A 107,960-nucleotide genomic window follows, 5' to 3' on the forward strand; every position below is an offset into this window, starting at 1 on the left:
TCTTTCTCTTTCCTTTTCTCTTTCCTCTTTTCTCTTTCTCTTTCTCGTTTCTCTTCCTTTCTCTTTCTCTTTCTCTTTCTCTTTCTCTTTCTCTTTCTCTTTCTCTTCTCTTTCTCTTTCTCTTTCTCGTTCTCTTTCTCTTTCTCTTTCTCTTTCTCTTTCTCTTTCTCTTTCTCTTTTTGCTGCAGGATTAGTGGATGGATGAAGATTGTAGCGAGGATAGGTAGGAATTGTAGCGAGGGTAGGTAGGTATATATACGGTTTTAGATTAAATAGACGATATAATGAGATAGGACGTCGATGAAAAATTGAGTTGAGGAGTTGAGTCTTTTTTCGCGAACTGGAATGTGTGGGGATGTATTTATCTAGGGAATAGGAAATAAGAAAAACGCTTGATTTGATAGGGTTCAGTGCTAGTGTAGTTTTAGTAGGGTTTAAGTGCATATGGTATATGGTATATGGTAATATTTGTGTTGTGATGTTGTGTTATTCACTAGAGGCCCTGAGGAGGGCATTTCGGCTAGATTGTAAATCATGGTTATAATTTGAAGGGCCGAGGGGTTGTAGTGGGAGTGGAGGAAGATGACTTTAGGGGAGTGGAGATTGGTAGGGAATAGGAAATCTGTAAATTTAGGATTGAAGTGGGGTATGAAAAGGAAAGTATTCTGGGATGGGATGGGATGAGACGGGCTGGGCTGGTAAGAATAGGATTGTGATTCTCTTTGTGGGATAAGAAGCTTTTGATTGGTGAGATGTTTTGAGAGAATCATTTAGGTTTGTTTGAAGGGTTGTGTTGTGAAATGGGGTAAAATTGTGGTTATCTTTTGGTCGAAGTTGGAGTTGAGGTTGGGATTGAGATTGGCTAGGAGTTGGGTAGCATGAAAATGGGCAGTACTGGTAATGGTCTATGTTGGGCCAGTCTGTATGGGTACGCTGTGTGTAGATACCTAGCACGGCGTCAGTTTCTTGTATGGACAGGAACATGGGATATGGATTTTCGCATGTGCGCATGATATGGTTGTTGAAGAAAATGAGATTGAGGTTGTCATCGTATATCCTGCCTCTCTGAAATACATATTGTAGAGGACTTGGGTGACCATGTTTACCAGCGTTTGTGCCATAGATTCTTCGTTTCTTTCTTGAAACATTTCAACAGCCCAAGCAAAGCAAAATGCGAGTTGTTTCCAGGGCTGCAAGGTGGACTCATCTATACAACAATGTCCTTTCCAGGTGCGATTCTCTCCGTAAAATCTAGGGTCGATGCGCCTTTGAGAAACAAAGGGGTCATCTGGTGAATACTAGATGTGATATCTTGGCAATGGTTGATAGAGTTGCGGATATTACCTAAGTAGCTGTGATTGATCATATGTGCGGTAAACTTTCCAGAACGAAATCAGGTTGCATATGCAGTCATTGAGGTGTATGATGAAGGCTCAAAAAGCTAGAGATTTAGACTGTAAGAAGACGTGACGTAGGGATCAGCCGTAGCAGTTTGCTTGGCAGGTCATCTCGGAGAATACAATACGCTGTTTTGTAATGCATCGTGCCATTCGGAAAATTTAGACGGCAAAGGAGAATTCTTTAAGAAGGTATGGAACGTTGAAATTTGTTTGCTGTTTCGAACAGGAATGGGCCAACGGAAGGGAACCAAAGGTGAGGTTGGATGTATGACATGAGTGCAAAAGTATGGCAATCAAGGAGATGGCATGGAGTACATCTCCGAATATTACACGATTAGGAAGTCGTGAGAGTATTGTCAACTTTTCAATTTGCTGGCTCGGGAGCCTACTTCCCACTCTCGGAACGGGCTCAACTCATCTCATCAATTTATAACATGGTAAGCTCGGCATTGAATTGGGCTGAGAAATGAACAGAAGTATGAAGAGTAGGTAGATGATATGAGATGATATGATATCCTCTGGCTTGAGAAAATGCTTGTGTAAGTCGGGGAGACTATTTTGGACTAGCTATCTACTAAGATCTAGTAATTTTTGAAGTATATAGTAAACTTACTAGGCTTCCATCGTCGATGATCTCAATCAACGACTCTTAAGATGAATTGAAATCGAGGCGTGAGGATTTATTTTCCTTTTCAAGACGACTATCTGTGTATGACAGGTCAAAATATCAAACTTCAAATCTATCGATTGCCCAATGAACCTGCAGAATTAGTAAAAAATCATCTTCTATAAGTGCCATCATGCATGGCTTCGGAGGGATCAAATCCACGAGCCAAAGCAGGTGACACGACGGAAAGCCACAAAATCGACGTTTTCTGTTACCTACGAGCCTACCTAGCCCTGGAGGTATACAGAACAGAGCGTGGCATCGGGTAATTTTGACATTTGAGTCAGAGCCCTTATCGCACATGGTTTACTGTAATGTAATGCACAGATAAGGATGGATTTTCGACGAATCAGATAATGAATAGCTTTGTTCAACGGGTGTTTGTGTTGTGCAAGTGATGAAAGCCAAAAAAATTCCTGATCACGATCATCGTGTCCACTGTGCACAGTGCAAGGTGAAAGATGCGGCTACCATATCCGACAGCACCTTCCTTAATAGGTCGCCGACGCTCAGGTCGGCCAAAAGTTTCTTTCTCAGACGTTTTGGGGGATTTCGTTCCGATAAGTGATGGCGGTGTGGGTGGAAGTGTGGAGATGGAAGAGTGGTGCAGGAATGAAGGGGTGCTACACGAAGTAGTCAGGAACCGTTGATAGCAATGAGGGTCTGAAGATGGGTCCTAGGGAGAAAACTGTATGTACGAAGTACGGAGTAAAGCTTGTGATGAAATCAATTGATCAATCAATGGATGGTAGAAGTTAATGATTTGATCTTGAGACGAGGAAAACTGTGAAGTTCATTTGATCCAAGTAAGAAGTACGAATGTAAGAAGCAATCCAAAAGCAATCCTTCGCGGGGTAAGGTTGGGTTGTTCTAGAATTGCTAGGTAGATATCGTCGTATCCTAGGATAAGAGAACTAATGCCGATTCCCTTGTCGATTGTTTGATTGATCATTGATGACCGCCTTTGCATGGCGGTTAAATGGCAATAGATCAATGTCTATTTCTGGGGGTGTCAAGAGTCCAGAATCAAGAGAGGGCGTCGCATCGTCGACAAGTCGTCATGTTGATGCCTCGATCGATCTCATATTATATATATGTGCACCATGTCATGTATAGAATAAGCTGGAGGTTGATGCGTAGTCATGGCGACGTAGGTCGATAGATACCACCTATCGGGATCAAAGTGATATCACACTGATAGCACACTCCACACCATGTACATTGTAGACACCGAAGTCATGCAAGCCGACCGAGTAGAGCATTTGGCAGATTCGTGTAGGAAACATCCATGGAATCGATTGTTCAATATCCCTTGGCCAAAGTATCGTATACGTATACCAATGGTGACGAGGGCAATCATAATACCATAGCAACAAAATGAGTGTTTTGATGAAAAAAGGTAAAATGCAATCAACGTTCCAAGAAGTTCCCTGTTGTGCTCCCGTTGAGAGGTTAACCTTTCCAGCATTGTGAAGTATGTCTTCCTAGGCGAACGAGGTACAGATGTCTGTCTGTATGGACCAGGTATCGTACAAAACGTATTGAGGTATCACGTGGGTATGTAAGATTACGATTATTGCAGAATATATCTCATAGTCATTCACCGATTGGCTTCGGAAGACGGAATTGGAATCTTGATGAGTATGATGAATGGACTCTGTGCTACAACTCCGACTGACAAAGCTACTCCGTACGTACTATTGAGTATCAACAATCCGAGACAAAGCCTCTCTCTCCTGGAGTGACTGACACTGAGTCCTTCGACTTCTCTAAGTTCTCTTCCCTCATCAAGTGGGGCAATATTATCTAAGTGGGACCAGAAAGAGTTGGTGGCTCGAGGGTGGATGCGCATCACATAGGTTAATATGGGAACAGTCCATCTGCTATCGTACCTCGTACTTGTATGTATGGTGCATGCTTAACTTGAACTCTTTTTGCAGATAAAAGTAAAAATCTCATCATAGGACAGTCAGAGTAGAGGGAGGGTAAAGAAAGGTATGTACTATGTATGAATGCATGCAATTAGTCACTTTTTCCTCCATCCATCACAAATCACAAAGCTCTTCTCTCCACCACTCCCAACATCCCATCCATTCCAACCCTCCAACTCCCACCTCCTTCATCCTTTCTCACTCACATACAACTTCATTCTCTTCCTCTCCCACCATAACTTCCGAGTACATAAATCCTCATTATATATATATTTACTCGGAGATCTGGTAGTGAACTATCTGGCTGCTTCTTTTCTTCTTCTTTTTCTTCTGCTTTCTCTTCTCCCATTATATACTACAGCTTTACGCTCTCGGTTTAATTTATCACCTCTTTGGGGTTTTCTCGCCGATAGTCATTGTTTATAAGCAGGAAATAATAATTATTTTACTTGATTAGCCAATTCAATGATACGTTAAGACTACCTCCACACAATACGTTCGAGACGTTTCAATCGCCATCCTACTATTCACACTCAACAACATGTTGGGCAAATGCCGTGGGCCTATATGGCAAATCGATGATTTCACAAACTGTGTACAGAGAGAGTAAGTGGAAGCAGACAGTCTGCTGCCAGCCCGAAGACTAACCGCAAAAAGTTATCTGAAAGTACTCTTTCCGCTAATAGTCATCGGCCTCTCGTTCCTCATCCTAATAACATCTGCGGTCCGCCGGAAAATAAAGTTAAAACAGAAACCCAAGTATCGACAACTGCGAACGGGATCAATTGACCGTACAACGATAAGTGGCAATGGATTCAGTCATCATAATGGGGAGGCAATTGCAAACGGAAACGAGCACACCGCTGTCGATGACGAAGACGAGGGGTTGTCGATAAATGGCGGTGGACGATTGGTATTGACGAAAACGATCACTCAAGGATCGGTTGCTGCCATTGATAGTCCTAGAGGCCAGAACACCTTGACAGTTATTGAGCTTCTTGCAATCACGGTAGAACTTGGTATCCAGATCGCAGTTTTCGTACTCGGCGCATATGGTTCAAAGGGGGTTGTGGCCGCCACTGCTGGAATCTTTACCTGGACCTATATTTTGATACTCGCAAGTTTGAGATTTGCTTTCTCCAATACGAAATGGAGAGTCCCAAAGATTTGGAATCACACGGCTGCTTTATACACTGCACAGTGGCTCTTTTCGCTGGTTATATTCCGCTCCGCGATCATCCACCCGCGTTCCAGAGTCAGCCAGGGACTTATTATCTCGGATTTCATCCTCTCTTCGTTCCTTTTCGGACTCGCAATTACTACACGCAAGGGCAACAAGGCTGTGGTCTTGGAGTGGGAGGGAGACATTCAACCCTCAAAAGAGCCGTTGGCCAGCTTGTTTTCCATTGCTACCTTCGCATGGGTCGATTCTATTGTTTGGCACGGCTATATCAACACCTTCGAAATCGGAGATGTCTGGAACCTGATGCCAAAGGACAAAGCGGCAGCTGTTTTGGCAGACTACAGACTACTCAAAAAGACGTCGGCCTTAGTATGGCATTTGATGCGCTACTTTAAAGGTCTTCTTACTATACAGTGTGCTTATGCCGTCTTTTCCGGCCTTTTCAACTTTGCACCTACATTGCTGTTGAAAGCTATTCTTGAATACATTGAAGATCCAGATTCGGCGCCTCGCAATGTCATCTGGCTATACGTCATTCTTCTTGCCTTTACAGATATTCTTCGCTCGCTCGCTGATCAGCAGGCCCTTTGGATTGGCCGCAAGATCTGTATAAGGCTCAGGGCAATCATCATTGGTGAAATCTACGCTAAAGCATTAAGAAGAAAGGCTGCATCAGGAAGTGACTCTGTTCTTGGCGCAAAGAAAGATCTTAAGGATGTAGAGAAGCCTAGCTGGTGGCGAAGATCACTTGGAAAGAAGAAGGGTGAGCAAACTTCTAATGCCGCACAAACTCCACCAGCTACTGCAACTGGGGCTGGAAAGAAGACAGATGAGCAAGCTAATGTTGGTACCATCATAAATCTCATGTCTGTTGATTCTTTCAAAGTCAGCGAAGTCACTGCGTATCTTCACTTCCTCTTTGCTGCTGCTCCAACCCAATTGATCGTAGCTGTATATCTTCTCTATCGTATCCTCGGAAAGAGTAGTATTCCAGGTCTCGTTGTCATGGCTATTCTTCTCCCTGTGAATATTGGATTCGCTCGTGGCTTTGGAGCTGCCCAGAAAAAAATTATGGCAGCTACCGATAAAAGAATCCATACTACCAATGAAGTCCTAGAGAACATTCGTATCATTAAATACTTTGCGTGGGAAAAACGCTTTACTGATATTGTCAATGATAAGCGAGCTGATGAGTTGAAAGCATTACGCTTAAAGTATATCATCTGGGCTTTCGCTGTTGCTGTGTGGAACACGGTCCCGGTAGTTATTACTTTCTTCTCGTTTCTCTATTATACAGTTGGAGAGAAGAAGCCGCTTTATCCTTCCATCGCATTCACAGCTATCTCACTCTTTAATATTCTACGCGTTCCTCTGGATCAATTGGGCGACATGATAGCTCATGTTCAGGAAAGTCAAGTATCAATCAATCGAGTAGAGGAATTCTTAAATGAAGACGAGACTGAAAAGTACGATCAGCTCTCACATGATAACTTGGATGAGGATGGTAATCAAATGATTGGATTTAAGAATGCTACTTTGTCCTGGGGTGGCAAAGAAGCCTTCACTGATGAAGATGTCTCAACTGCATTCCGAATGATGGATTTGAATGTCAAATTCGAAATTGGTCATTTGAACATCATTGCTGGACCCACTGGATCTGGAAAGACGTCTCTCCTGATGGCTCTTCTCGGCGAGATGGCTCTAATCAAAGGAAAGGTGTTCCTACCTGGCGGTTTCAGTCGTGAAGATGTCCGACCCGACCCCGAAACTGGTCTTACTGAAACCGTCGCTTATTGCGCTCAACAACCTTGGCTCGTGAACGCTAATATCAAGGAAAACATTTTGTTTGCTGCTCCACTGGATGAACAGAGATACAAGGATGTGATAATTGCTTGCGCTTTAGAACGTGATCTGGACATTCTGGATGATGGCGATGAAACACTTGTGGGTGAAAAGGGCATCAGTCTTTCCGGTGGCCAAAAGCAACGTATCTCTCTCGCAAGAGCTCTTTACTCCAACTCTAAACATGTACTCCTCGATGATTGTTTGAGTGCTGTGGATTCACATACTGCCAAGTGGATATTCGATAATTGTATTCGAGGACCATTGATGCTTGATCGTACATGCATCTTAGTCACGCACAATTTATCTCTCTGTGTTCCTCATTCTCGATATGTTGTTTGTCTCGAGAACGGTAGGATCACCGAACAAGGATCCGCAGATAAGGTTATAGCTTCAGGGAAATTAGGAGAGGAAATTACTAAATCAAGCCCCGCTTCTGCTCTTCACTCACGAATCCCATCTCGAGTCCCTTCTAGCATCGGTGAGGAGAGCAACGAAACTCTTATTGAGGAGCAATCTGCAAATGGTAAGCCGGACGATGCAAATGCAAAACCAAAGGCGAAGAAATCCAAAGAAAAGAAAAACGCCATGGCCGAAACAAAAGCAGAGGGTGGTGTCAAATGGAGAGTCCTCGTATTGTATTTGAGAGCCATGGGTCCTTGGTGGTTCTGGGTTCTCGCTGTAATGGTTTTTGGAGTCCAACAAGTTGGCGCTCTTGGGGCCAATATATGGATTAAGCAATGGGCAAATCAGTAAGCTATAAAACGTGCACTTTTCAGCTATCGACTTGTGCTAATGAACCTATAGATATGATGCTGAAGCTGTCCGAACCAAATATCACTTATCCGCAAACAATTACATTGGCAATACTATCTCTACTATCCAAGTCGCGAGCTCAAAGTTATCTCAAGTTCAACCATATTTCGACCCTAACAAGACTTCGATTGTGGCGAAGCTCGCTCCAGATGTTGATGTTGGATATTATCTCGGGGTTTATGCTTTGATTGGTATCGCATGCATGTTGATTGCCCTTTTCAGAGACTTCTGGCTCTTCTTTGGTTCTCTTACCGCAAGTTGGAGAATCCACGAGAATTTGATGAAAGCCGTCACCCGAGCAAAATTTAAGTTCTTTGACTCGACTCCATTAGGTCAACTCATGAATCGGTTTAGTAAGGACTTGGAAGCTGTTGATCAAGAAGTCGCACCTATCGCCATTGGAGTCATGTCATGTGCCTTGGCTATTATTGTAACGGTCGCTTTGATCACTGCTATCACTCCTGGCTTCTTGATTGCAGGTGTATTCATCAGTGCTATGTACTTCTTTGTTGGAAAATTCTATCTTCGATCATCAAGAGATTTGAAGAGAATTGAATCAATTCAAAGAAGTCCATTGTTCCAGCAATTCGGAGAGACACTCAACGGAGTTACCACTATCCGAGCTTATGGTGATGAAAAACGATTTGTTCGAGACAACATGTTACGAATCAACACTCATAGTCGACCATTTATTTATCTATGGGCAGCAAATCGATGGTTATCATTCAGAATTGACTTGGTCGGTGATCTCGTCGCATTCTTCGCAGGAGCATTTATTGTCAGTAGTATTGGTACTATTGATGCTGGTTCGGCTGGTCTGTCCCTAAGTTATGCCATCAGTTTTACGGAGAATGTTCTTTGGATGGTACGGCTATATTCTATGAATGAACAAAACATGAACTCCGTAGAGCGAATCAAGGAGTATCTGGACGTCGAGCAAGAAGCAGCAGAGTATATTGAAGAAACTGAGCCGGCCAAGAACTGGCCAAGTCAAGGATCTGTGGAATTCATTAATTACACCACAAGATATAGGGAAGACTTGGATCCTGTATTACGAAATGTCAGTTTCAAAATCCGACCTTTGGAAAAAGTTGGTATCGTTGGCCGTACAGGTGCAGGAAAGAGTTCTCTTGCCCTTGCTCTATTCCGTGGTCTTGAGGCCGAGGAGGGAAAGATTTTGATTGATGATGTTGATGTTGGTCTTATTGGCCTTCGTGATCTTCGTGAGAGAATAACCATCGTACCACAAGATCCAACCCTTTTCACAGGTACCATTCGAAGTAATTTAGATCCTTTCAACCTCTTTACAGATGAAGATATCTTTACAGCTTTACGAAGGGTTCATTTGATTGGACCAGTAGGAACATCGACAGCTCCTTCCACCCCAGGTGTCTCACGACCACCATCTATTGAATCATTATCAGGCTCTACAACCACCAACAAGAATATCTTCTTGAACCTCAATTCCACCGTTACAGAATCAGGAAACAATCTCTCACAAGGTCAACGACAACTTCTTTGTTTAGCTCGCGCTTTACTTAAACAACCCAAGGTTCTCATGATGGATGAAGCTACTGCTTCTATTGATTATACCACTGATGCCAAGATTCAAGAAACGATAAGGGAACTCAAGAGTACGATTATCACAATTGCGCATCGTTTGCAAACAATTGTGGATTATGATAAGGTGTTGGTATTGGATAAGGGAGAGGTGGTAGAATATGCCCATCCGCATGAGTTGTTGAAGAAGGAAGGGAAGGATGCGATTTTTAGAGGGATGTGTGAGACGAGTGGAGATTTGGACGGGTTGAAGGAGGCGGCGAAGAAGGCTTGGGAGGCAAAGAGACTAGTGGATGATGAGTAGAGAGGGGGAAAGCGAGGAGGAAAGGAAGGAAGGAAGGATGTAGTATAGTGCATTTTGGAGAATGGGGAAGAACTATACATAATTTTTTCTTTCTTTTGTGGTAAATAAATAAATGCATTGGGATTTTGAAATTCTGTAGATGGATTGTTGGGCCTGGTTGGTTATTTGCATTTGGGATCGGTGGGTGGTGGAAAAATTACTTATTTGTGCTGCTGTGAGTAGATTTGGTGGTGGTTGTGGTTGGGCAAGGTTCGGCGAGGTATACATATATTTTTCATGAAAGAGAGACGATAACGATGAGGAATAAATAAGGATTAAAATCAGAACAACTTGTTACATTTCAAATTTCAATGTCATTGAGTGGTTGGTTGGTTGGTTGGTTGGTTGGTTGATTGGTTGCGGTTCTGGCTTCATTTCTGGTCTGGGTTCTAGGGGGAGGGGGGGGAGTGATGGGGGGGGGGGGGATATATGAGTGGGTGAGTTGATTGAGAAACAGAAACAAAGACAGAAACAGAAACAGGAACAGGAACAGAAACAGGAACAGAAACAGAAGGAGAACAAAGCAAAGCAAAGCAAAGCAAAGCAAAGCAAGAAACGACCAAACTACTTATTAAGTCTAGGTACCTAGGTAGATAGCTACCGATCTATCTAACTGACCAACTACCTACCTATACCCTATTCCCTAAAGAGATCTAATCCAACAAACCAACTGAACTACCTTAAGTATCTAATTCACACACCCGACACACTAATAAATATCAGACAGACAGACTAATAATTAATTAACCGATCCACTAATTCACTAACTTTATGCTTCGTACCTACACTTTGATAGAGCTATTATCACCTACCTAGGTAGTATATAATGATTACAGTACAATTCCTACAACAGCACACTTGGTATAGCTTCTATAGCATTCAGTATCCACATCGTTATAATCACAATTACAATCACAACGCAAACCCAATCTTTATCAAACATTTCTTTACAAATTGTACAATAAGTGCCTGCTTTTTATAACTCATGCTACCATCAGATTTCATGCAATGCAGTCCCAAAAAGTACACCCATCCCCATCCCCAACCTATCCGCACCTATTGTTACATTACACAAAGATCATAGTCAGTATGTAGATAAAATGATATTGTCTCTTTCATCTACACATCTTTGATCTCCGAAACCCGTCCCGATTTTCCTAACAACCACCAATCCTAAATCATTTTGCTTTTCTTTTATGTAATCAAGCATACAAGAAGAATTTGAAAGATATGAAAAGGGATTTCCTTATCCCATGATCATGCCCTTCATGCCGGCCATATCACCCTCCTTTGCGGCGATCTCAAAGTATCCGTAGATAATACTATGAAAGTGTTAGTCATTTGTATTGGGTACTATTGAAATGAATGTACTTACGTGACAGCCAACAAAATACCAGTTCCAGAGCCGAGAGCTCCCATCAAATCACTACCAACAGAGAGGGCACCAATACAAGCACCACCAAATGCGGCAGCAGTAGGAATAATGCGCTTCAACTCCTTGTACATGCTTTGTTCTCTGTGACCAGCCATGACAAGTCCTTGATCCTTGAGTTGCTTAGCAACGTCTCTTGGGCCGGAACCGGAAACCTCAATCCAAGTCTTGGAGAAGATGGCACATGCGACAAGCATGTAAACAATGTAGACGGCAGTGTGGATTGGGTCGAGAAGAGCATCGGTGAAGTTCAAAGGTGGGGACATGTAGTATGCGATACCGGAAGTAGCGAAAAGTTGTGCTGAACCCTCCTTTGCCTCCCAAACACCGAAAAGTTGGACAAGCAAGTTCTCAGAAAAGCGGGAGTACAACATTTGGGAGATAAGGAAGACGTTGGAAGAAAGGGCGGATTGAAGCATAATTGGCATGTTGGAGGTATAGAAAAGACGAACTGGGTAAGAACCACGAGCACCACGTTGGCGGGAAGATTTGACTGGGATCTCAACGCGGAAACCTTGGAGGTAGATAACAGTTGCGAAAACGACGATAGTGGCCAAAAGGTTCATGATGTTGGGGAGTTGTTGTCTATAGAAAGCCTCTTGGAGAGCACGTTGCTTGTTTGGCCATGTCAAAAGCAAGTGGAAGAGTGCGATAACGGCACCTTCGAATTCTGGGCCACGACCGGTGTTGATGGTAGTGGGAGAGAATGCTTTCCAGATGATAGACTCGCAGATGTTGGTAGCGATGAAGAGGGAGATACCACTTCCAAGACCGTATCCTTTTTGGAGGAGCTCATCGAGGAGAATAACAATCAAACCGGCAACAACCAATTGAAGGATGAGAAGGCAGACGACACCAGCACCGAGATCGGATGGTTGACCGTACAATCCAGTAAAGACATAAACAGTAGCTTGACCCATTGACAAGATAATAGCGAAGAGCTTTTGCGCGGTTTGATACAACTCGCGATCAGCCTTCAAGTCAAGATCAACATCAATCAAATGGGTACCAGCAAGAAGTTGGAAAACCATTCCGGAGGAGATAATTGGTGTAATACCCAATTCCATCAAGGTACCTCTGTTACTTGCCAACATCATTCTCAACCAGTATAAAGGATCGGAGGTATCTGAGGACACAATACCATACAATGGCATTTGGCTCATAACCAAGAATATCAATAATGTCAAACCCGTCCACATCAACTTTTGGTTGAATGGGACCTTTGTCTCGGGTTGCTGAACCTCAGGGAGGAACGGCGAGAAGGGTTTGATGAGATCGAGGAATCGAACTATAAAGATACATTGTCAGTATTTTGCAATTGATTGTGGGAAGAAATTTGAAGTTTTAGAAGCTCATCCACACTTATGACGATGAGCTGTGCAGGAAGAAAAGATATAACTTACGGCCACTCATCTTGGCGGTTTAATATCTGAAAACCTCACAGAAGTGGAAAAAGAAGAATGAGAAGAAGAGTTAAAGAATGGCACGTTGGCACTGTGCTCTGCTATTTGAATAAATGTCGCAGATTGTGAAGTGTTGACAGGAATAATAATCCGAACAGATCTCAAAGCTTGGGATTAATTCAAGGTGGTGGCACTAGTAAATTTTGGGACTGGTGCCTTAATGTAAAGATGTGGCCTTTGGGTGCATGGGGATGAGTCAGCAAATGGTAGAGCTTCACTAGTGTCCGTCCGTACCCCTTTTATGCAAGATGTTGAGAACAGATGAGAATATGAGATGAGTAAGAATTTCTTATGATTTACGAGTATTCATACTGGTGTACTTTGTATGGGTCATTTGTATTATCACATATCATTCAAGACACATCTCCAGCTTCAAAATTGAATGGAAGATTCAATCATTGGTGGCCTCAAGCAAGCCATTGAGTTCTCATTGATAATGGTCATAGCAACTAATTGTCTTCACAAAAGTGATAGAATACTCTCTTCCAATACCCAAACTATGAGTTATCTGAATTTTGATCAAGAGCTCACAGAAGTTTCATGGCTTATAGTCAACTCAGGTATGATGAACTCCAGCTGTCTACCTATGTATAGAAACCTACCAAGCATTGGTCATTCAATCATATATATACAAAGTGAATCGCAATCCTTTCATTGTCCATAAATTCGTCGAAACATATTCTGATATCCATAACATGATCATAATCTGTAACGAAGAAGTGCTAGCGCCGCCCATCAAAATCAAGAATCCCTCCCATTTCTACATTCTAATAAACCCAAAATATCTAGCATCTTGCATTACCGCTCCCAACAGCTCTAACCTCCTATCCTCTACCCCCAAAAGCGTCAAAGTTACCTTCCCTTCTTTGCCCCTCTACCAAGCTATTCTCGCCAACCAACCCTCTGGCCACTTTCTCACACAAAACTTTCTCACCTCGTCCGTGAAAAGTATCCACATACCAAAAGCCAACGGCAAGAAGAAATACTCCACTGGAATTGGGCTACTGTTGATTGCAGACGCCAATCCTGGTATGTAGAGGAAGATGAATATTACGACGAGGGCGAAAATTATTGCAGGAAAAAGCCAGAGATTTTGTGTTGCTTTATTGAATGCAGGTGGCTGTTGGAAAATTGAGAGGCGACGGGTGCGAGTTGCCTGGGTTTTGGTTAGTCAGGAAGTGAGAAATTAAAGCAAGAAGAGCTGGGGAGAATAGGTACAAAGTGAAGGAAAGTGACTTACCATCAAATTAAACCACTGCATGATAACCAAATTGACAAAATAAATACTACTAGCCACAGCCAACACTTGCTGTACATATGCATCACTCAAATGAGGCGGATACTTTCCATAGCCCAACCACAAGATCGAAAATGTAACTCCTCTCCGTTGACAATACCAATAAGCCATCGCAAATGACGCAATAGCTTGTTGTACACCCAGAAAAATGTAGGCATGAAATAACAATTTCCAATCAACCAGCTTATCTTTTTTAACATCTCTTGGTTTCCTCAAAAGTACATCGGCCTCCGGTTGTTCATAAGCAAGAACTGTGGCACCAGCACAATCTGTGAGACAACAAATCATGATCATGAGGAAAGAGCTCAGAATTTGAGGAAGACCTAGAATGACGTTGGTAATGATGGGGAGGAATTCGCAAAAGGTTCCTGCGGGAAGAAGGTAGATAATAGTTTTCTTGAGGTTGTCAAAGACTACACGACCATATTTGACGGCTTCGACAACGGCACCGAAAGAATCGAGAAGGACCATATCGGCAGCCTCAATGGCAATATCTGAGCCACTACCGAGAGCGATACCAATGTCGGCGGCCTTTAGAGATGGGGCATCGTTGACTCCGTCGCCCGTCATACCTACAATATTTTCACGCTTTTGAAACTCTGTATTCTTGTTAGTCGTATGCAAAATAGTGCGTGAAGTAAACTTGAAAAAATACCTTTGACGATGCGTAGCTTCTGCTCAGGAGTAGTACGTGCGAAAACAATCTCTTCATATTGACAAAGCTGATCCCATTGATTATCGTTCAAACTCATCAAATCCGGACCGCTCAGAGTTATCGACCTCGCATCTCCGTGCTTAGAGTCCACGTCTTTCTCAGATATGACACCACTTGAAATGCTTTTGGGGGTATCTATACCATTTCTGCTGAGTTTAGAAATATCGTGAATCATCTCAGAAGGGGTAGTGATGATGCCACATTCAATAGCAATAGCTTGAGCTGTGAGTTTGAAATCACCAGTGACCATGAAAATTCGGATACCAGCTCTTCTTAGAATCTTGACTACCTCTAGGATTTCATCTCGAGGAGGATCAACGATGCCAACAAGTCCCACTAGAGTCAAATCGCTGCCAGCCTGTCGCATGATCTCGGCCTCAAAGGTGTTGTTCTCGGGTCTATGCTGTTTCTGGTGGCCTGGAAGAACTTTTCTTGCAAGTAGAATCACCCTCTTTCCCTGACTTGACCATTTGTTTTTTATCTCTTCAATAGACGCCTTCTTCTCCGGATTCAACGGGTAAACATGTCCGTCTTCACCAACGTAATTAGTACAGCGCTCCACTAGAATATCTGGGGCTCCTTTAATAGTCAACAGAAGATCTTCATTTCTCCATTCAGCTAGCTCCTCAGGTGATACTGCAAGTTCCAAGCCTTCGGGGTCAGATAGCCTCAGAGTCCTGATCATAAATTTGTTCTTGCTGTTGAATGCTAGTTCGAAAGTCTTTCTCCATAAAGTATACAATTGTCGAACCTCTCCAAATGTTTCTGATAGTCGAAGAACTGCCTGATCTGTCGCATCGCCTGCAATCTTCCTTTCCGCGAGAGGCAGATTGAGCGTAGCAGCATCGAACTCGCCAGCATTGCATAAACCTGCCAGGGATCGCAATTGAGCCACAGAATTGGTAGTCTTGCCATTGAGATTTTGGAATTCAACAGCTTGCTCAGGCGTCATTGTTTTTTCTGCGATTGAACACTCGGTTGCAAACATCTTGTTCTGAGGAGACAATTAGCTGGAAGATCTCTAAGAATATTTAAGGACAAGTGCCACTAATGTTACCTTTGTCAAGGTTCCGGTCTTATCCGAGCAAATAACTGACACAGCTCCCAATGTTTCGACAGTCTTTAGGGATTTGCACAAGACTTGATTGCTCTTCATGATATTCGCCGTAATGGTTAGGGAAGCAGTTAGTGCGATAGGTAAACCCTCAGGAATAAATGCAACTGCCACTGTTACGATATCTGCAGTAAAAATCTCTTAGCCAAAGATCCCTTCTAGTTTCCTGTGGTGGACCAGATAAGTGAGAGAAGGAAAAGCTAAATACCAATAATCAATCCGCCAGTGGAAATCCAGTCAGGGTGAGAATGTCTTAACCATGCAGACCAACAGACAATGACAACTATGTTGAAGAATACCATGATGGAACAAATGATTATGATAAACCTCAAGATCTCCTTTTGCAGTGTCGTCATGCCTGTCTTCGGCGTATTGGTCAATTTGGCAATCTTTCCGAAGACCGTCTTGTCTCCCGTGCTAACAGTGACTCCTATCGCGCTTCCGGAGATGCAATGAGTTCCCTGCATACCAATATTGTGCGTTTCCAGATAATTGAGATCTGTATTTTCGATTGAACCGGCAATAGGTTGTGACTCGCCAGTCAAGATGGAGCGATCAAATTTAGCATCGGATGAGATTTCAACGAACCGCACATCTGCAGGTAGCTTGTTACCGGCCTTTATATAAAGTATGTCACCGGGAACTAGATCAACTGCGGCAAGTTCTACGCGGTTGCCATTGCGGAGGACAAAGCAGTCGTCGGGAAGCATACCGGAGATAGATGCCATGGTCCGAGACGACGACCAATCCTGCCATGCATTGAATAGTGCTTGAATGACGAAGACAGCATAGAGGACGATTGCAAGAGCAAGATTTGCTTGTGCCGGATTTGGTTTTCCTAATGGTTCATAGGTGATAGTGACCAAAATACCACCAATCAGTAACACTGATCCGAATCCACCAAATAGATATCCAAAGACTAAAGGATAAAAAGATCAGAGAAGATTCCAAACAAATGAGAGCATAGATGAATCGCCAATGAATATGAGATTGAACCTACCCCTCGAGAACAAGTCTGAAGGTGGCTTCGAAGGCATGTTCTTTCCGAATTCTTTTGTCTTGACCTCAACCTGTTCTTTCAAGAGACCTTGAGCAAGTGATGTCTCCAACCGATTTACAACATCGTCTGTCGACAAAGTATGCCACTCCAAATCACCAAGCTCAGCTGCAGCGCCCTTCTTTGCACGATCTGCATCGATTCGCTGTTTTTCTTTAGTTTCTTCAATGGCAAAAGATACAGTGCGGTAAGTAATTGGCAGAGCAGTTGCTGGATCGATGGAAACTCTGCGGCGCCTTGAGCTTGTAGTTGATAGCTGCGAGTTATTTGTGGCTGTCCGAGTCATTCTAGGGAGCGTGTGTATTTGTCTGCCCGTCTCTTCATCTTGTGCGCCGAATCTGATTCGGGCTTCGGGTCTAGGTTGGACGTGAAAGATTTCATCGTCGTGATCCTCGAGTGAGGTAGGTGCAGATTTTTCGTCCATGTTATTGATCGTCAGAGTATCGTAGTGAGGGTCTTAAAGGAGTAGCTGACCAAAGGCTTCGCAGATGTGTTGTTGTTAGAGAAATGCCTTGCTAATGCGAAACTGCCACTTGAGTGGGTAGGAAAGTACAGCTGTAAACCAGAAGAGCTCTTGGAGTCGTAGCACTTGTTGGCCGTTCAACGATAAAAAGAAGTGAATATGGAGAGAAGGGTGGAAGAAATTGAAGCTACCAAAAACAGAAACGGCTTGGGAATATCAAACAACCCGACGACTTCGAACGATTTGAATTTTTGAGGGAGGCCAACAACAACTTTAAGTAGATTAGAAGAGCAAGTAGTAAAAGACTTAGGAGATACAGCAACAAACAAGCTCGAGTAGGTACGGCAAGCAGATGGGGGCAGTGCCAAATTATCTTTTGTTTCCAAAAGACTAGTTGATGGATACAGATCTACCTTGTCCCAATTTTTTTTGTAGAAAAATGAGTTGTCCTACCAGAAGTTGTGGCGTAAGCGTGGGAGCATATGCAAATTTTCTGATTGTGATATATATCGCGCGGAACAATTTCGCATCTCGTGAGAATGTTATAGATAGGTGGGTAGTAGCACAAGCTGTTTCCATCATACAGCTACCTACATATAATACAAACTCACTTGCATTCCAGAAGCCAAAGCCGAATGTGGTCTAGATCTGTAACTTCAGGGCGCATCTGGAAGCCCGTCAATTTTGACATCAACGTAATAAAATTGAAACCACCCATGCAAGTGGTCGCCAATCTCTGCATCTTAGACGTTGTATCAAATCGCTCATATAAAAATTGAATGCGTTCGGTGTTGAATTGTTATAAATGTGGTCTTTGTAGTGAAAACTCGATCCAAGTCCGCTGGTCAACGTTAGGTTAGCTGCGAAAATGATATCTGGGAAATAAATCCCTCATGGAGCGAACAGGGCCTCCTTGCTCGATTGATTGATTGTTAAAAAGACACCACGAGCAATTCGATTGGTTGCTGTTATTGTATGATATAAAGGATACTGCTAATAGTTATGTCGTACGACACACTGAGATTTGTATTGCAAGTTCTGAAAATATATATATCAAGTTGCGTAGTAACCATTGAAGATATATCGAAAAACAGTCTGTTAATAAGATGGACGTTTGCGGGGCGCTTTCTTCCCCTTGTCATTCGCGTTCAAATCAAGCTTTGTGAGAGAGCACGTTTAAAGCTCGAGTAATAAATTGCTGGGGTTCTGGGTTGGCACGGTCGGTGGGTAAATTCCATGTGGCTGTAATAATAACAAATTGTAAATGCCATGTCAAGGGCAAAGCAGGTTGACATATCGAATCCCGTGTACTAGGTTCTTGGTACGTAACTTGTAAGTAGTCCTCGTTTTTAGCAGTGCACTTTCCTCCCACATCCAACAAGTCGCAAATTTCCACATGCTATCGAAGCCTCCTTGAATTGACAAATTAAGTTGTCAAACTTTCGTTATCGGATTGCCAGATAGATTGGCTCCAATTAAGACACGGGATGTAATGGTCGACAATATTTACCTAGGTAGTAGCTGAGAGAACATTGCAGGACCGAAACCAGCGAGACAATTTTCCACCGCGAGATGCTCCTTTTTTTAATAATTTTTTTTATAAAAAAGTTTGTTCGCCCATATTCAATGGTCTCCATCTTATCAATTTTTGGGAACTCAAAAGCTTTCGACGAACCCATTGAAATTAAATTTATAGCCCAGAACCAGTTGTTGAAATTATCTGGTGTGAGTTCGTTCTCGCGCGTACACACAAAAAGCGCTCCACGAAGTACTACCACTCCAGGTACAGCCAGCGTGGAAAATTCTACGTTTGTAGTAGTTCCTAATCTCCGTTTTGATGTACAGCATCAAGTATAACCAGGAGTCTTACTAATAGCCTCGCGTAAGATGTCAAGTTACTCTTGGTTTCATTCTCGTCGATTTTCCGTAAGGCTGGATCTTGGCTACAATTGTGATGATGGTCATATTACCAAAGATCTGTCACGAGTTCTGAAAGCTACCAAATTTTTCAGTTGGTCTGGCGTGGGGGTTGGAGATCTGGGTCATTTATGTCTGTGGGCACAGCATTGGTGCCTCTCAAGTAGCAAATGATGATGTGCCACCACTCCTTTCGCTATCGTGACAGGACCTACTAGTTACCCCATTTTTCTGCAGCTTCTTCACCATTCGTCGATGGGCGCGGGTTGTAGAATGTACTTGCCATTGACCTTCAGTCATAACGACGATGTGACATACTTCACATTTCTGTGGCACCCATCGGGCTTTGCTCTCAGAGTGCTGCAAGGGCTTTTCGGGATTCAAGAATTCTCCGGCTAGAGTTGACATTTCACTTGGTGATGGCAGCTTGCTGCCAAGAAGAAATTCTTGGGTAATACCAACAGCAGGGTCCGACACACTCTCCAACCATGATGATACATCCGTTCCATCGAGGAGATATAACCTATCGAGGGCGTTCATTTGAACAAGACTTGGTATCAATTTCAGACTGATCCATCGAATTTGTCTTTTCGCATATTGTCGGGTGGCTGCCTTCATTTTTTCTAGCGAATCATCGCGGAGGGCATTCAGCTTTTTTGGATCTCTGTCCTCCTGCTCAAGGGCGCGTAGGTACAGCTCAAATTCCTTCCAGCCGATAGAGGCCCATATTCCACGAGAAAGATCAAGATCAGCACCACCACGAATGTATTCTTGGCGAATGTTCTCCATCGATTTGACTTCATCCAATAGGCCAACATCAATCATCTTATCGACTCGTTTGTCAAGCCTCGATTTGAGAACATCTGATTTCGCATGAACCCAAAATAGCAATGGTGAACCTATGTTGAATGCCTCTGCTTGATCCGAGTTACCGTCCGAGGTCGCCTGGGCCATGGCTTTGATCTCTCTCTGCTCCTTATAGATATCGGAGGCTTTCTTTCCACTTGTCAAGAATATTTGCAGCGATGTTTGAATCTTGCGCCGATCATTAGGATGCCACTGTGCAGCCATGACAGGATCAACTTCCCTCAATCGCTCCAGAATTTGTTCTGTGGGTGCATCGAGTATTGGGAATCGTTTGGATATTTCTTCTATGGAGAGTTGTTCATTATCCTGCCCCTCCCCAGAACCTTTCCCGGAGGAAACGAGCTCATGCTCAAATAGAAGAGACTGTGTATAGTAATGCGTTCCGCCTACTACAATAGGTATTCGTCCCCTGGATCGAATTTCTTGGATTATCTGGCTTGCGCGATCCTTGAATGTGCCTACCGTCCATGTTTCCGCATCCAGGGGAATGAATCCTAGCAAGTGGTGTGGAATACCATTCTGTTCTTCGACAGTGACCTTGTTTGTAATGATAGGTAAGCCTTCATACATTTGCACAGCATCACCATTTATTATTTCGCCATTAAATCGTTTTGCGAGGTCGATAGCCAACTGTAGGATGATTAATTAGCCGTCGTTCTCAATGACAGACTTCTAGACCCACTTGTGATTTTCCAGTACCAGTCGCACCGAGAACAAATAATAAAGGATCCTTAGGAGCTGCACGAGCCATTGTTAATAGCTTCCTAAATTTGTTGTGTATTTGACGTAACATTAGGAAGAATTTAATCGAGTGACGGCACTCGGTATAGCCAAAATAATTTGGTATTCTTGTTAGTGGGGTTAGCCTTGTCAGCCTAGCCTGCAAGGCTACACGCACATTCGAAATTAATTGCCTGCCAAGGGCATTTTTAAAGTACCCAGGTACTGGACCTGAAAGTTGTGAGAACTAGACGCCCATCTGGAGCTGCAGGTGGTATATGCATAGGTAGCTGACAGAACAACGAGAATTGTAAAGGGATGGTAAGATAATTGAATATGAATTAATTTGATTGACTGTCAAAGAGCCTTCTTATGCCATACCTGTAAATGCTCAATATGCAGTCCTGAACACCTTGCTAAGAATATCTAACAGCTGAAAATCCCTTACGATACAATATCCTCAAGAATGTTTTCTAATTCCTCCTTTCTAAAAGGTACAAACAGCACTTCTGTCCCCAGAGCATCTTTTCTACTCTCTATCATTTGGTGATCATGAAATCTAAGCAAGGATTAGCTATCATCATATATCGATACGACGACTATAAACTTACTCTTTCAACAACGTTCTGAAATTCATCTCATTACTGCAAATGAATTCCTCAACAGCTTTCTGGTATAGCACCCTGTATTCCACACCTGGCTCACTCTTCCTACTAGCAACTCCATGTACGCCATCTTCATCGTCATCATTATGCTCGCCTATGAGGTTTTCATCCATAGTTGCAAGTTGTTCCCCAACCAAGACTCTGAAAAGATTCTTTGCATTTTCAGGCAAACTCTTGAGCACAAAGCTTACACCTCCTTTGCCCCCTACTTTGCGTCCGCTCCTGCCCAAAAGTTCATGCACTTCATCTACAACGTCAACTTCTACTGTATAAGGTAGAAAAGTTGTACAATCGTGAAAGAGTAAGTTGAAAGCTGAGCGAAGCGAACTATCCCAAAGCAAATGGAAGGAAGGGTGGTCTACAGACACAACTAGATGTACCTGTGGGTGAGAACTCAAGCGTGAGAGTATCGTTTGGGACGCAGGGCGACGAAGAGCAGATCCATCGAGAGAATGGATTATTAGAGTCACATGTTGAGTTTTGTCTTCATCAAGTATATTCGTGAGGTTTTCAAGCATTTCTGCGGGTTGTGAACCTATTTTCGTGCCATGACCAGAGATAGAACAGGCTATTGTAGTCAAAAGCTCTCGGATTGTGAGGTTTTGTACATAACCATTCACTACGACTATTCTCTGCCGAGAATGATCAGTCATGGTGTTGTAGATATGCTCCGCAAATTTGAGAAGAAGAGACCTTTTTGAACCCCAACCATAAACACAAATGTTGAAGTCCTGGCCGAGCTCAAATTGCCATTGGTTGAAAGATTTGGCATGTACATCCTGTAGAAAGTTCATATCATCTTCGTGCTGGTCTTTATAGTTCCGAGCAAGACTAAAATATTCTTCGTGGTCTAGTAACGCCAAAGAAGATAGATTGGAATTCGCAGTTTTGGATCTCCCGGGCTTATTTTGAGAGAAGTATAATTCGTGAGGTGTAAGATCCTGAGGTGGTGTCAATGATCTTTGCCGAGCCTTTGGTCCCTTTAATTGCCCCCGTCCACGCTTAGAGGGAGTAGACGGTTCGCGTAGATCTTCAGATAATTGAATTGTATCGTCGTTGCCCATTCCAATTTCCCCATCTTCGTCTGAATCGTATATCTGGTTCGCAATATCCTCTTCCTCGTCATCATCGTCGCTATTGAGGCCTAGTACTGTACGTTCAATGAGGGTTCTAGTACTCTTCCTCCTGGCCGATCGATCAATGTTGCGTCGAAGGCGTGGAGTTTCATCTGTTCCAGTTATGCCTTTGACTTTGATAGGTGTTGCGAATAATTTCTCGCCATGTCGTAAAGACTTGGGAGTCGATTGATTCTGAGCTTTAATCGGGCTTAAGGTAGGACGACTGGGTGACCCGTGAGCCTTCGACTGCGATTCTGGTAGCGTAGCATTATTGTTGTTCAGATTTATTTCTCTGTCTTCCTCCGAATCTTCTAAACCGATAATATTCTCTTTTTCCCCAGTAGGAGATTGACTTCGTTTACTTGCAATATTGTTGTTTGGAGAAATAACGTCCTCGGATTGGTGATGTACTTCTGCCGATATTCGATTACTTGATCGAGTTCGTTTAACATGAAGGTCGTTGTTGCCTCTTGTTCTTTCCTTCTTGTCTTGTTGTTTTCTTTTCATCGCGAGCTTGAAGGTAGGTCTATCCGGACAAGCATTTGGATGGAGACAATTTATATGTTAATTAAGGAATTTATTACCTTGAAATAGCCTTGATTATCAATTGCCCAATTAGATGTTAAGGACATCAGTGAATTCCATGTCAGGGCAAGGCTTAAACGCGGGGAATCGCGGTTGCGGTTGCGGTTGCCTGGCACATTCGCGTCCGATCTAATCCTTGTAAGTAAACAAAAAGGGTTCAGGCACTAAGTGTATTTTCCAAAGGAAGTTTATGGATGTACTGTACTTTATGATAACCACCTTCGCGAATTACTAATTGGTGGAAAATCTATGGGCATTGATTTTTCGTAAACTTCTTGCAGTTTGCCACCTTAAATATGCTCAACTGGTGGTTAGGACGGCCTGATGGTGCCGAGCGCGTTGCAGGTATAAACTTATCATAACTTACCCAAGTATATAGAAGACGCAAAATGCTTACACTTCATAGGTGCAGACCCCGAGATAGATGCACCGGAGACTCCAGCCCCGGTCTTTGCTGCTCGCGCACTCAAAAGTGCCTTCTTTGGTACGCCTGGCCTTCCGCAAGACGATACGCTATATGGACTTGAAAAGGAGGACGATCCAATATCAGACAGAGATAATCGGCTGCCACATTATCTATCAGCTTCTCCAACGAAACCACCAGGAATATTAATGACACCCGGAACTGCGGCGACTCGAAGAAAGACTGTTTCTTTCGGATCAGATGTTGATGATAACGAAGGCAAGGACAGGCCACAGAAGATTGTTGGCAGGGCACCAACACCAGGGAAAGCCCTCACTTCATGGGTCGCCCAACCGGAAGAACTATCACAGCCGAGCAGAAAGACCTCGCTTTTAAAGACTTTAGAAGACTCTCGTGGATCGGACAGTGCATTCAAAAAGCGCAATCAATCTTCTACCACCTTTTCGACATTGCCAAATTCAGCTTTGACTAAGGCGAAGGATGTAAAGACACGAAATGACACGAAGGAACCAAAAAATTCAAGATCAAATGATGTACAGCTAGCGAAAGAATCAATGTCTGGAGTCGACAGTGATGCAGATATTACGATTGACATCAACGATCCTCGGTCCCAATCTGGCAAATTCTGGAAATCCGAATTCCAAAAGTACCACGATGAGGCGCAGACTCAGATGAAGAAGCTAGTAGGGTACAAGCAGCTCGCAAAGTCTTATGCGAAGAAAAAAGATGCAGAAGCTCTCGATCTCGCAGAAAAACTGAAGGAAGAGCAAGCCAAAGTTGCCTCGATGGAAAACAATATCACTGAGTTAATGTCGCAGATTGCAGCAGATGGGAAGGTTAAAGGGGACACTTCGCCGGCACTCATGAGGGAACTTGCTCGTCAGACTGCCTTAGCTTTTCAATATCGTGTCCAAGTAGAAGAATTTCGCAAAGCTATGGAAGGGGATGGAAGTCTTGCAGCAGCTGTCCCAAAGTCTGAATTGAGAAATGCGAAGAACGAGCCCAGAGACACAGCCTCCATCCAAAATGAATTAGAGCAAGCGTTACAAGCTTTAGCCACCGCCGATAGAACTGTTTCTAAGCTTCAAGGGGAAAACAACAAGCTTTCACAAGATTTGCTACATTCCGATCTGCGATTCGAGAAGCATACAGAAAGCTGGGAGAAGCGTTTAAAGCTCGTAGAAGGACAACGCCAGAAGAAAGAGGATCGCTTAAAGGCTCTTCAAAAAGATTACGATCACATGAAGCAAACGGCAAAGAGTTCAAGACGCGAGACAGAGCAGCTCTTGAGAAAGCGCCATGATCAAGTAGTGGAACTTAAGAAAGAAATCGCATCATTGAAGGGTGAGCAATCGGCCACAACAGATTTGGAACAGGCTCTCCATATCAAGTCCATCGAATACGATACAATGGTCGATGCATACGAGAAGGAGATAGCCAAATTGAGAGAGCTTGTTCGTGGTTCTACCTATGACGAAGTAACAGGATCGGGCTATGATTTGTTCCGAACCAGAAGCCATCCAATTGAGAAGTCGCATGCTTTTACAAGTAATATTCCAGTCTTGAGTCATTCCATTGCACGGCCATCCAAAACAGTTGCCTCCTCTAAACCTACACATTCTGAAGCACCCACTGATATCACACAACGATCGTCACATGCAGCCTTATCTGAGATTACTAATCTTGCGTCTACGGAACAATATGCTTTTCAAAAATCGAAGAAGGTTGATTATACTCCTCTCGCCAATCGATATGCGGATCTCTCCCTCGATTCACCAAATGTGGACTTGCAAGCCGAAGACGCGTCCTTGCCTCCTCTTCGTACACGAACCAGTCGTGAGAGGTCTCTAGACAGCCCCAGACCAAAGATATATAACATCCCCTCAAGTCCTCCTAAAGCTACAGTATCTCGATCCAGAGCCGTTGACCAGCTTAAGTCAAATAACGACCGTGGGGTACCTCGTCCGACCACTGTTGCATCGAGCCGAAGATCCAGTCCATCAAAGTGTGTCTTGCCTCCAGATAGAGTTGCAGCTGCCAAAGCAAGGCTAGCCCAAAAGAATGCTGAGAAAAGAAGGGCTCAGGCATCAGGGATGAACAGCATTCGATAATTCTAGTCCGTTTTGAGCGTTGTTCAGATTACAAATTTTGGAAGTGGGAATACTGATTCTACTTGAATTCATGTAAAGTATGATTCTTGGCGTTTATCAAAGGCAATACCAACGGGACGGCGTTATATTGTGTTAGCAAAATTTGTACCATGATACCTCGAAGATATATATATTTTCACTTTTCGCATCAATCCGTCGCCCTGTTATCATGAAAAGACTTCAAAAAAGATGTGAAAGTTTGTATGTGATCCACATATCTAGACTCAAATGGAATCTAGTTTATTTGTGCCCAAGCTGGTAGTAGTTCAACATTTGCACAATGTTCAGGAAATCAAGTAGTGATGTGGTTATTGGGAACAGAATGGGACTATAGTATAAAGGGGTATATTCGCTTACAGTGGCTACACTTCAAAATGATCCCGACCACTGCACGTTATACGAGTGAGTGCGTATGTAATTGTGAAATTCCTGCAGTGAAATCAATGATAACAAAATCTAAACGTTTGGTTGGAGTTGCCTTTCCATCGGCACATATGACATCGTACCCGCAATTTGGCAGATAATTGAAGATTCGATTGTATTCCACTTATTGTTGTTAGCGCCACTTAGGTCCTTGTGATTACTAACTACCTAGGTATTGATTGCTTATCGTAAAATCTACTCCGTGCCCCTCGCCTCTCGGTGGCTCCGTTCATGACACGGAATAAAATTGGGAACTGCCAACATAGATACTTGAAACCTCTAGTTGGTACGTACTTGATTGTGTTAACAAGTCCACCATAGGTAGGACACATATCGTACTGCTGAACGAATCCGAAAATCATCAGTTGGGGTTGAATGATACGGCAACATCATATCCCGACCGGCCAAGTGGCTAGCTACTGTTGGTGATTCTACGATATACTCCGTATGAATTATGCCATGCTTGCCATGCCTCAGTATTGATTGAAATCATCCAAATCATGCGACTCGGGTTTTGACTATTTTTGGAGATAAGCGCAAGATGCTCACTCGACTTCACCCTGACACTTTTGGGGAATCCACAATAATCCAAAGCTTAAAACCAATTTGGGGTATTCACTGATTCACTCGTTTTGTCATTTTGGCACACAATCCTTGCTCTTTGAAGGCGAGTCGCTGGTGCCCGAAAATAACCGTAGCAAACATTCTGCATTCTGCAGACTACGGAGCAGTGGCGCAACGTACCTTGGGCAAATCAGCCAGCGAAACTGACTATTTTAAACTCTTACAAAACCATAGGTACTCGTACATAACAATACATAATCCTCGACTTTCGACTTTCGACTTTCGACCATCATCCAACATTTCTCCTTTTTTCTCTTCGACGATACTTGTAAAGGCTTCTCTGTTCTTCCGGTTCAATCTACCATATAAAAGTCTGAATTCCTGACTACTCAATACTCAATACTCAATACTCAACACTCAATCCTCGACTCCCGACATTCTACAAGGTCTCACTTTCGACACACACCCAACCTTGTTGGTCATCCACTCTTAAACAACCTCATCTCTGTCATTCACATTCATTCAGTCTTACTCGAGTCGTTTCTGGATCAAATCATCCCTACTATAACTACCACTCTAATTAAACCTGTCTCGACTCCAAAGTTCTTTGCAAAAATCTACTTCTCAACTTCTATCGACACCATTTGAGAGTGCACAATAAAGAACTTTGTCAAAATGTCTGCCGTTGCTGCGAAAAATCGTTTGATGTCCGAGTACAAGGGACTGGCCAAAGAGAAATGGGTCAATATCGAGGTAGGAGATTCTTGCATAATGGCTGCTCTTCTCGAAACCAACTAAACTTATTGCACAGATGAATGAAGACTCCCTCTTCAAATGGCAAGTCGGTTTGATGGTTGTTAACGATGAGAGTGCTTTCAACGGTGCTTATTTTAAGGTGAGAATTCTTTGTTTTATTGTGATTTACAGCTACTGATTTTCAACCACAGGCCGAAATGACTTTCACCGACAATTATCCTTACAGCCCTCCTACCTTCAAATTCCTCCGACCAATTCAACACCCGAACATCTATCCCGACGGTAAATTATGTATCTCAATCTTGCACCCACCTGGAGAAGACGAGCAATCCGGAGAATCTGCCAGTGAACGTTGGTCACCTCTACAAGGTGTTGAATCTGTCTTGCGTTCCATCCTTCTGCTCCTTGATGATCCCGAGATCAATTCTCCCGCCAATGTCGATGCTGGGGTTATGTACCGTGATTCTAGGGAAAAATACAACGAGAAAGCTAAAGAGGCTGTTGCTGCTTCGAAGCAGGATATTCCGGCCGGGTTTGAAATGCCGAAAACACTTGAGACTGCCCCTCCTGCGAAACTTGTAGATGACGACGCGTTCTGGGCCGAGAGTGATGAAGAGGACGATTTTGGAGCCAGCGACAGTTCAGATGAAGAAATGGAGAATGAAGACGAAGAGGAAGAAGATGGTGAGGAACAAGAGGACGATGAAGACATGGAAGATTAAAGGGGGAAGCGCTATCAAGTCTGACACATTCTTGAAGCCCATTGCTTCTCTCGAACCTCCCAAACGATACTGGCTGCTTTGTTAAAATTGCATATGGTCACAACTTGCGATAGAGGGAGGGTCATTTTATTTTATTTTACATTGCATAGCACGGCGGCGGTCCGCTCGGTTTACATGGGGGGCGCAAAGGACAATGCAAGCACATTTGCATTCCAGGCGTACGTATAACATGCTTTTTACATTGATGGATCTTAGCGCTTTTAGATTATGGGGGTAATATGGATTGGGTGTTACGTATTTTGGAGGGCATAATTTGTCTATGGCTTTTGCAGTAGGCAGTGAGATAGGGTTAAATAGTTGCAGGCAGTGAATAGGAATAGTTCAATACAAGATAAGTTCCCAATAACTGGTGTTGATAGTTCATACTGCTCGCACCTGAGAGGTCATCTATTTTCTGCCCGTGGCGGCATGAGGCTCATCGATTCAGAGCCGTTCCAATCATCCCCGTCTCTGAAATGTTTTAGAGCTCGCGAGACGATCATTGTGCCTACCCAGTAGGTTTTGATGAAAGGGTTTTGCATGGAATAGGGTTTCTATACTACGCCAAATCACATGGTTGTGGTAATGTAGCTCGAATATTCTATGAGTATCAGACAATGAACGCTTTGATGCTGGGTGAAGGGGGGGGAGGGGGGAGGGGTCACAAGGGCTCCCAGAAATATATAGTTCTTAAGGGCTCTAAAACGATGAATGTAGCACATCTGCAGTAAGCGATACATTAATGAGAATACTATCATACATATGTACTTCGACATGCTTCCTCTATGCGTCTTCTACTCACTATGCCTCTAATCTCTTAGGGAATGGATTAGGTTAGTATACTTCTCCAGATTCAAGAAGTTCCGATTAGAATAGGATATGGGTAGTAATACACATGTACTGAGGGAACCCTTTGGAAACTAGGAATGTGAAATAGATTGTCATCTAGTGCAAATTTTAGTCTTGCTAGTGAGGGACTCTAGGTTTCTGCAGAACTCTCACAATAATAACATGATCGTTTAAATTTTTATAGTTTGTGTTTGAGATGTTATGATGGTTCCTTCTTGTTTACTTCACAACTTGATATGATTCATTCTTTTTCTTAGAGTAAGATAGATACTAGGTAGTCAAATTGTTCGTCATATAAAGCTCAGCCCCTTTGGTGGGAAAGAAATATAGATATCACTCTTGCCTTTATACTGTGACTGCTCTTTGATGGTTCAAGAGAGTGGTAGACAGATATCTCCATATATTGTTCAGTCTTGCTATAATAAGGTTGATTTTCCTTTGGTATGTACCTAGGTAGTATTCAATCAAAGGTCATTTGAAATCTGTGTATTCTGATTATTAAATTGCCCTAGACCTCAGAGATGAGCCCTCCTGAGGAACAACCTCTTCTCGCAGTGAATGAGCTCCACTACGACTCTTCATATCCAGGTTGGGCTTAGCATGATCTACTGCGTATTATTTTTTTGGAGTGAAGGTTTCCTGGTGGGGTTGAGATGAAGCTCGGACGTATATGCTCCCCAGCCCTAACATCCCCGGATCCCGCCCATCAAACAATTCCCATCTTGTTTTGTCAACCTTCTTTAGCAAACTACCCTAAAGTCTACTAGTAGCTGGACCCTGTTTGTCATATTGGCAATCCAGCTCATCTATTCAATAATCTCTTTGATTTACTTGTTTTTGCTTCTTCGCTTTTGCTTTATGACCTGAGGAGAAACCAGAACCTTCAAGATTCTAGTAGCTGCAAAGGTCAAAAGTCAAGATCAACTTGAAGCTTGCTACCACTGCGACCATGGCAGCGCAACCAGCTGCTCAAGATGTGCAATCCTTTCTGGACATGACTGGACAGACAAACCGACAAGAGGCTATCTTAAGACTGAAGGTGGGGTCATTCCAGCTAGATCATTTCTCCCAAAGTGCGATGCTAATATAGACAGGGCAACAATAATAATGTTCAACAAGCAATCAACGAGTACTATGATGATCTTGATCTCGGAAGGAATCCTAATCGAGTCAGTATGGAATCGCACAATGTAGTATATGGTCACTGACTTGATGGTGGCAGTACACTTGGGATGATAGCCAATTCAACAGCGATCGTGATGGAGGTGGTGCGCAACATGGTATTTGTGTGTTCATTTATTTCGAATCAAATATTTGAAGACTCTTGCTAATGAATTTTTTGCTGCAGCTTTTGCAGTCCAAGGCCCAGATGAATTTCCCGCCTTTACTCATTTCGAAAGCGCTGCACCCTCTAGACCACCATCTAGAACTAGTAACAATAAGTCGCCTCTGAGCAAAGCTGTGGATCTCACGACTAGTGGTATGTCCTCTTTCAAAGCTCCGGTTTGCATATTCTAACACATTCTTCGGCAGATTCTACCACTGCCTTTACCCAATATGTCGACAACGATGATAAAGAACTCCAGCAAGCGCTTGCTGCTTCTATGGCAGACTCTAGCTTACCCCCGCAAGAGTCCGGTGTAGTTGGAACAGATAAACCTTACTTTGGTCCTGCTACAAGATCTGACTATGGAGATAATTGGGCCATGGTTCCTATATCAAGTGTCAAGGAAATCTATGAAGACCCAGAACCATGGGATCGCTTGCGGATCTGGGAAGACACAAGACCTACCACACCCGCCTTTCTTAAGCCTTCTGGAGACGGACATAGACTAGGTGCTCTTCTAACAATCTATTACAACATTCCCATCGCCCGTGAGGTATTCCTCAGAAGAGACAACGTCGAGACCTACTATCCATACGAGGCTGGTTGGTGGAGCGGCAGACCAATAGAACACCCCATCGCATCGTTGCAGGAAGATCCCAACTTTGTAGCTGACGATCGACGATTTGGCCAGGAGCTCCAGAAAGTCATGGCTTTCTTAGATCGGACAAAGCGAAGCTATGGCTCTGTGGATGTTATCACCGAACTTCCATACATGCAACAGAACGCTAGGAATGATGTTGAGACGGATTTTTTCCTGTGCTTTAAGAAATTGATGCAGGGCAAGGCACCATTGAGACACATCTTTTCTTCGGCTACTAATGCTCCAGATCCCGACTCTGATGGAAATACCATATTTGCCATATTCGACCTCCATCTTCCCACAAAAGATTCTCTTATCGAGAATCTTTATGATCTTGCAGATGGAGCTCTATGGGATGGTTATCCTCTTACTCTCGAAAACTGGCCCTTTTTGAATCATCTTGGCGACGTCATTTCTTTCAGAATCAAAGGTGATAAGATGAATGATCAGAAAGCAATTGAAGTGCCAGTAGTATGGTATCCTGATAGATATTTGCAGTTCGTATCTGAAGAGACATTAGCTATGCGTACGGAAAAGCACAATTTGCAGCTAAAAATTCAGGATATTTCTCGACAAGAGAGGCAATTGAAATGGACCACTCACAATGGAAAAACACTCCTAGTTGAAGATGTTATGAGATTGTCACTCAATCATGATCAGAATGAGCTTCCACCCAGCAATAAGAGCATAGGTGATCTTACCTCTGAGGTTCCCATGGGCGGATCAAAGAGTGCAGATTTGTCTAAAGGACTCAAAAAGTTGATGGACAATGTAAACGCAAAGCTGAAGAGTAAGTTCACAGAGACTGGCCAATGATTATCCAACTAACAGCAATTAGAACTACAAGATGAAAGAGAAAAAGCCAAAGAAGCTTGGAGAGAGCTTTCGAAGTTGTATACAGACCCCGCCAAGTCTTCTCGGATCTTGCACAGATATACTCTTCGTGGCGTAAGCTTGACTAAGGAGACGACCTATGTTTGCACCCGCATAGCACCGGATCTCATTGATTTCGCCGCCAATGAAGAAGAGCGTATTCCTCCTAGTGATGGTCAGTGGTGGAGAATGCACTTTAGTACCTCGTCTCCTCCTTCAAGAACAGTGGAAGTGAGTATTTTGAGAATTCAACTTGTGACAATTCATTAACAAAACAATAGAAAACCACCTTGGAAAAAGTTTTGGAGGACATTAAACTTCAGAATGAGACCGCGATTCTAGTTTATGCTTCCGATGTGGCAATGGAGACGGCTACGCGTTCAACACCACCCGAACTTGAGGTTTGTTCGTTCCTTTATGCGCCCTCATAATCTTACTAACAATTTCTAGACTTTCATTTATCACGATAATGCCGCTTTTAGAAAGGAATTGCCCAAGTCTCAACCTCCAGTGAATCCCCTTGACGAATCACAACACTCACCAAGATCGCCAGGAAAGCGTAAGCGTGAGCAGAATACATCTACCTCAGCCTACAATGACGAATGGAATGGAGTCGGATCTTCTTCAAACACTTCTAGAAACTCCAACACTTCGGTGAATGACGAGCGGAATGGAGTCAAAAATGAACCCTCGTACACTGACGCTTCGTGGGCGATGTCTCAATCGCAGGCTCTACAAACTCGTTACACTCTAAGTGACTCACTCATTGTGGGTGTCGATCCATTTCCCAACGACACACCACAAGAAATGCAAGAACGTAGTGGTAGCGGAATGTTACAAAACTTCACTGGCAATTCTGTTGAGAAAGGTGTGATTAATGATAGCATGGAGATTGAAGATATCGAGACTGATGATATGCAGCGTGAGGAAGAAGACCTCTCGCTGCCTACCCGTCAGAAAGATGAAGGCAATACAGTCAAGCGGGTTGGATTTGTTGAGTAGGTTTGGTTGTGGCTAGATGATATTTTGGGGCTTCTTGTGTGGTCGATGAACCAAGATGGATGGATGATATTTCAAAAGTGCATAATCTCATTCTGTACATATTGAGAAGCACAATACTCTGGAGGCATGAAATTTGAAGCTTGATACATCAGGTATGAGTCACAAATTCAGTAGACTAGAGATGTTCGTAGGATACCTAATTGAAGTAATAACAAATGTTAAAATAACTGTGCAATGGATCTTCTTTGCAGGTGTGCAAATATATAATGTGGGCTACTAAATAGCATTTGTTATTATTATGAATCGTCATTTCATTCCTCATTTCTCATATAACATTCAACCTAGTCGAGGAAGTATGTTTCTCTTCTTTCTATCCATCTGTCCATCCCAAGAAACTCGAAACAGCAGTCCAAATCATGCATGCTTGCTATATTCCGCTCTCACTCCAGTTCCGCTAGCTAATATAAACAACAGGAAATCCCTCCCCATACGCCGAAACCCCCAAAAAGCAACGCAAAATCCGCCTACAAAATATCTTTCAAAGCCCGCTTCTGCTCCGCCGTCAAACTCGTCGGGAACTTCACGTTATACTTCACGATGAAGCTACCCCTCGTGCCTGGTTGCTTGCTCAGGGGCATGCCCAAATCGGGATAGGAATCTGAGGAGCCGGGTTGGGTGGGTCCTCCTTTGTCGAGAGAGATGTTTTTACCGTCGATGGTTGTGACGGTGCGGTTCCAACCTGTTAGGGCTTCTTTGAGATCAAGGTCGACGGTCATGATTAGGTCGTCGCCGTCGCGAGTTAGGTATGGATGTTTTTTCTAGTGGGTGGGTTAGTATATTTCTCGTTTATGGGTAAAACGGGGGGAAGCCCTGGTGGGAAAGTAAAACATACCTCTTCAATAACAAAATGTAAATCTTGCTGTCCTCCCTCCTCCTGGTCACCCACACCCTTGAACTTAATCTTACTTCCCTTCTTCAATCCGGGTTTGATATCCATCTCTAGGATGCGATCGGTGGTTTGTCTCTTGCCCGTTTCCGGATCGAAAGTCTTCCGCTTGATCTTCATCTTCTTATGACAACCCTTGAATAATTCTTCCAAACTCAACGCTAGAGGTTTTTCCACTGTCGTTACCTCAGGCGTCTCTGCCCTCGGTCTCGCTGGTTCCGCACCCTGGAATGCCGAGCGTGCAGGTCTAGATCGTCCGCCTGCTCCTCCAGGACTAGAGCGAGGCATTCCTCCTCCCATACTTGCGAAAATATCGTCCATTCCATCCGCACCACCTCCTGCTCCTTGACCTCTCAAAAATTCACTGAAAATCGATTCTGGATTACTGAAACTAAATCCTCCACCGCCTGGCCCGCCCGCGCTACTAAAATCATAGTGGAAAGTCTTTCCTCTGGGCATGCCACCGCCCGATGAACTGAAGCCTTCGAAACCGCCAGGCATGCCTCCTGCGCTTGCATATGGGTTTCCGCCGCTGGTACCAGGCTCGGGTGGTGGGGGACCGCCGCGAAGCATAAATTCTAATCCATATTGGTCGTAAGTTTTGCGCTTTTCGGGATCCGAGAGAATTTCGTAGGCTTGGGATACTTCTTTGAATTTTTCAGCCGAGTCGGGTTTATCTTTGTTTTTGTCAGGATGGTGCTTTAGGGCCATTGCACTGTTGGTATGTTAGCTTTCATTTTTCTATGAATAAGCTGAGAGTAGCGGTGGAGATGAACGTGGGATGATTGTGAAGGAGGAGATTTTGTAATATTGTACATACCGATATGCTTTTTTGATTTCTTGTTGATTGGCAGAAGGCTTGATGCCTAATGCATCGTAAAGTTTTGTTTCTGCTACCATGTTTGCTACTCTTCAAATGTATTTTGCTATCGAGCTATGGTTTAAGAGGGGAAGCAGAAAGTCGTGAAGTTGTTAGATGAGCTGTATCCAACTTCAAAGATCAACAGCAAACTGCAAATTCTGGTCCAATGAAGATGTTGACTATCGACTATGAGATGCAGATTGGTTGTAGGAAGGCTGTAAAACGGTCGTCCACTAGAATTTGAATGTATGTCGTCAGTGACCAGGATCGCAAGAGAAAAAAAAAACACAGCAGACAAAGGTCGTATTATAGAAGACCTCTTAAAGGATTCGAAGGAAGGTCGTGTGTTGGGTTTTATGTGCTGGTTTTCCTAGTGGTGGCTGGCAAGTCTGGTTGGATTGATGGATTGGTTGATCTGGTGAGACTTGACGGATAGAAGGAACGAAAAATGGTGTTCGTTTGTTCTTTCCTCACAAGGAGAATACAAGGAAATTGTGAATTGTGAAATGTACATACCACTCTGATAAGATTCTTCACCAGATCTCGTGATTGTGATTGTGAGCTTGAGCGATGAGTTGTGTTCACACCCCCCTTCTTAATTTGTTGGCTAGTTTGGGTATCTGGGTATCTGGGTATCTGGGTATCTGGGTATTTGGGTATGAGTCCTACTTGTTGTCTTTTCCCTCGATACCTATCTTTTTTCGTGTTGTCGGAAGAAGAGAATATCGTGAATGGAATTGTAATCTTGAGTATACGATATGGATGGATGAATGGTCAATATCGAAAGGTGTGAATGAGTGTTGGAAGCTTTAAAATAAAAGTAACCGTTACTATTGATCTACAGTCTACCTAGGTAGGTACTCAGCGCAAAGTGTCTGGTATATCTATCTCTCTCTCTTCCATCAGCATCCCTCATCCACCAACAGAATCAAGAATCTTCCATCTTTCCCTCCCCGCCATTCACAGATTGGGCGGTGACGTTTTTACAGTGGGGGGGTCTGGGTGATGGATAGAACCGGGGATGCATCGATAGCGATGGAAGCTTCGAGAACCTTCTACCGTGTATACCATTTCTCCCATTTTTACTATCATAGACGGGATCAATCAATTGATCCAAATCCCTATACTCTTTGTACGATACTAAAACTAAAGAAATCTATGCAAGAAAACAAAGGAATCCAACAACCATTGTGCGTAGAATTGATTCTAGATAGATATATATCATATCTGGCACCTGACCTGAACCTTCAAATTCTATTGAGTCTGCCTCGCTACCTAACAGAGGTGACGATATATTTATGTCCCGAGGTCACTTCAGCTTCCCCAGCCACATTATCACCACCATGCTCACTAGCCACTTGTACGCGCTAAGGTTCCATTAATCAATCTGATCCTTGATCCTTTCTCTTCTGATGCTCTACAACTCCTACAAGCAACATTCATTCTGGCGGCTCACAGAACTACTAACGTCATCCCATTGAACTCACCATTCACACTTTCCACGACAGCAATGTTGGTGGTGAACGAGGCACGCTCATTAACTTTCCATTCCTTCCCAGATGACACTCCGGCAACGTCGGCATGCACAATTCTAAAGGCATCGCAAGCTATACCAACGATAGCGAGGATAGGAGCAATGGGCACGGGATCCAATAAACATCGCAGAGTGTAAGCACTATAGAGTCAAGCGTTACGCTCTCCCAAAGACGAAGTATCGGCGGCAATTGCACAGCACATGACTCACACTATAATCACCAAAAGTCTAGTTCAGAACAGCAGATGGAAATTTTCAACCCAAACTCCTTATACTTCTAGTAAAAATCCCAAAAAGCAACAAGTGCACCCATTTTATACCGCAACAGAAATCTTACTATCACGCTCCACGAACCTATCATTCTCCGCCATCATACCCGTCAAAAATTGCCCATTCGCATCCAAGGTACTTGGACTCTTGAATACGTTAAACTTGAAATCGTGCCACTCCTTTGCCGTCCAAGCCTTTCCGTTTGGGTCGCTGAATTTCACATCATCGTTCGGGCGCAAGAAATATGCAATGCTATACCGATCCACGTCTTGTCTTTGCTTGAGCGGAACGACACGATGCACAACACTCGCTAGCTCTCCCCCAGATGGAAAGCGGAGACTGTCACCGACGTTGATGATGGCGTGGCCAGCCCGGGGCTCGAGAAATTCCCATTGTTTAGTAACCGGGGAGAGGAATTGAAGACCCCATTGTCTAGCAAGCAAGAAGGTGAGAGTACCAACATCAGTGTGCTTGTTGTGGCCTACTCTAGTGGGCTCGGTGCCTTCTTCGTGTTTTGGATAGCGCAACATGCCAAGTGTTGAAAGCGAGGTCACTCCTGCCACAGGGTCGGCGTGATAGGACTCGAACCGCTTGGAGCCGGTGAGGCCTAGCTGGGTTGAGAGACGCGAGAGAATCATAAGAGTGATATTGTGAGCGTCTTTGATAAATGAGAAGAAGACGTCTGATTGGGAGCGGGCCGAGGAAGTAAGGTCAGTCGAGCCTTTGAGAAATTCTCGACGGGAAATCTATGAGAGAAAAATTAGTTGGGCTGAGAGATGGCATAAGCGGAGAGTGTTCCATACCTTGAGAGATTCGTAGCCGTCTCTTGTTTTTGGCTTGGGGCCCTCTTCGGTACCCATACCCTCATAACTGGGAACGGTGAGCGACAGATCCGAAAGATCCAAAGGGTTTGAAAGAAAACTTACCCAAAATTGTCATCCCCTCGAGCGTCCTGCATCTTAACTTTAAGCGACTGTTCAAAGTAATACTTCATTACTAGGAGCATTTCATCCCAGAGCTTGCATAACTCTGGATCGCTGGTCAAATCGAGATAGAAGAACCCATAGTTGCGACAAGCGTCGAGCAACTTCTTGCTCTCTGCTTCATTCTCGGCTCGGAGGAGATTGAGGTAAATGGTTGGCAAAGATTTTGAAACGACGATGGGGTCAGTGATAGCCATTGCTGGAGATTTGAAACTATGATAATGCTGATGAGAGAGTGTGTGAAGTTATAAAGATCTGGATTGAAATGATGCTTTGAATCCAAATAGTTGCAGCTTTAGACTATCTTATATAGCTGGAGGGTGGCAAGATCGTGATGAGCTTCAACGAGTGTTTGAATGACCGCTCGCATCTAAAGACATCGCCAGTGCTGACCAAGAGCTCACCCATGTGAGGATGTGATATGACAGTCAAGTTGCAGTGTCAGATCATGCCATGTCCACCTCTCTCCCTGATATCGTTGTCATATCAAAATAGTCCGGATGGTATCATTCAGAGTTGGGATGAAGTAGATGTTCGACGAGTCTATTCCTGAAACTACCATGTAGTACCGGATCGCGCATGTCCAGACCATTCTTCAATATCCCAGTACAGGGTTGGAAATTGGAAAGAATCTTTAGGTGCGCAGTTCATTTCGGTCAACGCCTGCGAGCGCCAAAGTGCTCTCATCAGGAATTTCCCTTCATCACACAAGCTTATTCTGACTGTCAAGTCCCTTGACTTTGACTGTCAAATCACGTCAAATCATGTCAAATCGTTTGTCAAGATCTGACCGCCTCGTTAACTTCACGATGATTGGCAGTCAACCCATCATTCCGATCTTACAACCATGACTATAAACGGCGTGCGAGACGATGCTACTCAAGATGGAATGTACGAAGCTTAGTGGGTAAATTGCCCATGGTATCATGTGATCGCTGTCGCCCGCCAGAAGAGTCTAGACGTGCGTTCTTCAAGCGAGGGGCGCTAGCTCTTGTATTGAAGCTTTGTTCGACACTAATCATCTTCCGATAAGCCCTAAGAGCGGGTGTAATTAAACATTATATTAGAGTATACGGCTTGGATAATGGCGCATTTCTTTAGTACTACGGTAGCATTGAAGAAAGCTCATGCAGCCCCTTGATCGCTTGTCTAATGATGCATCGCATTGCGTGATATCCTAGGGTGCGAGGGTGCGGGGGTTCTGCAAAAAAAGTCGCTTAAGTGGCAGCTGGGATCAGAAACCAAATCTTACTCATTCACATTTTTTCTCCACATCACAATCACGACATTGAAGTGTGCTGCAGGTTAGACAAATGATTTGTCTCCAGGTTACGCGATCTCGCAGTCTCGGGAGTCAAGCCCGGAGGGTCTTGCATACGGGAAAACTCAACTTTTTCACGTTCGCCACGCTGACTGACAAGGCTTATGCAATTAAGCGACAAATAAGCTTATGTCGCCACCAAGTAGCTTCAAGATGATACGAAGGTATTGGTGGCTTAATTTTTTATCTCCATAATTTTATGAAGATCTTAGCAATCTGAATCGGCTTGTAAACGATGATTAGCCTTGTGTTGCGAAACACTTCCTCCGTTAGCTAAGTTTATATAACAAGGGTATGAGCCGCCTCAAGTTGTATCTGCAGGGTCCTCCGAGAATTCTCAAGTTTCCTTACTCGTAGATCTGAGCTAGTTCTTACAAGAACAAATAAGCCATATTGCTAGGTAATTGATTTGCTTGCTAGCTTTGACATAAAACGAATTCATCCTCTGACAGCTTGGACTTCATCCCCGATGTAGGGTCCTTTGAGAATATCCAGTCTAAACTGTCTATGCTGGAGTAAATCACTTTGAGATCAAGTGGCTTGAGACAAACATGCCAAGAGTAAACTATATTCACCTCAGAAGTTTTTTAGGATCTAGATCTTTCTGTTTCTTCAATGTAACGTTGTTCGCATTCATATGCAGTCAACGGTTCGTCCTTTCTAATTCTAGATTGTGCGGGGAAAGTAGGGAATGCTCATACCCATAAGGCTCCTTTTCTTTGAACAAGGGTTTTAGAGTCGTAGTTCGCATCAACGCTAGCTAGGTTGCCTTTCTTCAAAGTTATATTTTGTGTGATGACTTGATTGGATCAGAGTACTCGTTTTCAATGTATACTAATCTTTCAAGGTCAAGGTCATCTTAGTGTAAGCGAAGAATGAGAATAGTAAGCTGTCCATCCATAAGATCTCTACTATGCATGTGATGAGTATAAACTTTGATTTCGATAGCGGTGAAGTGTGAAGCTGTAGATACTTAGTCGTCGGCCGTAATATCGGTGGCGAAATCAACTGTAACATGCTACATCTTCCTGCCAACGAAAGAATGAATCCTAGTAGCTGCAGCGTGCCATCTTCAAAGATCTAGGATGGCCAAGCCAATGTAATCAAAGGATACAGTCACGTCAACCGAGGTGATTTGGTGCAATCTACAACAAACGTCAGCGAGGTGACCACTTCAATTTAGTAAGATAAGTAACAGCTGTCTAAGAACACTTGCCATTCCGCAAAGTATAATTAGCCATTGCGATCTTACTTGAACTTCTCAACAATCTCTTGGATAGTCAAACTTCAATCTCAATCCATTCAAGACACTTTACTTTTCACAATCTTTTTCTACAATCACTTATCACAATGGTACGTATACTATTCCAACCTAAAGGCAATATACTAACAAGAGCAGAGTAAACAATCCAACGGCGTTAAGCTCCCGCGGCCAGCACAAAAGTTTGAGGATGTGCTTCCCCTCCCTCTCTCCATGCAACATAGCAAACCTATCGAAAGTTTTGCGGACATTGCGAAGCTCGATGATAGAGATACTCCCGTTGTCACCATGTTCAGCGGTGGTCTCGACAGCACATATTTGCTCCTCAGACTCCAAGAGCTCGGCTTTACAAACATCCACGCTGTGGCAGTAGACGTTGGGGCTCCTGTCGATGTGGACGGGCTTACCAAACACGCTGCTCACTTCGGCGCCCAGTTCAAGTGTCTCGATGGTCGCGAGCTTTTTGTTAGAGATGGTGTTATGCCAGCTATTCGTGCTCATGCAATGTACTTGGGACAGTTCCCCATTAGCAGTTCGCTCACTCGTCCGATTATCGCGCGTCTGGTCACCGATTATGCTAAGTCTGTGAACGCGGGCTTGCTGCTCCATACGGCCAATTTGTCGCAGAATAGTTTGCCTCGACTCAATAACTTTATTCGACGTCTTGGTTACCCTGGAAAGTTCGGGAGTCCCTATCCTCAATCTGTCATCTCGCGAGAGAAGAAGGCTGAAGAGCTTTCGGTAGCTGGCTTGTCCATCATGTCTGAGCGTAAGCTTAGCGGTGATGAAAATCTATGGTGTCGGGAGTTTGAGGACGGCCCGTTGGGTGATCCAGAGGGTTTCTCTATCCCAGAGAATGCTTATGAATGGACAAGACGCTACAAAGAGCACGCGACACAAGAGCTCACACTTGGTTTCGAAGATGGAAACCTCATTTCCGTTGACGGGAAAAAGCTCCCTCTTATTCAGGCTATTGCGCTTCTCAACAATGAAGTAGGAAAATATGGTCACGGTCGATTTGTAGGGCTTGAGCCTCTTAGCACCGATCACAAGGTTCTCGAGATCCGCGAAGCTCCTGCTGCTGCCATCATCATGGATGCGCTTCGACATCTCGAGATTGCCACTTTGGAGACCAAAACGCTCGAGTTGAAGCAGCAGCTGGAACAGAAGTGGACTCGGGAAGCTATTGCTGGGCATTGGGGTAGCGCGTGTCATACCATGTGTGAGGTCGCTATTGCTGCATCTTTGAATGGGGTTGGTGGTACTGTCACGTATGTGATTGATTCTGTGCGTTTTCTGCCTTGTGCTATCAAGGCGCAGAATCTTTGCTATGTGAGGGATCGGGATCAATGGGAACAGGCTCAGCAAGTCCTTGGGGAGGTTAGAAGTATCACGTAGAAGTGGGGTATCAGGGGTGAAAATAGGGAATGGGTATTTTTGAGGGGCTGTTTGTATCTACGTCGGTTGGTTACCTGTGTCTTCTTTCTTTTGTAGCTTCTTTTAGTTCGTCAATCGATAGAATCAATACTTTCGATGCTTTTCAAAGTTTGCTTGATACACCTACCTACAGATAGTGATCTAGAACAATTTTTCGAGTGTTGTTATGTTAATGTTGTGTTGTGATGCCAGGGGTAGAAATGACAGGGCCCATATAGCCGCAATGCAAGGATAAGATCAACACCTAAGACTAATGGGGCTGTAAGATTATAGTAAGCCTACATTCGGGGATCCGGTATAGAGGAGACCGGTGCAATCGACAGGGGGTTTCGTCTGTGGAGTGTGGCCACAAAGCTTGGACCACAGAACCATCTTAACTGGGCACCTAGGTACCTAGGTGCATATGCATGGCGCCATTTGCAGGGGTTTCTACCCCCGCCCTCAAGTTCCCATACTTATTAAGCTATAGGCGTGCCTGGGTGGGTAGGTAAGCTGGATATATAAATACTGTGTATTTTCACCTGCACTCAGGTCTCTGACAAACGCATATGCAGTTGTTTCGATTCAGAAGATCGCATTCTCTTCTGCAGTGTTTGACCTCGGCAAATTTACACAGTAAGCGACGGAGTGTTAGAAACCACACGTGTGGCTCAAAGATCGTATGTGTAACCTGACCCCAAGTCCTCAAGCATCTCTTCCCTCTCTTCTTGGATTTTCCTGCACGTACCCAGGTACTGATAAATCAGTAGATGTCCGAACCAACCAAACTAATCTATCAACAAGATGGAGACAAGCTCCTCCACCCCGCCACAATCCTCTCCATCATCCCTGTCTCCGCCCTCCCAGACCCCGACCAATCATTCCTGAAAGACTCCCCCGACATCGAACATGCCATCATCACCGACTCCACCATTTTCTACGTCCAAGGCGGCGGTCAGCCCTTCGACACCGGAACCATGACCTCCGAGATCCCCCGCAAAAACACCTCCATCTTCGAAGTCAAATCCGTGCGTCAGCCCGCTCACGGCAGCCAAATTCTTCACCTCGGCCGCTTTTCCCCCGCGGGAACGCCGCCCTTCGAGAGCGGAGAAATCGTGCATCAACACGTCGATGCCGAGAAACGAAATCTGTATTCGCGTTTCCATACCGCGGGTCACATTCTCAGTCTTGCTATCCTGGCGCTCGTTCGCGAAGGCGTGCTTGCGCCGCTGACGGAGTCAAAGGCGTCGCATTATCCGGATGCGGCGGCGGTGGTGTTTGGAGGGACGATTGAGGGGAAGCATAAGGATGTGATTCAGGCGAAGACGGATGAGTTTGTGAAGTTGGCGAGACCGGTCAAGATTCATTGGTGGCCGATGGAGGAGGTGAGGGAGAAGTGTAGTGGGGTGACGGATGATTTTGCGTTGCCGGAAGGAGAGCTCATGGCGAGAGTGGTGGAGATGGTGGGCTTGGGGAGTTATCCTTGTGGGGGGACCCACGTGCATGATTGTAGTCAGGTGGGAAAGATTGAGGTGAAGAAGATTTCGCGTTCGAAGGGTATGACGAGGGTTTCGTATAAAGTTACATAGGTTGTTTTGTTGTCAATGAGAATCTCAATTTTTTCTAGTTGTGATTGAAAGTCTGGACAAAGAATGTTATGTTGGCAATTGAAACAATTGTTCTTGCACATGTTCATTTTGATGTGATGTAGCATCAAATTACTGAAATGTCTGGTTACAGCTTACTATTTACAACATATAGTACTTATGGCTAATCCACTCTTCAAATTTCCTAGAGAAAAAGGTCACAATTATATATGAATACCCATCAGCACGATAGTTGATCTGTATGTATTTCTCCTAACTACTTAGATTACACGCTTTTGCAAGGGGTCTCAATCCATAGTATTGAACAGGTTAGATCATTCAATGTAACTCAAGGTACCTCGCCACTCCTTCAAAGAGGGGGACTAAGATCAAGTCCAGTCACCGTCAACTTAAACGCATCATTTCTATCAAATCATGTTAGAAACGTCCGAACCATTCCCCGAGAACAAACATACCTTGAATAACTCCCCGCAACATCCAAATCCAATCTCCCTCTCACACAATCATCAAAATCAACCTCAACCGTAATCAACCCATCATCATCCTCCCACAACGGTCCTTTCAAAATCTCTCCTTGCGGAGAAACAATGCAAGAACCTCCTCGAGATGCAAACTCCTCGCTTTCGGATTTCTCGCCATAGATCCACGCTGGCTGGTTCTGTTTCTTGATGCATTGATTAGCACTCAGGACAAAGCATCGGCCCTCGCAAGCTACCGTTCGCATGAGCGCCGTCCAGGCATCGCGATTATCAGCGGTGGGAGCAAGATAGAGATTGACGTTTTGACTGTAGAGTGAGTGGCGCAAGAGAGGCATGTAGTTTTCCCAACAAATAGCAGCTGCTAGGGTTAGTTTGACGCCTTTGATGGTGGTGGTTACGGCGCGGAGTGAGGATGGTTGGCCTTGACCCCATACCAAGCGTTCGCTTCCTGTCTGTATATAGTAAGCAATTTTATCCGGGAGGTGAAGATGTTTCTTGAAGAAAGACTCACCGGCATCACTTTTCTCCTTTTACCAATGACTGTTTCCAGGTTACCTTCTACTCTCTCACAAATCTATCACGTCGAGATAAATAACACCCACCTCCCAATTTCGGACACACGTAAACCACAGCACAATAAAGCGTTCCACCCGCTCTCTCCACAAACCCCGTCACGATAAAAATTCCCGTCTCTCTTGCCACCAACTCCAGTTCCTCGCGCGTCCCATCTCCCCTTCTCACATGACTACTCCCTTCTCCCTGTCCCTCCAACTCCCTCTTGACCCATTTTTCTCCCGCCCCTTCAGGCGTATCACCCATATCCACCGCATCCTTGAAATAATTCAAAAACTGCTCTCGACCTTTCTGATCACGCGAGCCCACCACAGCCCCGAAATCCGCTCCCCGGGGATACCCACCGAGATAGGCCTCGGGGAAGAGGATCAAATCCGGAGCGGGGGATAGCTTGGACGCCTTGCGACACTGAAGTGACAAAGCCTCGAGCGTTTCCGCCGTGGTAGACAGCGTGTGAGATTGGGAGACTGCGAGGGTAATAATTTGCGGTGCGGCCATTTTCGCAGATCAAATGCTACGAGATGTTTCTCTGCTAGAAAAAAAATTGTTTCACGATAGTGAGTGAGCTTTCCCTCCGCGAAATGCTGAACACGTATTATAGTCTGCGGGGATCAAAGTCTCGCGTTCAACTGTTGGGCATGCATGGGGTTGCAGCGTAAGCACTATTCCCGATTGGAAACGTGCATAGCACGTGCTACGCAGTGGTTATTCATCATATAATCAATCAACATGTGTCACATCTATTAACATTTTGCAAATTGCAACCACTAAGTACCATAAGCCTCACCGACATTCGATCCATCTCTTTGCCACTTGGAGGTAGTATCGCTTGCACGAAATAGACGCCTATTGAAATGATCCCACGGAAATCGCTGTCGCATCCGAATCGCACTATTGGTGGAATATGGATTTCCTCGATCTGGACCTATCTCTACCCCCTATCCATGAACCAGCTGGCTTTGTATCGAGCAAAGCACGCCACGAGCCACCAATGAGGGGTTCCCCATCCCGATATACATCCTGCATGCATCGCGCACATAATCTTCCACAGAGCACATCTAGATCGTCTCCCGGGATATGCAATCCTTGTAGGGGACTTTTTTTCTCCGGGTAGCCGCAGCAGCCTCCTGCAACGTTAACATTGTGCGAGGAACGCTAGTGTGGATAGCGTAAAAATCTACTCCCGCGCTCTAACTCGAGATTACGCGAGAAACTAGTCCGTGTGAGGATGGCTAATCAGTGTAAGAATTAGAAGGTGTGATTATCGTGGAATCTAGATCGAGAATTTACGATATGCTAGGGTGATCAGCGAAGGTAACATTATCTCGTTGTTCAGTATTTATTCAGAGTGCATATGCGTTAGGGTTAGTGAGAAATGGACTTCGGAAAGCCTATGCACGATGGTTACTGGAATGGGCGTTGTTGCCGATGCTGGTCATGAGCTGAGTCAGATACTGTTGGATGGACCCTGCCGTGGGAAAATCTTCAAATAGGTGCATGAAGTAAATGATTTTTGCCGTTTTGTATGTAATCACCGAGGTTGTTGAATCGTCCGCTTCTATTTCCTTTGAATCTTTTCTCCTTCTTCTGACTTGCCTTTCTGATTGTGAATATCGGTTGTTTGACTACAAACACCTTTTCGAGGAACTGCTAGGTAAGTTGGACTCTTCTTCTGGAACGTTCAGAAATACTGATTTGAAATCATAGATTCATCTATTCACCTGCGTCATAGAAGAATTCTTATAGTCAAGTGAATCAGATCAGTATACCTACTACCTATACATTCTAGTGCTCAAGTGGCACTATTTCCTCAACCGACTTCATCAAAATGGCCGAGAAGGAAGAGTTCGAAGTCTATCCAGAAGCTCTGAATGAAGCTGAGGATGATATCATCAAACCCGAGACCATCAAAGAGAGAAGCCTAAGAGTGCTTTCCCGAACGAAGAGTGCAGCGAGTTGGAAAGATCCAGGTCCTCCTCCCGATGGCGGAGTTGTCGCCTGGACGCAAGTCTTGGTCGGACATTTAATCATTATGAATACCTGGTAGGTTCTAGTCTTTCGTATCCGTGATTTACTGCTTTAATTCCTCGAAGAGTTTGAGCGTGCTTCATGTCATTCGAAAACCTATGATCATGCTGACTATAGTCTAGGGGTTTCATCAACTCGTTTGGTGTCTTTCAAGAGTACTATATCGATTTTCTTGGTCGTTCTCCCTCGGATGTATCGTGGATCGGGAGTGTCCAGGTATTTCTAGTATTCTTTATTGGAACATTTACGGGTCGTCTTACCGATGCTGGCTACTTTCGTCCAGTCTTTTGTGAGTAACATATTTTTCTTCCTTGCTCTATTTTATCTCTGGCATGTAATATTTTCTCGCTATTCGCTAGAGTCATACTACCTCGAGGCTTGCTCTAAATGAAAGCACGACGCTAATTCTATGTAGTGGTCGGGACTGTACTTAGCGTGATAGGCATGTTTATGGCCTCCCTATCAACACAGTACTGGCAATTATTCCTCGCTCAGGGAATCTGCTGTGGTCTCGGCAATGGGTGTCTATTCTGTCCAGCGCTCTCAGTTGCATCTACATACTTCTCAAAGAACAAGATGTTAGCCGTCGGCATTTGTGCGTGTGGTAGTGCTACAGGAGGCTTAATCTTCCCCGTCATGTTTCAACAACTAATCACACCTCTTGGCTATGGATGGACCATGAGAATCTTTGGTTTTTTCACTACAGGCTGTTTGACGATCTGTAACATATTAGCGAAACCGAGACTTCCACCTCGTAGAACAGGTCCTATCATTGAACTCGCTGCCTTCAGAGAAGCATCCTACACCCTATTTGCAATAGGAATGTTCTTGGTCTTTTGGGGTGTCTATTTCGCTTTCTACTACTTGAGCTCGTTCGGGGTCGACATCATCAACATACCCCAAAAAGAATCATTCAACATGTTTCTCATCCTCAACGGTGTTGGCATTCTAGGACGCACCGTTCCCGCGTATCTTGCAGATCGCTATACAGGACCCATGAACATTCTCCTCATGGTCACCGTCGCCTGTATCATATGTGCGTATGCAATGATTGGAGTTACATCCCGAGGAGGTCTCTATGCATGGGCAGTGGTATATGGAGTTGTTGGGAATGCTCTTCAAATGATGTTTCCAGCAACATTGAGTAGCCTGACAACGGATTTGAAGAAAGCGGGAGTGAGAATGGGAATGATTTTTGTGAGTCCCCTATCCACATATTTGAGTAGCAATGAGAAGGAAAACTGACTTCGCTAGACGATCGTGAGTTTCGCAGTGCTGACAGGTCCGCCCATCGCTGGTCTTTTAATCACAAGAGATAACGGTCGCTATCTATATGCTCAGCTCTTCGCAGCATCGTCTCTGCTCGTAGGATTCTTTTTCCTCTGTGCAGCTAGATTTGTGGTTACTGGAAAAGTCTTGCTTTACAAGATTTAGGCTAAAGGTATCAAACATGACGCGATCGCGCGATATCATACGAGATTATCACGATCCAGTATGATTAATCGGAAACAAAGACTATTTAAATCAATAGAGGCACGTCTAAGGGATAGATGGCATTAAAAATCGCGCTCAAGATCAACCGTTCTTTACCTACAACCAACTAGGTGCATATAGCAGCACTTCTGCCATTTACAACAACCTGAATCATCAGATAGGAGCATTGAAAATAACCTATAGAAAAGTTGTGAGGTGTCATCGTTGAAAAAAAAAAGTCTTAGATGGTTTCCCCAGATCGATCTCAGTCGGGAAAATTTCGTATGTAGTTATTATTAAATATGAGAGAAATGAAATATATGTGTCTCGTAGGTAGTTTACATTCATCCCATCTACCGTATCTCATAACGTCTCTGTAACCGCGCCATGACGTACCACAAACCACATTGAATAAATAAGAAGAAAGGTAAGAAATTGCTCACAATTTCGCCAGCCAGTATCTAATATCTAACATCCAGCATCCAATACATCACGGACCTATCATACAACGTCTTTCCAAATCATCTTCAGTCTTTCGTCCTTTCATACTATCAATTTCCACTTCTCGCAATCGCTCCTTCTTGAAAACTTCTCCTATCTCGCGGCCTGCACAACAGCCGCTCCTACCAAACCTCCCAATTCACCAAAAACGACCCCCTTGAAAATCGCTTCTCCCATCTCTTCAGCCCAATGTCCCGCATCCTTCAATTTTCTCTTCCAATTTTCTTTTTGCGGGGCCGTCAATTCATCCCATGATTTACCTTCATGTTTTTCCTCGTCGTGAAGAACTGCTTTTATAGATGAAGAAAGTTCTGGCGACGTAATATCGGGGGACATTTCTTGGGTTTCAACATCTGGGACAGGAGGTCCGTGGTGAAGGTAGAGCTTAGAAGGAGCGGAATTAGGAGAGGGGGAGCGGAGGGACGCGAAGAAGTTTGGGGTAGAGGCGGAGGGTGTATCCGACAGGCTTGTGGAGATCGGAGCGGAGGAGATGTGTGTATTGAGTGCGTGATAATTAGACGGAAACGTGTATGGTTTTCCGATTGCCTCCTGTAAGGGTACCGGTAGATACTTTGCGGCGCCTAAATGAGGTTCCACAACCCCCCTGATCTCTAATACACTTTGCGTTAGGATTGCTGCTAATAACGTTAGGAGCATAGAGACGATGATTCCGAAAGAGTAAATTGCTTTGCTTGAAGGGAGAGCGACGACGTAACGAGGTGTGCTTGATTGGCCTCTTTTAACAGATAAAGGAACGGGGAATAGTGGGAGGGTGTGGACGATAACCGTATTACTGATACCTGTACTAGCGAGTTTGAGGTGCTGAGGAGGAGTGCTTGCAGTAATAGATTGGGTGGGAGGTGTAAAGGTTGAGAATGTAATTCCTGTAATTACTCCAGGGTGAACATTCTTGAATTTTCGGAAAGGTTTGATAGGTGTGACGAGGTAGTTATTTACTTCGTGTTGGAGATCAACCTTGAAGAGGGAAATGGAAATATCGTGGCCAGCGACCGCAATCACGAATTGAGTGTAGCCTTGCTCTCCATCGGGAGTTGATGGTGGTGTAAGGTTGACAACTGCGAGCCCAGTAGCCTTCTTAACATTGGATGGGAGTCTGTGTGATTGCGCGATTCTGCACTGTCCTTTGCCACTGGGTGGTAATCTGAGAATCTGCAGTACTACACCTCCCTGGCTATGGATGTTCGTGAGCATGATGATGAAATCCTTTGTCAGCCATCTCATCGATCTGAAAGACGGTATCGTGACTGGCTCCCCACTTCTTGAAGCAGGTGTAATATATACACACTCAGGTTCTGCCCCATCATCTATTGAGCCAAGCTTTTTAACATATATATCTTGCTCATCGGCGTACGCGAAGAGATAATCATCTTTGCCAGTTTGTATGAAATCCATGTCAACAATTTCCTTCGCCAACTTTATAGCACTCCTCGAAGTAGGTGGTCCATTTTGCGCAGGTTGGAAAAGTACTATTTCAGAATCCTTCGCAAACCCAGTCGCAATCGCACCCCATTGTGCTTGTCCTGCATAAGGTCGCGATAATCGAATGACCCTTTGGTATAAATCCCTCTCGACATTGGTAAATAATGGGCATCTCAAAACCTCGGATAATTTGCTCGTTATCGCAGCAGGCTCTGTAGCCTTTCCCTTTCCTTTTGAAACCGGGCTTATCCCAATAACTCGAAAGTGCGCATTCGTCCCTCTAGCCAAGTCCGCCGGACTGGAATTTACTCCGGCGAATATTAAGGTTGTAGCCCCTTGAGTTTGGCCGACTGCAAGACTGGCGACATTGTCTTCTTCTTTACTCAGGTCTAGCTCGGCAATCTCAACAAGCTCGTTCGGATTTGAAGTGTCCAAGAGGGTCTAGAGAGTATAGCGATTAGCACATACATAAGAGGAAATCAGTTTCCAATATGAATCTCTCTCTCAAGAAGACATATTCTCAGACTCACAATCTTGTTTTCCACGCCTGATCTTCCTGCACCTCCGCCCCCACCAACTACTAGTCGTGAGGAATCTATCGGATCAAAGTCGCAAGCATACAATGGATATGGCAAGGTCAATTTTGCAGACGGTGTTAAAGGCGCCATCTTTTGAAATCGACTTTGGAACGTTTAAGATGATTTGTGTGAAGAAATCCCCAATTTTGTGCAATAGAACTGACGTTCTTAACTTAAATTGTTGGGCAGCGTCTTGCAAGGCTAGGTATACCAGTGACGAGGCCAGATCTGTCAGGCTGACCGAGGCTAGACTCAGATAGGACACTAGTAAGGTTACCTGCGCACCTAGTAGTTCTAGAAGCTTTTTGGGGGCTCGGGGGTCAAGATTCGGGATGTCCGTTTTTATGCTTTTACATTCTCTCTCCAGGATTCATAATATATAAGTACCTACCTAGGTAGTAATTCCGGTATCAAAACAAAACCACACATGGATTAGTAGTAGCATCACACTTTCTTCATAATCACCATCATTACAGTATCTGTGATATTTTTAACTCTTCTTATTTCTCTTCAAATAATCTACCTGACGCCTATTACTGCCCTTTCCGGCCATCTTCTCGTAAAGTATATCCTCGTTTTGAGGCCTACTTTCGAAAAATCCCCAAGGTACCTAGCTATCCACAAACTGGAAGATCATCGAGAAGCCAAAGTAGGTAAAAGCAGAACGTGAAGTTTGTTCCTTTTGGCCCAGCTTTTATATGCCTCCAGATATGTCATTGACATGCGACCACGATTATTCAGATCTTAGATATGTCGCGCAAAGTAAACAGAATGTGAAACTCCCAGAAACTCCGGGCATTCATGCTGTTGGTATAGTATAGGTACCACACAATATAACCCACGATGTAACCTGCGTTATGTCGCAAAATAAAATTAAATCAGCTTTAACTGCTTCCAAATACGAACTCGAAATGCCACCAATTGCTCGCTTTTCGTAAACGTTCTATCATTAACTCTCGTAAAGTTTTTTGGTTGTTTATTTGGCGTTCTTTCGGAAATGTAGGAGGTTAGCTAAGCTAGCAGTATCACACCCATGCTTCAAGAAGTCGTGCATCAGCAGTTCATCTGCAGATGCTCTGCTTCTAATATCGACACAAAGACAGACGGACAAGAAAGCCTTGAGTTCTTTGCTGAGCTTTTCAGGCTTCTTGAGACGAGGGGTGCCATTTGTGGCAATCAAGTATAGAGCTTTAAGAGGCTCCTCGTTGAGATATGGGGGTTCAGATTCAATCATCTCAATAGCCATGATACCAAGAGACCAAATATCAACCTTTGGTCCATATTCCTTTTGCTTGACAACTTCAGGAGCCATCCAGTAAGGAGTACCAACCATGGTGGCGCGCTTGGATTTAGATTCGGTGAGTTTGGCGCAGAATCCGAAATCGGCTACAATCACGTTAGTACAAAGGAATATTAATCATTTTGGATGAACTTACTGATCTTGACATTACCACGTGCATCGAGCAGAACATTGTCACTCTTGATATCACGATGGATAATGCTTTGTGCATGCAGATGCTCGAGTCCACGGCAAGTCTATCAAAAAGTTAGTACAGATACATAGAACAGATTGTCGGATTTGAAATATACCTCGAGGCAAATGGTGGAAATTTGGTCTTCAGTAATGTTCGAGTTGTTGTCAATAACGTCGGTCAAGGCACCTCCCTCCATATACTCCATAACTACCCAGAGTTCGGTATAGTTGTTTCTCAAGAAAGCATCGAGGAAATTGACAATGTTGCGATGCTTGCTATCCTTCATAACCATGATCTCGTTTACAATCAGCTCCTTTCTCGGTTGGTGAGCCAAATCCATTTGTTTAATTGCGACTTGAGCTTTGCTGCCTTGTTGACGCAACACTTCACGAGCAACAGGAGATGCTGGGTTTTCTTTGACCTTCGCAACATATACAGAGCCTGAAGCACCTTGTCCAATTTTCTTCTGCTTGGAGTAAGAAAGGTTGGGGTCATCCTTGGAAACAGCTTCCTTCAATTTAGCCATAACCTCGTTCTCGGACATGGTTGACATTCTAACATCCTTTGTGCGCTCAGAAGCGGCTGGTTTAGCGGTAAGAGCAGCTTCTGCAGCTTTGACCGCATCGTTTTGTTGGGCGCCATTAGCAGCTGGTTTTGGTGCAACATTAAGTGGCTTGACGTTGTTGACTGGGGCAGGCAACCTAGACGGTGGTTGTTGTTGCTGAGCTGGTCGCTGCTGCTGGGATGCACTTGCGGCTTGGCCATTTTGATATCGAGGATCTTGTCTCTCGGATCCATTTTGGTCTCTCATAGAAGAGGAGCTTTGCTGAGTGGTAAGTGGTGGTCTGGCTGGACCATTCGAAGTTGGCGCAGACGGAGCTTGTCTCTGGGCTGGTCTTTGAGCAGCGGTTTGTTGTCCTTGCTGTGGACGAGGGGCAGAAGGTGCCACCCTAGTCGGGTTGTAGCGGTCTTGGGATGGACTGCTCGAGTAACCACCGCCACCAATCTCCTGTTTGGCCACTGGCGTGCGAGTTTGAGGAATTGATGCGTTATAATTTTCCATATCCAGTCGGTTCTGTTCGGCGATCTCAAATTCTCGCTGTCTTTGCGCAGCCAGTTGCATCTGTCTCTGTTCCTCACGTTGATCAGGAGAAACATAGTTCGATGCCATTTGTTGCATTTGATTGCGCTGCTGACTTTGCTCTGGGGGTGTGGGTCTTCTTGGTTGTTGCTGCGGCTGCTGCTGTGGCGAGCCGTAACCATTGTTGCTTGGCTGCTGTTGGGGTTGAAGAGGCCTGGGAGGTGCGATAGAATTACCTGGCATATAACCAAGTTGCTTGTTTTGATTTGGAGCGACAGATGGTGTAGGTGTCAAACTCGAAAATTGCTGGGGATTTTGTTGACGCTTGGTGATGTCAGAGTAAAATTCCAGAACTTCAAAAACAGCCTGGGGGTTTCTCTCATAATCTTCCTTGGTAATAGCTGAAGAGTTCAACAATTTTGACCACTCTGCAGGCAATCCGACAAACTCTCCAGTATTGGGATCGAAACCGACATGGACAGAATGACTGAAATTAGTTGGGTTGCTGACACCGCCCATTCCAGGGCAACGGGCATAGATGAAGTCAATCCATTCGTACAAATCGTCATCGCTCTTCACTTTGATCTGGAGAGTCCTCCCAGTACTATCATCATCTCCTGGGTTGTTTGATGAGCCGTTCATGGTTCTCCTGATTTCGAAGATAGTTCCCGCGGCCTCAACTCTTGAAACTCCGAGAACATCCTTGAGTACAATTTGATAGGCAACTTTACCACCTTCAGTCTTATGAAAATCGAGTGCTTCCTTTCGGAGGATAAGCCACTTATTCTTCCAAGGGCTGATGAAGTTCTTGCCTTCCTTGACTGAAGCCCATCCCTCCTTGATCACTGCGACTCCTCCTTGTCCATCCATATTGGTCTGTTGTCGAGCTAAAGGAAGAGAGACGGTCGAGCCAGAGTATGTCGATGTGGCGGTTCTGGCGATTGGAGAATTGATGCTTAACTGGGAAATGTTAGGGGCAGACACATTTCCTGGAATATTCGCGGTAGTAGGAGTGTAATTTAGTCGAGGGCCAGCAGGAGGTCGAGGCGCGGGTCCCGGGTTCATGAATTGACCTGGTGTGTAAATGCTGATAAATTATTCATTAGCTTTATTCTTGTATGGATCCACAAAGGAAGTAAGTGAAGAGAATCATCCAACAGCAGCTACAAAACATATAAAAGGTCCTTGAAAGGGCAAATGAGATTTGTCCAAACCAAAACTCGGATATACATGGAGAGTTCGAATTGTTCCAACCAACTGCTCTGTGCAAATGAACAAGAAATGAGAAATTACATACCTATTTTGTGAAGCCATCTTGATGGGAAGGCAGAATTACAACTTAAAGAACAATGTATGCAAGATTCTGAAAGGGAACAAGCAGATGGAAAGCCGCGGGGTATCGTTGAAAGAGAAGACAAAAATGACTGTATTCATAAATATTAGCATTTAATTATTACTCTTTGGATGAAGAAAGTATAAAAAAGTGCAATCACATACAAAGTAAAGGCTGGGCTGGAGTGAGTAAGAACTCCACCTGATCTATTCGTTATAGACAGTTGGAGAATCGAGGTTGTTCGAGGTCGCAAACCAGGGGATCAACAAAGACCGAGTTGCCGTCGCACAACAACGTCCAGCGTTTTTCTTCTTGTAATGTTGAAAAGTGGTGAATGGAGCTTTCAGTATATTATATGGATTTAAGTGTTGCAGTATTATGTTGTCAATGTTGACAAGACAACTTTGTTATAAGAGGGAGAAATTTCCTTTTGGATGCAGTTGTTCAATGTATTGAAAGTGATTGAGATCTACTTGGGCAGGTTTTAGGAATCGAGTTTGTAGTAGCGCCTTTTGTTCAAGCGGTAACTACAGGACGCTAATGAGACCCCCATACCCTTACCCGTGCACCCTTTTAAGAGGCCGAATCCTTTCACTAAATTCACCCAAGGTCCCTTCACATTCACCAAAGAGTAGGTAGTAAGAGTAGGTAGCTGGAGGTAGGAGAGTTCACGGATGAATGCATGCATGCTCCAGAGAATTCAGATGCATTTATTAATAATTCACCAAGAGAGAGTGAGTGTATGGATAAGGAATGGTTAGTAGAATAACGTGGTGTATGAAAGAGTGATAAGTGCACTCACTGTATTTCTGTCCTGTCTAGGTACCTGTTGTAAGTGTGCTCTGTCTCAAAGATATCTAGGTAATTATCTATCTATCTTTCCATTTTATAAGTCTGGCGAATACCTACCCGGGAGTCGAAGATTGATTGGAGCTACCTACAGGGAGAGAGAGAGAGAGACGGGTAGTCACTTATTGTATGTCTTAGCATGAAATATCTTACTGAACATAGTATTGATACATACCTATCTGAAGGTAATACGAAGAAGATATTGCATCTCACGAAAGTATTACTACAAACACACACACACAAAGTCATGCCGAGAAGATGATTTCTTCCTATCAAGCCTCCCTCCTGCCTATCTTACTTCTTCCTTAGCCTATCGGGGATCAATCATTAGAAGAGTCCTAGAGGCTGACTAGGAAGAAAAGAAACGAACTTTGACTCAGGGATGAACTGAACGATCCATCAAAGTTAGGACTCAGGTCAGGACTACGAGCTACATTAGATACTCTTTAGCTGAGAGCATAGCATCATCATAGGCTATGATTCTATGATTAGCAGTACCCAACTAAGCTTGCCAAGTTTCTAACCACTAGCAGTGCATACCTAAGTATGTTATCTGGACAATTTGATATCTTGACCAAGTGAGAAGCAGGTAGAGTTAGTTGTTTATTTTAGACCACCTAGTACTGTTTCATAGATTAGTTGATTGACACAAACAAAAAGCTATTTACAAGTTGTCAAAGCCCCTAAACATGAACTTTCAAACTCTCGAAAGAATTTATAAAACAATTCAACGGCAACGGCAACGTCTCCTACAAAATTGATTGACAAAATTCCCAGTTTTTCTCTCACGCAGACGCTTTGTACATGAATTGAAATGTGCATTGGTCTCTTGAAGTAAAGCAAAGCCCCCTCTGATATTCCTCCTAAGCGCCACCCTTACCGAGCCTGCTAATCAAATGAGCATCCTTTGTTTCGAAAATTAGTGTCATAGGTACTAGGTATTACAAGTTCGTGTTTCCAAATGAACGGATCTTGTAACAGATTTAAACCCTCGCACGGTTTAGCAATTTCTTGGGCTATGTATTTCCGGTTTCGATGAAGTCAAATGTTTATGATCATCCCCAAGAGGGAACTGGTCACTTCTACGGGGTGTTTCTTTCTTACATGTGTGTTTCCCCCCTCTTTCTAAATGCACCTAACAACCATGGAATTTCTAGAAGCGAAAAAGAAGTATGATGGAAGCTCACGCATTGATCTTCCACATTTTGAATTTACTTATTACGTAGGACGAACATCTTGTTAAAACATATGGTTTCTCGTATCAATTAGAAGTCGTTCCTACGATCGGGAATATCTTTTTTGGGGGAAAAAAAAGTCCGTTAGACGTTAATGAATTGTTATTTTTATCATTTGGCGCAAGATAATATCACAAATTCATAACCTATGTGTGACATCGAATTCTCCGAACTCCTCAAGGATTAACCAGTAGGTGTTTACAGCATCTCCACATGCCTATCTGATAATATGTGATGAACATTTCGCGAATTCTAGAAATTTCTGTGTCTTAACGAGTAGGAAGATCAGCCTCTTGACCCTCGAAGATTGGCAGTTCTTTCTCTATATCTGCCCAAACCTTGGTGCCGTCAACCAACTCTTTGATAGCCGCCAGGATCTTCTCCTGGGATGCACGGACTTGCTTGGTGGAATCTCTATCTCTCAAAGTGAATGTACTATCGTTAACACTTTGGAAGTCGACAGTGATGCCCAGAGGAGTACCAAGTTCATCGTTTCGGCTATAACGCTTGCCAATGGATGCCGAAGAGTCATCAATACGGCTAGAAATACCCATGGATCGGAGTTTATATGAGATTTGCTTCAGGAAGGGCTTGAAACTCTCATGAGAAGAGAGGGGAACGAGCAGTACTTTAGTGGGAGCAACAATTGGTGGGAATGAGAGGACCTATATCTCGTTAGTCGCTACAAATGCATGAAAATGAACGATCACTTACACCACGTGCTTCATCGCCACCTTCGCTACCACGGGTCCAGTAGTTGTGCTCCATCAAGGCGTACAAAATTCTACCGATACCAAATGAAGGCTCAATTACGTTTGGAGTATATTCTCTGGTGTTTTCAACCCGGGTTCGGAGCTCAATCTTGATAAGATCAGCACCAACTTCCGCTTTACCATCAGCGATTCCATCGACCTCAATGATAATCTTTCCATCGTCTTTGAGCTCTTTTGCAAGGGATTCTAGCTTTTCTTGCGACAGAGCTTCAATAGCAGCCTCAACAGCCTTACCGTCCTTCTTGAATTTGGGGCCGAACTTCTTCTTATCAAGATCAACTTGCCACTCCTCGACGCTAATTGGAGTATCTAATCTTTGACGGACCATCAAAGCCGCACCAGTCTTCTTTGCGTGTACGCTGAGATCGTAAGCGCTTCTGTCAGCACAACCAACACACTCAACCCAACCAGAGCTGGTATGCAACTCGGCATCCCAGCAATCTGCAGCATAATGAGCCATCTCATTGGCCATGTGCTGTCTGAATCTAACTTTGGATTGATCAACACCAATCTTTGCAAGGAAGAGCTGGATTCGTGCCAAAAAGTAGCCAAGAGTCTCGTTGTCGACAGTGCCATTTTCGACGGCCTTGCCGATAGCCATTTTTTCAACATCAGTTTTACCGGCTAATTGAGTATGGCGATTCAACAAAACAAGCTCTACATCTTTGACGTCGTTGAAACGTTCATGCTTCTTGCCGCCTTCAGGATCGACAAAATGTTCAATCTCAGCCATCAAGAACTCTCGAACTCTCAATAAACCACCACGGGGAGAGATTTCATTTCTGTATGACTTGCCAATGGAAGCAGAAGCAAATGGCATTTGTTGTTGATTGTATTCGAGAAGCTTGGCGAAGTTGAGAAATTGACCTTGGGCAGTTTCTGGGCGTAAATAACCTGGCGTGTTACTGCTTGGGCCAATTGCAGTCTGGAACATAAGGTTGAAAGCTACTGGTGCGGAAGGCTCCATGCCAGTTTCTGGGTTCTTCATTTCGTACTTTTTGATCAATTGACCAAGTTCTTCTCCATTGTAATTATCAATCTAAAAAGTCAATTTTCATACTTGTAATGTCATTAAATGGACGTACCTTGGCCAAAATCTCCTCGTATTCTTGAACAACTGTATCATCGAGTTTCACAGCTTCAATTCCCTTAGTCTTCTTCTTCTTCTTCTTTTTTGATGGGTCCTCTTCTTCTTCGACAACTTTGACACCTCTAGCTTCCTTGTCACCTCTCAACCTCGACTCAAGTATGTCTTCAACAAAATGATCCGCTCGCATGATATCGCCGTTCTTGGGGTCTTTGCACATCCAATCTGCAAACTTCTCAACATGACCACTAGTTTGGAGAACTTCAGCTGGAGTCAATGCTGTGCAGTCCAGTTCCAACATATCTTCTTCCAAGACGAAATGTTTGCGCCATAAGTCAATAACGTTCGCCTGCAAGGCGCAACCGGGAGGACCATAATCATACTACGTGTGAAGTCAGTAATTGCCCAGAAAACGACTTCCTAGAATCGACTAAGTGTCTGAAGTTTTATGGTGAAGTAAAAGGGTTGTAGAAGTCGAAACATGCAGAAGGTATTGGACATGGGGAGCATTGTATGAAAGACTTGTTGCTTGCTTACAAGACCAGCGACTCCATTATAGATTTCGAAAGAGGGAGTGTAGAACATGCGCCGCCTCAACATAGAATCGAGGACTTGACGATCAAGGGGCTGACCCTTAAGGGTGGTAGTGGTCGACATTATTTTGTCCTTCTTTCGTGTTGGTGTTTGGTATTTATGGTGGGGTGTAGTAGCTGTAAAGGTTCGAAATATGAGCTGTGGGTTTAGTTTTGGTTTGACAACAATATTTCTTGTAAGGCTACAAAAAGATCGCATTCACCGAAGACTCATCCAATGATAGGTATGAGTCAAAGAAAGTCTGGGGAACTTTTCAAAGCTTTGCGATTTATCAAGGTCGTGGGGGAATTTCTTTTTGTGTGACTCGTCGCGAGGGGGACAGCCTTGTAGATCCATCCACCAATCGGGAAGAAGCGGCCGCATACCGATATCAGCTAAAATAATTTTTGGATTTCCTCTTCGGTTTTTCTAGACATCCTTTCCTCTAGGTTTTTGTTCTACCGACACTTATAGTATTCTCACAATGGGTTCCAAACGAGTGCACCCAGCCTCTTCGAAGGCAGCGTTACCTTTTAAAACTGGTAACAAATTCAAGAGACAAGATCTTCATATCAAACAAAAGAAGGCTCGCGATAACGATCGCAGAGATATACGCTTCAAACGAAAGAGAGAAGAAGATAGAGATCCCGAATTGAGAAGGCAGCGATTAGCAAAGAACATTCCACATACAATTGATAATAAGCGTGTTTGGGATGAAGTATCGGGCGATGGAAACGACCTCAATATCAGTGTAGATGTCGAGCAATTGAAGAGAAGGCGCATAGAAGAGGCGGAGGCTGCAGAGCAAGAACCATTAGATAAAGAAGTAGAGGAAAAGGACGATGATGTCGATAGTATGCTGGACTCGGATTCTGAGAAGGGATCAGACGACGAGGATGAAGAAACCGAAAGCCGACCTCGAGCAGTTAGCAATGCGCCTTCAACAACCAGCACAAATCTCGACCTTACACCATCTTCCTTATCCCTAAAATTTCCCACGCTCTTCACGGATGAACCTCCGCCAGCTCCAAAAATTCTTCTCACAACCTCCTTAAACTCTACACTCCATGCAGAAGCTCATCTGTTATGCACTCTCTTTCCAAACAGCAATTACGTTCCTCGATCGGCCCATCGCTATGGACACAAATATTCTCTACGAGAGATATGCAAATTTGCTACGAATCGCGAGTATACATCCGTTGTTATGCTTAAAGAAGACGCCAAGGTGCCCACTGGCTTGACCATCGTCCATTTACCATCTGGTCCCACATGTCATTTCTCGATCAAGAATTGGGTTGAAGGAAAGAAGTTGCCTGGTCATGGTAACCCAACAAATCACTACCCAGAACTCATTTTGAACAATTTTCGCACACCATTGGGATTGTTGACTGCGAGATTATTCTTGACGCTATTCCCACCACAACCAGAATTACAGGGTAGACAAGTAGTTACGTTGCACAATCAACGTGATTATATCTTTGTCCGAAGACATCGATATGTTTTCAGGGAGAAGCGAGAAACAGAAAAGAGCGTAGTAGGACCGGATGGAAAAATCGTGGAAGGTGTTGAGGGCATTAGAGCTGGATTGCAGGAGCTGGGACCACGATTTACGTTGAAGTTGAGAAGAGTTGATAAGGGAATTGGCAGAGCAGGCAGTGAAGGGGATGATGCTGTTCAATGGCAGTGGAAGGCTGGAATGGAGAAGCAAAGAACAAGGTTCAACCTTTAATTTGTGGTACTTTGTTATTGTACTCTCTATACATACATAATTTGATTTTTGATACCCTCATACATACAAGTGCCACCCAACATGGTGTTCCTATCCTGCAAGTCTTCAATTCCGGAATACTTCTAGTTGCTTGCCTCTTCTCCAACTTTTCACATATTCATTGTAACTCTTAGCCCATGAAGGGAGAATCCACTACTTGGGAACAATTGAAATTGCTGGCCTACTACGATTGACAGTGGTCATAACTAGTGAACTTACTCCCCTTCATCCAATTCGTCAATTTCTTCAAAGCGGCCGGATCAATATGTCTGTTAGTCTTAAAAAAGGCCGTCTCAAACGGATTCACATTGATCCCGAGATAAGGTCCTTCGATCAAAATCTCTCCCATCTTCGTCACTGTGCAAAATCTCTCATATTTCCTTCTTATTCCTGATAATTTATTCTGCTTCTTGGCTACATGTTTTCCAGAACCTTTAGGATGATGGCCATGATGACCACCCTTCTTCATCTAGGTCCTTCCTGGTCTTTTATACTACCTAATCGGTTGACAGCACTCACGATTACTTCGACGCCGTATCCCCCAGCATTGACTGACGCTGCAGCGCCTATTCCGACACTGATCGCACCACTGAAGCTACGGAAACCGTTGTTGATTCCAGATGCAAATTTTTCTGATTCGTCCAGTGCGAGTTTGATATTATTCGCAAGCTGACGCGGCAATCTGATAAGCACATCTTGGGAAGGGCAGAGTTTTGTTTTGATTTTAAGAGAATAAGCAGTCTAAATCATAGATCGGATGCGTTTGGTGTTGTTCTTGACGGAGATGATTTTGTGAATATCAATTTCGCCGTTCGAAATGAAGATGAGGTCGGCTGTATCATGGAGACCATGATTTATGGAATACTGGACATTGATTCTCGCTTCAGGTGACTGAAAGGACCTATAAGATATGCGGCTCTTCACTTTACGCAGAGGACTGGATCGTTGCTAAAGCAGTTACATTGCCTCCTACGGCGGTTGCATTTTCTGCCTGTTGGTTTGCGAGAAAGCAGTTTAATACAAGTCAAAATTTCAAGGAGCATCTCTTCAAAGAATGCTAACTATCATCCCATGAGATTGGCCACTTCCTGAGAGGAGAGCACGCTTGCAGATCTTCTCAGAATACCCATGATTTCAGTATCTTTGGCAATAATATAGTGGCATCAAATGCTACTGGAAGTGTCTGGGGTATTTAACATGCTGTGCTACAAGCTATCCAGCAATATTTTGAATCCAAAAGTTACGCAAACCGATCATCTCCAGATCGATAGAGCTCAGCAAAGCACTAGAAAAAAGTATGGAGCCAAGCTCCCCCGACTGTCATATGTGCAAGTCCTTAATGACTTGAGCGTCGAGATCCTTCGAGGCTGCACTACAACCTGTGCTTAGAATGTCGATAGCAAAATATGCTCCCGAAATCATCTAAACCGAAAAAATCCTTGTGGTGAAACAGGATTTCAACAACTGACAAAACACTATACAAAGACATCCTATCCTGTAGTTGAGGCTTTGGGAGCTTTCGTCAGATATTTTTGAGTCGGTTATGAATCCTTTATGCCTGAACTAGACTTCGCTGTGCTTCAAGTATACAATGATGGAAAGCTTAAGAGATAACTTTACCTCATTCCCTCTACTCTGCATAAATCAAAGGCCGTTATCTATCCCGTGGAATCAAATGAGACTTGGAAGAGTGGGGTGACGTTTACACAAACGATTTCCTTCCAATCTTAGAGATGATTGCCTTATCAAACCAACCTTAACATAACATCCCACTCAAGCGGCATGATGAACAAAACGACAAAATCCAAGATACCAAAGCTGAGACATGAATATTGTACACTCTTTTCAATATTCGATATCAACTCATGAAGTCATTATTTTGAACTAAAAATAGAAGTGATATATTGATAAGCTTTTAGATTGTTATTGGCATCATACAGTCTGAATTTCAATGTAAATTGATACGACTATAAGATATCAGGATGTGAGTAATTTCAACGCAAGATGATCATTCTATCTAATGATTTAGTGTAACGTTCTTTTCCTCCAGACTCCAATAATCCAATTAGAGAATACCTACTAGCCTACCTAGAGTCAACAAGGCAAATAGCTTTGCTGTTATCACACTTCGCTGATAAAGCTCGTCATTGATGGTTATCGGGATATTTCATGATAACCAGGCCGCGGGGTAGTAGCCAGTGACATTTCAATTGTCGAATGAGAGCTCAGAGTTGGTCGTCACCATTGCATATACTTGCTCTTTTGGGCCTCTAAGTGGAGAGTCTAGATACACTGCATAATCTCATATCTATATGATCACCGGCCATGATATACTTCGTGATAAGTTCGTTATACACCTTGACCACTTGAGATGTCTTAAAAACAGAGAGATCATCGCAATGGTTACCTGGCCAAACAACTAGTACCTTCTGTCGTCTGCTACGGTCAAAAGGTAAAAGTCAAACTTATTTCTACAATAGCTGCCTTTCGATATCTCCTCTGCTGCTTGTTACTGTGTCTTGTTTCACGATGGAGCACACCAATCATCAACGTGATGAACTGGACACACGCGCGGTCCCAGGGACCATTCACTTGGTAGATCTTGAAGGTGTAATGAAGGGGCAGCATGCATCTGCATCTCGACTACAAGATGTTGTCCTTGTTCCATCGCCATCCAGTGATCCAGACGATCCGCTAAACTGGTCGCCGAAACGGAAGATGCTATCGACAGCATGCATGTCCATGTATACTTTGATGGTTGGAATAGCATCTGCCGCAGTTTACAGTGTATTGGAGCCCATAAGTGAGGACACTGGCTTAACAGTCGATCAGTTGAACGCCGGTACGGGCTACATGTTTTTGTTTTTCGGGGTGAGTTACACTATCTCGTATGCTTCATTTCACAGCATAAAACAATGGAAGGTCTAGAATGGTTGGGGAGGCATGGAAGAACAATCGAAGTTTGTCTCAAAATAGAGTCTAGCCCTTTCTTCCTTTCCATCAGAATAAGGTTACTTTTTACGGGATCATAGCAACATGTTTGATATTTGAGTACCCAGTCGCTGATGTTGTACTTCGAGTCCAGTGGGGAACTTTAATCGCCCAGCCCATGGCGCTACAATACGGCAAAAGACCGGTGTATCTGTTCTCTATGCTAGCAACTCTGGGGTCAGTAAATGTATAGTTCATCATATTGCTTGTAGAAGTACTGACAGAACAAGTACCATGCTATGGGTGCCGCATGCTACAACAAACTCTGCCTGGATTGGAAGTAAGATCTTACAAGGTGCTGTTGGGGCCCCTATCGAATCACTTTGCGAAATTTCGATCACAGATATTTATTTTGCCCACGAAAGAGGTTCCTACATGGGACTGTATGCTTTCATGCTGGCTGGAAGTAACTTTTTAGCTCCAATACTTGTGAGTCGTCAAGAGGTGATAATTGTCCCTCATTTGAGCTTACGATTTTATAGGCTGGCTTTATTAATGACGGACAAGGATGGAGATGGGTAATGTATTGGTGTGCTATCTTTCTAGCCATTGGATTTGTATTCTGCTTCTTCCTTATGGAGGAGACGAATTACGATAGAGCACCCCAAGAAAAGACAACTTCCGGAGATGACACACCTGGAATGACCACACCAACAGAAGGGGTGCTCCAAGAGAAGTCTTCCGCTTCTTCAGAGCCACTCGATCCTGAGAAAGGTACTTCTACCGACGTCTCAAGAGCAGCTAATCAGAATACTGAGCTCGGAACCGTGCATTACAAGCCGAAGACATATATCCAAAAGTTGTCTCTAAAAGATAAGAAAAGAGATTTCAGGCTCTTCCGGATGATGATTCGACCTCTCATCTTCATGTCTCTACCATCGATTGCCTACGCTGGATTCTCGTATGGCAGTAATTTAATCTGGTTCAACGTCCTCAATGGGACTGCCTCTTTGATTTTGAGTGCTCCGCCTTATAACTTTTCATCTTCCATGGTCGGATTGTCTTATGTTTCTCCCTTACTTGGAGTAGCTTGTGCTTCCTTTTATTCCGGAGTCATAGGAGATAGAGTCGTATTATGGCTCGCCCGTCGCAACAAGGGGGTTCTAGAAGCAGAGCACCGCCTTTGGCTGTTCTCAGTATCCATAATTCTCATACCTGCCTCTTTGATTCTTTGGGGTGTCGGAGCAGCCCATCATATACATTGGTTTGGACTGATAGTTGCCATGTTCCTTATTGCTGGCTCAAACGGTATTGGTCTTCAATTGTCTGTTTCGTACTGTATCGACTCTTATAAAGATTTGAGTGGTGAAGCCATGGGTATGTAATCTTACCTTCTTACATCTTCCTATATGCGTTCCCCAAGTCCAAGCTAACGATTTCACAGCTACTGTAATTATCATCCGAAATACAATGAGCTTTGCAATAGGCTACGGTGTCACGCCTTGGGTTACTAACATGGGTTATCAAAATGCTTTCATTGTGGCTGCCTTTGCTGGTCTTGCTCAAGTTCTTACGTTCTTAGCGGTGGTGAAATGGGGCAAGAGTTGGAGAAATAACACGAAGGGAAGATACTACAAATACGTGGAGGAAAATGAGATCTTAGGAGTCACGCACTAGGAGAATTAGAAGTACAGGTAGGGAGGAGATTATGAACGAGATATTAGCTCTCCTCCCGCCAGTCATATTTCCACATACTTTAGAACCGACTGAGGCTTCAAGAGACAGGTGACAATGAAAGGATGTACCCATCACAACACTCGCAGTATACTGAATGTATTTTGTTTGTTTCAACCTTGGCATTGAACACCAATGTCCAGCTGCCACATCAAAACTGGACATTATCGTCCGCTCTTGCTTCCGCTCGACAGTATATATCTGTGGTCACGTAATTTGGACCGAATGCACTCTCCAACATTAATATTTAAGTTGCGCGTCTGCGAAAACACGAGATGGAAATTTACACGACGTTTGCGTCCTCGCGCGCATCAAGGAGTACAGTGTTGGATTCGGGATCTCGGATCTACAGGCATTTATATTAAGTGGTGAGACTCGTCCGAACTCAGCTCTAGCTCAGTTGCACGAGGCCTAACTGCAGAAAATTTGACGATCTCGGGAGGAAACAAGACACTAATAATAGTCATCATCGGAAAAATAATGAATCGAAAGTTGCAACGGCTGAATCCATCCGCTACCTTATCAATGCCCAGGTGCGCAAGGAGATTTGATTATGCTTAAACTGTGAAGGCTGTTGATCTGATTTGACCAAAGTGCCTTTTTCCGTTTGCTCATAAGTTACCTTTGAATACGAGCTACATGACACGCTCTGCGAAAGCTTCACAACAAACGTTCCAACTGGCGAAGGCTTTCGCGAAGAAAACATGATTATTAGGGGCCAAAGGACGTGCATAACGCCAAGTCCTCGTCATCCGGGAGGAGCCATGACTGAGATGATCTCGAGATGACTTTGTTTTTCTCGAAAGCTTAAACTGCAATTTCCACTGCAGGCCTTCTCCCATTCCACCACTTCCACCGATGGTAAGGGAGTTCCATATAACGTTAAAACAAAGAAGAAAAGCGACGTGAGAAGAAAAGCGACGTGAGAAGAAAAAGGAGGTTGTGATCAAAACATGCGTATCCAGCTATCACAAAATCATTGCATTTGCATGGCCATCATGATTGGCACCACGAAGTCGGAAAGACCCCTTCATTCGAAATTTTCCGAATTTTTAACATTCTTAGCAGCAGTAGTAAGGGATCATGCAAGAAAGTCATGTACCGTGCGCACGTTCAGCCGTCCAACGTGATTTCTAGCATGGAAGCATTCATGTTCATTAACATTTCTACGCTTTTTCTTGTTGTCGACTTGATCGGGCATGGCTCTAAGACCTCTCTTACCCCACTCACTATCCTTTCTACTCTCGGATCATTGTGACCTACATGGATATTTTCTCTAAAGAGTATAATCGGTTCTTGGACCTGCATCTATTTGTAGGAACTATACAGAAAAAGAAAACCGTCCCATGTGTCTCATTCAGTGATGGGAATCATAAGATGGCTGCTCAAATCCTCCATCCTTGTTGTGCATCTATGGTAGGCTGCACGTTGACGGTTGTAGCCATACAAATCGGATTTACTCACAGTTTCGACCCTATAAAACTATGTTACTTTTACACACTTCCCTACGTCTCTACTTCCCTGCTCATTGTCGCTGCATATCAGGTCAGCTTGCTTCTGCTTTGTGGGTTTATTAGAAAGTCTACTTCCCACTTTGCAACGCTCTTCACTTCTTCATCGGTTCTTATAACCCTCACAGTCGCTTCAATTTCTTGAGAACAGTCTTTCGTTTACCACCAGTCTCGACATAATAGCAGCTGGGTATAAAGTTTCGCGTCTATAATTTTTACTACATATAATCTTGCAACCAACTCATCTATTGGAAGCAATTGCACCTCACACTCCTTCAAGAAACGATCATCATGAAGTCTGTTTCGATCCTCGCCACTGTGGCCTTGGCTTCGCTGTCAAGTGCACATCCAGGGCCTGCCATGCCAAAGTTGATGGGCGGCAGGGAATTCCTACAAACTGTCAAGGGCCGCAATGCCATGCCAGCTCCAATCGCATCCCCCGTACATGTAAAAGAGAGATCGCCTAAGGTAGCACCAAGAGCGGACGATCAAAATACTTGCGGTCCAGGTGTTGGTAGCTGTGTAAATGCATGCTGCTCCCCAGAAGGGTAGGTACTTTTATCTCAGCCCTACAGACCTCAACTAACGGATCCACCAGATATTGCGGTACCACGAAAGAGTATTGTGCAGCTCCAGATTGTCAATATAAATACGGACCTCTTTGCGATACACTCCAAGCTCCAGCTGGTGCTTCTACAGCAAATATTCAACGCCCACACATTGGGACTGTTCCATATGGTGGAGCTGGCATTTACGATTGTCAAGTTGCTGGAGGTTTGTTTCCCTGGGCTTTTTAGGGTTTTAAAAGAGGCTAATTCATGTACTCTGATAGATATTGCCTTTACTTTCGATGATGGACCTTATCTTTACACTAATGATCTCCTGGACAAACTTGCAGCTTATGGGGCCAAGGCTACCTTTATGATTACCGGTAATAATCTTGGAAAAGGTGCAATTGATACCACTGCAGAATACACTGCTGTTATCAAACGTATGGTCGCAGAAGGTCATCAGATCGCATCCCACACCTGGGGTCACCAGAATCTGACATCCCTCGACCCAACAACGTTCAAGAATCAAATGTACTATAACGAGATGGCTTTCAGAAACATCCTCGGATATTTCCCAACATATATGAGACCTCCTTATTCCGAGTGTAACGCCACCTGCGGTGATCTCATGGCAGACTTGGGATACCATGTAACTTATTTCGATTTGGATACTGAGGGATATTTGAACGATGCTGCAACTCTCATCCAGAACTCCAAAAACATCTGGGACAAGGCCATTGCCAAGGCAGATGCCACTACAGGAAACTTCTTGGAAATCGAACACGACATCCATTATCAAACCGTCTACAATCTTACAGACTATATCCTCGCTTCCATGTACTCTCACGGATTTAAATCTGTCACCGTTGGAGAGTGTCTCGGAGATCCATCTGAGAACTGGTACAGAAGTGGCAATGCTAATGCTCCTGTCCCTACACCAAGTAAACAAATCTCCGATGACGGTTCCTGCAATGCTGATATTACATGTCTTGGCTCCACCTATGGAAACTGCTGTTCTGTCAATGGTTATTGCGGATCTACAGACGCCTATTGCGGTACCGGTTGTCAATCTGCTAGTGGAACATGCTCTGGATCATCTACGTCCTCAACTAGCGCAACCAAATCCTCAACTTCTGCAAAGCCAACCAGCACCCAAAAGGTTTCAGATGATGGAAGTTGCTCAAGCTCTACCACTTGTAACGGATCTAGCTTCGGTAATTGCTGCAGTCAATATGGATACTGTGGAAGTACTACTGATTATTGTGGTACTGGATGTCAAAAGAGCTTCGGCACTTGTACTTAGGGGGTAATCAGATGAGCATGGAATGGAAATTGGAAAAGTTTTTACTTTCACTGTAAATATAACACTATGGGGGAATTGGGGGAATTTTTATGATTACAATATAATTATTGTTTAATGGATCTTTCAGACAAAGCCAAGCAAAACACCAGAATCTACTATATATTGACCTCTCGGTACACCTGGTGAGTATGGCCTGGCTTCTAGCATCCTCTCAACATCATGAGGTTGTTTCATCGCTCCAAATCCAACTCTTGTCTGAACCGCGACCGTGAAGGTCCATTCACAATACACACCTCTTATGAATGAAAATTCCAACAGCAGAGAAGTGAGAGATGCAAGTCAAACCTTCGGAGACTAAATACACACCTCAAACCATCTAAGATCTGAAAGGACGAAATGAGTTGTACATCAAAAACACGCATCCTTTGCCAAATTCGATACAACATCAGACAATCAGTATCTGAATCGCCATTTTCGCACAGCACAATAGAACCCTTCAATTGATTTGATCAGGAAATTTTAATCTCATTAGGATTCCCTATTGTTGTTTCATAATCATCGAACTGCCAGTGATTCTCAAAATTTCAAACAATTAAAGTGACTTGGTACATCACTCTTTATTTCGCAAGTCGAAAGCAAGCCAATGGAACGCTAAGCTATAACGAGTAACGCTTTTACTAGATACACACCATTATTTACTCAAGATTATCTGAAAGAAAGGTTCGAACAAAAAATGATCCCTCCACAATATCAATAATACCTGATAAACTCATCGCAACTCAAGCCCCCTGCCTGTATCCATATATATACCTCTCATATTGTACTCATCGATCATCTTCAAACGGTCATACTTGCACCAAGAAAGACTTTCTATCCTCGCTTGTTAAGTTCTAGGTCCTATCGTGAACATGACAAGTCAAGCGGCGGATTCGCAGATTAATCATGCGGATGCTATCAATTAGTGCGTTTTATTTCCCTCCTGATATCTCCCCTCGAGACCTCCTTCAACATCCGGTTCAATGTGTGCTTTTGGGAATTGAATGACAAGACAACAAAAATCGATATGAGAAGTGACAAAGACTGACAAAACACACAGCTGGGAAAGCATAGAAGCAAGTGATGATGGAATGCTGGGCGGCTTTCCGTATATCAGTCGAGTGGATATACAGGGATCAAAGAACTTCTTAGGGAAGCTGGGGGTAAAGGGTGCGAAATTGGGGAGGGCGGTGGATTGTGGGGCGGGGTTAGTTATTCTTTGTTGTGGAAGTTTTGTGTCTCTTTCCTGGGCGTGGATTAAGTCTTCTTGTGGTGTTTTCGCCGTGTTGTCTCTTTTCATCAGCTGATCAAGGATGAGAGTTCAATAACTGAAAGTTCAGTGCTATCATACGAATTATATCATGGATTGGGGTTGTTCGTTGGTTTTAGAAGCTTGAACATATGTGAGCTAATACGACTTTCAGAATCGGTCGAATTACAAAAGCATTGCTTCTTAGTGTTGCTGACACAGTGGATATTGTGGAACCAGTAACGAAGTTCTCTTCTGCGCTTATAAACCAACCTGGAGTTGGCCAAATATACTCGGTTGGCCTCGAAGCGTGGACACCAGATGCAGAAACCAGATATGACTTGATGTGGAACCAATGGTGTCTAGGACATTTAACTGACTCTCAACTGGTGGAGTATCTTCAAAAATGTGGAAAGATGTTGAATGAAAATGGTTGGATCATAGTGAAAGAAAACATGAGCACGCATGCTGGAAATGACATGTTCGACGAGCTGGATAGCAGCGTCACTAGGTATGTGAAAACCATAAATTATTGGGATATCAAGCTTACATTAAGCGTTAGGACTGATGAGAAATTCCGTGCACTCTTTGAGAAAGCTGGCCTGAAGTTAATGAAAACAGAACTGGCGAAAGGTTTCCCGAAGGGATTGTACCCTGTCAGGATATATGCATTGAAACCGGAATGAATATCAAGCATAGCTGCCACAAAATTCTCGACATATTAAAAACACTCCGCCTACCACGCGACATAAAAGTGCCGGTTACTTGACAACTTCATATGGCTTGAAGGGGTAATGCAGGTCAAGGAGAGTATTTTGGGACAAATGATTCTATCCTAGAAGATAGATTCTGAAGAGTCCAGTGCGAGATATACTCGTCTACCACTGGAGTAATTTGCCACACTGTATAAGAATATGAAGATTATTCGTTCTCAAATGAAATGAGTCTAAGCAAAGTCGCTGAGCTATTGAGGTGAATACATTCTCAAAATGGTGACCCAGATCAACCCTATAAACCTTCGATCTCAAGTGTGAAGCTCAAAATTCTCTTACAATCCACAACTACGACCATGTTCCTTCTTGGAATGGTAGAGAATCAACTATTTGAGAAACACCTGGACGTCTCCAATCTCCTGGTTTGTCTGTTTTTAATTGCTCACACACCTTTATCATCATCAAGATATAAGATCTTACAATATGGCCCCACGATTAGTTCCGCTTTTGCAACTCAGTTTTCTTGGTACAATATTTCTTATTCTACGAGTTATCATCCTCTCAGCAAGTATTTACGTGCTCGAACTACGGACCCCAATTATCTCCACCAGGCTCTCCCTTGACGAGTGGTAGTTCTTCACCTTGAGAATTGAGCCCCAAAACCCAACTAGTACAGGGATACTTCACTCTTACGGGACAAAAGTTGGCCTTCGAAGATTTTATTTCGAAGTTAACCATTTCTATAAAGGATTTCAGTTGCTCTCGATCACTGAGCTCATTTTTCTTGCTTATTGATTTATTGTACTCTTGCAAGGACGATCGTCAGCACCACAATTTCGACGGCGGTGATCACCCTAAATTGAGAGTCTATCGCAATTTTTGTTTCTAGGCTTGGCTGTACTTCTTGTTGTTCTTTGCCACCATCTAGAATTCGAAAACTTCGTCATTCTTTGGTCTTTTTGCGCAAGTCATCTGTGATGTGAATGTTCATTCTTTTTCCTTTGCATCATTATCCAAATTCCAATCTTTCTGCTAAAGCGAGTTCAGCAGTTAAAATGGACGATATGTCGGAAATCAAAGCACAGGATCGAAAGAGTTCGAGTTTGTCTGATCGGGGAGATTTTGTGAAGAGAAGGAACTGTTGTATAGAACCGTCAATGGAGACGTTATTTGTCACGACAGTCTGCTACTGGAAACAGCGAAAATGTTACTAATTCGAATACACAGCTCCATAGAAATAGATGATGCTCATCCTTCTCAGATGACCAGATGTGATTCCTTGTGACATCTATCTTGAGCCTCTATATTCGACGCTACAATATTTGTATAAAATCATTTCTCCTTGCGGATATGCTGATAAAAATCATGTATCAATAAAACGCAAGCAGATTCATTTCCACCCAGCCAAAAATTTCCAACTAGAATCTCGGCAGGCTTTTGATTCCTACATCCATTATCCACCTCACCCACACTCACTATACCAGTTTTTTGTTCTTCACATACTATTTATCACCTCACTGGTGACCAATTCTAGCGAGCGATTATTGCGATATAGTCCCACGTTCTAGACCATCGATCCATGTATCTGAAGGCCACACATCTGGTCTGGGTACAAATATCCTTGAATCTCCATAATACAAGTTTCACAAGGCATCTATGTATTACTCTATATAAAGCTATCCCAGGGAAGAATTTTCGATGCATGGAATATTGTGATATCTAGGTATGTATTTTGTTACGTTTCTCTTGTATTTCAGGTGTTTCGGTCAGTCAGTCAGTCAGTCAGTCAGTCAGTCAGTCAGTCAGTCAGTCAGTCATTCAGTCAGTCTTCATGACCAATACCTTTAGTGGAGATTGTACAGGGTACAGCATCGGTTTCCGAGGAATTGAGATACACAGTGTGATGCATATGTGGATGATTGCTCGGCCTGGCTTCCTGTCTATGTTTGTTAAGAGCGCAGATTATGTACCAATAGAGAAGAAATCTGGAGAGTAGAGATAGGATAATTAGCTGTCGACTCGTTACTACAGTGTTGCTCCTCTATTATTTCTTTGCTTTGCGTAAGGGTTTCCAGCGATTGCAGCTACGTGCATTCGAATTTTGGACTTCCCACGTAAGACCTACAATCCACACTGCACATAAGATTCCCATATCAAAGCCAGCCTCCAGACAGCAAAAATCACTTTCAAATCATCAAAATATCATATTGTAGTCACCCGCTCGTTTCTGCATAGAAGCTCCACTTGCTATCGAAAAGCGGGAAGTGGATCTCGTGTTCAGGTATTGATTTGTAGATGTGATTCTGTGAGTCGGGGTTTCTGTAGACCAAAATTTTTGCGATGTTGGGGAGGAAGTAAATTCTGGGGATCTTTTAGAGTGTGAAGATGGAGATAGAGGGAGAGGTGAATGAGATGGCGTTGGATTTCTCGTATGAGGGGATAGTTATATGGTTCTTCTTCAAACTGTTGACTACTGGTCAAGGGAGATACAAATCAATATCGTTAATACTACACTACTCGAGCATGAATGAATATTTCGTGTAGAAATATAGTAATTCGTCAACTATATCACCCATTGGCAAACACTAGCTCGTAAAGTCGACGCATCTCGCATTCATCCCATGTAAGAATACACTTCGAATTTTCTCTCAACGTGGAAGGTGAGCTGACAAGCTACGACAAATGATTCGGCTTAGCTAGTCTTCACTTCCTTTCTCTTTGAGCCGCAGCAAGGCATCCTGAGCATGGAGCATAAAAAACTCACTCAAATATCCATCCCTATTTCCCATCTTGCATCTTAGGCATAGAGGTAGTAAAACCCCAAAGCACTAAACCATCTACGCACCCACCTTCCCCCAAGTTCAGCATCTCTCCTCCCAAACTATCTCGTAACAACAATCTCAAACCATCCAAACCCACATCCCCAAGAAAACTCTTCCTCACACCGACTATTTCCCTCTCCCAATCTCCCTTCTAAATTAAGACCAAAACCAAGAATTTTTCTCCAGAACAAAAGCTTCTAGACATTTTCCACAGCGCCAACTCCATATATATGAAGATTCTGACATGAAAAATTTCCACCACCATGTCACATCTGTGCGTACCCAGCTCTCTCTTCACTCGAGAGTTCCGGGGTCCAGAAGTGGGACATGCGAGCCGGGCCCCCGGCAGACGTTCCACTAGAACAATATGATAGGATAACTGCGTGCCCAGCTACCGACCCAGGAACAGGAACAGGAGCTAAAATCTAATTGAATGCTTTTTCGATAACCAATGGAAAGACGTTGGAAAATGGTCGCGTGAGCTTTTTTATGAAACAAATGATAGGTAAGGATTAAGGTAGAGCTAGCTATGCTAAATTGAACTCTTTCATAGCCAGCGGTTAGCCTCGCAATTTGTCGTGGTCCACACACAGTAATAGATCCACAGGGCTGAGGAAACTTTGCCCTAGTAGCCTTATGCCCAACACGATGTACAGGGATACGTTTGGTCTAGAACTTTGATAAAATTCTGCTGATTCATATTGAATATAATATTTGTGAACAGTCCACTGAGAACAGTAACTTTCTGGATATTTTGAGAGAAATGGACCACATAGACTCATTTCGCGAACAATATAACGTAAATAGACAAACATACCATATTATAGAATCCACAGATATATGCCCTGTAAACAATCACAAGCCATGATATCCCTTCCATCAGCTTCACAAAGAAGGAAATATACGCCAAACTCCCCAGTACCCATTACTCACAAGAAACAAGCATAAAAAGATAACAGCCCTCCCTCTCCACTCGGAGAATAAAACCATCGTTCCCTACAGTTTAGTATTCCGGAAGTAACGAACCACCAGCCACCCATCGTGACAACATTCCCAATCCGTATGTGTTCCAGGTATGAAAAGTGGCGAGCAAATCAGCGACCGAACTGTAGACCGCGTTTTCTCCACTGTTTGCTGGGGATTCGATTCGAGAAAACTTCTCTCAAGGTAGGAGGTAGCTGGAAAACATGATTCCACATCAATTTTTACCAGGGAAATTATTTTTGTTTCATTTCATTCACCGTTGCAAACAAAAGTTGAGGTGCTATGGCCATCTGCGAGATTTTCATCGTATAATTCTCCGGAAAGGGTGTTGCGTGAGTGGTTCACGATATTTGAGTCCCATGTTCTTGGGCAGCCTTTCTCAAAGCCTGTCGTGGCTGGGTCTGCACGTACCTTGAAACTTTATTGTATGAAGATTTTCTGATATTCCAGATTGAGATTTAAATAGCTAGATTGGTGCTGAGTATATAGAGAGGGGGAAAGTCGTCGCACTTTGTAAAAGCTCTTTTGAAGATCGTAGTATTGTACATTCGTTTGGACATTGTAGCGAACGCTCATTCATTCGTGGGAGACGAAAATACATTCATTCATATCATTTCTGAAGTCTAGAAAGCAAAGAAGGAAACGAATAATTAATTTCATGATCTAATAATCCTCAAATCACATTATCAAGAATCGAAACTTTTCAACCCTTGACCATCCACACCCAAATAATTCCATGAAATTCGAGTCTCGATCCCCCCACATCGCCGTGGCCCCTTCTACTGGCGCCCGCATCCTCTGTATCGACGACTACAACGACGGCCGCGGCGTTTTCGTGCAAGCCTACCTCGAATGTCTACGTCTCTGGCAAGCCAACTGTTCGCCAGACCGCCGCTGGATATTCAACGACGTCTCATCCGCGGGACTCTATCTCGCCACCGACTTCAGCAAAAACCATCGTTCTCTCTTCCGAACTGAGCTCCGCAGACCCAAGCAAGAAGATCGAAGCAACAATTCTCTCCACGCATTCCAACAATCCAAAGCATGTGATAGTTCCGAAAAACGCGCCATCTTAGCGCGCGTGGGAACGAGAGAGATGAGGGGAATTAATCGCGAGGATTTCGGGACCAAGGATATGATTATATGTTTTGACCATGGGGATATGGAGATCTTGGCTTCGTTGCGCGATGAAGCAGAGCGGGAAACACGCGAGTCCCAGAAAGCGAAGATTCATTATATACCGCTTGGCAAGGGATGGGAATATGATTTAGATGCTTTTGCGTGGGCAAGAAAAAATGTTCGACAGTGGGCGACTAAGTACTTGAGATTTAGAGAGCCAGCTGAGTTGATCAGGAATGGGAGTTGGAGGACGATGCAGGTGGTGATTAATGAGTATGAGTGGATAGCTTTGGTGAAAGACCACGAGAGGAGATTGAGGAAGATTGGAGAGAGAACAAAATGTGCTTTTCATTTTGGTAGAAGTGATTATGGGAAGGTGGTTAGTGTTACTGGGGGGAGAAGAGAGATTGAAGTTGCCGCAAGGATGATTTTGGAGAGCTTCTAAGCTGTCGAGTTTCTTTCTCAGCAGTGCTCCTGTTTTTCATCTTTTCTTTTACAAAAGTTTTTGCTGGGGTTTTTTTTTTGGAATAATGATACCATGACATAGATTACATCATATATAGATTTAGACTAGACTTGTACTCATACCACTGGGTACGAATCGCAAGATTCGGAAAGTGGAAGGAGATGCAGCTTGTAGATATAGTTAGATTTCCTTTGTCTTGGGATAGGGGAATCAGTACCCGACGGAAAACAAAAGTAAAATAGAATGTTGGAATTTCTCTTGTTTGACAGACTGATTACTTTTCAATCGCATTGTGAGTGACTGTTATATAGACCAGAATAAAGGAAGATGCTTTACACGACACTTCCACTTGGAGCAAAGGGCAGCGGAATGACTAGTCGTGGACGTGCAAGTGTACGTGAAATATCATTGAAACCGATGATATGTGATTCGGGGCTGCTATGGACCCTGGGAATAGAACGATTTAATTGAACAAGCCGAATTTCTATGATGTACATCCACTAGTAAGCCAACTGAAATAGCCAACCCCTAATATTACCAAACGCCAATCCCCATATACTTCCGTAGAGGCATGTTATCATCCATATTTCCCTGCCGATCATGTATGTATTCATGATGCATCCTCGCTAATATAACACATAGATCTATAATCCCGTACACCGTATCCCATGTTTTTCGCCATCTTGATTAATCGATTCTGTCTAGTTCAATTCGACTTCATTGCCCATCTTTCTTGTCTTTCGCAATCACGCCTTTCCGATTGTCGCCTGGACACCTTTGCCTTTCCAACTTCATTGGCATTATCATCGCCAATTCAGGACAATATTCGAAAATCTTCTTCCTCTGATCAGGGTCCATCCAGACATCCTCAGGAAGCACCTCTCCTCCATCTCGTACATGGAACCCCATGGGTCTCTCATGATATCTGTCTTCGACCGAGAAATGGTCTTCCTTTTCACCGCTGGCTACTCGTGCTCCTGGCAATAACGTGATACGTTTCCCATACCACTCATCTTCGGGGGTCGTATTGTTAATTCGGGATTGGAATCCGAGTATCTTTTTTACAGTGGAAATTCTTCGGAATGAAAGCCCACCATTGCCTGCGAAGTGATCACCGGCGATTCTATATGAATATGTTAATTTTCGTTCCCGAATGGTAGTAGATTGCTTGAAAACAAAGTATCTCTTACCTAGGAGCGCCAGCCCAATCATAGTCTAGCCAATCATTCAGACTTTCTTCCGAATTTCCACACATAATACTATCCGACTCGTATTTGAGCAACCATTCGACCTCCGGCATAAATTCATCATAGAATCGAATGTCCGTAAGCACCCTAAAAACATCCTCCTTACTATCCACCTTCCACGGCTTAGGAAGAACAATCAAGTCCAGCTTTCCATTAGCCTTATGATATTGCGTTGCGAAACTGCGGGATACAACTTCTACACTCTTATTCGTGCCGATGAACATAAAGCGCCAATCCGGTGGCACAACGGAAATCATATGTAGGATTTGCGGGACGAGATGAGGAATAGTTCTGCCTTCGATGAGAAGCGCAACTTTGGAGGCATTGAATTGCGCGCGCGGGTCATGGTTGGGATACCAGTCTACTTTGATGGCGGGGATCTTCTCGGCGGCAGATGATAGTTTGTTTTTGATGTGTCCTTCGACAACTGGTCGATAGCGTGGGAGGAAATGTGCTATCCACCATCTAGAATGAATAATTAGATTATGTTCTCTGGTCTGCGAAGTGAGTTTGTCTCTGGAGAGAGGTCTGAATTGGGCGCAAGACTTACGTTGCTATCAGTGTTACCAGTAACAGAATTCTGGTTTTATTAATAACCAGTACTCCATTACCCAAAGAACTAGACCGAGAGGGCGACGACGACATTGTTTCCACACAGCAGGAAGAAGAGAAAGTACAGCTCCAGTAAAGTCAAAATGAGTGAATATCAAGAGAACAATTTGTTTTCCGCAATAGTAATACAAAAACGAGAAACTCCCCAAAGATCAAAACATAAGAAATGCAACCGGGCTAGAATTGAGAAATTGATTCGACCTGCCACCTTACATGGATGTGCATGATGACGCCTCTTTCAATCCAGACACGGTAGATTCATCTACCAAAAGAAGGAGACTCAATGGAGGAGATATGATGTGATATGGGACGAGAAGACAGGAAGCTGGATTACGATTCTCCCCAGCCAAGAAATTTAAAACGTGGTTTGGGCATTTAATATTATGGAGGGCGTGGGAATTTAATCCGATTTCTGTGTTCTGATATGCCCCAATATTTGTTATCTATGCTCTTGCTGGCTTAGGTCGGTGTTCATACTGATCCCGACATCTACAATCCCTGCGTGCATCTTTTCGATGGAGATTTGGTATGCGGTCAAGATCTATTATGGGAAATATATCTCAACTGTTGATTATTCTTTTTGAAGATATAGATATATAAATATATATATATCAGGTATATAGGTACATGGCGAGTATCTTCTCAATTGGGAAATAATGTTTCTATTGGAATGGCTAGTTCCGGAGCTGAGGATGAAAGATATCATTTTCCGGAAAGTTCCTGTGGGGGGTTGCTTGCAAGACATGATGGCCATTATGAGGAATGTGGGAAGCCCCTTCATTTAGACGTCTGGCTTCCCGCCACCATGAAGAATGCCTTTTATCAGTCAGTAGCGATAGTGTGGTAGAAGGAGGAGACATGTAGCAACAATGATCACAAGGTCATGCAAAATTTGGAAGAAAAATTACAAATAATTAAAACTACTAATTAGTCTATCTAAGCACCCATAACTCCATATCATATACAACAAAGATCCTTTTCACAATGAAATAGCCGAACCCCTATCCTTATTTACCAGTTATGCCATACCATATTACCATCCTACACCTCCATTTGCAAAAGTTGGAAACTCCTTCCCGTGATGCGATACAGAACATAGTCTATATTCTGGACACCAGTCAAGTAATTTATCCATCTGATCCTCTTTCCACTTGTGTACGCGATGTAATCCTAATGGGTGTGGATAGTCGATTGATTCAACACTGAATGTACGTGTGACTTCTTCGGTGGGCAAATTGACTGCACCATCTTCTTCTGGATCAATGCCAATACTTTGTTCGTCGCCTTGTAGCTTTCGTAATCTAGATTATATCATTAGTGCGCGTCTGTGAGTGGAATAATCTTGTCATACTTTTCTTGATACCATCGATCTTCTGCCAATTCTTCTTCTGGTTCTTCCTCCTTCTCCTTCTCTCTCTTGTTGTTCTGCTTCCCATTCTCCTTTCCATTTCCATTCACCTGTGCTTCTTGATCAACTTGCTTGCCTTTGTCTTCTTTCTTGGTGTCCTGTTGATTCTCCACCTGCAATTTTTTTCTCTCGTCTTCCAGCTTCTTTTTGATTTCCTGGTCCATTTTCTTCTTCTTTTCTTCCTCTGATTTCTTCTTCTGAGCTTCTTCCTTTTTCTTCTGCTCTTCCTCCTTTTTCTTCTGCTCTTCCTTCTTCTTCTTCTGCTCTTCCTCTTTCTTTTGCTTTTCTTCTTTCCTCTTCTTCTCGTCCTCTATTCTCTTCATATCGTCAGCAAAGTCCCAATTTTCTAGAACCCTTAGCATGCTACTTCTTTTCCTCATACTCAATCCTCCCCTATGACCCTTATCCTTGACAGGCGTTCCAATCAAGTCATAAGCAAAAAAGTCATCAACACTCGTTGCAGCATTAGAACACAACATGCTATCGCTGTCAAAAAGCAGGATGTGCTCTGCCGGTGCGAGATTCTCCCATAACCATGTATCCGTCATGAATTTGTTTCTTGCTTTGAGGTCTGTAAAAAGAATAGTCTGCGGGAGATTTCGTATTTGAATGAGACCTTGTTTAAGATACCGAGAGAGTGCCGCAGATGTGGAAAATCTGGCAACGTCTTCGATTGACGTATATATAAGTATGGGCCATGTTGGACCGAGGACACTGCCAAAATGCAGAACTAAAGGTATAATTTCGGGACGATAGCTATCCTCTATGATCACCGCCACTTTATTGAAAATTGTTCCGTTGAAGTAATCTCCAAATTCATCCGTTACGAGATTCGCTTGTGTTGTAGCATTTGAATCGTCCCCAGAGAACAAATTTGGAAGGGAAAATGCTAGTTTCGACGAGTTGAAACTTTTCGTGTGATTCGAATAAAAGTTTGTAGCATCGTGGTTCGGATTAGAGAGTTTGACTGTCCAGATAATTATGAGGAGGATTAAAGCCCCAAATCCGATATTCCGAGCTTGACGTTGCTGTATGTCGACCGACATGACCTGTGACGAGGTTTTGATGGAAGAATTTCTCAGAATACCAATGAATGTATCCTTCTACAAACAGTTCTAAGAAGGCTACCGAAGCATCGAGTCGGATATGTATGACCTCTAAGATGAAATTGACAAGCTATGAAAGCTCAATGGACGTTGAAAAGGATACTCGTCTGCACTTGCAAGAAAAGGCTTGGCCATGAGATAGGGCATATCAAAAAATAATTAATGAGGTCTCACATGCTTTCGGCAAGATAAGGAAATATGTATGAGAACGATCGTCACAAATCATTGAGTTCTTGCTTTTCTCCTTGATTCCAATGAGGCATTCTCAGATCAATGCAGGCAGAACTGACATTCAAAAGCCATCTTTCATGCTCTGAAAAAGGGGTATAGCATAGCAATTCCGATAGTGCAAGGAGATACTCATGAGCTTTCACGACATACTTTTTTCTAGAATCGATGTCGCCAACGAGCCGATTCCTTTACGACTTAAAGACCAGGCATTTCATAAGACATCGTGGAAATTAGGATTTCCGAAAACGAACTTCAGCAGTTGAGTCCTGCAAGCAAATGGTTGTGGCATTCAAAATCAGCCGTGTTTCGGAATCCTATATGCCACAAACACATCAATCAGGCCAGAGAGATCACCATATCCATCTCCCCCTCATTTCATCCCACATCAAATCTCAGCACATCTCAAACGAGCTGATTTCCTGACTGGGCTAACAAGCCACGAAGGAAGGAGAGAACACAGTCAGCCTCTATCACAAATATATGACCGGAACGAGATGTCAATTCCGAAAGGATATGATCGGATATGATCGATTTGATAGGAAAAGAAAAGAAAGGAAAGGAAAGGAAGGAAGGAAGAATGAGCCATGCCTGTGATTTCTCGGTTTAGTAAGGTACCTGAATGGATGTGAGATTATAAGGATAAAATGGGATTGAACATACGCAATTAGTTCTATTGTTTCATGTGGTGAATAGATACAATGAAGTTATTTTTCTTGGAAGCTGTATCTTTGATATGCGTTAGATGGATATTTCCCTCACTAGCGGGTTATCAAGTGCCACTATGCATATAATATTTACCGGACGATCTACTAATTAATTCTTGGTCCACCTAAGCCGAAGCTAGGACACTACCAAGATACCAACTTTCCCATCCCACGCTTTCAGTCTTTTACTCCACGCTGCTCGAAGATTTGTCAATCCAAAAATGTATGTAGATCCCTTTTCTTCCATACTACTCTGTACTAGCAACTCTGTACTAGCAAAGAACCCTTGAATCTATGATAGTATCCGCTCCTTTCAAAAAGCTTCTTATCCATTCACAACATCACGTTCAAAAGTTAAAACTGCAGGCCGCGTCATGTTAACGATGGATTTCTAATCGCTATGATTTGACACTTTTTTACTACAAGAATTCGTGTCTAACATTGGTATTTTACAATTAGCCAGTTATCCATTTGTATATGATCGAATTGCTTAGTTCTCGATCCTCCAGATTAAAACGTGTCTGGAGCTAAGAGCTTTCTGAGCCCATTGCGGCAAAATCGATATCAAAAACACAATCATGTCGTCGCCAAATGGTGGGATGACTGTGGAGGATATATGGGCCACCACATCATCAACTGTGGTGGTCGCATGGTCGAAAACCACGAGACGTATGCGGGTTGTTGGTGGTGTATTTATATTTTTGTAAGTCAAACCCATATCACATTTCAGTTACACACAATATACTAACACCATGATCTTAATTAAGTATTCTTTCCATTCTGCTTTTGAGACCTTCGATACCAGAAAGTCCTTCACTCCCCTCACTACCCACGATGCCCAAGGTGTCTCTTGACTATGGTGCACCAGGACCCACCCAATTCAATCAATCCAAAGTAGCGCTTCTGATTGAAAATCGCGTCAATCCAATTCTTTCTCCTCTCATATTACATTTCATGTCTGTCGTACCTCCCGATTGGCGTTTCCGCTTTATGGGAAGTCTCGAATCTGTCGCGCTTGTGAATACCAGCCGGGCAATTCGCCAGCATGTCAAATCGGGAAAACTCGACCTGACGTATATTCCCGCCAACATGTCCACCGGATCTCAGGAAGAGGTCAGCAGATTCCTGACGAATCTATGGCTCTATGAGACTGTCCTACAACCTGCAGAGTGGTTACTCGTTTTTCAGACAGATAGCATGCTCTGTGCAAATAGTAGACAAAGTCTTAACAATTGGCTGGATTACGATTGGGTAGGAGCACCCTGGAATCCTAACGGGAAGTTTGGAGGAAATGGAGGATTGAGTTTAAGACGCGTGAGCGCCATTGTTGACGTTCTCCGTAATCAAGTGCGGGTAGATAATTCGGAGGCAGAAGATGTGTGGCTCACCGATCGATTGGGACATCGACCTGGGGCCAAACTTGCAAATGGAACGACTTCACTCACATTTTCGGGAGAAATGCACAGTGGACAAGGAGAGCGAGTTGCTGCCGAGAAAAAGAAGGGGAAAGGCAATGATGGGACAAAAGTTGGTGGGCTAATTAAAGGAGTTGATGATTGGAGAGATGGATTTTATGAACCGATGGGTTATCACACTGGTGGGAGTGGAGTCACACTTCATGCTGGGATTTGGGGAACACCCGAGAAGAGGAAACATATTTGGGATTATTGTCCCGAGGTAAAGATGATTTTCAAAATGGATGCCGCCAAATATGTCCCAGGGGATTGCAATTCGAATTGGAAACGATGGGATATGGGACAAGAAGGTGTCGATCAGGTAGATGAGAATGTGGAAATCATCGATGGAGTGGAATATCCTATGTTACCTGCAGGTTTAGTACCCTGGTAACGCGAAAGCGAAATCACTTCACGACACTTTTTCATCAACCTCTACTTCAATATTAGGTATTTTTCTACATGTTTACCGGCGCGTCGTGAGTTGGGATGGGATATAGAAAATGGGGCTAGGTAACATCACATATGTATGGGCTACACATCATAGATCATTTTGGCTTTTCTAACAATCGAGCTGGAGCTATGGCAAATATGATATCCATGAGATTATGTATCTATCTATTTAGAATGAGAGTGGCGTCGTTTTCACACTCTTTCTAGTACGATCATTTTGCAACAATTTTCTAAGACATGGTATTCTAAATATTCTAAATACACGAAAAACAACCTCGCTGAATTACCTCAGTCGAAAACCCTCTCCCCTATCTCTCAACCCAAAACACACACATCAAAAGCATACCCAGCTACCTATTCCTTACATACGAATTTCACTCCAAACTTACCGGTAGCTCTGTTTCTTCCCTCCCTTACATACAGCGAGGATCAGCGTCTCGGGCATGATTCGGGTGGCGCGGTGTGGCGAGATTTCTCCTTGGATGCCGATGTTACTCGAGGGATGGATTGCTACACCCCGGACGCCGCATTTGAGGTTGAGGTTTGAAGGATTTGTTTTTGGGGGGTAGGGGTAGGGATAGAGGAGGGATGATTTAGGTTGGGAGCAGGTTTCTTTTTTTGGGTGGGTAGGTTGTATTTGTCATGACACTATTGTTTTTGATTGTTGAAATTTGAAATCTGAATATTGAGATTGGACGATAAGATATTCTGAATATCATGTCTCTATGAACAAGAATTAATAATCAAATTAGTTGAAAATACCGCTTCAGAATGAACAGTCAAACGCTCCCTCAATGTTCTTTTATAAGTCGGATATTTAAATGCTCTCCGAATTCCAGCCCAGATCTGAGGTTCAAATGTTGGTGCCGATACTCATGTGTCAATTTGTATTTAGGAACATGTTTTGATATACAGTACATTTTATTCATATGAGAAAACCTCCATCTAAGTGGATATTCCGTGCCAAATAAGACATTTCCATCTCCTTCCCATGCCACCTCCCCTCCCACATTTTTCCCTATTATCACCTCCTTGATACCTCCCAAACATCCTCTATGTCTGCACATCATCTCGTAGTGCGAAATTCGAGGCTTGAGTTCTCATGTCTCTGATCATCTGACCAGACTCTCGTCTTCAAAGAAAAGCGGAAAATTATCCAGAGTCATTGGCCCTATCATCTGCATGGGTGAATAGAATGGATGTCAATTCTAAAAGAGTATGCTTTTCTAAGTCTTCTCGATTAAACTTCAAACACGAGACGCCTGACCCATGAATCGCGAGAGTTTCCAACCAACGAAATCAAATTTGCCATTCATTGAGCTAGTAAAAATCTAACCGTAAAGACGCCTCCAGAAAGCTTGCACAACAACCGTCTTCCAATATCGAAAGAACGTCGACACAAAAATTGGCGTAGCAATCCCAAATACATAATAAGCCCCCCAAAGTTCACTCCTCACTTTCGTGAAAGATGCAAAAGCGAGAACTTTAGCCTCCCATCCCTCAACACTAATCTCACCCTTCATCAACCGTTCTAGCAGCTGCGCATCCAGCGCGGCCTGATTAGTACTCGAAGCCACATGCGGACGAAACGTCGCAAGCGAATCACCCACGAAAAATAATTTCCCGTCAAACATGGAAGGTTTGGCAATTTCTCGATCGTTGACGGCGGAGATGAATGGTTTGGTGGTCTTTTGGACCATTTCGGCAAAGGGCTCGGGGAGGATCTCGAGAGCGAGAGCTTTCTGCTTGTCCCATTTTCGGGGGTCTACCTTCCCCATGGGTAAGGTACTGCGGTGTCTAAGCCCGTCGATATCCGTCATCACGTCAATGTACTCCTGCGAGCTCTCGGGGTGTTGATTGTACCAGACCCAGTTGAGCTGTCGGTGGCCAGGGGAAGTATTTCCATCTTCTCCTGGAATGGTATAGCTAGCTCCCGGTTAGATTACTACAAACACTTGAATGCATCACATACAGAACAATATAGCCGCCCTTGTATGCGAAGAATGTCGTTTTGTACGCAAACGTTGTTCTCGTTTTCTCTGAAATCTCGCTTTCTAGCGCCGTTCCTCTCCAGGCCACATACCCAGCATAAGTAATCTTTAAATTTGGTTGCAAAGCCTGGCGTATTTTTGAAGAAGATCCATCAGCTACAAGAACAAGATCAGCGTGAACTGTCCCATACGTTGCAGTTCCCGTATCGCGGTATTTGACAGTGACTAGCTCATCTCTGTATTCGACTTCAGTCACTTCCTTCCCGTGATCGTATATAGCCGAGCCTCGCTGCTCCATTTGCTTGCGAGGTTGAGCACAGATGTCACTCTTCAAACCGTCAAAATTGGCTCTCATGACGTTATATAGAATTTTCCAGCTGGTCATTGCAATGGATATATTCCACGTGCTTTTAACTTTGACATTCTGGTCAAGATATTGGACATTTGGACTCGTTACAGAGTATGAAGTCTTGGTCTCGTCATATTTGTCAATAAATACTTTGGCATGTTCCATGGCAGCTATACCAGCCCCGAGACTCATTTGCTGAGAAAGGGGATTACGTTCAAGAATTCGAACATTATGTCCCAATCTTTGAAGGACAATTCCATGGAAAAGAGCAGTGAGAGAACCCCCAACCTGTTTGAATGACAACTGTCAGCATTCGAATCAAATTCCGAGTTATTTCCTTACAATCACGACGCTTAAAGGATTCTGCGCCATTTTTGCAAAGTTCAATTTTTTGATGGCGAGAGTGTCGTGTGTTAGAATTGCACTATTTTGACAAGTTGATCAAATCATTCGGGGCAAGAAAATAAAAGATTAATAACGTGTGGAAAAATAAGTTTGTGGATCTGCCCAGGTGTAGCCAGGTATGAGGCACAGCATACTAATGTTGGTCTTCAGTGAATCTTCCCAAACGACATGCAGATTTTGTAACAACACGTCCCGAGGTGGTTTGCATCAGACGGCTGTTTGACCAGATTAAGCAACGGTCAATCGGCTATTGGCACTTCTTTGAATTCATCCCCACACTCAAGGGTGCGTCAGTAGTGTGATCACGAATGCTTCCTCGAGCACTCACAGTAAGTTGTGTCCATGACAAGAAGTACCATGATTAATAAGTCATGCCAACATTACATCAAACATTTAACCCCAAAGACAAAATGATTTTTTTTTTTTCAGAAATGAAGTTAGAAATTGAGATCCTGAGTAAGAGTGCTAAGCTTTTGATATCAAGCGAAAGGCAACAAGCCTCTTCCCACCTTTCAGCAGCAAATCTCAGCGCATTTTCAATCGAAAATGATTCTTGCGTGGTAGATCACCTTAAGCTATCATCAATCAACCCCTGTGTTCACATCTAGCACGATAAACAGGTGGCCTAAGAGATAATCCGTTGGAGGGAGTAACCATAGTCGATACCTATGTACCAGGAAACGTCATAGTTTGCGTTTCACGATATGTCCTGGGGAGATGTAGGTATAACTGATCCCATTGCAAAAGCTCAAACATTGACCATACATCCGCAGTGAAAGACTCCTACGAGCAACCCTTAGACTTGCACTCGCGCCCAGAAAAAAAAAAGTCAGAGTTTGCGCCATTCTCGATGGGTATGTTGATAACCTCCTATCTTGAGAATCTCAAGAACAGTTAAACTGTATTAAAATAGGAACCCACAGCTGTACCGGCAATAATTTATCCCTCGTGCAGCTGCGTAGTGTCATCGCCACATTTTTGACAAGATATGATATCAGTTTTGGACCGAACGAGGATAATTCAACCAACATGCTGGAGAGCTGGCCATCTGTTTCATCCCTGGGACACTCAAGTAAGACATGTAGCGGGAAAGAATGTATGGGCGAGGGCATGAAAGAATATATGCTCTGATACCACAATGTTATGATATTGCGCCACTTTCAGCCTAGCCAAGGGATGAATGATATGGCGTTCCTGTTAAGTAAGGGATTAAGAAAACACTTTTGTTCACCCATGGGCCATGGTGCACGCATTTGGGCCAAGAATAGGCACAGGGCATACTGAGATCTGGGGTTGTATGGACACTCGTGCATATGGCATGCGTCGGGATATGCGTATGGATTTTCTTCAATTGGGGACCAGTCTTACCAAATTCTATATGGAGCTAGCTAGGCGATGCGATGAAGTTAGTTATAATTTTAGTTCTGCCGTAGTGAAATACATTGCCTCTTGACGCTTTTACCTATTTTGAAACCTTCAATGAAGATTTTGATTTTAAAAGCTGTTCTTCTCTATTGAAGAAACATGAATATAGATATCGCAATTTTGTGAAGAATTATACGGAGTGGAATAATAGCATTTCAAGCTTATTTGGGACTTGAGCCTGCGCTGCCTTCCTGGCTCAACTTCGGACGAACTGACGCCACCAACCAACGGCCAACAAATTCAACATCAATCTCAAAAGTACAATTTCAACTGCACCAAGTTCACAATCTGCGCCATTTTCTTTATCAGACCGGCACAGACGGATGAGCTCCCCCGCTCGTGTGGGATGGTGGGGTCCCGAGGTCATTTTCGTTGCTATCATGAAGCTGTTGACATTTGGATATTGGGATGATGTGGCTGAGGGACGTGATCGATCATACTAGGTGTTCCAAGGTTATCATAACAATCTCTTTCCAATGTCCTTTTTCAGTTCGAGGCTACATGATATCTTGTGGCATTGATTGACTGGAGTTCGAAATGAGTGCTGGGGGAAGATCGCTTTTGTTGCCCAGTGGGTAATCACTATTCATTTACATTGCGGCACAGAATATGCAGCATCGCTACTCCAATCAATCCGTCTGATTTTTCAAGAAAAGTTTGATTGTCTTTCCTTTCCTTTCCCTATGAATAGTTGTAGCGAATATCTTTTATGCCACATTGTCTTCTCGCCAATCCCACGCAACCGAGCAAAAAAGCCCAGCCTATCCTCTGATCAACTCGTATAGTTGAATATGTTGCCCATAACTTCTGTATGGTTGGGAGGGTTTTCTATCCTTATTTTTCTATCGTGTTTTTATTTTCTGTTATGGACAGTAAAAGATGTCCGTTATCGACTCGCGGCTCGAAAGGCTGGGTGTGCGATGCCGGTGAAATACTGGCATAAGGATCCATTTCTTGGGGTTGATTTGTTTTTCCAGAGGTTGAAGGACATGAACTCTGGTGATTCTCTCGCAACCGACAGAATTATCTTAGGGAAATACGGAAAGACTGTTCTTACAAACAACTGGGGCACGAAGCAATACGTGACCATGGATCCTGTTGTTATACAAACTGTACTAGCCCTCGAAGTTGATAAATTTGGAGTAGCACCTATGAATCACCCAATGTGTTCACCACTCCTTGGTGAAGGCATCATGACAGTCGACGGTCACGCAGTAAGTACAATGAATTGATTTCATTTGTCGCCCAAGTCTCAATCTCTGCACACCGAGGCAAATCAGAAAAATTACTGTAACATACAAATACTGACTCCTGTATTTCAGTGGAAGAAATCTCGTTCGTTACTCAACCTAGTGTTTACCAAAGCTCAGGTATCAGAGCTGTCTAGCTTAGAAGCCCATGTCAAAATATTCATGGATCTCATTCCTCGAGACGGGACTACAATCGATATGCAACCACTATGCAAAAAGCTTTTCCTCGATATCTCCAGCGAGTTCGTATTCGGAAAATCTGCAAATTCTCTTTCGCCTGAAAAAAGCAGCACCGTTGGTCATCGCCTGGTTCATTTATTCGATGAGGCACTTGTGAAGATGTTCCAACGATATATGCTTGGGCGATTTAAGTTTCTTATCGGGGAAAAGAAATGGTTTGCTCAATGTGCGGAAGTTCAGGGCATAGTTGACGAGCTTATCGACGAAGAATTCAAAAATCAAGCTGCTGCGGCAAAAGGTTCCGAAGTACAAACGGATATACCTTACAATCATGTCTTGCTTAAGGAGCTAGTAAAAATCACAGATGATAGGCGATATATTAGGAATGAGCTTATGAATGTATTCTTCCCTGCTCGTAACACTGCTGGGATTCTCATGGGAAATATTATCTTCATGCTTGCACGACATCCCCAAGTATGGGCGAAGCTTCGGAAAGAAGTTCTCGATATCGGAGATCAGAAGCTGACATTTGAACTACTCAAATCGCTCAAATATGTACAGGCTGTTATAAATGAAAGTATGTCTTTTTCAAGAACTGCCCAAATTAATTGATCTTCCATCTAACAAACCTTAGCACTCCGTCTCCAATCCCCCGTTGGCGGAAGTTGGAAAACCTGCCTAGTACCTTGTATCCTTCCCCACGGAGGTGGTCCCTCAGGCAAAGAACCTATCCTTGTTGAACCAGGAGACGAAATGCGTATGTCTTTTACACCACTCCACACTGATCCAAATATATGGGGCGAAACTGCATTGGATTTCTTACCGGAAAGATGGGCTGGACTCAAACAGAGTTGGAATTACATACCTTTCATGGGAGGTCGACGTATATGCCCAGCACAACAAAACGCGCTTACGGATGTTGCTTTTGTTTTGGCAACGCTTGCGAGAAACTTCAAAGTGATTGAAAATAGGGGTCCGCATCTGGAATATGTAGACAAGATTGTGTTCACCAGAGAATGTGCAGATGGAGTTCAAATCGCTTTTGTACCAATTTAGGACGCGGGAGCTCATTGGAGGAAAATTTAGAGTTTCATATTTAGAACCTTGAATCTAGAAGCAGTCTCCTCCCAATGGTGGTTCTAGCATATTCCAAAGCACCATCTTATCGAGTCTTTACGGCATGTTATTTTCGCTCATCTCATCATAATCAAGAAATAGACATGAATGGCGATTTCACTCCGATCAAGCCTCCTAACGTCCTTACGATCTCGGCGCCCCTCACGCTGGGCATACTGGCATCCAGGGCAACGAGGCTGCGGATGCTTTGGCGAATACAGGTGCCAAGAGCAACAGGATGGATTCTAGCCCAACCGTCCTACCTGTAATCAATGGGATCGGGTCGGCAGCTAGATCTCTTGCTCGAACTGTCTCGAATACATAGTGGCAACTCAACAGGGCTACCCTGCTCGGAGCATACTGCAAGTGAGATCTGAAATACAGTACCACAGAGCCGCTGGAGCTCAGTCTTTCGAAAGCCACACTATACAAGCTCCTAACAGTACATACAGCCCGTAGTGACTTCACTTCGTATTATCAACACTTCAAACACAAGAACACGGAGCTTTATAACCCTGCGGCATAGCCAAAACGCCGGAGAACTTAGTTTTCAACGAGATCTCGACTAGGAGATTTCACTCTTGACCGGCCAAGCCTAGCAGACCCCCGCGCAATACGTACGAGGGCCATGGATACGTCAATAAGTCTTTTGCCCGCTCAACCCTTTGCAGCACCCCATGGAGACCCGGTCTCCCTGCTCTACTCTGTCAAAACTGCCCCTCTCACCTTTGGACCGACCTGGCCGCTCATTTAAAAACGTCGGCTGCAATCCACCATAACCAAATGCTCTGACTGAAAACAGGCGCCGCCCCTATTAAGAACCGGTCTGCTAACATACTCCCCCTTAGGTACCGCTCTCTAAGAGCACAAACCTACCTGTCATAGGCAAACCATGCTTGCAACTTGCAAGGGCTTCGGAATTTGCGGATACGCTCTCTCGATTGGAGGAGAGTATCAGTTGATGACAACAGCTTCACTCATCCAACTGAAACTGTTGGCTGGCTTATTAATCCCCAACTTTGGAAAACACGTTGCGAATCCCAGAGCAACAGGAAAAGCTTAGAAAATTGAGTAAAACCATCGATATATACAAATACCATACCACAGTATACACAGTGATTAAATCAACCTTGGTATTCGACAGTACCATTGAAACAATGATAGTCTTCTCAAAATCCAGATCATTGTAAAATGTTGGCGGATGTTATGACACGATTGTGAATCAGGCACGATGATTGAGAACATCTGAATCATTGATGTGAAGATTGAACCATTTCGATCATTTCAAACATTTCAAACATTTCAATATTAAACTAGAAATAGAAATCAAAGATCTTTCAACCATCGAAACCCATCCAAGAGTGAAAGTATCTCAACACACCCACTCGAATCAACAACTCAATTAATGAAACAGACTCAACAATCAAATGCTCTTCGATCACCCCCTCACCCCCTCATCCACTCATCCACTCATCCTCAACATCCCACCACACATTCCAATCTCTAAACACAACACAAATCCAATCGAAACATCAGATCATCAAATCATCAAACCAAACCAAACCCACAAATACAAATACAAATTTTCCAATTCTCAAGATCTCCAGAACATACGTATGTAAGAACTTACATGTCCCTAGGTGTTCAACTACAAATATCCTTTCTCGAGAGAGACCACTATCCCAATATTGTAATTAATTAATACAATAAACTTATATCAATAAACTTATATCAATCAGTATAATATTTCTTTGTAAGACTCATTCATAAATAAGCGTAGAGAGTAAGGTTACAGCGAAATCTTAATTATCAATTAAGCACTTGCTTTTATTTACTACTCTTTTCTTATTTTCTTAACCTTGGAACTTATTGATATGATTCATCCACCTACCTACCTACCTACCTACCTACCTACCCATGCATAAAGGTCATCACTACCAAAATCCAAACTTGACAACCAATACATACCGATTTCAAATCAAATCAAATCAAATCAAATCAAATCAAATGAAATAATTTTCAACCAAACAAGAACGACAGTGTGTAGGTAGCTCCTCTCATCCCACTCATCTCATCCCACTCAGCATCCAGCATCCAGCATCCAGCATCCAGCATCCAGCATCCAGCATCCAGCTAAACACAACCAATCCACCCGCTGAAATCTCACAAGAGTCAAGAAGGACAGGTACTAAAGCACTAGCACTAATACACATTATCCGGCTTTCTTCTCACGTAGGTATATCGTATACATATACTAGGTAGGTAGTTGAAGAAGCCAGGATACTTACTACTACTACCTAGGTACCTAGGTACCTATGTGACAAACACAGATAGGATAGGATAGATGAAATGAGATGAGATTGGAGAGTAAATACTCGTTGGAAGGTGAAAATGGCGAGAATGGATAGGAAGGAATGGAATGATCTATTTATTTGATAGATGGATGGGTGGTGTTGTGTCAAATTAGATGTTTAGGTATTTATTCATTTATTTCCCATTTTCGCATATCCGAAGTTCCTATTGTAGCCAGCCGATGATGAAGGGGTAAATGAATGAATGAATGAATGAATGCATGTATCAAAAATGTACATACATAGGTACGTCAAACATACATAACACGGAAGAAGAAGTCCACGCTTGCAAAACTAAAAAAAAGTAATACATATATGTATTTTTGGTATCTAACGCGTAAATCAAACCATCAATTTCCTATCACTGGAAACAAACACAAGATAATAATACAAAATAATCTCCATCCATCCATCGGCTTGGCAATTTCCGGCGCCAAACAAGAGAAGAATCTAGAAAGAAAAAAAAGTCCATCTAATTGAACAAAAATGGGAAAAAATGTAGTACAAGCACGGACTCGAAGATCGTTTCTGTTCTCGAGAATCCTGATAAGACATCCTATCCTCCCCTCCGCATGTCGATAACCCCGCTTGGTAAGGCTTTGTGATGTAACATTGTACAGATAGGAAAGTTCGGGCGTGAGAACTCGATCCTTCGGATGAACAAACACCGACTGAACAGCGATGGATGCTCGGAGTTCGAAACGCCTACTGAAGCAGGCCGTGAAATTTCTTTTGAGAAATCACACCCATATGGATGGAATAGATGACATGACGCACGTATAACGTTTGCCACTTTATTTCTTTGGTTGGGTTTTGTGCTTGATCATCACCATTGAATATCTGATACATGAACTTCGTTAACAAGAATGTTTGACATTTGACATAAAACCAATTTAAGATAAATTCATGATTGATACTTCAATACGAACTCGCATGATAGATAGTCTTTAGGGGCAGACTTTTAAATAGCCTGACACCAAGAAATGCGTGGAAGACGGAAAAACGGGTGCTGGCCGCTTACCGCTCGCCAAGAATTGTCCGGCTAGGATCCCCGAAAATGGATGATTGGGAGTTTGCCCAAGGGAAATTGGAAGACAGAAAAGGGGTTCAAACTTACGCAACAATTCCAGCAATTGCAATCAACACACCAATTACTGATTTATCTCCCACAGCGCGTCCAGAAGTCATCCATCCAAGAGCGACAATCGAACATGTTTTGACATGGCCAACAACAGTACTCGAGACAGGGCCCGTTTGAGCAATAATGAAGAATTGTGACAAATTAATTAGACATGCAAAACCGCCCGACTAGAAGATGGAGTGATTAGCTGACATTGCAATTTGCATATACGAGTTTAACATTAATACGAGAGCACATACCATCAAAATCATAACCCATCGGTTGACAGGCACCTCCGCCCAAACAGGGAAAGTGTCGACGAATGGAATAACGTAGAGCAACATGAAAGCTGCTAATGGTGCTTGGCTAAATAATAATTGCATGCTGTTGACTTGCAATTTCTTGTGGTAACTGGCGATCCATACTGTGTAGAGAGAACTGGCGAAAATGCCAGAGAATGCGAAGATGACCCCTAACGTGCTGGTGGTTTGGATATTGGCATCAGCAGCAGGCAGTGAATCGTAATAAGAAACCATTCCTACACCGAGACAAGCTGGTATCAAAGCATAGATCGCATTCCTAGGTAAAGTGGATCGGTACAAAACGAAATTCATAAGAGCGACAGTTGGCGTGAGGAGAATTCGAGCTACTTGGTAGAAGGTAACTGTCGAAAAGGCAAGAGATAAATTCGGTAGAATGACATTCAATGCCATGGAGATGGCGAGTGGAAAGACGTCCTTGACTGCAATTCTTTTGGGTGTGAAGAAGGCGAACCGTGGTCGCGAGAGTGTGAAGAGCGTCAGCCATGTTACTGTGAAATGGAAGGCAGCAAATGTGAGTTGTGCGAGTTTCAATGAAGGATCTGAAAAGATTGCCTTGTTGGTGAAGACCTAAGAAATTGTTAAGATTTGTGTGAGGAAGTTCTAGATGTCGAAAAAAACTCACAATACCAATTGTCGCAAGTGTATTAACCACCATCCAAATTATTGAAGATCTCACAGAACTTTCCGGTGCCTTTGGTTTATCCTCTGGTGGTGGCGCAAGTAAATCTGCTCGTTCAATGTCTTCTTCCAATTCCTCTGGAGTCCTTAAGTTGTAGTCTCCATCCTGTGAACCCATCAAAGCACGTTTTTCGGTCTTGTCGTCAAATCTCTCTTCCGTCGACGCAGAGCTGATGGAAGCCAAACGATCCGTTGATCTTTCCGCCATAATGTAGATCTTGGTAATCAGAATATCAAGAGACGTGTAGAGAGTTGATCAGATTCAACGGTATCCAAAAGAGATGGCCAATTAATTAGAATGTAATATATATTTAATGTTGAAGGGTAGTCAGAGAGGACAAGAATTTATCATGGCATAGAATCCCGAGTGAACTCTTCAGGGAAACTTTCAGCTAGTTCGTCCGGAGACAAATGAATCTAATATCGAAAACAGCCTTGGAGTGATAAAAAAAGCTCACCAGCATTTTATTAATATTACTTGGAAATTGGAATCACATCACTGGGGTAGCTAGCAGTTTAAACAACTCGCACGGTACAACTGCACCGCAAACATGCCTCGAGCATGCCGACTTTACAATTGGAGTGGACACAATTTGGGTGCCCCCTTTGGTGGCTAATTCTAAAACATGCCACAGTTATGATTGAGTGTAGGGGTATTGTAGATCAAGGTCCCTAGATACCTACCTAGGTAGTTGTGATGATAGATCGGATAAGAAATCAGAATACATTCCTAGGGAATAAACTTCGGCTACATTTTTACCATGTAGATCTTTCCCCCCTTCATGTGTGGAGTCTGTTGTGCTCGAGTATATCTCCTGAGTGTAACTATTCGATTGAACCGTGGTGTCGAGATCTTTTTGATTTTGATGTTGGAGATCCATTGGAACCCTAGAACCCTAGAACCCTCCCCTCGATTGTGAGACCGCGTAATCGACGTCGTTTGGTTTGAACTTCTGTAACAATCTTAAATCTTAAACCTTATATTCCTACTCAATTCAGTGGATACCGGAGTCCATGTTAATCCCATAAGGATTTCCTGCCCAAGGCTCGGACAGACATACGCGTCCAGCAAGAGTAGGTAGATGATTTGTGAGCCTCTCTAGTAATTGATCTAGATGGAAAATAAGAAACGAAGAAACATCTCATCTCAAATAGATTATTATATTGGACAGAGTATCTAAAGTATGACAGATCATGTAATCAATCCATCAATCATATGGATATATCAGAATCCTTCTTCCTTTACATGGTGGCTGAGATCTTGTATCATATTCTACGAGATCTTGATTGGAGCCCTGAATTGACCCCTATCGCAAAAGGCTGATTAGTAATCTAGATTCTCCATATCACCAGGTACCTACCTCCAGCTATCCATAATGGATATGATGTGCGATGGAAGTGTGGCTTGAGTTCATCTGTTCGCGGTCTCTCCTCGCTGATCTCTGTTGACAGCTCGTCGTCGTGTCTCGTGTGTGTCGAATAGCTATCGGCGATTGGCGATTGGCTATTGGTTATTGGTTATCTGATATACCGAGTAAAGACATAATAGCACAGCATTGAGTACGAGAAATCTAGATATCCATCGTCAAACATTAGCAGAGTATGTATCTCAAATATGCTGCTTTGCTTTCACTCACGTAGATGCTGAAGTAAGGTGTCCTTCTCCCTCCTCCTCCCTCCTCCAAAACTCCTTGCTCCCCACTGTAAGAACGTTCTTCCCATACAAGCTCTCATTTGCGTATGCACTTACCTACATCAGCAAGCTGAGCGAAGACTACTTTGTGCCCAGGATGAAGTTGTAACTTGTAACTTGTAACATGTAACTGATCATTCTATTAGTGCTGAGATATTAGCTTCCCTCGCTAGCCAGGGTGAACACATCATGATCCATGCACTTGAATCCGTTCAAACCACCATTCAGCCCACTCAACCCACTCAACCCACTCAACCCACTCAACCCACGTTGACAACTAAATAATCACATCCTCAAGGGCATTCAAACATGGGCTCGATGGCAATGAAGATAATCCAGAAGAAATTCCGATTCCGTCTCCCACCATCTCTCCCTGCAGATGCCGCCATTTACCAATCTCGCTCTCGCTCTCATTCTCACGCGCTCACGCTCACTCTCACTTGCATGTCCTTTTCATCATTTAAAGCATAGCCTGGTTTAGGATTGGATCTACCACTGCTGCAGTCTTGCTTTTGGTAAAATTTAATCATAATCATATCTCCCTGCATTTGCCAATTCGTCTGGTCTCTTGCACATTCCTTGGCTTTCCTTCCTGCAGCCTCCTTAAATAATAAAGCTCCTCCAAACCCTCCTTGCGCATTCTTGGAACCGGCGAACATCTGCTTGTGTTTTCGTATATTCAATCTTTCCAATTCCAATTCAACATCATCTGAAACGTCTACTTTCTTTCCAATCGAACTTTCGAATTTGCGTATATCGTCCTTCAAATATAATGGCTGCAAACGGTACAGGTAGGAATCCTCCCAGTACCATTTATTCCTCTGCCATTGGATCCAGAATCATTCACTAATTCGTCTCACTCACAGCTCCCTCTTCTGCCAATGAAGAGCAGAACAAATTCTTCGAAGATTTCGGCGTCTGGAAGGAAGCTCCTATACTTATAGGAAGCACCAAATTTACACCATTACCAGATGTTAAGAATATCATGATTACGGGAGGAGCGGGGTTTATGTAAGGACACATCTGTTTGTGCAGCACAGAACGGATTTTTAACCTTTTGTTAGTGCGTGTTGGCTGGTACGACATTTGACATTGACATACCCCGATGCTTATAATATTGTTTCTTTCGACAAGTTGGATTACTGTGCTTCATTGAACAACACCCGGGCACTCAACGACAAGCGCAATTTCACCTTCTACCATGGTGATATCACAAACCCATCGGAAGTTGTAGACTGCTTGGAACGATACAACATCGACACAATCTTTCATTTCGCAGCACAATCTCATGTTGATTTGAGTTTCGGAAATTCATATGCCTTCACACATACAAATGTTTATGGTACCCACGTTCTTCTCGAGAGTGCCAAAAAGGTTGGGATCAAAAAGTTCATTCATATCTCTACAGATGAGGTCTACGGAGAGGTCAAGGATGATGATGATGATCTTTTGGAAACCAGCATTCTGGCACCCACAAACCCATACGCTGCGAGCAAGGCAGCAGCCGAGATGCTGGTTCATTCTTACCAGAAGAGCTTTAAGCTACCTGTGATGATTGTACGCAGTAACAATGTTTACGGTCCACATCAATACCCTGAGAGTGAGTACTTGAGTCAACTTCTTGATTTTCATGGCTGACAATCAAATAGAAATTATTCCAAAATTCAGTTGTTTACTCCAACGTGGACAACCAGTTGTATTACATGGAGATGGAACTCCCACCAGAAGATATCTTTTCGCTGGTGATGCAGCTGATGCATTTGATACTATTCTTCACAAGGGCACAATTGGACAGATCTACAACGTTGGCTCATACGATGAGATCTCCAATTTGACATTGTGTTCAAAGTTACTCACATACTTGAACATCCCCCACAGCACTCAGGAAGAGCTTCATAAGTGGGTCAAGCATACTCAGGATCGACCTTTCAACGATCATCGATACGCAGTCGATGGAACCAAGCTCAGACAATTAGGTTGGGATCAAAAGACCAGCTTCGAGAATGGAATGGCGATCACTGTTGACTGGTATCAGAGATTTGGCGAAAGATGGTGGGGTGATATCACCAAGGTGCTTACACCATTCCCCACAGTTGCTGGTTCGGAAGTGGTGGGTGACGATAACAATCCTGTTGAAGAGCTTAGAGAAGAGATGGTGGTCGACGCTGATGACAATATGATTTTGGGCAAGAAAAGGAAGTTGAATGGCGTTCCGGGTGGAGTGGCTCAAGCAGTGGAAGCATAGGTTATTTTGGTTATAGTCTCTGACTCACCTGCACTGCATTGATTGCACTTCAGCTTCTTGCTTGGTGGCGTAGAAAATGGATTGGTGATTGATGATTTAGGGGGTTGGCTATCGGACACAATTTTAGAGCGTGCGTTTTTTATATTCCCCATGGGCAGACCTAGTTGATTGGTGGTACATCCATAGATGATGTTGATGTTAGAGACTTCTTTATGAATATTGGCTTGGGGTTTCTGGTTGGATTGAATGGGATTGGATTGATAAGTATGAATTAGGATATACTTGATCACAAAATAAAAAGATGTCATTTTTTTTTGGAAGAATAATTTTCGTCATCGGGTCTTTCTTGGATAAGGACTATCGAGTGAGTTTCTGGAATAAGCGCATCTTCGGGTTTGGTATGAGCGATTGTGTAGTATGGTTTCGCTTGATATAAGCGTGAGGAGATGCGAGACATACTGATCGATAGAAGTACCGGTGCGCGGCGGGTAGTAAGAGGAGGGGAGGAGTGGCTTTGGGAAGATTACGGTGAGATTACATGTCTATCGAGTACTGGGTTATCTGCTTTTTGCTTTTTCTTTCCTTCTGTGTGAGGGGCTGAATTGAATTGAATTTGATAGAATATAATATAATATAATATAATATAATATAATATAATATAATATAATATAATATAATATAATATAATATAATATAATATAATATAATATAATATAATATAATATAATATAATATAATATAATATAATATAATATAATATAATATAATATAATATAATATAATATAATATAATATAATATAATATAATATAATATAATATAATATAATATAATATAATATAATATAATATAATATAATATATACTGTGTTACTGTTTGTCTGTCTGTCTGTTGTTTGGAAATTGAGAAGAAGATATTGATTGGGAAGCCCTTGGGAAGGCCTTGGGAAGCCCTTGGGAAGCCCTTGGGAAGGCAAAGAGTCTTTTAGAGTTAATTAAGACTTAACCTTAGTAAATGGAGGAGAGGAGAGCGGTGTGTATAGGTATGTGATGCTGTATACTAGGTAGGTAGGTAGGTAGGTAGGTAGGTATTCATTAGTAGTGGTATTTAGTATGTATCTGGAGGATATGATGGGTGTGATGGGTGTAAGATCTTATGTATGTGTGTGTGTGTGTGTGTGTGTGTGTATATATATATATGTATGTATCTAGGTATGATTATAAGACTCGAATATATATATATATATACATATACCTACCTAGGTATGTATGGTCGTAAGACGATGGGGGTGATTTTGATAGATGGGCAGTCGATGGGGTTTGGTTGTTTGGGTTTCTGGGTTGGGTTTCTATGAGATGAGATGAGATGAGATAAGTGGGATTTGATGGGATTTTTATTTCTATATAGATAGATAGTAGGTAATTGAACTTTGAATTGAGCTGTGAGTGGAATATTTTGTGTTTGTGTAGATAGCTGGAGGTAGTAGGTGATAGGTAGTAGATAGTAGATGATAAATAGTAGATGATAAATAGTAGATGATAGATAGTAAATAATAGATAGTAGATAATAGATATTAGATAATAAATAGTAGATAATAAATAGTAAGTAGTAGATAGTAGATAGTAAATAGTAAATAATAAATAATAGATAATAAATAATAAGTAGATAAATAGATAGTTATAAAAGATATTATAGTAACTACTAGGTATGTTTAATTCAGAATTTACAATAATTAGATTGCGGGAGGGAGAGGCTCTTGAAGTAGTCGGTGCTGTATTAATTGATAAATCGAGACAAAAACCATACATACATCTCTAGTAGGCATATATAGAGAATAACGAATTGTCCCAGGAATAGAAGAAGATGAACATACAGATATAAACACTAGAACCGCATTTCACCCAAACGAATAGCTACTCGTGACTACCCAGGTAATCCAACACCAAGGACATGGAGTTCTGGTGGATATCAATAACCATTTCATACTTCGTACATGCTGTTTTGTAGGTAACCAATTGGATGATTTGTACGAGTAAACGGTAAATGGGGTTGATTTAACTTTGGTAAAGATGCTAATGGAACGATCCGTCACTACCTACCTGCTAGATTGTGGCTTATCATTGGGTTCCGGTGGAATTTATCCTTTCTTTCTCGGTATTTTGTGGGGTTTCCGCTGTCAACCTTTCTATTTCTCCCAATAAGATAGGCTGGAAAAGCGTAGGAAGTACGGGAGTGCTACCATCCTAAGCACCTGGGTACTATTGTTAGTGTTCGAGGTAGTGTTAAAGTTTGTTCAATATGGGCTTCATTGGTCTGAACTTGTATCCTTTGGTGGAAGCTAACTCATCAACTAACTAGGGACCGCTACTAGAACGTCGGAGGTAACTGCAGTGAAGATAAAAAATAGAGCTAGCTGGCTGGCTATGCTATCTAGGTGCCCAGGTAGTAACTAGCTAATGCAGTCGATAGACCTCAAATAGGTCACCGCTTTCGATGATCGGATCACAGGACAATCTTTGGTAACTTCGCAAAGTCTTGGTGGTGGGAGTGCGGAAAACGAAGTACCGTGCCATCTCTTGGGTTTGGGTCTGGGTTTGTTCATTGGAACGCGCGGATGCTTTTCCGGGATTTTCGATTTCGATTTGGGTGCGTTTTGTTCGTTGGTCTCAGGAATCGAGCGGGTGAGGGAGAGTAGCATTGTGTTTTGTATCGTATCTTGCATCGACTTTGTATACAATCCATTGAAGCAGAGGAGACGGGAGTTCGGGCGAATGCTGGATTCAAGATCGACATATAAATATTCATCACCCAATCGAAGGATATCAACGACGAGATCATAAAACACAACATCAGACGACACAAAGGGTGGTGGTTGGATTGAATGGTGAATTGGAGAAGGAAAAAGTCAATGGGAGCTGTTTGCACCAATCCCAAATCCATGGGGGAGCAAGTGGAGGAGGAAAATGGCAGAGGAAATAGTTCACCAGATGAGAATGAAAATGTTCCCGGAGACTTGAGATGTTCGGATGATGACAATGGTGTCCCACTGATACCAGACGACAATGATGAAGACGAAATGGAGAATGATGCGATTGCTGCGAGGGAAACTGTGCAGAAGGAAATTGAAGACCATAGAAGACGGGCTGCGTATACCAAATCTGTTTTTCATCATGCTCAAACGGATCGAGATACAGTGTGAGATCCTTATTTGTTATTTTTACACACTCTCTATAAATATTTGCTAATACTTATTCGACATTTATAGAAATTCCACTCGCTCCCTCTACGATTCAGATGTGGTATATTTACAACAACACGGTCGAGTTTATGTAGGAGATTATTATATGCCAATCGATGAGGAAGAACTCGATCGTTTACGCATCATCCATCAAATATATCTCCAGATCTTCGACAACCAACTTACTACCGTGCCTCTCAAATCTCCGACTCGCATTCTCGATATTGGAACGGGAGCTGGTGATTGGGCCATGGGAATGGGTGATCTATGGCCCTCGGCCGAAATCATAGGAACGGATATCGCCAAGGTCCAACCTACAGCCGTTCCCTTTAATGTCTTTTTCGAAATCGACGATGCGGAGGAAGAAGGCGGATGGACATGGCCTGCTAATGAGTTCGATCTCGTGCATTTGCGGAATATGGCCGGTGCATTTAGTAGTTGGGATCACATATATTCCGAAGCATTTATTCATCTCAAACCCGGTGGGTGGATCGAAATTATGGATTTTGATGACCACGCAGCTTTTCTCACATTTTTCGAGAAAGATAGTCCCATGCCCGCCCTTCTGCACGCTTTAGGAGAAGCAGCGCGAATATCTGGACGGCCACGTGGAATTGCACATCTTCAGCCGGAAAAGTTGAAGAGTTTGGGATTTGTAGATGTAGAAGTTAAGGAATTTGGGATTCCGATGGGTCCTTGGCCAGATGATAAAACGCAAAAGACGATAGGAAAATTATGGTTGGTGTCGATGTTGAGCGCGTTGGAAGCGTCTACGTTGCGTTTATTAACGCAGGCTTTGGGGTGGGAGGAAGAAGAGGTTAGGAGGATATGCATGTCTAGTGGAGAGGAAATGAGGAGGGTTAGTTTGGATGTTGAGAAGGCGAAGGGGTTGAAAACTGTGGCGAGGGTTTTGGTGGGGAGGAAACCGGGGTGGGAGGTAAATGCTGATGCCAATGCCAATGGGGATGGGGATGGGGAAAGTGTGGCGACGGAAACTCGGACGATCAATGGTGATGGGAATATAAAATTGAATGGCGAATAGAATTCGCTCGCATGCATACATACTACTACGTCTACTAGTGTAGTCGGTAGTCGAAGATCTGATTTCATCTATCTATCTATCTATACTGTACAGATCCGGGAGGCATCTTGTAATTTGATCATGGTTATAGTCTTCTCATTCTGGGTAGCTTTGTCTCTTTCAGCGAGCGAGCGAGTTAGCAAGCATGCAAGCGCGGCATTTTGATGTTAGAAAAGCATATACTTCACTTCACTTCACTTCATGACTGGAAGACGGATTACGATTTTAAGAACAGGCTGTGATGAGATGGGCAAAAATTGATAGGGCTGGCTTTTTATTAGCTTGGTGAGAATTGGAGTGAGCGGAGATGAGATGGAATGAATTTGATATAGCATTCAGGAATTGGGAATTGGGATTTAGGATTTATAATAGATACCCAGTAATAAGAATCACTGTTTGTATGTGGCTGGCTGGTTTGGTTGGTTGGTTGGTTGGATGGGTGTTGGTTCTTGGTTCTTGGATTGGTGGTTGTGAATTCTTGGTGCTACTGATTATCTTTGCTTATGTCTTGTTTTTATGGTGTTTTTTTGGGTTCATATAATGATCTCGGGAATAATTGTGATTCTTATCTAGGGGATGAGATTTTGCTGATTTGTTCAGATATTATCGTGCTTATTGGTTGGTATGGTGAGGGGTGTATTAGTGTTGGTTCTAGTTGGTTCTAGTTGGTGCTTGAGGGCGTGAGGGCTTGAGGAGCTTAATTAAGGGTTGGATGGATGGATGCATAGATGCATGGATGGATGGATGGGTTTTCTTGCTGGCTTACCGAGAATTGGATGGTTGGAATGTTTGATGTAGGGATTTGAGGTTGTATCTGGGATGGGATTATTCTTATAAAAGTTGGTGTTGTTTGTTTGATTTTACTTGCTTCTGATACCTCCCTCGCGCACAGTTGGGCGTGAGTTATTGGTCATTCTCACTTTGGTGGTGGGTGGGGTAACCCTAGTTCTGGTTTTGCCTAAAAGCTTGTGTGAATCTGATATTGGGGTTTTTTCTTATTTAGTATTGTTGATTTCCAAATGTCTAGACATTTACCCTTCTGGTGTTACGATGATACCTAGTAACATCCTCGCAAGTAGGTATTCCTATGTCATAATGGATACCAGGTGTAAGGTTGCTGATTTTGAACCAGGGGGCGCTTTTATTGCGTGTGTAAATCTTATGGTCTTGTTTAGGGTTGTTCGGATTTTGAATACATGCTTTTTAAAATAGTGGTTTGGGTTACTAGGGGTTTAGCTTGAGGCTCTTCTTTTTTAGCTGAATCTTGTTGTTGTTGTTGTTTAGTATTATTATTAGTTAGTATCGTCGTTGTTTAGTATTCTTCTTATTTAGTATCGTTCTTATGTAATATTATTAGTATCATCATGAGGATGATGAAGTCAATATAGTACTATGGTTTATACTAGGTACCTATTGTAATATTGCTTGAGGTTCTAAAAGCTAGGGCTACGAAACGTATATGCTATGGTGCCGAGGCATTAGCGCAAGCGCTAGTGAGGTCACATGATCCCTCCCCCGAAAAGTATCGCTCTTATTTACTATTATTCTTATTTACTATCGTTCTTATTTACTATCGTTCTTATTTACTATCGTTCTTATTTACTATCGTTCTTATTTACTATCGTTCTTATTTACTATCGTTCTTATTTACTATCGTTCTTATTTACTATCGTTCTTATTTATGTCTTGGGGCAGCGAGTAGTAAGTGAGTGAAAAATGATGCGAGTGCAGTGATTCATCGAAAGGTTTGAGGGAATGAATATATAAGAGTTCTTCCCATCGTTTTGAATACATGTTTTTCTTTATTGCCACTACATGATCAATATACTTCAACTCAATTTTCGCCGTCATATGTATACAGCTTACCAGTGGAGAAGATCAGAGAAGATAGTTGGAGGAGAGGAATTGTGACTAAGACTTGATGAGAGAGATTTAGGCAACCATTTCATCGTCAAGCTGATCGATCTATCGTCATCGCTGCCTTACACTCGGAAGATAGGATAGACGAATAATTTTACGAGATTCGGAGATACATTATATTTCAGTGACGAGAACAAGCAATACGCAGCTTTATGGCTTTCGGTTTTATCTTTATACACAACATATACCATTTCATAATCATATAACATCACGATACTATCTCCACTACTATTCGCATCCTACATCCCGCAAGCAACATCGAAATTAAGGAAGGATGTGTATTGAAACGCAATACAGATATACTGGCTGTGGTCATGCGATACCAATGTCAACCTCCACTTCGAGAGAGAGAGCGACTAGTGGGATTATCTTTTGTAAGAGGAGGCTGAATAGAGAGGATGGGATAGAGAGAGGAAGCGAAAGTTTGAGAGATTTGGAAATGGAAAGACGAAGATGGTGGGTGGAGTGCGGAAAGAAGAGAGGAAATACGAGGTATAGAGGGGGGGTTTGTGGGGTTTGTTGCGGGGGCTTGGGGGTGCGGAGGTGGGGTGGTGGGGGGGAGGATGGGAGGGGAAAGGAGTTAGTGATTTTGAAAGGAGGGGAAAGAGGCTGGGGAGAGTCAGGGGTATGGGAGTCGAGTGGAGAGAGAAGAAATGTAAGTTGATACGGAATGGAGAGTCGAGATTTGAAATGGGGATTTTGGATTTGAGAATTGGAGAGCGGATCTAGCTGGAGAGAGAGAGGTAAATATTGAAGGATGTGCTGAATGATGTCTTTGAATACCTACCTACCTAGGTAGGATAAGTGAGATATGATGGAGTCACAGGGGGATGTAGACTCAGAGATCTTACTGGAAGAGGGGAGGATTTGGATTTTAATGCGAATATGATGGAATTGGATATAATGACTCTTGGAGACATTCACGAGGATTTTGAACGCTTTGGGGCACTGTTTGGGATTTTTCTTTTGTTTGTTTCTTCTGCTTTGTTGTTTATCGGTGATGTTTTAGCTTTATAGGTGAGGTGTCTTGATGTTGGCGTTGCGTTGTTTTAGCTAGCTAGCTGTATAGATGGATGGGTGGATGGGTAGTTAAGTAGATAAACTATGGTAGGAACATATTATCATGCTAATTTGTATTTGCAGTCTGAGCTGAGATGACAATCAATTTTCACATATTTAGATATAGATAGGTTAGGTGGATATATTGTATTATCTTAATAGTGATGTTACTGCAAAAGAGGATGGTGTCGGATTTGTTACGAGTACTATCACTTACTGGATTGTAATTTTGGGAAGTCAAGTCGGAAACGGGGAGGGACGTAATGTGGGATTTCTATGTGGATAGGTTCTTACTTGGATAGAGTTCTTGTAATCTTACATAGCTGTGTGTGTATGTACAGTTTTCGAGTTGGGGAAGAGGAGGATTGGAGATGATTTGGGGTTCGAGAGGGTCTTTGGGTTTGGTTAAAGCTAGGAAGACCTTCGAGTGTTGACTTGTAAGATTGGATTGGAGGGAAAAGAAATGAGAAGAGAAAAGTTAAGGATTCATTCACTACACGATAGAGATAGATCTCCACAAAAAGCGAGAGAAAAATCCGAGAGAGAAAAAAACTCAAGATTCACTACACGTTGGAGTTCGTTAGATCTCCACAAAAATCGAGTGCAGAAAAAAGGAAGTCACCTGCATTTCTAGATCTTGAACAAAGTCTCTAAGAGCGAGTTAAAATACAAAAAATAGACCTATTCATCAATGGAATACAGATATCAAAGCACCTTGTCGTTTTCGGAAGGGGTAAGCGTCTTATTCGCAGGGTAGACGGTGAAGCCAACAGCCGAATCCATGGAGATGCTTTGATGGAGGGGGAGGGATGATTTGGGGATATGTGGTTGAAAATTTGGAAGAACTTGATTGAGGTGGGGACTGGGGACTGGGAAATGGGGATTACTGTAATGTTGTTGGATTAGGAAGGAAATCTTTGGAGGGTAGTGGTTTTACTCTTGGATTTTGATATGCAGAGTGTGTTTCATTGCTGGCACCAAATCTGTAGTATTTGTTGATGGATACGACTAGTCTACATGATGGGATTTGTATTCATGGTTCAGTACATGATTTACATAGACAAATCCACTGTTGTTTTATTAATTCATACAAGGAATGCGAAATCCCTCTCATACAATCACTGCATTATTGAACCAGCTGGAGACTGAAACTATGTAATAATAAGAATCCAACTTCAAATAATCATCCAAAACTTCGGCCGCCTCGTCGTTGATGCTCTCGAGATAGCGAATCTCTGATGTTTGGAATTAGAGGGTATAGTTACCTGTTGAAATTACTGGCCGTAACTAAACAATCAAGTGACCTCTCGCCAGAATTTTATACGGCACTTAAGTGAGTATATCTAATGCACCTACCAATGTTCAAGGTATCATACGGCTTGCAAAGTCTTTATCAGATTCATAGTTTCACTAGAAGAAGCTCTTTATCTTTATTACTCTTCCAACTTCTACATCAAATCCTGTTTATAAAATCTCATCCATCCAAAAATCAACTTCATCACATTCAAAGTATTTGCCAGTTCATCAAAAAAATCAACCAACCACAATCGAGAACTCATCCCATCAACTAGACAACATGACAACCACCACAATCCTAGCATCGCTCCTCCACAGCATCGAGAACTTCCTCGCGTACCTTTTCACACCTTTGGACACTCATCTTTCATCCTCCGCACAACAATTTCTCATCATCTCCTCCGCCTGCTTCACAGCCATCATGATTTTCTCTTTCCTAAACAAGGCCGTTAACACAATCGGCGCTCTTCTCACACGTATACCTATTTCTCCCGAAAGACTTCTTAACCAAGCGATCGGAGAATTCGAAGCTATTCCCACATCCGCCGAGACGTTTCTCAGTCAAGCATTCTGCAAATTCGACGCAGTGCGGAATCACAAAACCGAAAGAAATCATGAAGATATGCGGGATTGTAAGACCGCTCTGAGAAATAAAAAGACTTGTTGGCAACCAACGGCTAAACTGACAAAATATATGCTCATGGCTCTGTATGGGATTTTCCTGACGTGCTATTTTGCATATGTGGTTGTGGAATTTGAAGGTTGGGTTAGGGAGGGGATTATTGTGCTTTCGGGGTTGAGTTTGGTTAATGTGGGAGTTTTGAGTTTGTTGGGGGGAGCGAGAGGAGGGGGGTTGGTAATGTTAGGATTTTCTTTGGTTCTTTCATTGTTGATTGGGAGGGGACTTGTGTACTGACTATGATAGGGATCGAAAGTAGAGGTCTTTTTGTGAGGACTAGGACTAGGATTAGGGATAGGAATAGGAATATTGGGTGCCTTGTCTTCAGATGAATGCTTGATGACAGATATAAACCTTGAAGTGATCATATTGATTTGGGAGTTCTTGTGGGTTTGATACGGAGGAGAAGTTTAGGGTTGCTTTGCAGCATTGGGTTATTTTTATCAGCAGGAAATCCCTTTTGAACATACTAGGAGTTTTATAAATATCCTCGTTCACACCTCTAGTATTTGCGGCAAACAGATTGGCGGCAAACAGATTGGCGGGGAGGGACATCAT

The 107,960-nt window shown here is 43.2% G+C and overlaps 33 protein-coding genes across 33 annotated transcripts; 18 read left to right on the forward strand and 15 right to left on the reverse strand.

Annotated features, from left to right (window-relative positions):
- Window positions 1–4,539: 4,539 nt before the first annotated feature.
- On the forward strand, window positions 4,540–9,703 carry EAE98_012401 (uncharacterized protein; the record flags this gene model as incomplete). Its single annotated transcript, XM_038960026.1, has 3 exons — window positions 4,540–4,604; window positions 4,656–7,775; window positions 7,831–9,703. 3 exons carry the CDS (start codon window positions 4,540–4,542, stop codon window positions 9,701–9,703), a joined length of 5,058 nt encoding a protein of 1,685 aa, XP_038803583.1.
- A 1,285-nt stretch (window positions 9,704–10,988) lies between these two features.
- Window positions 10,989–12,587, reverse strand: EAE98_012402 (uncharacterized protein; the record flags this gene model as incomplete). The annotated part of the gene is made up of 3 exons (XM_038960027.1): window positions 10,989–11,064; window positions 11,118–12,462; window positions 12,578–12,587. 3 exons carry the CDS (start codon window positions 12,585–12,587, stop codon window positions 10,989–10,991), a joined length of 1,431 nt encoding a protein of 476 aa, XP_038803584.1.
- A 924-nt stretch (window positions 12,588–13,511) lies between these two features.
- EAE98_012403 (uncharacterized protein) lies at window positions 13,512–17,244 on the reverse strand (the record flags this gene model as incomplete). Its single annotated transcript, XM_038960028.1, has 6 exons — window positions 13,512–13,793; window positions 13,878–14,533; window positions 14,590–15,643; window positions 15,707–15,888; window positions 15,972–16,682; window positions 16,764–17,244. The coding sequence occupies 6 exons, from the start codon at window positions 17,242–17,244 to the stop codon at window positions 13,512–13,514; spliced, it is 3,366 nt and encodes a 1,121-aa protein (XP_038803585.1).
- Window positions 17,245–19,359: 2,115 nt separating this feature from the next.
- On the reverse strand, window positions 19,360–20,818 carry EAE98_012404 (uncharacterized protein; the record flags this gene model as incomplete). Its single annotated transcript, XM_038960029.1, has 2 exons — window positions 19,360–20,697; window positions 20,750–20,818. The coding sequence occupies 2 exons, from the start codon at window positions 20,816–20,818 to the stop codon at window positions 19,360–19,362; spliced, it is 1,407 nt and encodes a 468-aa protein (XP_038803586.1).
- A 413-nt stretch (window positions 20,819–21,231) lies between these two features.
- On the reverse strand, window positions 21,232–23,077 carry EAE98_012405 (uncharacterized protein; the record flags this gene model as incomplete). The annotated part of the gene is made up of 2 exons (XM_038960030.1): window positions 21,232–21,346; window positions 21,399–23,077. 2 exons carry the CDS (start codon window positions 23,075–23,077, stop codon window positions 21,232–21,234), a joined length of 1,794 nt encoding a protein of 597 aa, XP_038803587.1.
- Window positions 23,078–23,451: 374 nt separating this feature from the next.
- Window positions 23,452–25,690, forward strand: EAE98_012406 (uncharacterized protein; the record flags this gene model as incomplete). Its single annotated transcript, XM_038960031.1, has 2 exons — window positions 23,452–23,500; window positions 23,562–25,690. The coding sequence occupies 2 exons, from the start codon at window positions 23,452–23,454 to the stop codon at window positions 25,688–25,690; spliced, it is 2,178 nt and encodes a 725-aa protein (XP_038803588.1).
- Window positions 25,691–26,938: 1,248 nt separating this feature from the next.
- On the forward strand, window positions 26,939–28,611 carry EAE98_012407 (uncharacterized protein). Its single transcript, XM_038960032.1, has 3 exons — window positions 26,939–27,469; window positions 27,528–27,611; window positions 27,664–28,611. The coding sequence occupies exons 1-3, from the start codon at window positions 27,392–27,394 to the stop codon at window positions 28,192–28,194; spliced, it is 693 nt and encodes a 230-aa protein (XP_038803589.1). The 5' UTR covers window positions 26,939–27,391; the 3' UTR covers window positions 28,195–28,611.
- Window positions 28,612–30,031: 1,420 nt separating this feature from the next.
- Window positions 30,032–32,924, forward strand: EAE98_012408 (uncharacterized protein; the record flags this gene model as incomplete). The annotated part of the gene is made up of 8 exons (XM_038960033.1): window positions 30,032–30,121; window positions 30,177–30,251; window positions 30,305–30,368; window positions 30,431–30,562; window positions 30,616–31,839; window positions 31,888–32,153; window positions 32,204–32,323; window positions 32,373–32,924. 8 exons carry the CDS (start codon window positions 30,032–30,034, stop codon window positions 32,922–32,924), a joined length of 2,523 nt encoding a protein of 840 aa, XP_038803590.1.
- Window positions 32,925–33,448: 524 nt separating this feature from the next.
- On the reverse strand, window positions 33,449–34,770 carry EAE98_012409 (uncharacterized protein; the record flags this gene model as incomplete). The annotated part of the gene is made up of 3 exons (XM_038960034.1): window positions 33,449–33,742; window positions 33,817–34,585; window positions 34,691–34,770. The coding sequence occupies 3 exons, from the start codon at window positions 34,768–34,770 to the stop codon at window positions 33,449–33,451; spliced, it is 1,143 nt and encodes a 380-aa protein (XP_038803591.1).
- Window positions 34,771–35,893: 1,123 nt separating this feature from the next.
- EAE98_012410 (uncharacterized protein) lies at window positions 35,894–38,358 on the reverse strand. Its single transcript, XM_038960035.1, has 3 exons — window positions 37,463–38,358; window positions 37,340–37,406; window positions 35,894–37,282 (listed from the first exon to the last, which is right to left on the reverse strand). Exons 1-3 carry the CDS (start codon window positions 37,714–37,716, stop codon window positions 36,581–36,583), a joined length of 1,023 nt encoding a protein of 340 aa, XP_038803592.1. The 5' UTR covers window positions 37,717–38,358; the 3' UTR covers window positions 35,894–36,580.
- A 1,832-nt stretch (window positions 38,359–40,190) lies between these two features.
- On the forward strand, window positions 40,191–41,499 carry EAE98_012411 (uncharacterized protein; the record flags this gene model as incomplete). Its single annotated transcript, XM_038960036.1, has 2 exons — window positions 40,191–40,193; window positions 40,240–41,499. The coding sequence occupies 2 exons, from the start codon at window positions 40,191–40,193 to the stop codon at window positions 41,497–41,499; spliced, it is 1,263 nt and encodes a 420-aa protein (XP_038803593.1).
- A 587-nt stretch (window positions 41,500–42,086) lies between these two features.
- Window positions 42,087–43,106, forward strand: EAE98_012412 (uncharacterized protein; the record flags this gene model as incomplete). Its single annotated transcript, XM_038960037.1, has 2 exons — window positions 42,087–42,197; window positions 42,288–43,106. 2 exons carry the CDS (start codon window positions 42,087–42,089, stop codon window positions 43,104–43,106), a joined length of 930 nt encoding a protein of 309 aa, XP_038803594.1.
- A 367-nt stretch (window positions 43,107–43,473) lies between these two features.
- On the reverse strand, window positions 43,474–44,773 carry EAE98_012413 (uncharacterized protein; the record flags this gene model as incomplete). The annotated part of the gene is made up of 4 exons (XM_038960038.1): window positions 44,206–44,773; window positions 44,115–44,143; window positions 43,580–44,055; window positions 43,474–43,528 (listed from the first exon to the last, which is right to left on the reverse strand). The coding sequence occupies exons 1-4, from the start codon at window positions 44,672–44,674 to the stop codon at window positions 43,474–43,476; spliced, it is 1,029 nt and encodes a 342-aa protein (XP_038803595.1). The 5' UTR covers window positions 44,675–44,773.
- A 1,231-nt stretch (window positions 44,774–46,004) lies between these two features.
- On the forward strand, window positions 46,005–47,638 carry EAE98_012414 (uncharacterized protein; the record flags this gene model as incomplete). The annotated part of the gene is made up of 4 exons (XM_038960039.1): window positions 46,005–46,219; window positions 46,327–46,493; window positions 46,620–47,401; window positions 47,459–47,638. 4 exons carry the CDS (start codon window positions 46,005–46,007, stop codon window positions 47,636–47,638), a joined length of 1,344 nt encoding a protein of 447 aa, XP_038803596.1.
- Window positions 47,639–47,997: 359 nt separating this feature from the next.
- On the reverse strand, window positions 47,998–50,427 carry EAE98_012415 (uncharacterized protein). Its single transcript, XM_038960040.1, has 2 exons — window positions 50,149–50,427; window positions 47,998–50,059 (listed from the first exon to the last, which is right to left on the reverse strand). The coding sequence occupies exons 1-2, from the start codon at window positions 50,284–50,286 to the stop codon at window positions 48,272–48,274; spliced, it is 1,926 nt and encodes a 641-aa protein (XP_038803597.1). The 5' UTR covers window positions 50,287–50,427; the 3' UTR covers window positions 47,998–48,271.
- Window positions 50,428–51,172: 745 nt separating this feature from the next.
- EAE98_012416 (uncharacterized protein) lies at window positions 51,173–54,066 on the reverse strand (the record flags this gene model as incomplete). The annotated part of the gene is made up of 4 exons (XM_038960041.1): window positions 51,173–51,582; window positions 51,633–51,732; window positions 51,787–53,839; window positions 54,050–54,066. The coding sequence occupies 4 exons, from the start codon at window positions 54,064–54,066 to the stop codon at window positions 51,173–51,175; spliced, it is 2,580 nt and encodes an 859-aa protein (XP_038803598.1).
- A 1,490-nt stretch (window positions 54,067–55,556) lies between these two features.
- EAE98_012417 (uncharacterized protein) lies at window positions 55,557–58,891 on the reverse strand. Its single transcript, XM_038960042.1, has 4 exons — window positions 58,567–58,891; window positions 58,028–58,411; window positions 56,884–57,981; window positions 55,557–56,834 (listed from the first exon to the last, which is right to left on the reverse strand). Exons 1-4 carry the CDS (start codon window positions 58,819–58,821, stop codon window positions 56,439–56,441), a joined length of 2,133 nt encoding a protein of 710 aa, XP_038803599.1. The 5' UTR covers window positions 58,822–58,891; the 3' UTR covers window positions 55,557–56,438.
- Window positions 58,892–59,086: 195 nt separating this feature from the next.
- On the forward strand, window positions 59,087–60,331 carry EAE98_012418 (uncharacterized protein; the record flags this gene model as incomplete). The annotated part of the gene is made up of 1 exon (XM_038960043.1): window positions 59,087–60,331. The coding sequence occupies one exon, from the start codon at window positions 59,087–59,089 to the stop codon at window positions 60,329–60,331; it is 1,245 nt and encodes a 414-aa protein (XP_038803600.1).
- Window positions 60,332–60,480: 149 nt separating this feature from the next.
- EAE98_012419 (uncharacterized protein) lies at window positions 60,481–61,140 on the reverse strand (the record flags this gene model as incomplete). Its single annotated transcript, XM_038960044.1, has 2 exons — window positions 60,590–61,140; window positions 60,481–60,551 (listed from the first exon to the last, which is right to left on the reverse strand). Exons 1-2 carry the CDS (start codon window positions 60,837–60,839, stop codon window positions 60,481–60,483), a joined length of 321 nt encoding a protein of 106 aa, XP_038803601.1. The 5' UTR covers window positions 60,840–61,140.
- A 1,759-nt stretch (window positions 61,141–62,899) lies between these two features.
- Window positions 62,900–64,978, forward strand: EAE98_012420 (uncharacterized protein; the record flags this gene model as incomplete). The annotated part of the gene is made up of 5 exons (XM_038960045.1): window positions 62,900–63,241; window positions 63,456–63,538; window positions 63,592–63,790; window positions 63,844–64,678; window positions 64,746–64,978. 5 exons carry the CDS (start codon window positions 62,900–62,902, stop codon window positions 64,976–64,978), a joined length of 1,692 nt encoding a protein of 563 aa, XP_038803602.1.
- A 1,859-nt stretch (window positions 64,979–66,837) lies between these two features.
- Window positions 66,838–68,400, forward strand: EAE98_012421 (uncharacterized protein; the record flags this gene model as incomplete). Its single annotated transcript, XM_038960046.1, has 3 exons — window positions 66,838–67,094; window positions 67,145–67,320; window positions 67,379–68,400. The coding sequence occupies 3 exons, from the start codon at window positions 66,838–66,840 to the stop codon at window positions 68,398–68,400; spliced, it is 1,455 nt and encodes a 484-aa protein (XP_038803603.1).
- A 763-nt stretch (window positions 68,401–69,163) lies between these two features.
- Window positions 69,164–70,616, forward strand: EAE98_012422 (uncharacterized protein). The gene is made up of 4 exons (XM_038960047.1): window positions 69,164–69,361; window positions 69,497–69,643; window positions 69,861–70,196; window positions 70,248–70,616. The coding sequence occupies exons 1-4, from the start codon at window positions 69,309–69,311 to the stop codon at window positions 70,369–70,371; spliced, it is 660 nt and encodes a 219-aa protein (XP_038803604.1). The 5' UTR covers window positions 69,164–69,308; the 3' UTR covers window positions 70,372–70,616.
- Window positions 70,617–74,940: 4,324 nt separating this feature from the next.
- EAE98_012423 (uncharacterized protein) lies at window positions 74,941–75,768 on the forward strand (the record flags this gene model as incomplete). Its single annotated transcript, XM_038960048.1, has 1 exon — window positions 74,941–75,768. One exon carries the CDS (start codon window positions 74,941–74,943, stop codon window positions 75,766–75,768), a length of 828 nt encoding a protein of 275 aa, XP_038803605.1.
- Window positions 75,769–76,506: 738 nt separating this feature from the next.
- On the reverse strand, window positions 76,507–77,681 carry EAE98_012424 (uncharacterized protein; the record flags this gene model as incomplete). Its single annotated transcript, XM_038960049.1, has 3 exons — window positions 76,507–76,912; window positions 76,980–77,501; window positions 77,587–77,681. 3 exons carry the CDS (start codon window positions 77,679–77,681, stop codon window positions 76,507–76,509), a joined length of 1,023 nt encoding a protein of 340 aa, XP_038803606.1.
- A 1,000-nt stretch (window positions 77,682–78,681) lies between these two features.
- Window positions 78,682–80,102, reverse strand: EAE98_012425 (uncharacterized protein; the record flags this gene model as incomplete). The annotated part of the gene is made up of 2 exons (XM_038960050.1): window positions 78,682–78,949; window positions 79,000–80,102. 2 exons carry the CDS (start codon window positions 80,100–80,102, stop codon window positions 78,682–78,684), a joined length of 1,371 nt encoding a protein of 456 aa, XP_038803607.1.
- Window positions 80,103–81,331: 1,229 nt separating this feature from the next.
- Window positions 81,332–83,226, forward strand: EAE98_012426 (uncharacterized protein). Its single transcript, XM_038960051.1, has 2 exons — window positions 81,332–81,800; window positions 81,865–83,226. The coding sequence occupies exons 1-2, from the start codon at window positions 81,676–81,678 to the stop codon at window positions 82,943–82,945; spliced, it is 1,206 nt and encodes a 401-aa protein (XP_038803608.1). The 5' UTR covers window positions 81,332–81,675; the 3' UTR covers window positions 82,946–83,226.
- Window positions 83,227–84,335: 1,109 nt separating this feature from the next.
- EAE98_012427 (uncharacterized protein) lies at window positions 84,336–85,716 on the reverse strand (the record flags this gene model as incomplete). Its single annotated transcript, XM_038960052.1, has 3 exons — window positions 84,336–84,930; window positions 84,977–85,632; window positions 85,687–85,716. 3 exons carry the CDS (start codon window positions 85,714–85,716, stop codon window positions 84,336–84,338), a joined length of 1,281 nt encoding a protein of 426 aa, XP_038803609.1.
- Window positions 85,717–86,180: 464 nt separating this feature from the next.
- Window positions 86,181–86,880, forward strand: EAE98_012428 (uncharacterized protein; the record flags this gene model as incomplete). Its single annotated transcript, XM_038960053.1, has 4 exons — window positions 86,181–86,205; window positions 86,370–86,468; window positions 86,523–86,603; window positions 86,663–86,880. 4 exons carry the CDS (start codon window positions 86,181–86,183, stop codon window positions 86,878–86,880), a joined length of 423 nt encoding a protein of 140 aa, XP_038803610.1.
- Window positions 86,881–87,605: 725 nt separating this feature from the next.
- On the forward strand, window positions 87,606–90,934 carry EAE98_012429 (uncharacterized protein). Its single transcript, XM_038960054.1, has 3 exons — window positions 87,606–88,388; window positions 88,497–89,181; window positions 89,239–90,934. The coding sequence occupies exons 1-3, from the start codon at window positions 87,966–87,968 to the stop codon at window positions 89,658–89,660; spliced, it is 1,530 nt and encodes a 509-aa protein (XP_038803611.1). The 5' UTR covers window positions 87,606–87,965; the 3' UTR covers window positions 89,661–90,934.
- A 1,931-nt stretch (window positions 90,935–92,865) lies between these two features.
- EAE98_012430 (uncharacterized protein) lies at window positions 92,866–94,400 on the reverse strand (the record flags this gene model as incomplete). Its single annotated transcript, XM_038960055.1, has 4 exons — window positions 92,866–92,911; window positions 93,189–93,379; window positions 93,452–94,081; window positions 94,137–94,400. 4 exons carry the CDS (start codon window positions 94,398–94,400, stop codon window positions 92,866–92,868), a joined length of 1,131 nt encoding a protein of 376 aa, XP_038803612.1.
- Window positions 94,401–96,137: 1,737 nt separating this feature from the next.
- Window positions 96,138–98,459, forward strand: EAE98_012431 (uncharacterized protein). Its single transcript, XM_038960056.1, has 4 exons — window positions 96,138–96,676; window positions 96,752–96,896; window positions 96,950–97,485; window positions 97,535–98,459. The coding sequence occupies exons 1-4, from the start codon at window positions 96,658–96,660 to the stop codon at window positions 98,128–98,130; spliced, it is 1,296 nt and encodes a 431-aa protein (XP_038803613.1). The 5' UTR covers window positions 96,138–96,657; the 3' UTR covers window positions 98,131–98,459.
- Window positions 98,460–100,171: 1,712 nt separating this feature from the next.
- Window positions 100,172–102,799, forward strand: EAE98_012432 (uncharacterized protein). The gene is made up of 3 exons (XM_038960057.1): window positions 100,172–100,405; window positions 100,488–101,324; window positions 101,395–102,799. Exons 2-3 carry the CDS (start codon window positions 101,011–101,013, stop codon window positions 102,407–102,409), a joined length of 1,329 nt encoding a protein of 442 aa, XP_038803614.1. The 5' UTR covers window positions 100,172–100,405; window positions 100,488–101,010; the 3' UTR covers window positions 102,410–102,799.
- A 4,204-nt stretch (window positions 102,800–107,003) lies between these two features.
- Window positions 107,004–107,639, forward strand: EAE98_012433 (uncharacterized protein; the record flags this gene model as incomplete). Its single annotated transcript, XM_038960058.1, has 1 exon — window positions 107,004–107,639. One exon carries the CDS (start codon window positions 107,004–107,006, stop codon window positions 107,637–107,639), a length of 636 nt encoding a protein of 211 aa, XP_038803615.1.
- Window positions 107,640–107,960: the final 321 nt, after the last annotated feature.

This window comes from Botrytis deweyae (assembly GCF_014898535.1).
Source record: "Botrytis deweyae strain B1 chromosome Unknown BDEW_066, whole genome shotgun sequence".
Lineage (NCBI taxonomy): Eukaryota > Fungi > Ascomycota > Leotiomycetes > Helotiales > Sclerotiniaceae > Botrytis > Botrytis deweyae.

Excerpts from the sequence above, each read along its gene's own strand:
- EAE98_012432 (XM_038960057.1), top strand. The coding sequence starts at position 101,011 with ATGGTGAATTGGAGAAGGAAAAAGTCAATGGGAGCTGTTTGCACCAAT. Across the intron at positions 101,325-101,394 it reads CAAACGGATCGAGATACAGT|AAATTCCACTCGCTCCCTCT; the intron begins GTGAGATCCTTA and ends CGACATTTATAG.
- EAE98_012426 (XM_038960051.1), top strand. The coding sequence starts at position 81,676 with ATGTCGTCGCCAAATGGTGGGATGACTGTGGAGGATATATGGGCCACC. Across the intron at positions 81,801-81,864 it reads GGTGGTGTATTTATATTTTT|TATTCTTTCCATTCTGCTTT; the intron begins GTAAGTCAAACC and ends ATCTTAATTAAG.
- EAE98_012429 (XM_038960054.1), top strand. The coding sequence starts at position 87,966 with ATGTTGCCCATAACTTCTGTATGGTTGGGAGGGTTTTCTATCCTTATT. Across the intron at positions 88,389-88,496 it reads TGACAGTCGACGGTCACGCA|TGGAAGAAATCTCGTTCGTT; the intron begins GTAAGTACAATG and ends CCTGTATTTCAG. Across the intron at positions 89,182-89,238 it reads ACAGGCTGTTATAAATGAAA|CACTCCGTCTCCAATCCCCC; the intron begins GTATGTCTTTTT and ends AACAAACCTTAG.
- EAE98_012407 (XM_038960032.1), top strand. The coding sequence starts at position 27,392 with ATGTCTGCCGTTGCTGCGAAAAATCGTTTGATGTCCGAGTACAAGGGA. Across the intron at positions 27,470-27,527 it reads AGAAATGGGTCAATATCGAG|ATGAATGAAGACTCCCTCTT; the intron begins GTAGGAGATTCT and ends CTTATTGCACAG. Across the intron at positions 27,612-27,663 it reads TCAACGGTGCTTATTTTAAG|GCCGAAATGACTTTCACCGA; the intron begins GTGAGAATTCTT and ends TTTCAACCACAG.
- EAE98_012422 (XM_038960047.1), top strand. The coding sequence starts at position 69,309 with ATGACAAGTCAAGCGGCGGATTCGCAGATTAATCATGCGGATGCTATC. Across the intron at positions 69,362-69,496 it reads CATGCGGATGCTATCAATTA|CTGGGAAAGCATAGAAGCAA; the intron begins GTGCGTTTTATT and ends CAAAACACACAG. Across the intron at positions 69,644-69,860 it reads GCGGTGGATTGTGGGGCGGG|AATCGGTCGAATTACAAAAG; the intron begins GTTAGTTATTCT and ends TACGACTTTCAG.
- EAE98_012417 (XM_038960042.1), bottom strand. The coding sequence starts at position 58,821 with ATGCGATCTTTTTGTAGCCTTACAAGAAATATTGTTGTCAAACCAAAA. Across the intron at positions 58,412-58,566 it reads ATAATGGAGTCGCTGGTCTT|TATGATTATGGTCCTCCCGG; the intron begins GTAAGCAAGCAA and ends CTTCACACGTAG. Across the intron at positions 57,982-58,027 it reads ACGAGGAGATTTTGGCCAAG|ATTGATAATTACAATGGAGA; the intron begins GTACGTCCATTT and ends TTGACTTTTTAG.
- EAE98_012415 (XM_038960040.1), bottom strand. The coding sequence starts at position 50,286 with ATGGCGCCTTTAACACCGTCTGCAAAATTGACCTTGCCATATCCATTG. Across the intron at positions 50,060-50,148 it reads CAGGCGTGGAAAACAAGATT|ACCCTCTTGGACACTTCAAA; the intron begins GTGAGTCTGAGA and ends TATACTCTCTAG.
- EAE98_012410 (XM_038960035.1), bottom strand. The coding sequence starts at position 37,716 with ATGGCTATCACTGACCCCATCGTCGTTTCAAAATCTTTGCCAACCATT. Across the intron at positions 37,407-37,462 it reads CGAGGGGATGACAATTTTGG|TTATGAGGGTATGGGTACCG; the intron begins GTAAGTTTTCTT and ends CACCGTTCCCAG. Across the intron at positions 37,283-37,339 it reads ACGGCTACGAATCTCTCAAG|ATTTCCCGTCGAGAATTTCT; the intron begins GTATGGAACACT and ends TTTCTCTCATAG.
- EAE98_012431 (XM_038960056.1), top strand. Across the intron at positions 96,897-96,949 it reads ACGGGAGGAGCGGGGTTTAT|TGCGTGTTGGCTGGTACGAC; the intron begins GTAAGGACACAT and ends ACCTTTTGTTAG. Across the intron at positions 97,486-97,534 it reads TCCACATCAATACCCTGAGA|AAATTATTCCAAAATTCAGT; the intron begins GTGAGTACTTGA and ends ACAATCAAATAG.